Source organism: Miniopterus natalensis, chromosome 7 (assembly GCF_054644295.1).
Source record: "Miniopterus natalensis isolate mMinNat1 chromosome 7, mMinNat1.hap1, whole genome shotgun sequence".
Taxonomy (NCBI): domain Eukaryota; kingdom Metazoa; phylum Chordata; class Mammalia; order Chiroptera; family Miniopteridae; genus Miniopterus; species Miniopterus natalensis.
In genome coordinates, this window is record NC_142087.1 from 47,404,851 (window position 1) to 47,549,029 (window position 144,179).

Here is a 144,179-nt window from a genome sequence, read left to right on the forward strand (position 1 = left end):
GCATTCTACAGGTTCCTCAGAGTTTCCCTAGCAAAACTGAGTCCCTGTCACACACAGTTCACCCATCAACGCACCCCTAATTGGCTTTCTCCCTTCCACTTCCCATCTACCTCACTTGTTCATCCTGGGACTACCATTCAAAGCCTATACTCAGTCCTTTGTCTTAGAACCCAAATGAGGACTAGCAGAAACTTCTATTTTTAAAATTATTTCCAAATTATTTTACCTTCTGTTTCAAGGCTATACAGGAACCTTATTGATATCTAGAGTGGATCTATAGTGATAAATAGAATTTTCCCTTTAATGTGAGAGATCCATTTTTCATCTCAGTATCCACAGTACCTAGCTTATGCCCTGGCATAGAGCAGCTGAACATAAATAACTATGAAATGAATGAATGAATAAGTGTATGAATGAAGGTCTGATAGGCAAGCAGACTATCCCGAAAATCTAGCACTAAAGCAACCAGAGGATGTTTATGCAAGACTATGGCATTAAGAAGCAATAAATAGAAATCTCAGGAAGCAGGTAATTGCATCAATCAAAAAATAAATAGCAAGAAGAGGCAGAGACAGGATTTGAGAAGCAAGATTCTGCCTCCAAAGAAAATGCCCAACTTTGGAGTGGCCAGGAGATGATGAAGCTTGTCATGGTGTTCTATTAATCTTTACGATTGTCATATAATACAGGCATTATTTACCTCACTAATGGATAGGAAAAATAAACCCTAGAAGAGTAAAGAAAAATGACCAAGTTTATGCAGTAAGTGGTGATTGGAGAACCAGGAGGCAGGCCATCTGGTGTTCTAGCTGTAATTACTTGAAGTGAAAACTCCTAGAAAGACTCAAAGGGATTCCTGTTTTGAGGAGTCAACCCCTAGAGCTACAGCCCTTACCTCCAGTGTCACTGGAAGAGTGAGTCCTCATGTGAAGAAATCCTGTCAAGGCAGAAACAGGTGGGTAGACCAGCTCTCCTTGGAGAGCAGAAATGAGAATTTGGGACTCACAGTATCTGTTTCAGAATTCAAAGTCTTATAGTTTCTTTGAGACAATGAAAGGAATGTCCTAACAGCGTGACAAATGACTGGTTTCTGACTGATAATATTTCTCAAAAAAATGAATAAATAAAGGGGCATGCACTATTCTTCCTTTCCCTCTTCTTCTCTTTGGCTCTATATTACTGAACATAATTTGTTAAAGTACAATGTAAGCGAACTCTCTCTTTTAAAATCACTGTGCTCCCTCTCTGGGATTCAGAATCCCAGTGCTGTTTTGAAGGCATCGTTTTGCTTCCATGGTAGCAATTTCTCTAAATCTTTGCCTTGTGGCCCCAGTGAATGCATTTGGCAGGAGGAGCGGGCCGATAGGAAGAGGGAGAGCTTCTGTGAAAACAAGCGCCTTGGGAAATCAGCAGTCATGTGAAAAGAAATACATAAAAGCTACCCAGCACAGTATCTGTTTTTAATGGGACTTCATTAAAAATATATATTTCTTCAAGTTTGCCTCAGCACGACAGTGGGTTTTTACAAGAAGAAGTCTGAGAGCACTTAGAAGTTTTCCTTCACTTCTCTTCTTTTTAATTCGCTCACAACGAGCTTTGCTACAGAGAAGGAGGATAATGGCTGCTTCATATTAACTTTGGACCAGGATTTATACCATTTTCTTTTTCTTTTTTGCTTGTAAAATATTCAGTTTTTTATTGTAGAATATGGTAAACATATAAAAAGACAAAGTAGCACTGTCACTTATCCATCATCCCAAATTCAACAGCTATCAACTCTTGGTCAGACCTGTTTCATGATTCCCCACCCATTTTGTCCCTTCCTAAATTGTTTTCAAGCACATTCATGGATATTTAATTGTGTAACTTTAAAATCAAGAACAAAGGGAAGGTCTGATTTATTTCATGAGAAGTTGAGTTATAAGAAGAGTGGGCCTAGCAGGAGCTGCCTTCAAGGCCTCTGTACCCAAAGAGGTGTGTATCCTGGGGTGCTCTAGAACACAGCCTTTACTAATGCCTTGGCTCAGGGGAAGGTCCTGAATTCAAGCCATGTCTGGCACAGAATTGGCCATTAATGAAAGTTTAATGAATGAATATCACAACTGTGGGAGCAAAAATTTAGAGCTCAAGAAATAGAACCAGAGTTCCAAGGATGGGAGTGAAAAGCAAGAAAGAGAGGCATTTTTAAACGTGGTAAACATTGGCCTCGACAAGACAAGAATTTTGTATAATAGCAGAAAAATATGGGAGGAGGTCAGTATGAGGAGGACTTTTCATGCTAGAGAGATGAGCTTTCACTTTAAGAGGTAGGCAATGGAGAGCTAGTAAAGGTTGTCAAAGTAGCGATATCAAAGTCATTCTTTAAGGTTAACTAGCCAAATGGTTTAAATGGGGAGACAATATAGGCATAGCAACAAGTCAGGGGTCCAGTTCTAGCAGAAGGATGTAATAGTTAGGAGCCTGTGCCTCAAAGTCAGACAGGTTAGAAATTTTATTCTAAATGTGCAATTTACTTGGGAGCTCATGGGTGAGTAAATTTTTTCTTAAAGCATCAATATCATTCCATATTTTTGAGTCTTCCCTTTTTTCAGTCTCTGTTCTAGAAGCTGAGTCTGCAAGTCTACAATAAAAAGGCTCACTCACCTGAAACACTCTGAAGAGTGATGAGGAAGTCAAGAGCTAAAAAGGAGGTGTTACAAACAGCAAGGAGATAAGCATTTTGTAAAGAGAAAATAATTAGTGTCAGTACCTTGAGGCAAGAATGAGTTGGGCTACTCAGGGACCTGAAAGAAGGTCAGAATGTCCTTGTGATAAGGGAAAGTGATATGAAAGGGTGAGGACACATTGCGAAGCAGGGGCCAAATTACAGAGAGATTGTAAAGTGTCTTAAAAACTTCAGTCACATTTAATGTGTGATACTGTTGTTATGGTCATTACGAATGAATTAACCTACATTAACAAAATGTCTACTATGTGCCACTCAAGGGAATAAATGTTATTTATTTTTATTTTTCATCTCTCTACCCATCTATCTATTTTTACCCAGAATCACAGATTATTAAATCTAGAAAGGACTTCCAAAGTCATCTCCTGAAAGGTCCCCGAATGCTAGCCAAAGGTAGATAGATGCACAAAAACTTGAGGAGCTTATTAAATACATAAATTCCAGGCCCCCACACCTGATCATTTTGATTCTTTATGCCTGCAGTGGCTTCTGAGAACCTATATTTTTAATAAACTTTCTAACAAATTCTGAAACAGCCAAGTTTGGGAACCATGGCTCAGTGTCTTTTTTTATAGGTGAGTAAGCTAAAAGCTAAGATTACAAAGCTGGTGTCAGAAACAGGACTGCTACTCACATGGCCTGCTTCCAAGCCCAGGAGCTAGATCCTGACTGATACTGGCACACTGATGCACTGGGAAGGGAAGTCCAATGACAGTTTATATGCCTCTTCTTTGTGTTCTCCCTAGGTGCATACACTGAGAATAGCCAGGGCAGAGAGAAGTTGGCCTAGGCAACAAGCCGACCATGGCAGCAAAGTAGACAGTCTGGTCCTGTGCCATCAATCAAATGAGCTCTATAATAAATGTGTCGGAAAGATGATATGCAAAGTAGAGGGTACAAATAACAATGAGGTGAACTGATAGCTGTTACAATAAGCAAGGCCTATAACTATGGTACTAAAAGTATCATGAACTGGTAGACAGAAATTTGAAAAAAAAGTTTTGATGGAAAAAGAACAGTGCATTTTGACTCAATAGTCCTGTGAGCACCAGACAGATCAGGTCTGTATGTGAAAATTGGGTTCAAGTAATGGGCAGCCATGCCAACCTTTTCTATCTTTGTGAGGTGATTCCAAAACTTGTTTGGGCATCAGAATCCATGCCTTAGAATTTCTACCTTTTAAAAGCTCTTGAAATGACCAGGTTTGAGCATACTAGGGCATACTCAAGGTTCTACAACCCTACTATACATAGATCCCCCATATGCATACACACAACTGTGCAGCAGAGAAGAAGGAAACAATGAACTCCAGTGGGTTGCCATTAAAGACAACAGTAGCTGCTTCACTAACTGCAGTCAGCATGGTTAGTGGTTTCATACAAAACAGTGTCAAAGTGGTCATCATGTCACTGGACTTTAATGCCAGAAACTGGGCACTACCTTAAATATTCCCCCCCCCCCCCGACCCAAAGAGGAGGGATACTTTTCTATAAACTACTTATAACAGGGCATGCAGTGGCATAGCCCATAAAGACACTCTTCTCCATTCTTATTGGATACACAGTAGCAGCAAGGCACCGTTGCCCAGCAAGCATGCCTAAGGATGCCAGCCGGGTAGGCAGCCAAGCTCACTGTACTTAGTCTTTTCCTGCTCTCCCACACAAGGGAAATTATTGTAACTGGGAGAAACAAGTATAGAGAAAAATTATGACCTTCTACACACTCTTAGTTTTTAAATTACAAGTAGAGGAAGTTTAGGCAGAGATGATGTTGCCTAGGGTACTTCTAGGACATTATACAATTGAGATGGAACGCTCTGACCTTCTCCAGGACAAATGATGGCCTCCTTCAAATGCTGTTCACCATCCGAGGCTTATTTCAGTATCGATAAGGAAGATGCTTCTAGAAACCATGTGTGAGGTAAATCCTCTCTAAAAACAAAAGATTCTAAGATTGGAAAGTGAGAAGCCTGAAGTGGTTAAAACTTTTACAGGCACCCAATTATCTCTAATAATGGCAATGCCCAAAGCCTGAGAAAGTGAAGAAGTGCCATTGTCCTCATCAGCATCACCGCTGCCATCCACACAGTGGCTTCGTTTCCAAGTTCCATCTCTGTGAAGTCCTTCCAAACAGCTGCTGTTAGCTGGGCCCTCACAGGCCACGGAAGACAGGCAGCTGTGGAGAGGCGGAGTCAGGCACACAGCGTGTGGGTTGGCGGCATTCTGGGAGTTCTTGCTTTGCTTAAGCCAAAATGTTTAAGGTAAATATAAACTCACAAACTGCTAGAGAATCAGAGATGAAATGTTTCTGGCATTTCTAGAAGGGTGAATAAACTTTTATAACTATACCGAATATCAGAATGAGGAAGCTTTTTGTTGTACTTATTTAATATAAAGATAGATGAAAAAGATATATTAAGAAAAGAATCCATGTTCTATATCTCAGGTGGATTTTACAAATCTGACTCCTTGCATGAACAGTTGAAATAGAGAATTCTAGAAGGTGAATTTAAAGAATCATTCACAACTAATTTTCCACCTAATTCCTACTTATAATTTAAAATATTAACCAAATTATGTTTAAAATTAAGGCCATTTACCATACTATTAAAAATGACTATTATTGGATTTCGTGTACTTACAAAGAATTATTGGACTATGTATTTAACTTAATCTGGCTTCTACTACAGGATACACTTAAATTAAAATGAGAAATGAATAAATAATTGGCACTTGTGAAATACCAAGATTATTTAAATGGGCTTTATTTACTTTTTTAAGTCAAAATTTCTTTTTCTTTTTATCTCCTTAAGGCAAACTTAATGCAACTATCTTTTACAATCACTTAATTTTCATCCCTTTCATGAATTTTACTGATAGCTTCAAGCCATTTTCTCTCCAAGTGTGACCTGGGAAAATCTACATTAGATTTACCTGGTGAAACATGGAAATTTCCAGGCCAATTTTATAAATCAGAATCCTAGAAAGTAGGGCCCAGGAATCGACATATTAAACATTTCCTCAAGTGCTTAATAAAGACCAACACTCAAGACTGAGAACCATTAGGCTTTCTGAAAGTAAACCACACAACTGAGTTGCAGAATTATAAAGAATCAGATCCAGGATTGCTAAGTAACTCAAAGATAAGATTACCACTTCAAATGATTTTTCTCAATTTCCTTCAACCTAAGCCATATTTCTTCAATATTGTGCTAGTTAGTAAATAAAAAAGAAATTAGATTCAATGTTCTTGAACTCATGGTGATGAAGATCAAAATACCCATTTCAGATCCTGGGGATCTAAAAGCTCACTAAATCTCTCTTCTTAATAGCTCACTATCCTAAATACTTTCAGCAATGGGAGGTGGGAGATATTAACAGAGTAGGAAATACTTACCAGAAGGAATTCAGGTGGTACTGAAGTCCTGGTAGACTATGGTAATCTGAATGCTTCCATAGTCACAGATTCTGTTTGTTGATGTTTTTAAGTCAGTTTTATTGAGGTATTATTGGCCCACAGTAAAATTAACTGCTTTTTAGGTGTATAGTTCTTGTGTATGCAATCAAGTAGCCATAACCACAGAAAAGATATAAAATATTTTCTTCATCTCAGAGTTCCCTCTTGAACTTTACTCCCACCTCCTGGCAAGCCCTGATTTGTTTCTGTACTTACAGTTTTGCCTTTTCCAGAATCTTACAATGGAAATGGTAGTATTTTGCCTTTTTAGTCTGGCTTGTTTCAATTTAAATGCTTTTAGGATTCACCCATGGCATTTGGTATTTCAGTAGGACATTTCTTTTTATGGCTTTTTATACTCCATACTATGAGTATAGCACAGTTTGTTTATGTATTCATCAATTGATGGCATTTGAATTATTTCCAATTTTTGGACATTTTGACTATAAATGTTATTAATGTTTCCATAAAGCTTTACATGTGGACATGTGCTTTAGCTTCTCTTAAATACCTACTAGGAGCATTGCTGAGTCATACAGTTAGTGCTTGTTTAACTTTTGAATAAACTCACTTTTCCAAAGTGTCTGTAGTATTGTGCACTCCCTCATTAATGTATGAGGGTTTCATTGCTCCACATCCTTACCTACACTGTGCATTATCATTTTGTTTTAAATATAGCCATGCTAACATGTGAGTGGTGTTATCTTTGGTTTTAATTTGGAGATCTCTACTGTCTAATAATATTGAGCAATTTTACTTGTGCCTATTCGATGCTAATATCTCTTTTGTCATGAAATGTCTGTTCAAATCATCTGCTCACTTTTTATTTCTGTTATTGAATTGCGAAAGTTGTTTATATATTCAGAACATAGTTCCTTTATTGGATATGTGCTTTGCAAATATTTTCTCGAAGTATGCAACTTGTTTTATTTGTTTATCTTAAGAGTGATTTTCAAAGAGCAGAAAGTTTTAATTTCAACAAAGTCCAATTTATCCATGTTTTCTTATACAGTTCATGATTTTTGTGTCCTCTATAAAACAAAACAAAACAAAAATCCTTTTTATAGCTTACAATCAAAAAGTTTCTTTTATTTATTTTTGAAGTTGAATTTTTATTTAATTTCTTCTTTTTGAAAGAAAATGAAAAGGTTGCCACAATTTGGGAGAAAATATACAAAGGACGTGTATCCAGAAAAACCTTTTACTCCTCAATAAGACGAACAACCAATTTTTTTAAAGTAACAGAATATTTTAATAGGGAATTATTTTTTTATTAAAAATTTTTAATGTTGACCTAATTGCAGGTGTCCCACTTTTACCCACCCTTTGCCCACCTCCACCCATCCCTGGGCCTTCACCAAACTATTGTCCATGTCCATGGAGTATACATGGAATTTGCAGTGTTCTTTTATATTTCGGATACTTTTATAGTTTTAGGATTTACACTTAGGTCTATGATACATTTTGAATTAATTTTTATAAATGGTGTGAAGTATGAATCAGGATTTGTATTTTTGTATATGGACACTCAATTAAATTTATCCTTAAATAGTTCTTTTGGGGGACTTCTACTTTAAATGAAATTTTTTAAAAAACTACAGTTTGCAATTATTTACAGGTAACATATGGAAACACAATAGACTATTTTTTATAGGTTGACTTTATATCCTGGAACTCTGATAAAATTACCTAATAGATCTAGGTGAATTTTTATATAATTTATTTGAAATTTTCTACATAGACAATCACATTATTTACAAGTCAAGAGAGTTTCATTTTTTCTTCATTTTTTAAAATTTATTTTTATTGTTGAAAGTATCACAGATATCCCCTTTTTTATTTTCAACCTACTTGTCTTTTACACATTTTCTTGGATTTTTGTACTGTCTAGGACTTTCATTATAATGTTGAATAAGAGTGGTGAGAGCAGACACTCTGCCTTGTTTTCAATTAAGGGGAAAACAATTCAGTATTTTGCCCATAAAGTATCATGTTAATTGTAGGTTTTTAAATAAATGTGATATATGAGGTTGGAGAATTTCTCTCTTACTACTCATTTGCTGAGAATTATTATCATGAGTGAAGGTTGATTTTACCAAATGCATGTTCTGTATCAATTGAAATGACCCTGAGATTTTTCTTCTTTAGTCTGTTATATGGTGAATTCCATCACTCATCATTCCACCAGTCCCAGAGATAACCACTGTTTACATTTTCATGAGTCTCCTTCCAGTCTTTAATCTATAAACATAACTTGTTTACTACCATAGAAAAATAGTATTTATATAATTTGTATATTTCTTTCTTAACATTTTATTAAGAGCTATTTCATGTCATTTAACTTATTTAAGAGCACAACTTTTTTACTGTATAAAAGTACATCTTATGCATGTACCCTAAAAATAATAATAATGAAAATAATGATAATATTTGAAACAATAATCCTTTGTACCAATTACTATTGTACTATTACATATGTTAATATTTTACTCTCAAAACAACTGCATGAGGTATATGGTATTATTACTATTGTTATTTTTATTTATAGCTAAGGAAACAGACAGAGAGAGATTAGACACTCCAAGTCTCATAGTGGGACTCAATTTTTGGTTCCATAGACTATACAGTCTTGCTCACAGTATACTGTTTATATTGCTAGTATACAACACACGTATTCTTATTGTGTCCCTGACTATAAACAATGCTATGATAAAAACAGCTGGAAATAAATATTTAACCATCTCTCTTACTATGCGCTTAAAATAGACTCATAAAGGAGTAAAGGATCAAATTCTGAGGTAAAAAATTATGGTTTCTTCAAGGAGGCTTGAGGCATAATGTTCAATTGCTTTTTTAAGACAGTCCTATTGATACATGGGAATAGTTCAACCTAACCCAGATAACTTTTTAATTTTGTTAATTTTTGAAAGTTTAAAAATAGCAGGACTTTTTTTTTTTCATTTTTAATGTGTTTCTATGTTTTTTTTACATTTCTGTTTGTTTTCTGCTTATTTTTCATGATTTTTGCCAATATTTAGTGTGCTAAGATTTGAATGAAATTTTTATGTATTAAATAAAAAATGTGTTCTGCGTATTCTGTTTGCTTTAAATTTTCTTTGCTGGTTCATCTTTACTTTTTTTCCTCTTTTTGGACACTGATTTTTAAGGTCAAATCAATTTTTTAATTTGCATTTTATTTCTCACACATGTGGTCAGAAGTTTCCTGCTTAGTTAGTATAAATAAAATATATTTATATATTTTAATTAAATATTTTATAGTTTTGGTTTTTTAAACTCATAAAATTAAATCTGTCTCATTATATGCTATGAGTTGAGATGCTAACTTGTTTTTTCCCTAAAGAGTAAAGCAATTGCCCTTGTATCATAAATTCTATTCTCTTTTTTCCCTAATGAATTTGATGAAGATCTTCTTAAATTATTTCATACACTCTCTTCTCTGCTCTACCAATTTATTATTACTTTAGCAAAGCAAAACAGTGCGAAATAATCTGGGTTCAGATCTGGTATTGCCCCTGTCATATGACCATGACTAGCTACTTAACATCTTTGAACCTCACTTCCTCATTTGCATATGGTTGTTTTAAACATTAAAAAACAAAACAAAACATATATAAAGCACATTGTTTAATGCATGGTACATAATAAGCTCTTAGAAATACCTATAGTTTTTATTGTTTCCAGTACTATGTCAGGTCCATAGTTTAAATTATTATAGCCATGACAAAGATTCCTAATTTCATTTCCCCACTTCCCTCTGCAAAAGACCTAGCTAAAAACCATCTGGCCCATGAGACTAAATTTTGGTAAATGGTACAGACTTCCAAAAAGGTTCCTTACAGGAAAGGGAGATTGCAACATTTCCCCCTTTCACCTGCTCTCCTTATTTCAGAATGAAATCTAGAAAATATGGCTGGACATCCATTAGGCTTTTTGCACCATGAGGTGAAGATGGATGGTAAAAGCTAGCATGGTGGAGTAATAAGCTAGGTTCTTACAATATTGGAGCTGCCCCAGGCTGTTTCTCTTTGCTTCTTTAACTCACTACACTAGAGTTTCTATTGCTCACAGAATATATCATTTTCAATACTATGTTTGAATGCCAAATTCAAGATAGTATGCTTATTTGTACTCTTAAATGTTTTGAGCTTAAGGTATTTTTTTCATTTACGTAAAAAATAATCTCCCTTATTCTCTATTATTTCTAATCTAGAAAACCAATATTTGAACTTTTAAATTTTTATCAATTAATATGTTATTAATTGGTGCCAATTTTTAAAAAAAAAGAATGAAATCTTTAACCATCAGACAGAAAAACAACTGTCTTTTTGAAATTCTCCTAATATGCACTTCATATGAACAAAAGTGTTAAAAGTGAATATTTTTTCATTATTGTTTCAGTGCTAAGCCATATAAAATAGATTACCTGTCAATGAAGAGAGCCAAAGCAGGCAACTCAGTTTCCCAGAAGAGTTTTAGGAAATAAATTGTCTGCTTGGCATTTTACATTGATCACTCAGTCACAATTATTAAAGATCCTCTTATTTATATTATATTGAAAAATTGAAGCTCAGAATTATACTATCATTCTTCATAATATTAATCACCAGTCACTATAAAATGCTTTTATTTTATTTTCTAATAAAATCAGAAATACCAATTTTGCCAGGTTAATATATTACTTTAGCTTCAATAAATGGATTATAAAGTCCAAATAAGGCACAGCTAGTCAAATCATCTATGTACCTTAAAACTGACCAGCATATTTTTGCCCTGCTTTGCCTATTACACTTGGGATCATGCTCAAGGATGAACACTGAGAGGGGATATGAGGATATGGTAAGATATAAAGCACCTTGTGCAATGTCCCTCCAAAAAACCCATTTTGGGGTCACTGCTCTCTGATGCTTCTAATATCCTGTGTCAAACAGGATATCCACCATTTCTACCTCACCCTCTGGTCTCAGAATATGCCCTACTAGCTAACAATGGATAAAGTTAATGCATTTCATTTCAGAGGGTACACCATCCTGCTTTAGCAGACTCTACAGTGGCTTAATGAGAAAGTCCTCTTTAGTAATTTACATGAAGCCAATTCCATGGCAAAGCAATTTTTGTGGGTCTTTTCCAACAGAAATACCTGGGTCTTAGTAGAGATTTATAAGTCTCTACATTTATCTTTTTATACCTCATAGAATTTAAGAGTATTAAAATTTGAGGTTCTAAAATTTGTTGCTCAGTGATAGATTGTCAAAACTATTGTGAAAAATCTCAAAGCAAACATAATTACTCTAGGAGTTTATTCATTTACTTATTAGGCATATACTATGTACTAGGTAGTACGAATGAAATATGATCTATATTCTGTTCTCAAACAATCTAGTCTGTAGGGGAACACCAACATGAGAACACTCATCACAATTTTCTGGAACATGTGGGAAGCAAAGAAACTCATTTGAGAGTCTAAGTGAAGGAGTTAAACTGTGAGATCTCTTGGTCCTCCAAGTAATTCCTAAACCTGTAAAACTCCAATGTGTCTCAAAGAATGGCCAGTTGGCTTCTGAGAAGGGAAGGAAAGAAATGAACACTGATTTATCAGGTTTGATACCAAGGGAAGAGTTACTTGATAAAAGTTTTATATGCATTAATATGTGTAATCTTGGTAATAAACATACTAAACATGCACTATAGTCCCCTTTTTTACAAATAAAGATTCAGAGAAGTACAGGATCATCTATCTAGTAATTGATCGAGGCAGGAATTTGCACAGCTTTGTGTAATTTAGAAGTGTACCCAAAAGTCCAAAGTCCTTCCTGTCACCCTAAATCTACTTCTGGGTTTCTGATCATCTCCTGTGCTAGAGAATAAGGGTAGAGAGGAACTGAAATTCCAATAAGGGCAGTAGAGCTTGGGATTTATATTAGAGCTTTAAAGTGAGACAATTCTAGGTTTAAGATCCTGACTATGTTGCTTGTATACTTGGACAAGTTACTTAGCTTCTCTGAAACTCACTTTCTCTGCAAAATATGGATACTAAAAACATCCACTTCAAGGCAGTTGTGTGAGAATTACATTTGAACACACATGCAAAAACAGTTCTATGCCTAACATGTATATATCTACTTAATAAATATCAGCCAAAACTCTTAAGCATATGAATATGCCCAAACCATGGGAACATGTCTGGCTTCCTGACAGGATTCAACTAAGATACCCAAGAGCTTTTCCAAATTCCTGTGGAAGAACTCAGGTTTTCTTGAGGATTTCTTAGAATTCTGGGTTCAGGTCCAATCTAGAATTTTAGCTATAAGTCAGATTCCTATTCTGGAACTTTCCAGACCAACCAAATGTTTATAAACATTGAGAGTGGTAAAAAGTGGTCTAGAAGTAGGCTCAAAAGGTCCATCTAAGTCACAGCTTTCTGGCACCCAGGTGGGTGGGAAAACCTGACTAATAGTGAGAGCATAGAGTCGCTGCCTTGCATGGACAAGTGGATCCACTAGAAACTGAAGCACTGCCTCCAAAATCCCTAACTGGCCTTCCATTCAATCCAGAAAATCAGGGAAGAGAGCCAAGGATTCTGATTGAACAGCATCTGCTGTGTGATTGATAGAAATGTCTGAGCATCCAACAGATGGATGCAAAACATCCCGGGGCTTAGAGATGTGTGCAAGTGACCATACACAAATTAAACAGTGTTCCATTATCTGTCTGAGGAAAATGTGACTTTATATTCTTAGCAAAAAGTAAACATTTATTTTTACTCCTAACAGGAACCCTCAGAACTCTCTTATGGTAGTAAAGTGTAGGGTCATAAAAAATAATCACTTTGGGTGTTGAAAATGAATATATATGTCAATATATTATTTAATATATATACATATATAATGTCTTTGAAATTTTATATACCAGTATCACCTCAAGTTATATTGATTCTTTGTATATTTTTTTCTCAAAATAAGCCTTACATCTAAATATCAGTATAACTAAGCTACTATTTGCTTTATATAGGTACCTAAGTGCTTTAATAATATCAGATAAATTATAATTCATTAGAGACATAAGGAAAAACGTTAAATAACACAAGTGCCTAGTTTTCTTCAGGACAGAGTCTTAAAGGTACATGCATGTTATAATAGGTACTGCCTTTCTATCTGCTTCAATCGTTTGAAGCATTTAGCAAGCTTGGATTATCCAGTTCAGTCTCTCATTTTAGAGCTGAGAAAACTGACACCCAAAGAGGTATTTGCTTACCAAGTTAATAATTCCCCTAGAAATAGAAATTTCTTCTGTATTATCCTGTTCTTCAGGAATCATTCCTAACTCTGTAAACTCTTAAATAATTTGACTAAAAGTCCTAGTGACAAAGCAAACTTAAAAATCTACAAATTTTAACTCCTATATTTTATACACAAGAAAGGCTTTTTTTTTTTTAGCTTTAAATGTTGCATTAACATTGGCACTTGTTTACTCATTGAGCAGCCTACCTTTGGTGTAACACACTATCAAAAGTGCCTGTTATGTGCCAGCTTTATAATATATCTGTTTGTGTAATTTAACAGCTGTTTCCAAATTCTGAGTATCAAGAGTATTCGTAGTAAGCTTTTAATCTTTTACCTTTTCCATTTTATTTTGTAAGCTTCTAGTTCATGGTTTCTCATAAGAAATCTGTGTACCATCAAATTGCCCATCTATGGACTCAACTAGTGGACAGGGCATTTTCTTTATAATTGTAGTTCATTATTTGTAAAAAATTGTTTGTTTGATATTTATCTCACCACTAGACTATAAAAGCTCATTCAGGGAAATTGAAGATTCCTTTAGACTTTGCACAGAACCCTGGCACATAATTATCAAGAAATATTTTTGGATGAATAAATATAATTCAGAACTAATTTTAATATTAGAGTCAGAGAAAAGATACAGAAATAGAAAAGTTGTACTATGTCACCAGTCAAGTGCCTATAATGTTTTCTAGTGGCAGGTGTGACATGCTTTAAAGTACCACATTTTTAAAACTATGTGTTACCAAACTATCTTGAAGACAGGGGAATAATCACAACTTCATTAAACTTAATTTTTTAATACTATCTGTCTGTATTTAAGTCTACTTTTCTCAAGTTGCTACTTTTCTATCAGTTTTACTGGATCAAATTTAAGAATAAAACCAAAGAGCCACCCAAAGTTATTTGTAAGCAAATATGCTCAGTTCTATGAGTATATCTCTTTATTGCTCTAAAGGTTGTGTCCCATAGGACTGCCATGTAACCAACTGCATAGACACTGGTAGAAGACTGAGTCAGGGCTTTCCAAGACTAGAAAGAATGGCATTAAAAATAGCTGACGCCCTACCCCCAAGCTGAAGAGATATGAATGAAACAAATCAGCTTGAGGATGTAGTTATGTCAAGGGGCTGGAACCTTGTCACAAAAAACATCATCTTATCCAGGACTTTATTGAAGAAGAGAAAGCTCTGATCTAGCAGGCTTGGAGTTGTGGCTAGAAAGTAGCGCATGACAAAGCTAGTACTGGGGGCAAAACCTGCAGTGCTAGAACAGAGTCCGTTTGGAGAGGACATAGGCAAGAGAAACAGTGTGGTTGACTGGGTTTGGATTTCTGTCTACCTATGTCTGAAACCCACCTCTCCCCGCTCCCAGCGGGCCCTCCTTATTGGAGCATTAAATTTATTTTCTTCATTGATGTTTGTCCTGTTCATATGGCCTGCTTAACCCAATGAAATGTGAGCAGAAGTTAGGTGTGTCACTCTGAGCAGAGGCATCATGCACCGTGTCATTCCCTCCTTCCATGAGATCAGCAGTGTTCCAGATTGAGGTTATTCCATCAGTCAGGATTCAAAATCAAAGAGGACCTGGAGCAAACTTCAGTCAACACATACACTTGAGTAAGAAATATATTTTGTCGATACAAGGCATTGAGACTTTAGGGTTGTTTATTGTTACAGCATATTTAACTTAAGCTGATAAAAGTAGCTAGAAAAGCCGATATCTTTGATTACCTTCTATGAGAAAGATTCTTTCAGAAAAGAGTGGAAGTGGTAATGCAGGAGACAAAGAAACCATGAGAATCAAAACTGGAGTTAATTTGGAATGAAAAAATGACAGCAGAAGCTAAAATAAGCATTAGAATTAATCCAGTATATATAGAAACTAAAAAGAAAACAAAAAAAGGAGGAACTGAAGTTTATTTATTGTAACACAAGGTGATAGAAATAACCATAATATATTCATTTTGCCTTTGTCCTGAAAAAACGACAACAAAAAAATCCCCATAAAACAACTGTCATTATATGGTGCAGAATGACACTTATCTACCCTCCAAAACTTTCTCACTTAAAGTCTTCTCTATATAATTTGTTAGCAACTCCATCTTTCCAGCTCTTTAAGCTAAAAACCTCAGAACCATCCTGAATCCATTCTTTACCTCGCACCAAACACATACTCTATTAGGGAATACTATTGGCTATATTTTGAAAAATATATCCAGAGGTCATCCTGGTGACTAAAGAAAAATGAAGATCATATATTAATCCACTTCCCAAAATTTCCTCCCCAAACAACACCAAATAGCTTCAAAAATACAATGATTCTATACAACACAAAACCCCACATATGACTTGAAAACAGAATACTGAAACTTCAAAATAACTGTGAGTCGAAAGAGAAAAGCTAACAAAAGCTAGACCTCTAATCTCTCACATTTCTGCCCACTCCTGCTCAGCCATAAAACTTTGCAGTAAACAAAGGCAGACAGAGAAAGCTGTCAAGAGAACAAAGTGTGAAAGTTGAGATGGCCATCAGAAAAATTAAATTCGCACAAAATCTAAATTATGAAAACAGGTATGTAAGTAGATCATGGCTCTAACTAGAGGGAAGGGATCTAAAATACAGATGATTTAGAGGACTATAGGACCTATAAAGGTCCAGGTGTGCCATTAAAGGAGACTTAAGGGCTGAGTATCATTTAAAAAGCACAGGCATGATATAAAAAGATAGTCTTCCAAAATCATAGCTCCTGGGGGGAGAAAAAGACAGAAAAGAAGTGTCTTCTGGAAATCTGATGATGAATGGGGGTGGGGGTGGAATATGGGAATACTTTTTAAGTCCTGCAAAAGAAAAGAAAACTACAAAATTGAAAATTTTACGACTTTTCCCACCAACAAAACAACATGAACTAACAAAAGCCCATGAATCTCCCGACCAGCGTGGCTCAGTGGCTGAGCAATGACCTATGATCCAGGAGATCGCTGTTCAATTCTGGGTCAGGACACAAGCCTGGGTTTCGAGCTCAGTCACCATTGGGGCTTGTGCAGGAGGCAGCCAATCAAGGACTCTCATCATTGATATTTCTATCTCTCTCTCCCCCTTTCCCTTTTTCTCTCTGAAATTAATAAAGATATATTTTTTTAAAAAGCCCATGAATCTATAAATAAATAATAGAAACAATAAATATATAGGGGAGAAGTGATGACTTTTCATTACAATAGCATTCTAATTGATAAGTGGAGAAAAGAAAGAGAAAATTGTAATTAAACAAACACCACAGTAGTAATCATTGCAGACAAAGTCCACTGAGAGATACTAAAAATGAATGGAAAGATGTTTGAGAAGAAACAGATTTGCATAGTATAAAAATATTGATTTTAGAGTGGAGAAATCTGGAAGACGTCACCATAACCAAATGATTAAAATTAACATTACCAGTAATAAGAAAAATCAACATCATGAACCTCTTGCACTGAGAAGTATGTCATTTCTATGGTATTCTTGACAACAATGCATAAACTCATTTCAACATGAGCAAACATCTACCTCAGATTGAGAGACATTTGACAAAATAGCTCATTGGTACTCTTTATTCATTTATTAATATTAGAAGCAGAAATTGGAAGATTATTCTTTGTTATTAACTCTACCAGATACATCTTTATAAAGCAGATATTTAGATCCTAAAAGTAGCATGAATGTAGTTTCCTTTATTTAAAAAAGTGAATAAATATATCCAACTGAATATTTTATTATTTTATGCAACAGCTATTGTGGGCTCTTGGGGGATATTTTGATACTCTCTTCAGTAAATTGTGTTCTGTGTCATGTTACTAAATTGAATTGTTTACAACTAAGGTTAAGCAGCTATGATCAATGTCAAGGCAAAATCTAATTATAGATTTTAAAATATGAGCGTAGAGGTCATATTTAGGTACATATCATTAAATTTTATTGAACTTATTTTTAAGATTTTTTTAATGATTTTTAAAGGGAGAGGGAGAGAGAGAAACATGGATCTGAGAGTGAAACATCGCTCAGCTGCCTCCCGCACTCCCCTTACTGCGGCTTGAGCCACATCCAGGCATGTGCCCTGACCAGGAATCAAATCGGTAACTTTTTTTTGGTGCATAGGTCAAAGTCCAACTAACTGAGGCACACGACCAGAGCTGGACTTTTTTTTTCTTTAACATTATATGGACATCAATAGTAATTGTTTATTTTTAGGTTTTTTATTTTCTGAACTTTGTTATTTTTCCCAGCAGGTCCATAAAGGCCATCATTCTTCCCATAATCCCACATATATTTTTAATTGGTACTATTACACTTCTCCATGGGGTTAGAAACAATAGACATTATGTGCTTTTACCTGGCACAAGCCAATTTTTCTGCAATATCAGCCAGAGTAACTGGTAAATGTTTTGAATCAGTGGGCTAGTTTTTATGACAGACTTTGTTGTTTTTTCCCTTCTCTTTTTTAAATTTTTTTATTTTTTTCATTTTTCTTTTTCATAATAAAAAGGGGGTAATGGGTGTTTGTAATGTTGTCAGTTGAGAACTCCTTTCTAGCATGCAATCAAGCTTCTAAGCAGCCTTGTGCTTTGTTTTCTAATTTGTGGTTGGTTGCCCCCTTTAACCTTATCAAAGTAGCTAAATTTCTTCAAACTGTCAACCATAGCCCTGTCAGCATCTTAAAGACAGCCACTGCTGACATGACCGGCAAAGCTGAATTGATCTTTCATCCCTTGGGGCATTCCACACAATCAGTCCCTGTAGCACCACCAGGAGCTTGATTTAAAGTTCAGCCCTTTCTGCCTCCCTGTCAGGCAGGCAAGCTGTGCTGCTCCACAGCAGTATTTAAAAATACTTCTGTCTCTAAGTACACCACTTCAGCTTTTCTGTGGGCCTTGTTGTGCCTAGGAGAGTGAAGTCTGAAGAAAGAAATTGAGAGATTTGGAAGTAAATCCAATGAATTGTGTGTTCCTTGGTTTAAATGGTGAGGCCAAGTACACTGTTGCCAATTTGATACCATTGTAATAAGCTAGTTGTTAATAATAGGAAAGGAGCAAAGGGAAGATCAGATATTATAGGCATGTTGTTTGGGCAGCTTCACCAGGAAGCTGCAATTTCACACTCCCCAAGGAATAACAGCCCATTCCCTGCAGAGCACTAGGGGAGGGGGTCCAGCAAAGGGGAGATAGATACATACTCAGTGAAGTTGGGGTAACATAGGGGAGGTATTTGGCTGTCAGTCAAACCTGGGGACAGAGATGATTGGCCAGAATGGGCATGGCCATTGCAAACCCCCAAAAATTTGAGAATACATAATTCCCTAAATAAAGGAATTTCCTCTCTTGGCTCTTGGCTCTTGGCTTTTGGCTTTTGTGGTTCTCTTGTACTTGCCTGTGTTCCCTCCCTAGCCACATAGCCATGTGACCCTGTGGATCCCACATGCAATGGGTGAATGGACTGCAGCGTGGGACACAAGATAAGCTAGCCTGATGATATATTAGACTGTCCAGACATGAAACAGAAACTTTGGAAGCTGACCCTGATTCTAGCTCTATTGAAGCCACACCTACACTTCTTCCTTGGCAGGACAAGGGGAAATGGAACCTCGGAAACTCAGAAATGTAATTCCATGGGAATAAAGCTTTCTACAATATCTCATCCTCCCATGGGGGCAGCCAGGAATTCTTATTCCAGAGGTACCCCAAGAACAGCATCTACCAGTAACAAATTTCAATGGTGCCCTTCTCTCTCCATCTCCAAGTTTCCCTTGAAACATAAGTTATTCTCTAGTCCATACTCTACCATGCTTACAGGATTATAAGAATAAATTTCTAGAATAAATCTTTCAAAACAAATATAGTTGCCCCATACTGTTTTCTTATTGTCATAACTAGAAATTTTTATTAATTTCTAGTATATCTGGATTTGAAAAGAATAGTTTTCAATTTTAGTAAGCAACCATACTTAAAAGTAAAGTTTTACAAGCATTTTCCATAAAGTAGTATATCTCTGAGTTACTTTTGTGTCTTACTGTTATGGAATTCTTTATGGAAGAAATCTTGTGCTATAAAATTTTCCATAAAATATAATTATTATTGTTTGCTAATAGCTCTGCATAAAAATTTCTTTTGAACTTACTTCACTAAATAATTTGTAGGGTAAAGTAGACTCTTGGGTTATCAAGCTCTTTTGATAAAAATCTAAACTTTCTTGAATTCAATCATCATTTATTGAGCATCTTCTATGAATTACGCATTGGGCTTACTGTTTAAATTATAAAGATAAATAAGCCCAGCTGCCATGGCTCAGTGGTTGAGCATTTACCTATGATCCAGGAGATCAAAGTTCAATTCCTAGTTGCGGGTTCGATCCCCAGCAGAAGGTAGCCGATCAATGACTCTCTCATCATTGTGATTTCTATGTCTCTTTCTCCCTCTCCCTTCTTCTCTCTGAAATCAATAAAGATATGTATTTTTAAAAAATGATAAATAAGGTCGTTCTTGCTTTCAAAGAGCTCAGCGTATATAGTCAGGGGAGATAGGTATTAACTAACAAAATGTCATATCCTTATTGCTCTGTGTATACAATGGAGATGATGTATTTTCCATAGATAAAGAACCATAAATCCTTACACCTCTGAGAAAGAAACAACTTGCATCCCTACGGCTGAGATGTAACTATTATATAAGTCTTCAATTGGTGAAATAAATGACACAGAATTAAAGTAATTTATCTAAGGCCAAGAGGTTTTGGTTGGCCAAGTTGTGTATAACATTCCCACACAGATCTGGGAGCTTAGAAGGGAGACTAGAGAATCCCAGAGGTAATAAAGTGACCATTAGACTGATTATGATTTAATCCTACCCTAACTCTTGCTGCACTAGCAGTATACCACATATTTCCACTCAAAAAGCAACACATCAGTGTTCTTTCTCCTTCCTTCAGTAAGGTTAACAACAAAATTTTATTTTCTCTTCTATTCCCTCTCCTCCTCTAGCTCTCTTTCTGTCTTGACACACACACAGACACACGCACACAACAAACACATTATATATAATATGTATTATATATACATACTCATGTGAGATTTTACTCTCTAGTGATCTAGTAACTTTACATATAGAGCACCCCACAGTTTCTGACAGTTTTTAGCTTTCTTTCTCTCCATCTTACTTAATTTCTTAGATCCATCACAGTTAATGACCTTCAAAATTATGATGCTCAAACATTGGTTTAATGCTCAAAGGTCAAGAGCATACAGGCATATCTTGCAAGGTAGTGACTGAAATGACCTTCAGTACCTTATTTGTTCATAATCTTATCATTAAAGACTGCTGGATTTCATATATCATAGGAAAAAATTAAGACACTTCACTTTATAAAGGGCCCATACATTTAAGAAAGTCAAAGATATTATGCACTCTTGGAGTCCATGAAATTGTAAACTGATAGCATTTTAATTACTGTCTTTATTGCCAGTTATATATCCCTTCAAGAACCTTCATCTGATTTCATTTTCATTTCACAATCAGACTGTAATTACTATGCTCTCTCTGTAACTATTTATAATACATTTCTAGCTATCATTGGGGCATTAGACAGTGCTTTTTTCTCATTCTAGAATTTGCCAGAATATTTCATGTGCTGTTTTGTTTTTGTTTTTCTCAGTAGAACTTTTAAAGGTATTTCAAGCAAATATAAGTTTTATTATGCAAAGTTTATAGGAATTTTTCATGGTCACCTGGTCAAATTTATTTAAACCAAGAGCTGATCACTCAATAAATCTCGTTCACACATTTTACAGTATTCAAACATCACTTCCCTGGTTTTACAATTTTAGAATAACCATTTATTTTATTGTTGTGCTCTCTGACAGGAATCATGAAGGGCCCTAGATTTCTCATGTAAAATTTGAACCAAAGGAGTGATGAACTCTGGCGTACAGCAGTCACCTCCCAAAGTGATACCTTAGGCTCACTGGTCCTAAACAAAAGGGTGGAGATCAATAAGCTCTAAATGGTTGTAATTTGGGAGTTGAATGAGGAAGAATATATTTATTTATACTTAGCACCTTAAATGTCACTAGTATAGCTGAGGAAATTGAAGGGACCACAAGTCTAGTAAGAGACCAGTAAGGAGCCTGTGGCAGTTGTCAGTCTAGAAATGATGAGGGCCTTGGCAGTGAAAATGAAAGACAGATGATTTTTGCCAAGTATTGAGAGGGATGATAATTTAGGACTTGGCAAATGGCTTGAAATGGCAGCAGAGATGGATAAATCAGTGATAACTCCGAGATTCTGCTTCAAGGCTTTGTACACATCTAAGATTGAACTCAAGTCCTCCTCACAAGTGCAGCTCCTCTTCCTGACTCCGTCATCATCATCTCAGATATAGGAATACATTTCCTCTAAAGTGGACTTTTACAGCAACTTCCCACCTGGTCTTCCCACACCTTCACCTGTTGGAATAATCCATAAATTGAAAATAAAGTGCATTTGCAGCATCTCTGTTTAAGTTGTGTGGCTCACCATCATCTTCAGCTAATGACCTTGGAACATTTTGGATTAGACAACTAAAAAATAAACAGGAGAACAAGCTCATGTTAAGTTGCTAGGTAATTGATCATTGTATATTACACAGTTCTCAAAGTATTTTCACATCTGTTTTCTCACTTGATTCTCACAACTCTGTAAAGGAATTCGTTTTCAATGACAGATATGAGACTCAGAGATTTAACTCTCTGCCTGAAAATCTCAGAACTATTAAATGTTAGTAACTTTCAGCAGAGTACAATGTAGAAAGTTGCAATTATTAAATAGTTCCTTCTTTTAACCAAACTCTATTCCCCATATTAGAGACAATAAACTATGAGGTCTAAATATGCCAGGATTTATGAGATTAATAAGTAGGCATTTTATGGATTTCTTTCTAAAATTTTTCCAACTACACTATGAACTTGATTCATAGTTTCCAATCTTTGTCTTTTACATGCCACAGAAGTTTCTAGGGCACAATCTCAAAACAGTTTTTAATATTCACTGTTATCAAGAATCAGGATAAAAATAGTGGGTTTCTGTTCTTTAAGTTTATGTGACATCCAAACTAGCTGGTGTGATGTCATGACTCCCAGTGGCCTACCTCTCATCTCTATTTACAGAGCTCAGTCTCATTCTTCCTGGGAAATAGTCCATCCCAGCTCTAAAAGGCAGGAAATCAAACTACTAGAGAAGAGACTGACTTAATATCAAATCTTCTCTTTCAAGTCATGTCCAATAGTAATAATCTTGTCCTTATTGCTCAGACCTTGAACTTGAGCTTCTCTTGCCTGCCTCCCTTCCCTGAAGACACACAAACAAATGCACACACTTCCAGAACCTAGGGCCTCTGGTTCAATTTCAGACGCTTCTACTCAAAAAAGCAGCTGCACCACAGTGGGACTCTCACTGAACTTGGCATCAAAAGACCCACATTTAAATCTTAGTCTTTCCTCATGCAATCAACATAATCTTTAGCTAATATTTATTGAGGCTTACTGAATTATACACATTATTCTGAGCATTGCAGATGCATGAACTCATTTCATGCATTTCTCACAGCATCAATATGAACTTATTATTATCCCCATTTTACCTGTGAAGAGCCCATGACACTGACAGCTTAGGACTCTTGCTTAAGTTGGTTAGTAGCAGAGTTAGGACCATTGGCAATTCATTAATTCTGCCTGAACTTGCTTCGTCATGATTGGAGTGGGGATAATAACAAACCCCTCATAGAGTTGTACCTGGATTACAGAAGAAAATGTATATGAAAATACTTTTAAGCTAAAAAAGCTCTATAAATCCAAATATTGTTGTTATTGGCTGATGATATCTTGATACCAGACTTAGTCAGATCCTAAATAACGTCTGGCTCTGAACCATGGCTTTCTCAGACTTTCTAGTTATTTTCTCCTGGGCATCCACTTCCATTTTTAGTCTGCAGGTACATATATATTAACATTACCAGTAAGAACCTCCATCCTTTATATCAAATAAACAATTTTCTCCCACTTTATCTGGTCAACCAATATGGGCATACTGAGCTTATACATCCCTTAAGTGAGAATTATGGCTCCGAACTATAATTTCATGTTATAGGCAATCATAAAAAGCTATTGTATAAGAACTAATATCCCCATAAGTATAATTTACATAGAAAATGTGTTCCACAGAGGACAGAACCATGCCATAGCTAATGAAAGCAGAAGCAAGAAGCAGCAATCAAAGGCAGGCAAGGTGTGGCCAGCACAGTGTCATTTGACCTTGTGGTTAAATGACATTAAGTGACTATAATGTCATGCTGTTCTCACATTGAAAGAAGCATTGGATCCATAAACTGATCTATGGATCCAGGGATGCATTGTTTGTCTTGGTGTTTCTATTCTATGTTAGGTAGGGTGTCCTTCTAACCCAGCCTCGCTTTACATTTTTAGTAAACACTTTACTTGTTTGCAAACTGTGTTTTAAACCTTTGACTCTGTTCTGTAAGACTTGAGCTTCTGGATCAATATAGTTAAAATGGCAACTTAGGGGTGAATGGAATCCTTTCTTTCTTGTATTGTAGAGGAGGAAGTCCATTGTCTCTTACAGCAAGGCTGCTATAGCGTTGGAGCCCTCATTTACAATCTTACAGTATAAGATTATATTGGAGCTTCTGGAGCAGCCAGGTTAGCAACAGGCAGATGGGCCTGCAGGCTCTGCTTTTGGGGCACATTATCCCTTCCTGAGGTGAAAGGCAAGGGAGAAAGACATCAAGGCTTATAAGCTGTCTTACAAGCTTCTTTTCAAATCTGACTGCCTGCATTTTTGCACTGTTAATTTATACACTAGCATATACACTAAGAAGTAAATTCAAACTAGAACCCAAATCTCCTGACTTCGATCCATAGTTCCTTACAGTGTACAACACAATTGACATTTAGTCAACAAATATTTACTGATTGCTTTTTGTGCTAGCATGTATAAGACTTGATCTTTGATCAAAAAGATCTTACACTTTATTCTTGAAACTAGATTTAAATATGTGGATATTTTATACACATACGCTATTGACAAACTAAAATATAAGGTTATCATAAGTGCGTATGGGATGAATTTGCAAGTTTTAGGTATATGTGATAAGTTCAATGTATTTGGATGAGGGCATGTTTCTGGGTAGGAACAATCTGGAAAGTTTGATCATTTGTCAAGTTTATGCATTTTTATATTTATACATGGATCAAATTAGTATAGGCAGAAACAGGGAAGGAAGGAAGGAAGGAAGGAAGGAAGGAAGGAAGAGAGGGCTGGAGGGGGGGAAAGGGCATTATAATAGAGCAATCAAAGGAATAAATAGAGCAATCAAAGGAATAAATATATAACTGTGGAAAAGCTTAAGTATAATCACTCTTTGAATTTGTTAAATTATCATTAGCTGGTTGCTCTTCACCCTTTAACACACTAGAGTCGGATGTGTAGGAAGACACACATATTCATACTTTCACTAACACATAATCACACTGAGTATGTTCATTTTCCTTTGACAAAATTTATGAGCCTTCACATTTTTATCAGACTTTACAATTTTATTAGGCTCATAAACTTTTCTTGGTTCATCATGCAAATGGCAATCGTTCCAGTGATAGCCTCATCCTACCAGTTCTCCAGATAAGTGTAGGAATGTCTGAACCCACAATGTATAAACAAGTTGGGACTTCCTTCTATAAATATATTTATGAGTGTGGGTGTCTGTGTATGTTTATGTGTATAACATACACCAACATTGAACATGAAATTTACCATACATTAAGTAAATAAATTTGAAACTCAATGATCATATTTGCAAAAGCCATCAACATCTCAAGCCAGTTGATAAGTTGATTATAATTCCTTGGAAAAATATAAACCATATTGTTAAATTTTTACATTGACAATTATTTCTCAGCAACACTTGCTAACTGATATTCTTCTGTAAAATACACATGGGTAAATGTTAGGGTGAGTATATAATTTATCATCCAAATCATGACATCTTTTAGAGTTAAAAATAGTGGGGTGAAATAATTACACTGGGACAGCCAACATGAGCCATGTCTGTCACAAATAAACAGGACACTATGTGTGGTCACTCAAGTGAGTGAACTTAGTGTTAGAAAGCTTATGTTGCCAACCTGAACATTAGTATAATATAAAGTGATGAGTAAATAGGGGAAGATGCACAGGTGGGAGGTATTAATGGCAATACTTCATTTTTTATTTTTTTAATTGACTGCTGCCTTTTTAAAAAATAAAATAATTATTATTCTTATTTTCATTTTAGAAACGAACACCAGGATCTCTCACTGTCAATTTTTTCTGACGTTTTCCTCTGCACTTATTCATACTTCTCATTACATATGGAATAAATTGCATGAATCTGATACAACATTCATAACTGACTTTCTAAACCTTGAAAAAAATGTGTAGCTCTTACCAGCAGTTATCAAGTTGGTCAAGAGAAACAGTGACTAAAATAGTTGTAGTCAACTCTACCAAGTGCAATCTATTAATAGCTGTTGTAAATGCTTCAGTGCCCAGTAATAGATAACTATTCCATGCTTAATTTAAGTTTTAATTGTTTTAAATTTGTAATCCATAATATGGAATATATGGTAGACATATCAACTTGTGAAGGTATAAAAACATCATATTAGTCTTTATAAGTATTTAATAAAGAGAAGTCAGACTTTGTCTGCTAGTTATGGGCTTTGTAAATTGTCATGGTAACAATCAGTGTGTTACTCCATGTACAGGTATAAATAGGAATCTGGAGACTTCTGCACTGATCCAGTATACAATTTCAGTTAGTGAAATAGATGTTAAATTTTCTTTCAAAAATAAAGATAAATTTAATTTTTATATGTCATGCAAGTATTTACCCCATTTGCTTTCATTAGAGCATTTGTCCTCATAAAATATAACTTATTATGTACATACATTTGCATGGTACAGTAAGTAAATATCATTTCTGCATTCAAAGGCAATCATGAAGTTATATCATTTTCTTTCTAAATTATAATCAATAGAGTTAACCTAGCTTAAGATTTCTATGTGGTAATGGTTAAAATAGATGTAGGTTATCCATAGGTGAACATATCCTTTTACACAATACCATTAAGTCTTTGTTAATGTTTGTTGGATATGGTCAGAATTACCAAATAAACTTCTGTTATTATGTAAACATTATATATATCAACACTATTCAATTATCCATTCATTCAACAAATATTTACTGAGCATTTACACTATTTAGGTGCTAGTAATTCAACAATGAGATAAAAGATAGGGTTCCTATTTTTCCACAGCTTACATCTTCTTAGGGAACACAAAAATTGATATTTAATATAATTCCAGAAAAGAATAAGTTCTATAAAGAAAAATAATAAAATCTTAGTCTATGGAGTTCAGTTTGGGTGAGGAGGGTTTTTTGTTTGTTTGTTTGTTTATTTGTTTGTTTTTTATGTTTGTCATGTTTTTTAGTCAAGATAGTTAAGGAATGTTTCTCCAAGGAAGTGACCATTGAATAGATCCCTGATAAGACATGGAAAAGTTTAGGGAGATGTTGGAGAAGAATAAAGCTAGGGAAAAGGCAATGAAAAAAAATACTGAGTTTAATTAGAGTATTGTGCTTCCTGTGGCACATTGGCTTCTCGTCTGCAACCTGCTTGGTCTAACTATGAACTAGCTATGCACATGGTCCAGCACAATGACCATCCCTGGCCTTCCTGTCACTGCATCAGCTTCAGGAAGTGCCTCCGCTGCCTGAATTCAAATGCTTTTCTTCAGATTAGATATAGAATGTGGTTAGCTGCCAGCCAGCCCATAGTGCATCTGTCCTTGAAACAGGCACGCAACCTTAATCCAAAGAGTCATATTGGCAGAAGGGGGTGAAGGGCCATGCGGTAGCTCTTTCTACAACACTCGAGAGAAAGTTTTTAAAATAAAGGTGGTGGGGACAGGGAAGGATAATGGAATAGGTTTAGTACATGTGACCAATGTATAATATAAATACACATTTATTCTATAAATAAGTTATAAGCACATAAATTATACATATAATAAATATAAATTATAAAACATGACATAAATATAAAGCAATGACATAAATCATTATGTTATATATTGTCACAATAAAGTGACACAATACCAAACACAAAAACCTTGGTGTCATCAGACAGGAAACATGAATTTAATGCAGGGTTCAGCAGATGTGGGCTGGGCTTGGCAGACCGAGTCATGCACCTGTAGTCACCTGTGGGTTACTGCCACAATAATGGTGTCTGGTGGTAGGCTGGTTGTCAGTGGGACAGTAGGGACAGCTGAGCCACATATCTCTTATTCTCCATCAGGCTAGTCTAGACATGTTCTCCCAGCAAAATCAGAGGAACAGAAAAGGAGATGAAAATGACCTGCACCTTTACAAACCTCTATGTGCATGACAGCTGTGACTGTGCAATGGCCAAACCAAATCACCTGGTCCAGCTCAGAATCAAGGGTCAGGGAACTAACTCCCTAAGAATACCAAGGACTGCCAAGTCACATCCGTCACAGAGGCTGCAGAAAGGGGGTGGTGGGGGGTGAGGAATAAGGATCATTAATACAATTAATGTACCACATAAATGAAATATTAAAGTAATCATATGGGGGGACTCATTTCAAAAGCCCACCCAGAGGAAGGGATTTGGAATAAGTGTTTAAGTTAAATTATAGCAGAGCACATATAGATACAGTCATCATTTGGTCTGATTTAAAGGCATTTCTACTTTTGCTATTATGGAAAAGGGATCAAAAGAGGGCGGGATGCAGCAGCTTCTATGTCCTGGAGTGAAATTATGATTCAGTTATTAGCGCTGCTGCTCAGCAACCCACAAGAAGTAACGCTGCACCCTTCGATTTGGCCTTATCTGTTGTGACAAGGCTCCAGGGAGTTGATGCGCATGAAATTCATTTCATGTCTCATTCTCAGAATGCCTCAGTTTTGAAAATACCTTTATGATGTTTCAGGTTTCAGTTACCTGGCGTGCGATCTCACAAACTCACAGTCTTCAAAAGAAAGAACATTAACTTCTCAGAAACTCGAAGGTTCTTTGTTACAAAAACCCAGGAGGCATCATTCCAGGAGAAACGCACAGAAGCTCGTAGGTCACATTTGATAAAATGTCATGTATTGTAAGGGCAAAAGAACTATGTATTTTATGCAAACTCAGAGTTGAATAGCTGGCACCAGGTTTAGATAAAATAGATTAAAACCATCCTTATGTATAATATATTAACAAAGAGATCATAGCCTTTCCATATCTCAGGATTCTTAAAATACTTTGTATAAATAAAGATCAAATTGGTGACCAAGGCAGCAACTAGATAAATAAATGTGCAAATAAGAACAAATAAGACTTTTAAACTCTCGCAGGAAAAATAAAATTACATCTTCTATTAAATGAGAAGAGATAAGAATACACAAAAGAGACGATCAAATATCTAACTTCTTGTTAATTCTGCAGTATGTTTTTATTGTTGTAAGTTATCAGGTTTACTTCCTTCCATGCCTACCTCAAGTCACCTGAGTTAAACGTGAATTTTCCTGTTGTTTCTTGTCCAACAGTTAGTTGAGAACAGGGCAATGTGGCAAATGTTTGCATTTTCTTCATGCATCACAGCTGTATTTGGGAGCCCTTCCTACCAGGTCTCTAAATCCACCTCGATTGATTCCCTTGGTTAATTCCATTGTGAGATTAAAGGAAACCAATTTGCCCTCCCTGACTCATTCACCTTTCCTCTCTCCCTACGTGTTTTAATTTAGCCAACTTCTACTCATCTCTCAAGTTTCAGCTCACTTGCCACCTCTCCAGGAAGCCTTCCCTGACTGATCATTCTAATTTTGATACATCTGTGTTCTCAGGATGCCCGGGGCATATCTCAATGAAAAAGCTATGCGTACTATATCATCTTCTATATTTAGTTCTTTATTTATCCCACTCACTAATCTGTGAAACAAATATAAGTAAACTAAGAAGAGAGAACAACTAGATTGTGATTTGCCTGTGGGTGGCAACTAAATCTCACAACACAGTGCTTAGAAGGTGGTGCCTACAAATTAGGTGAATGTGTCCATGCCTGCAGAGTGAGTGAGAAATTTAGAAAGTGAATGAACTTGGAAAGAAAAGGCCCATGTTTGCATGCTTCTTTTTATCTATACTCCTCACCCATAAAACGACCAGATGTTGGTGGCATTTTTCAGAGTTTATTTACACCAAAAATAGTCCAGCTGGAAAATATCAGTCTTCTATAACATGTCTCTGAAATTCTTGGGCTGAGGTGAGGGAGTGGAGAAGCACTGAGGTGCTCAGAGAAGAGATTTTATTTTGGGCTCCACGGAGAGCACTGGGGATAGAAGTTTATTTATTCAGGCACAACCAGAGCAGTGGGGCTTAGAAACACCAGGAGACCAAAGTTTACCTGTATCAGGTTACTTAAAATTTCTAGCCTCTATTCCTGCCCTAAGGACAATAAGAGTTACCTTCCTAGAATACTCTGAGGGGCTGTTGTGACAAACCAGCCAGATCACTGCATTCCTCTTAACTTAACCTGGGGGGCACTGTGGTGATACTTTCAGAACCCCCATGGTTGCTGATGGCCACAGAATAAAGTTGGAATATCTTCCAGCATTAGTTTGTTTAAGGAGATGGAGAACCTATTAATTTTGTATTGAAATAAATATGTATATTACATGTATAAAATGCAAAATGCTTATGAATATTTATGAGAAATCACAGGACTTCAAAGAAATTTCATGCTTGAAACAGGGAGCAACAGACTATACCCTGAATTACCCAAGGATTCCTATTTATATTTCTCTGCTGCTAAGTTAAACAAGTTGAAAAAACCCGGATTATGGTAAATGAGTTCAAACACTTTCAACCATCGTATAATTGTGTAAGATGGTCACAGTTTTAAATCTTAAAATTATTTATTTACAATTTTTCCTTAGAAATGAATCCTGTGTCTGAATACTGCTTATAGATCCAAACCCCATAGAGGCTAAGTTGTCTTATATTATAGCACATGTACAGAATTCTTAACGTATATTTACATAATTATTTCCCCAAGCATCTAATTAATTTATACCTTTGCCATTTGTGAATACACATTGCATCTCCTTTTGGCAGATCCCTATCCGTAAACAATAGGAATGGGAAGGAATGTTAGACTTTCTGCTCAGGCAGACTCTCACACATACAATAGGGGTGGCAACTCAGCTTGCAGAAAAAATAAATTGCAACTCAGCCAGTGTGGAAGAATTTTCAAACGCAGCATGCACAAGATGTTATTCTGTGTTTGCTTTCAGGATTTGAGAAAAAGTGCCATGCGGGTGCTCTAGAACAAGAAATGGCCACTACTGTTTAATTCCATATAACAAGCAGACTCCTGTAATATGTGATCACATGCACATTGCTGTTTAAAAGATACCAATATGTTTTTACCTACTCACACATGCACCTGAATGACCACACACACACACAAGGCTATGCAGTTGATTGTCAAAATAAGAAGGTTAAAAGCCATCAATTCAAAGTATAGAAGAGATGTTGAGCTACAGGAGTACCATATATGCAGAAGAGAAGCCAAGTATAGAAGAAGCATTATGAAGAGAAACAAACAGACTTTTTCAAGGTACAACTAAAATTTGACTATGAAAAATACCTGACAAGATGTGTTGTTATAAGCTGATTGAAAGTATATTTGCATTTTCCCAGGTTCCATGTGCAACTGCTTCTAATTTTGTTTAGAATCATAATATTCCTGTTTTATATTTCCCATGAAAGAAAGTTTTGATTGTTTTGAGAGTGTTTGTGTTTGTGTTTCAGGGCTGTTTACCCTTAGAAGAAAAATATAGGCAGAATAGGAAGACCTTAGGGTATCAGAGTCTGCAACAGTTTTTAAATATCATGACTGTGGTTTCCTTCAAGTTCTGAAGCTGAAAAATAGATCCTAGGACAAAAGCTTTCATATTTATGAATTTGTTTCAGAGATCTAGCTTTCTTTGTCATCTACAAAATGTCCTACCAGTTTGCCAGCCGGCATTGCTCAGTGTTGACCTATGAACCAGGAGGTCAGGGTTCGATTTACAGTCAGGGCACATGCCTGGGTTGTGGGCTGGATCCCCAGTAGTGAGCATGTAGGAGGCATCCTATCAATGACTCTCTCTCATCATTGATGTTTCTATCTCTCTCCCCCTCTCTCTTTCTCTTTCTGAAATTAATAAAAACATTTTAAAAAACTACAATGGAAAAAACAAAATGTCCTACCTTCTGATTTACCTGGAGGTGCTGACTTGGCTGCAGATTATTAGAAGAAGGCCTTTTCTTTATGTTCAAGACTCAAAGGACAAAAGATGCTGCTTTTTAAATTTTTTTCTAACAATTTATTTTACAGGCTCATCCTGATTTAGTGATAAAGGAATACTCAAGCTTGATAAGTACTCTAGGCCTGATGATAAATGCTGTGGTCGGGTATTATTTCTATTCAAGTGTGCACAGCCCTAGAGAATTGATTGATAGTGGTGGACTGCATTATGTGAATAAAGCTTCTTGTGCAACTTTAGTGGTCTGCCTGATGAAATGGTTTGATCAAACTGTCAACGAGGTACCTGCAATTTCAATACCAAAGATCATTTGGTCGCTGAGAGATTCTTAACCCCATTGTGACTTCTCCATGAAAAATCTAATTCCAGAGCCCAAAGATACTGAAATTATATCCTGTACTCTGGTCGTTTTTACCTCTGAGGACAGATTGCTACCAATATTCAGGAGGAAGGGAAAGAGAATATTACAGTGGCAATAGGGAGCACTTCACCCGAATCACATATTTCTAAAGAAGTCTCTTTTGAGCTGTTAGGAGTATGACAAATGCATACACAGTGAAACTATTTAAGGAATTAATATTGGCCAATATACTAAAAAACATTCTAATTCAGGAGAGAAGCAATACTAAAATAGTCTGCATGGATTTTAAATTGTCAATGCATTAACCATTTTCAAAGGGATTCCCCCTGAAAACTGAGCCAAACATGCATTCAGATTAATATTGAAATCTCTCAGGGATCAAATTCAGAATTAAAAACATCACCCTCAGTCAAGATCCAGAGTAGTCTAGCTTTCTGTTACATACATCCCTGAATAAATGTGTGTGTTTTTAAGGTTTCAAATTGATCTGCTTTAAATGACACTGAAAAGATACATTCAAAATAATCAAGAGCTTTAGGAATACAGTGGTGTCTCGGTTTTCAAACGTCTCCATTGATGAACATTTCGGGTTACGAATGCCATCAACCTGGAAGTCAATGCTTCGGTTTTCAAATTCGCCTCGGAATTCAAACATGCTACATGGCTTCCACTGAGGGTAAGGTCCTGAGGCCTAGTTGTTGGCTGCTGATCCTTCGGTTTTTGAATGTTTCAGAACTCGAACAGTCTTCCAGAATGGATTACATTAGAAAACCGAGGTACCACTGTAATTCAAATGCAAGTGCCACTGAAAAGACAATACTAATGAACTCAGCATGTTGTTTCTCTAGTATAGTTATATTCATTTCCTCCTAAGTAAGTGCACATGGATCTATTTCAGGTTCTTGTAAGAAGACACAAATTTAGGGGCTTCCTCAGGTAAACAAATGTTACCACCATGTTTCCATTTCTACAGAATTGTCATGGTGGGGATTGGTGGCATTTGAAAGAGAAATATGCTTTTAGCGGGAAAACGACTTGTATGGCTGGGGAAGTGGAGAAGGAAAAGCCCCAGACCAGAAGACTTTCCCTTTTCTTTTTCTTAGAAACAGGAAGAGAGTTTGCAGACATGTGCGAGGGACTCTGAGACACCTCTCCCGGAGGCTGTGTCCCAGAGAGCTCTCACCTACAAGGCACTCTGGTCACTTCTTTCTGCTGGTCTCCTCCTGACATTTAAATAAACCCACTCATTTCTATGTTTCCAACCTGTTAGCTCTTGTTACCCTTTCTTATTTTTCCCAGGACGCTCTTTTGAGTGTGTTTTTTTGCCTCCACTGTCAAAGAAAAAAATATTTATGATGCTTTGTTAAAGATGCTTTGTTAAAGAGGGTAAGGCAAACTTTCTTCGGGGAGATGACTGCAATATGGGAATTTGCAGCAGGTAAGAGAGACTGAGATTGGGCTCAACTTTCAACACCAGGACTAGTGGAGATTTAGAGCAAGGAACAGGATGGGATGTTATTAAGAGTAAACACCAGGCTAAAGGGAATTCTTGTTTGGCCAACTCAACAGGATTCTCGTTGAAGGCAAGCCAGAGGAGAAAATACCCAGGAAAGGGGATGCAGAAATTTGGTCAGATATTAAGGGGTTATTATTACTAAACTGACTCAGCTGGATACTTGCTAAAACTGGACTGAATGGGCCAAAGATAGAGCCCAAGATTGGGGCCTTGAGGGTTTAGAGGAGCCTGACTCAAGTTCAGTTCTAGGTGAGCGTCTTTTTCACTAGCGGAAATAAAACAAATGTTCCCTAAAGCTCCGCTTTCCCGTGCTCACGGCAAAGGCACTCTCCATCAGATTCTTCTGCCTATATATAGGCCCTCGTGTCATCCTCAATGTCTGCAAAATAATCTGCACAATGTAATCTACAGACAGGATAACACTGATGTTCCCAACATAGGGAGCAATTCTTGTCTTGTTTTCGATTTCTGTCACATTATTTCAGCAGGAACCTAGTCATCTTTCTTCTTTATTGTCCCCCACCTCCCACTGAGTAGCCATTTCTTCACGTTCTACCTCCACAATGTGTTCCCAATATGCTCATTTCCCACAGTCACTATCTTAAGTCACCTCACCATTTCTCTTTCCTAGATTCCTTCAATAGTCTTTCACCTAATCTCCCCACTTCTCTGGTTCTCTTCATTCCCTCCAAACTTTTCTACGCACAGGTAGGAAAAATAGCATTTTGAAAACAAAACTGAATCAGATCATTAGGAAAAAATACAGCTTTCATTGGACTGCCCATTGGACTTAGCATACAATCCAACTCTCTGCTTTGGTCTGTAAATCTGTGCATGCCTTGATCCCATCTTTCTCTTTAACTCATCCTGTTCTAAGTTCCCTCGAGTTCATTTTGGTCCAACCCACCATACATCTCCCTTCTTTTCCCTTTGACTCTCAGGGGAAATATCCCTTCTTTAGAAAATATCTCTGGAGTGAACCCTGCTCTTCCTCTAAGCTTCTTATTTGTTACCCTCATAACACTTACTAAAATTGAACATTTTTTGCCTTTTAATTTGTTTTGGCTGCTTCCCCCAGAAACAGCTCCATAAAGACTAGCACCTGCTTGTCTTACTCATGGTTGTATTCCTACCACCTTGAAAACTGTCTGACACAGGGTAGACACCTATTTGTTATTTTTTGAATGAAGGAATATCTCCAACTCCCCAAAATTCCTTAGACAGGAATTTCTAGTAAGAGTACAGTAGTCTTATTTTAAAACATTATTGTCTTTTATTTTAAAGTGATTTAAATTATTTTTAACAAATATCATATTCTCCACTCAATTTCTCCAATCATATTCAAATTAAGTTTATTAATGAGTATTGATCATTAATAAGGCAGAGCTGGCATGAGAAAATGAAGAAGAGGTATGTGTCCAAAGAAAGCAATTTTTGTAAACTAAGCCTGCTTTGCATGTTGTGGCACAATCTTGCCAACAACCAGAAAGAAAATTTGAGTAAACAAAATAGAAATCCTGTGTTTATTGTTATAACCAGAGTGACTCCAGGGTTACCTGGGTGCTAATAGCTACCCAAGAGTGAAGTAGACTTGCCTTTCCACAACCTCAGATATCATTAAGAGTGAGCCTGCCCTGAGGTCATGTCTGCTTCTGCACAGTTCCTGCCAGAGGTAATGATCAGTAGTGAGATGTGGCCAACACAGGGCTCAAAGTGCTTTGGAAGGCCAAGACAGCTGGCTGAGGCAATCTGGCCTCTGACAGAAGAATTGGCAGGTTCCTGAGACACACAGAGTGGATTACTTTCCCATGCCCAAAATAAATTAAATGCTGATCAGTATTTCTCTTGGGGTAATCCTGAAATTGGACCTGTGATCATGTCATCAAATATCCACTCCAGAGAATCCAAATTACACAACCTGCCCCACTCTGGAAGGCTCAGTCACGTACACACTTATGGCAAATTTTTTGGATGAGCTCAGCAGCTGCTTGTTCTAAAGAGCTGGACACAAAATTCACAGGCAGCTTTTTGTGTTCACTTTTTTGAAGGTCACACAAGAATTTCTGTAGTTAATGAAGAATTTTATGTAATTTTGTTGGTGGGGTGATGGCACCAATGTAGGTAAATTGTGCTCTCACTATAAGATTTTGTTTTCATTTGCAATTAGTCGCCTTTTTTAGAGTAAAAGCCTTATTTGAATTAATTGTAACAAAAGTACCGCTAAATGGTTTATGTGATAATAAGGTTAGTGAACACAGTACATATTTCCAAACACTTTAAACAGGGAAAATACATTAAAGTATTTTCTAGAGAAATATTTTTAGTAATGATGCATACACTAATTTCCTTATTTGCTCAGTGTTTTTCCCCCCACATTATAACTGTTTCTTATATTCAATTTTAAGAACTTCATTTTCCTCTAACTCCAGCTTAGTCCTTTTAAAAATAAAATGCCACAAATTGAATAGGATGATGCAGATTTATTCATATCAATGTAAACTGAGACTATGTGCCAGAATAATAAAGGGAAAATTAAATATAAAATGAGAACTATATTTCTTTTAAATGAAATCTCATGTTCTTTGCCAGACTTTTGTGTTGCTGTTAATGAAATAGATGGTCTTTACATTCACTTGAATGTTGTCATGGGTTTGGGGAATCCTGGGAGCAAGTCTGAAAGTAGAAGCAAAGGAAAGATCAAATTGTTCTTCCAAATAGACTGAGAAGAATTTGGAGGGGAGGAATCTAGGGAAATTAAACAACAGAGATGAGAGAAGAAGATGAAAGAAGAAATAGAGGATAAATGATGAGCAATTAGGAAAAAATCTCAAGTGGTAGAGTAGTTAAAAGACTTTTTAGAAAGAATATTTAATATGCAATTTCAAGTTTCTTAAATTTTTGCAAGGTAAACTTTTCCCATTCTTCCATCTTCTAACTCTTTAGTGAAGTGTGCTATATTCTCTCTCTCTCTTTCTCTCTCTCTCTCTTTCTCTTTCTCTCTCTCTGTAAATCAGAGAAAGATACAACTCTATTCACACGCCAGGTATAACAACATGCACAAGGGCACCAAACTTAGGACATCAAAATAATCCATTAACTGGGTTAATTAAGTGGAAGCAAACCCCAGAGCCAGAGGTGACCATAAGAACATAATCCCTCTCTGATTTTACAGACATTTCTAAATCATGCCCAACTTGGAGAAACTGTAAAGACAAGGACATACCTTCTGCACCACTGCTAAGCTGTGAAAGGGCTGCTGGCAAGCAGAGAGAAAGCCATCCCTAGAGCATTCTCAGTAAGAAAGGCTGGCCATGTCTGGAGGGAACATAGAACAACCTTGAAATTCCTTAGACACAGTAAAAAAGGGCTCATTGCAGGAAAGGAGATTAATGAATTTCTGAAAATAGCATTAGAAGTCCAGATATAAGCAAGGAGCCATTTTAATAGAGGCCCATCTGGGATGTGGGCAAGAAGGATGCAGTCGCAGAATAATGAAACAGAGGACCTCAACAGGATTACGGTGGAGACAGGCCTTGGGAGCATCTGGCCACGAGCTTCAGGGCCTTCATGAGTTCTTTCGCATCAGGCAACTGGGATTTAATCTGACCGGCGCAGGCATATTATTTGAGTGCATTATATCCAATAAAGTAAATTATACAGTAAACCCATAGTGCGAGCTCATTCATGTTGAATAATTCTCTGTCTCTTCCTTGAAGTCCTGAGTTTGCAAAGTTCTTTAAAGCACGATGAAAACATATCTGGACAGGGAGACCTCCATCTGACAATTTGCCTGACTCTGGAACCCAAAGAAGGCAAACCAGGTTGATTAGGCCCTGTACAGAGTACTGTACCAATCAGGTTCATTCTTGCAGAGGTCTAACATGTGATGCCAAGTTAGTGCAAATAGAGGAAGAAAAAGAGAACCAGTAAGGTGCATCAATACAGTGCTTACCCCACAGTTTCTCTACCTCATACACAATGAAGAAGTTTACGCTGTGGAATTTGGCAATACAAAGGGAATATTAGGTTCTAGTTGAAACCCTTTCAACTAGAGTTGCATTATAAAAGTATTCATAAATGCAGAATTTAGATGCTTCTTTTGGAGCATTATTTCATAAAAATAATTGGTTGAGCAGTAAGATATAAAAAGGGATGCAATTCAACAATTGCCCTAGTTTTAAAAAAAGGCATTTTCCCCTCAGATAATGAAACAATAATAACTACAAAACCCAGAGAACTCATGACACAAAGGGACCAACTCGGAGTTTCATAATAATTGAGATCTGTGTCCTTGTTATGGTTCTAAGTGATGTTCTCTTCTGTCACCATGGAAATTGATGTCGAATTATTTTCAATATATTTTTAAAAGGACAATGGGTGCTTCTAACACATAATAGAGATGTTCGTACTATATAATGAAGCTGACCACTGTGCTAACGGAAATCTACTTGCTGATTTTTTTAAAAAATCGCTCTTTATTCCCCCAAAGCAGAATACAGTGCTTTGTTTTGTTAGAAAACCTACTCAACAACCCCACAAGAAGTTATGAGTGGCAGAAAACTAGTTTAAGCCTAGCTCTCATACTCAAGGGTAAGGTAGTGAGATAAAATGGTTTTTTCAATTTTAGTTTACTTTGATTTAAAAAGAAAGAAAAAAGAATATACTGTCCTCAAAGGCAACTAAATCAAGTAGATGAATTAATAAATGTTGTATACACTGTGGTCAAAAGGAAACTTGTGTAAAGGAAAAAACAAGATGCCACTGGTTGATGAACTCCTGAGATTTTCTGAATAAAGAAAACATTAAGATTTAGATGCAGTCCTCACCAAGTGACCACTTAAATTTTAAGGAGAAATAAGCCTATTAAGTCCTGACCTGGCTCACCTACCTTCTGCCCCTTTTCCTCCTGTTGTGGCTTGCTGGTGACTGCCCACCTCTCGGGTCTGGCTCCTGAGCAGGAAGAGCTTACAGTCTAGAACTGCCACTGGAGCTGACAGCTTTTCTCTGTGGTTGACTTCCTTACATCCTGGCAACCTCATGGAAGTCAGACTTCTTTCTTGATGGCTCAAGACCCCAAGTGTGAGTGTTCTGGTAAACACGACAGAAGATTTGTCACCTTCTATGGCTTATCCTTGGAAGTTATTGGGACTCAATCCCACTGCATACTGTTAATTACAAGCAAGTCAAAATTCTACACAGATTCAAGAGTAGGACAATCAGATTCCACCTGTTCATGGAGCAGCAGAGAGGTCTAAAAGGGCTTATGAGGCAGGATATATGTTTGTGGTCATCTTTCAAAAATATAGTCTCCCACAGTATGTATACCACACCTGAATCCCCTAATCAAGGATCAAAAAACCTCAGAAGAGAACAGAATAGAGATGCTCAAACTCGAGATTGCATTCAGAATCACCTGGAAGGTTTGTTAGAATATAGATTTTCGCTGGGCCCTCCTTCCAGAGTTTCTAAGTTATTTAGGTTTGAAATTTTGGAGTGAGGCCTGAAACTTGCATTTCTAACAATTGTCAGGAGATGTTGATACTGCTGATTCAGAGACCTGTCTTGGAGAGCCATTGGAATAGAACATGAGGAAAAGAAGGCTAAGATCAAGGCTTAAAGAGGCTCAAGTCAAAAGAATGAGCCAGTGAAGTCTACTGACAATAGCACACCATGAGGTTGGTGTCACAGAAGCCAAAAGGAGAGAATGTTCCAAGAGAGGTCAAGGAGGCAGGAGTTCTTTTCTGGTTAATTCCATTACCCAAACCTCATTATCTTTCTCTCATCCTATTGTTCTGAGAGTTTGTAATTTAATTCACATCAGAAGATAAGATTTGCTTTTACTTTATTTTGACCTGAATTCTATATGTAGACCCTTCTTGCGGCAGCCACATTTCAAAGTCAAATGTATTTGAATCAGATATATAAATCAAATAATATGTTATAAGTAGAGGGATTGAAAGCTCCTAATTTTCCACTTTAACAAAGGGTGGTAATAATACATTATTCCATAGGGTCAAAGATAATCTGTATTTTATATGATGTGACATGATAGTAAATGAATTTGAGTACAACTCATTCTCTGGGACTGTACATGTGAAATAAAATAGTGAAGTCAAACTGATATTCTGACTAAAAGTTAACCAAGGAATTTTCTGTTATATTTTACTCTGTATCAGCCTATCTTCGTTCACTACATTGTCACTCCTTGTTGAATATGAGACATAAATAGAGCCTAGTTTAAGCAAAGGGAACTTTTCTAGACAAAACTCTTGGAACTATACTTTCCTGGAGAGAATGGAGAGAAGACTGTTAACACTTTTGTGGGAAGTGTTTAATTTGATATTTAAAGATTTCTGTTGGTTTAAATATATGGAAGAGAAAATAAAGAGATAGTGATAACATCAGTAAAAAAGTTGAAGTCAACAGATTTTCTTGTAAATGTCTCTACTCCAAAGTTAAGAATTTATGTTGTTCACATGAAATGGAAAGGGCATCCCACAATCAGTTAAGATCCAGCAGTCACACACTCTTCACTCTGACATGGCTTCTGCATTTTCTCTTGGTGTTTTATTCTCTTATCTGATATTAAAACCTTAATCTAAGCCTCTATAAGAAAACTCATAAGTATCCTATTTTGTCTGTGTTTTTTCTTCTACTTACATTTCCAGAGGTAGGTCAATAAGAGATGTATTACAGTGTCTAAAAATAAAGCTTTACCCTTCACTACAATTCTATAATAATATTTCCTTTATTAATAATATCCCTGTTTAGATCCTGTTCTAAATTAATTTATACTTCATTGTAGTAAGAAAACCATCCCCCCTCCTCACAAGTAAGAGCTACTTGCTCAGGGGCTAGAACTGTGCCCTAAGAAAAGAGCAGACCACTGGAAGACTTTCTGCATCACCATTAGCATTCCATCATGCTGACTAAATCCATTCCCTTCACCACTGGCAGGGTACAGACGAGAACTGGGGCCCTTAATACTCAGCCTTCCCTCCTCCCGATTGGGTCCGGGGCTCACAAAGGACAGGGCACTTATACAGCCCATGATAATCATTGTCAGCTGTGGATTGGCAGCAGGAAGGGAGGTTGGGGAGGTGGAGACTGGCAGTGGTGGGAAAGCAGGGCTAGACAAGCACTTATAGTTCAGTAGGGGCAGTGAGGCGTGTGTAGAAGAGTTATAATACATGGTTGAAAATGAGCAATTCTTACATGTTAATAAACATCAGGGAAATTAAAAGGAGAGTTAGCTACCATCGTGGGTGATAAAATATAAATAAAAGCAAAGGATTTTGCAAGTAAGAAAAAGACACTGAGAAACTTTTGATAGTACCATTTCCAAGTTAAGTTGCTCTGTACTATTTCCATTTAGCCACTAAATTATTTTTCTTTCTTTTTAAAAATAATATGACATTATAATTGTCATTTGTCCTTGTAAAAGTGACACACAGGACTGGAAAACTTGAAAATTCACTGTGCCGCTCAGTGACAGGGCAAGCACTTTGCTCTAGTCAAAGGTGCGTGCTATGCAATTTCTCTCCATGCATTTGTGCAATTACCCAATTCTTACAAGAAGGCCAGAAAGCAGATAAACAAGTAGTAGCTATAGAGTCTCCAGAGGAAAAAAAAGATCAGGATCATCTTAATGTTCCCAAGTACAACATAAAAAAGAGTTTTTAGACTCCCATCCCATCTCACCTCATCCACTTTATAAAGCAATAAGGTAAGCAAAGATATGCTCATTTCTTTTTCAATAATAATATGTGCCAGGATCATTTTGCATGAAGGTTAGCAGAAACCATCCTTCATTTCAGAGGAACTGCATATTTTCTTGTTCGCATTGATAGATTTTTATTTTAACCTTAGAACTTCCTCGAGGGACTCTATTAGGGCCACTGTCATTTTTTATTCTGCTCTGTTATTTCTCCTTTGTAAACTTTGATGTATGCAGACAGCACATTCTGGCTAGGGAAATTTAATTAGGTAAGTCTACAAATTAATTGTTGCAATTAAACTACTTCTAACTGCCTGGTGTTATGGATTTATTTATGAAGTAATTATTATCAGAAGTCTAGATAAAAGCCTGTAGAGCTAAAGATGCTACCTTTCAGGTGTATACACAGCACTTAGCACTCTATATTAATTAGCCACAAAACAACAACAACAACAAAAAACAACAACAATAATATACATACAAAGGCATGCATTTAAAAAAATTAAGAAGAGCCCAGCCGGGTGTGGCTCAGTGATTGAGCAGCGGCCTAAGATCCAGGAGATGGTGACTTGATTCCTGGTCAGGGCACATGCCCGGGTTGTGGGCTCAGTCCCCAGTTGGGGGCATGCAGGCAGCCGATCAATGACGACTCTCTCACCATTGATGTATCTATCTCTCTCTCTTTCTCTCCCTGCCTCTCTCTGAAATCAATAAAGATATATATTTTTTTTAAATTAAGAAGAAAAAAAAAGTTGCCTTCCTGGTCATACGTACAAACAAATTTTGACAAGTAGCTCATTAACAGAATCTAAAGAAGATTGTTTTCTTTGTATATCAGCAAAATTCAGAATGTTAAACATTACATAAATCACTGTAAAACAATTTGATAGGATATAAACTACATGAAATACAAACTTCAAGTCTGTCCTATAAAAGGCATCCAGTTCTTTTGTTGTGGTGGTGGTTGTTTGTGGTACTGATTGCAAAGGCATATTTGAAGAAAATGATTTTTCAGTAAATTTTATGTTTAATCTTTAAGATCATTTACCATGACAAATTTTACAGAGATCTAAGGAAATAACAGTGGCTCTTCAAGTTGTTTTCTCAAATCTTTTCTTCTGTAACAAGGGGCATTGTAGCTTTTAGTAGAAAGATAGCTCTAATACCATCATCTGAAATCAAGAACACAGGGAGAGGCCAGTTCCGGTAAAGACAGAGGCCTATGCACAGAAGTTTGAAAGTCAAACAGTAAAGTGAGAATGAATCATTGGTAGACATGTAAATCGTTGTAATCTTCCTGAAGAGCAATTTTGAAATGGATTTCTAGTCTCTTTAGAATAATCATTATCTTTGATCCAGTAATTCAAAAAATGGGATTCAATCTTAAATAAGTGCCAAATTTAACAATAACAAAGATGCTCATCTCAGCATCAATAATCATAACCCCTAAATTGTAGCAAGTTATGTAGTCATCACTACTGTCATTACTATTATTGTTATCATATATTTTAAAAGATTAATAAGCAGTTCTTCAGTTCATGTATTGCCACATTAATTTAACAGATATTTATTAATCACTTACTGTATGCAAGGCATTTATCTGTGCATTGGGGCCACAAACAGAAAAAGTCCTACTGTCAGAGAGCTTATATTCCTTTGAGGGGAGATGTATAATAAACAGGTTAAAATAAATAATTATTTCAGGAAAATATCTAAGAGGTACGGATTTAAGCAGTGTTAGGTACTGAGAATGCCTGGTGTGGGAGTGTGGAGTGTTCTCTTTTGAATGGAGTAGACAGAAAGGCCTTTCTGAGATGGTGACACTTGATAAGAGATCCAAATGAATGATTAATGAATGCACTGCTGAAAACAATAGGACACACTAATATTTCATCATTTATTTTATATAATATTGACATACTGGTATTTTGCAAAATAATAATAATAATAATAAATAAGTTCAGATTTCACAAAATAATATAAAAATCCCATAAAGCTAAATATTTAATAATTTCAAAAATAAAAATGCATAAATATATTATGACACAACGAACTCACACATTTGCACATAAGCCATATTTATGGTCAAACAAGCATTATCATTCTAATATAAAATATTGGATAATAAAATAATAAGTAAAAATTATTGCTTAAAAACAAACTAAACATTCCACAAAATGAAGAAATTTTAGTAATCCTGAAAATTTCAGAAGTAATATTACATAGCATATTTACTAAAAAATAAAGCTCATTTATGCTCTCATTATTTTGTACCAAAGATTACTGTATGTAAATCTTTAAACTAAGTTTATTTTGACTGTCCACTAATGAAGGATATAGTGAGAGAGATTTTTTGCTAACTTCAAATATTTTCTTTTGACTCTTGTAATAGTCTCATTTTATTAGAAATCTTTGAAGAGAGCTTTGAGAAAACCTTTTTATATGTTTATTCTGGTATATTTAAAGTTATTGTAGTGTTTTATTGATTCGAAGCTTTAGCTTTTGTTTCAAGAAAAGTTGTAGTTTGTCATTTCTTGAATTTTATATTAGATAAACCTGTCTCAATCAATATCAATACCCTCAACATTTCCATTTCACTCATTCAACATATCTTTGAACTGAAGTGAGAGCTATCATTGAAATAGAAGCTCTGCAACACCGCAATCTATGGTCATCTGTAGGCGTGGACCACCCCAGGTGTAAACACTGGGCTTTGTTTTCTTTTCATATATATTAAAAATTGGATTTTGATCTTGATTTCAAAACATCAATAGTTTAAACTTCAGATTATTTTTATTGGTTCAATAACCATGTAACATGAACAAAAATATCAATTCACTTCATTAGGGACATACTGTAATCCTGAGGCACAGAAAATCAAGTGTTAAAGCTCTGAGGTGGGAACTAGCAAGGACACAAGTGTGCCCAACGGGTCGTTAAAAAGAAGAAAGTTAGAATCTTCCACTGGTGCTGTGAGCAGGAAACAAGACATAGAACACTCTTGGTGGATTTAAGTAAAAAGTTTGGATTTTTATTCAGGCTATCGTGTTTGCTCAGAGCTTGTAATCTAACTGAAACCTGATAATATGACATAAAGTTGAAATACAGATACAAAATTATTATGTAGAATGATTATAACTATGACTTTTTATAACAACAAATAAGAATTTTAAAAACTGGAAGAAATTAAGCTAAAATGCAAAGAAGTGCTCTATAGGTGGGGATTATGTGTGTTCATAATTGTCTGTACTTTTCTCATATTAAAATCTTTTTCTGATCCATATGTATTGTTTTATAGTGGGAAAACAAATTAAAAAAAAAATCCATGACACTTTTACTCAAATCACATGGAAAACTTTTAAACAGATAAACTACCACAAGGTGGGGTTATTCTAGTAGTAATAGTTTGCCATGAAAGAGCTAAGTGGACAATGCAAAATGAAATCTAATGAACAAAATAAATTGATGAATAAATAGAACCAGAGGCATGGAAACTGGAATAGACTGATGAATCTCAGAGGGAAGGAGGGAGAGAGGGCAGGAAGAGATTAACTAAAGAATTTACATGCATAAATGCATTGCTGAATTGCCCAAGGACACAGATAATAGGATGGTGAAGGCCTGGGGCCAGGCAGGAACCCAATGCAGCAAGGGCAATGACTGGGGGGGAGGGGAGAGGGGGGGCAGGGGTGGGAAAAGGGGCACATCTGTAATTCTTTTAACAATAAAGATTTTTAAAAATTGGCCACCAAAAAATAAAAATAAAAATGAGGCAACAGAAGGAACTCAACAGCAGTGTTCCCCATGTGTACCAGACAAAGCTCTAGTTCCAGGAGCAGGTAATGTGTGCTCCATGAGACAGCGTTCCTATGGTCATTCTCTTCAGGAAATGCTACGTCATAATATAGCCCCCTTTTGGAAATGTCTAAGATGTATTTGCATATATAAGTTGCTGAACAATACAGAAGTAAAGAACTCTGAGGGATTTTATTTAATCCAGTTTCCCCCTTAACTACTTTTAAAAGACTTTGAAGACTGGCTCTTAGTAGCACAGACTTGGGGAACACTGCCCTGGAGAAAGGCCATGTTCTCTTGAAACCTACATTTTTACTTAACCTGTAGGGTGTAATTAAATGGAGATCAAGAGGCGAATTATAGACATTAGCTTGATCAGTAATGGAGGCAAGTCTGTACTGAAACTTCATCTTTATCCTTAGACCCTTCAATGGCTGAGAGGTATCTAAATTTAAGTTGAAAATATTTGAGTTGGATTCCCCCTTGTCAATACTGAGAACTCAATACAATATTAGAAGTAAGAGATAGGGGGTTGGATTCAATCAGGAAAATGGCAACTGGAAATGGAGGAGTAACAGAATTAGTGTGTGCTTTAGTCATCTCATACCAACTGCTTTTCCCTTCCTTTCAATTTTGCTGAAGTTAAAGCCCTCCCTTCACCATTCATCCAATTTTGGTTAAGGATCACAGGTTGCAGAGATGCTTCTGCTGCCCTCCATAATGTCAACAAAGTATCACCAAGCCTTCATTGCCTGCTGGTCTTCGCCATCTCTTTTTTTACACCTCAGGCTATGTTCTATCCCACTCATCCCCCACCCAGCTCCCACACATATCCTTTCATTTTAAATGCACAGAGATACTCATGGTTTGCTTCCTTGGGGCAGGGCTGGCACTAACATTTGCTCATCCTTTGTCAGCTTTAGGTAGGTGCCTCGAAACTCCCAGTGAAAGGTAAAATACAGGGCAGAAATTGAGGTCAGCGCCCAATAAATAATATACAGTACAAAACAGTCAGTTCTGAATAGCACTTCATAACTTTTACTGGCTGAAAGAATTTGCACTAAAACTCACTGGCCAAGAATGTACAAAACAGTCTGGTGCTGCTGCTCTAATTCTTTGGCTCAGATCCTAAGATAGCACTCAAAGTACAGGAGATGGGGATTGTGTGTGTGTGTGTGTGTGTGTACTGAAATGGACTGCTTTACATGTGTATAGTGGAAAATCCTTCGAATGGCCACTTTGCAAGGACAATATATTAAAATGATGTCTGCAGATCCTTCAAAATGGCTTTGTGGTGGAATGTTTCCGAGACTGATTTTCTTCTCTCTGCACCCTCATAGAGTGATATGTACTGAAATTCAGCTCTTGATCAGGAGAACACAATTCAGAGAAAATGTAGTTTATTACATCATATTCTGCCAGCCTAACTTGGACCCAGTAATCCCGAGAATTAAAACATGCTACTAGCCAAAATACTAATAGAAGGAAACCAGTTCAGTCAGTCTTACATGGTTAGGTGGTCTAACTCCACCATGAACTGTATGACTTTGGGCCTGTCAATTATTGCTCAGAGCCTCAGCTTTCCAATTTATAAAATATGGAAAATTATAGTAACGGCCTTATCTCACAGAACTATTACTGGGTCAAATGTATTTGTCAGTCTTTTCAAAGGGTGTCTAGCACTAATATGCACTAAATAACTTGAAATAAATAAAAACAAGAATTAAATGTTACTCAACATAATTTTAAATAACAACATAGAGGTCTATGTGAATATCAAACACCTTATTTTTGATCAGTTTATTCAATTCTAATTTTTCAGAATTATCAACAGGGTTTTATTTTATATTTCTCTTTTGGCACATGTCTGTGAATACTTCATGAAAAATTCATGGGCATGGGAGGGCTGTGTCATGTAGTGTGCACATATTTAAGGCTCTTGGAGCAAATAGCCAAGTTGCTCGCTAGTGCATGAATATACGCATTTTTCATACTAACATTGAAAATCTTTTTTTGGTCATTTTTGCCAGATTTTATGTAAAAATCATATTTTGCTATCAATTGAACTATTAGTAATATTTTAATATTTTTCTCTATTAGTAATTTTCTTTTTTTTTTATGAATTGCCATTTTTGGAAATGTTTGTCTTATTTCCATTGGTCTATAAGAGCTATTTACAGCTGAATATATGAATGTATTGCCAACTTGCTATTTTCTCCAGTTTCTCTTTGCCTTTTTTATAGCATTTTAATACCCACAATAGTTGTGTGTGTTTATGTCTGTGTGAGCATGCACCTTGTATGTACTTAAGGTGCTCTTTTTCATGATGGTTCTCCCTTTTTTTAATGATCTTCCCACCCAGAACCATGTAAATAATCACCCACATTTTCTTTTAGGAAACAATTTGAAATATTTTTATACTTAGATGTCAAATCCATGGGGAACTTGTTGATTACAATGTGAGTCAGGGATCCAACTTCACTTACATCCAAGTAGTCTTGGCTCTCGTTTAATTCTCGCATTTTACTGAAACCACCCAGAGTGTGCACTGCATCACTGGTTTATTTCTTTTATGATTTAACGGTGGAACTAAGGTACTGGAAGAAGTGTATTAGTCAACTGGGTAGCAGGTATCTTCTCCCAGTTGATTTCCACATGCTCCTTAAAGCAAGTAGACATGCACAAACTGAGGCTATCGACATAACACCTAAAAAATAAACACCCCAAAATCCCAGCTGCTTTTTGGTTTTAGTTGTTTTGTTTTGCTTTAGTCTAAAAGGAAATTTCATTTTTCAGATACTAGGACTAATAAAAACTGTCATCATCTTCAAATCCAAATAGAGAATAACTGTTATTCTGTGATAGCATGTAAAAAAAGGGCTGAAGTGCTATAATTATGAGAAGGTGTGTGCTGTTGACACAGGCCAACTGTGAGGGTATGCTCTCCACTGGGCATGGGCTCATGTAAGCATCTATATTCTTTCTGTACGTGTCGGTATGGTGTCCAAACATTCAGACAATTTTTAAAGTTCAATTAAATATCCTGATGCCTTAACAATGTGCTTCCAGACATCTGGATAATTTAATATATCTTGGGTCTCAAAACAGGGTTTCATTCACATTTTCCTGATACAGATGGAAAAGAGGAAGTTAGTAAGCTTATGCTGGGTATAGCTTGATGATTCAGAAAGTTCTCTCCACAGATTTGCTTAAGCGAAGATAAAGGATATATCATATATAAATTTAGACATTTGAAGTGACACTCTCTTACTCCATTTGGGCTGTTAAAACAAAATACCCCAGAATGGGTGGCTCATAAACAACAGAAATTTATTTCTCACAGTCTGGGGACTGGACATCTGAGATCAGGGTGCCAGCATGGTCACCCTGGTATGGGCCTTCTTCTGGGTAACAGACTTCTGGCTGTATCCTTTCATGGCAGAAGAGGGAAGGGATCTTTCCAGATCCTCTTTTATAGGGCACTAATTTCATTCATAAGGGTTCCAACCTAATGACTTAAGGACCGCCCAAAGACCCTCACCCACTAATAGCATCAGCTTGGCGGGTTAGGATTTCCACATATGAATTTTGAGATGATAACAAAATACAGACCAAAGCATATAGTAAAACATGCAATTGAAAAAAAAATGTTATCTGAGTTACAGAATTTCAATTATGTTTTCTAAATTTCTAAGATAGGATAGAAGCAATCTTTTTTACCTGGTGACCTTTATTGAAGGTCATATTAAATTTATAACAACTTTATATTCAGTAAAAATGTCTTGTGTTTTTGCTCATCATTATTTCAATAAGTATTATATCTAAGTATTTTATAATTCATATGTAATGGTCATTTACTATGTCTCAAGCTGAGCTTCATGCTTATATAGAAAGATGCTATAAAGTGTAACCCTCAAATTCTTTACTCCTTCAACTACACACTGAGATTTTAAAATTATAATTCTGACCATTAACATGGTAAGCATAAGGACAATGTCTCTCAGAAATGGAAAAAGATAACATATATAATAGAATTAGTGAAACCTTGACTCCAAGTTATTTTTGTCTTTCAATACTTTTAATTACTTTAAATAGATAAATACACCACAAAGTAAAGCCCAAAAGTCTCAGTTTGGGTTCTAACAAGTTCACTGGTAAAAAACACACATTTAGAATATCTTAAAATTTGTACTTGACAAAGAAAGAAACTTTGATATCAGGGATATGCAAATGAGAAATCTATTATATTTTGCTTTTACAGATGATTAAAATATTTTTCTTAGAATCACCATATCTAAGCTACTGATATATTCTGTCCACAACTAGGGTCTCCAACCACAGAGCAGAAGTCCCTAGAAAGAGCCTCAGATGAAAACCAAATGATTTTAGAGGTAGAAGAGGTCTCAGAGATCATCTGACCCAATCCTCTAATTCTACAGTTGAAGAAACTGAAGCCAGAAAAGGTTAAGTAACTTATTCAAGGTCACACTGCTAATTATTGGTGGAGTTAGAAGCCAATAGGTCTCTATTTTGTTCTTAATTCTGATTCTGATGACCTGTATGACATAAACCAAATACCAAATTTCTTGGTACTTTAACTGCTTCTGTTATAAAATAGAGTTAATACCCCCTGACTCCTCCATATTTCATAAGCATATTAATAGATTTTTATGTGAGTCATGAGCAGTGTCCTTCAGCTTATGTGAAAAACAAATTATTCTTCATTGTTTTATCAGTTAGGATTCTTTGAGACAGGCAACAGAAAACACACACAGCTTACCTATTATGCCAAAAGTAAATTGACCAGAATGATATGAAGGGGCTCAAGGATTGAAAGGGGATAACTGGCCTGGCACAGATGAGAATGAGGGTTCTGGAGAAGGTGCTGGAAGTGGGAACAGTTCCAATCTTACCTAGCACCAACTCTGGAATGATTCTCCTCCAGCTGCTTCTTCCATCAGTGTGATCCTCTATAGGGGATCCAATCTTGTGGAAAGAAGGAATGATTGGTTCAGTTTAGATGACAAATTCATTCCTTTTGCCCTAACAGATAGATCAGTGAGAGAAAGCTACCACAAAGAGCCTCCGAAACCCTGAGAGTTTTCTTAGCAAGAGGAATGGGCACTTCAATTATTGACTTTCCAAGGAAATAGATGCTACTAGGAAGAGAAATCATGTACTGACTAACCAAAAATAACATGTCTACTATGACTGCCATATTTAAGTTGACAAATGAATTTTGCTTTTGGTGATATTGCCTTAGAAATAAAAACTATAAACTTAGGCCATATGTACTTGATGTAAAAAAGAGCAACCTAGTATTGTTCTGATGACCGATTCAGAACACTCAACAAATCAATCAGACGTGCCGTGTAAGAAAGCCAGAGTCACTGAATGAACTTTTAAATTCTCAATTTGCTGATTATGTAGGCACGACCTGCTTTCGTGATTCCTTTAATACAGCTACCAATGTTAGTTAGGATTTAAGGGGTAAAGAAAAATGTTTCCATTTGAATTTAAATCTAGACAGTCAAACTCACCACCTGTTGATCAAGAAGCCAATACAATCTGATTCCCCATTGACTTTATTGGACTTAGTGTATACATATCTCCAAGTGCTTCCTTGACCTGAAGGATGTAGGGTAGTAAATCAATACCTCCATATTAGGCTCAGACAGTGCATTTCTTTAGGGCTACAACAGCAGTCACTTTATTAGGAAGGCTTAAGATTTTAAGCAAACTTTTCTTTTTCATCTCTTGCGTAAACTTCTTTACCTTCTTGGGGAAAAATTGTAAGAACATTAGTGACAGTGTGAATGTATTTTTCTTCAAAATACTTATATACAATTTTGAAAATCCTAAACTAAAAAATAGAAAAAGGGGAATATATATATATAGCTTAAAGATTTTTTATTGAATTTTAGGGAGAGAGGAAGGGAGAGGGAGAGAAACATTGAGGTAAGAGTGAAATGTTGATTGACTGCCTCTTGTATGCCCTTGACTGAGGATCGAACCAGCAACATTTCGGTGCATGGAATGACATCCAACCAACTGAGCCACACAGGGCCCTATGGATAGACAGATAGATAGATAGGTAGATGATGATAGATGATAGATAGATGACTGATTGATACATAGATAACAGATAGATGATAGTAGATGATAGATTAGATAGATAGGTGATAGATGATAGATAGATAGATGATAGATGATAGATAGATAGACAGATAGACAGATAGACAGATAGACAGATAGACAGATAGACAGATAGATATAGATAGATAGATAGATAGATAGATAGATAGATAGATAGATGATAGATAGATAGATGATAGATAGATAGATATAGAGATATATATACCTTTAAATGCCATGTAAGGTTTCCTCCATTATTTGTCCCCAACTCACTTTCAAATCCTACTATACTTGGGCCACAGTTCATTTCAAAGGCAGTGTGATATTTTAAAACAAACAAGACCATATTATTCCTCCATATGAAATTCTTCACTGGCTCCTCATGAACTTCAGATTGACATGCAACTTGCTTCACACCAAGGCATCCAGGGTCCCTCAGGGTCAGCTCTCTGCTGGCCTCCCATCCTCAGCTGTCCCTACGTGCCACCATAATACACACCACCATCACCCATGCACAGCTATTGACGTCTCCAAAACTTGTCACTTAATCTCTCGACTTAGAACTCCTTTTCTCCTTCTTTTCTTAGTCCACCCCTCCTTCCTCCCTCTACTCAAGTTACCACTTCCTGATCCAAATCCCTTCTTTGAGTAACCTTGTTAACTATGGAATTTTCATCTCAGGTGTCTTCCCCTTCAGAAACTTTTCCTGAACTCCCCAATGTCAGATAGGAGACCCCATCAATGGTCTCCTAATAAGGTCCTCTGCGTGGCTACCATTCTTAGAGCTGTCATAACCCTGCACTGTCCTATGTCTTTATAAATCCAACTCCATTCAAACTGTGAGCCCCTTAAACAACAGGGAATGTGCCTTAGTCCTCTTGTATCCGATACAGTATCTGGCACAAACCATGTAATAAGTACATGTTTACTGGGGACAGAGAAAGCTCTACACTATGGCTAAGGGGCGTCATTATTATTCCATCCCCAACTGCCGTGCCTGGAAGTAGGTATTATCATTCTTCTATTAGCCCCATGATGAGAAGAAGGTAACTACCTCTTCTCTGCTTAAAGAAAAATTACAAGGGGCATATACACGACGTGTGCGCTGCATATGAAATGAGGCTTGAGCACAGTTAGCCAGTCGTCTGGCATCCTACCTGGAATGGGTGATGATCTAAGCGTTTCATTCTGTGTGAAAGCCTCAGAAGACTTATTTCATAGGCCGTCAGGGGATGATTTGAAAAGCACTGGCTTGGATTCTTAGGAAGCCTGTGTGACAGAGGAACTGGAGGGTGCAAAAACAGAGCCGGGCTTGCTCTCATTGTGATTTTTTTTTTTTTTTTTGGTAGCAATTGTCTTTAATTCTCAGAAATAAGTGTTTTGCACTAGCTTTACCAGTTACTGTGCTGTTACTATGTCCAGTACATAACTGCAATTTGAAATCCAGACAATTCCTCAATACACAGAAACCCACATTCGAGTGCTCTATTTTAATATCTTAGGCAATATAGAATTATACACAAGAGAAAACATCCCTCTAAACCTCCCCTAAATTAGGAGGAGACACACAAAGTGCATGTGTTGCATTTCAATTATGTCAAAAGACAATACAAATCTGTTGGTCAGCTATATCACTGTTCACTGATTAATATATGACCCATCTTTTCACCAATTATTTTAAAAATCTTTTTTATGTTGCTAGTGCCAGGTAATGAATTAAATAGTGCCTATTTAAAAATCAATTGCACCCACTTCCACTAAACAGTATGTGAAAGATCCTTATAGTTTCCTTTCATTGAACAACAGCCCACTGGAAAACTGAATGACTGACAATAGCAATCCTTAAGAATTTTACCTACAGAAGTGAACACTTTCACACATCTTAGCTCTGAAAAAAGTTACTTTAGAAAATTATTAAGCAGATTGACTTGTAAATAACTGTTTCAGATTTTAAATCCACAAAAATCAGTCACACTTGATATTGGGGGAGATTGAGATAAGGCTAACATTTTTTTTCAACTTAATATACTAAGAAAATAGAACCATAATTCTTCAATAAATCAGTATCTTTTAATTACTTTTTTAAAAAACAAACCAATGAAGGAAAGGACAAAAATCTCTCGTTGTGATTTGATGTGATGGTTTCCAAGCGAAAAGCAAAAGATAGGCTTGAGGGCAGCATTGATGCTGTGGCCTCTTGCAAGCCAAGGGCTCCAAAATAACACCGATAAAGGAACACCTCTCCTGTGATATACACAAATGGATGACAAACGGGAACTGACGGACTAGAACAGAAGGACTGAGCCGTATTGCAATTTTAAAGGCGACTAACCCTTAGATTTATTTTATCTGTCTCAGATTTACTGACTGGCATTGGTGAGCCTGGAGAAAGCTGCAGTTAGCAGAATAATCAAGTTCTTGGATCTTGGCTAGTCTGACCACCAGCATCCTGTAAGGGGAGAGATGCTTTTGTTTGCATTTTACACAAGAGCTTTTCTCCATTCGAGTCACAAGCAGCTGGTCCAGAGCTTCACACAATACAACATATTTTTAAAACCTGGCACCATTTGGGTTTTCCACCCATAACAAATTTGAAAAGTTGGCATTTACATTCCCTAACGTATCCATCTGTAATGAAAACAATGTCAGAGCCTTAAGCACTTTGGCATTTTCCGGACACACTATAAATATACAGGATCTATTTTATCATGTACTGTACGTTAGAGCACAGGGACAAAGAACAAGCACCAGGGAAAATGGTTGGAGGCAATTTTCTCAGCATATTTTCCAAGGCCATTTCAAATGACTCCTCAGTCCTTGAACTCCCCTGTGATCATTCTAATAGCAACAAGAACCATTTGGTAACTGGCCTGGACTGCAGGCTGCGTTTGGCTTTAGCTGATCTAAAGTCTAGTCTACAGTCTTTTGTTACTAAGAAGACAGTATCCTAGCCTATTATAAAGATATTTAAAGCTTTCCAGCACCATATTCCCAAAACTTCAGAACGTGTTAAGTATTCTTGCATAGTGTTTTTTTGTGTGTTTTTTTAACCACTAATGGAACTTCTCATACTTTTTTCATTTAACCACCCTTGACTGTTGTCTTCCTAACAGAAATCCTGTGCTGAAACCTTGGTCCACTGGATCTGTCAGGACTGACAAAATACAGATGGGGCTCCAGATAAACACCTCTTCACCTCACCCAGTAGGTTTCATCTTACTGCAACTCACTTCATTATCTGCTTGGGTGACTTCTGGAACCAGAGAAAGCAGGGCAAGACTCCTGGGGCAGACACACACTTACGAAAATAATTTTAGTCTCACCTCTGACCTTTCCCCCTTATTTGAACTTTCAAAGAGAGCTGAGCAGGCTGGTGATATCCCAGGCTGGATTGCTCCACTTATGAACAAAATTACAAGAACAATACCTGGACTCCTTTAGTTTTTTCCAGCACCGGTCAATCGAATAACGTTATCAGACAGATTTTAACGAAGTTGCTACTTGGAGAGTGTCCCTCTATGTAACAGAGGAGGCTCAGTTTGTCCAAGGTGTATTTCCCTGGCTGAGCGACAGCTCCGTGCTGGTGGAGGTGTGGCACTGGCGGTCGATGCTGTGGAGAACTCCCCTGAAACAGAGCAGCCTGTCGTGTGTCACCCTGGAAGGGGCGTCTGGACAGAGCCATACCTATAAGTGTGAAACGCTGAACAATGAATAATTTTATCTGAAGCCCTTCTTATCCCATATTTCCATGGCAAATGAAACCACGGGAGGCATGTTAATCTCTAAAGGGCCTTTATGCATAGATAAACGTGGTAATTCTCTCATTACTATGTTCTGACAAAGAGCTTCTTACACCAGGCTCTGTGCTTTGCCTTCAGTTATAACATGACTTTGTATTAAGTGTTTTAATAAAATGTGAAATTAAATGATCATCCCCAGTGATATTCAGCTCTTGGTTGAGGGAAGGAAAAATGTAACTTTCACAGTACAGGAAAGCCAAAGAGATCATTTTGCCCTCAATGAAGAGATCATTGGTAAGTGACATGCTTTCCCAGGGGTCTGCATCTCCCCATTAACCGGGGATTTGTTATTACTCGTTCCTGCACCTTTGCGAGTTACAGATAATTTACAACTATGGAGAATACATATGCTGTCAGAAGCAAACCAGTTTAATTTATTCGTTTTTGCACATTTAACCTGGTAGTCCAGGTGAAAGCAATTATTGATAGTGATGGTTTTTGCTCCTTTTTACTATCCTTGCTTCTTTCCATTGCAAGAGTAACAGGAGAGAAATAGAAGCTTCCTGAGCAGCATTGATCTATTGACTGGTAGAAACATTATCATTAAGAGACATGAACAATAAAGGGAGATGGAATATGATTCTTTTGTAGAGAAAATAATAAAATGTCTCTTCATATAACTTATTCTAAAATAGCAAAACAGCCCTTCAAAAAACGCTGAGGTTTTTGTTGTTTTTTAAAGCAAGTGGTATTGACTAAAGCACAAAAATAAAAATGAAAATACCTTCCTGCTAACGATGGTCATGCAGGCAAGGCTGTAGCAACAGTTTTTCCAAATAGAAGTTCTTGTTGAATATTAATACTCCAATTCTCCCTTAAAGACAATGTAATGCTGAGATTGACAAGACCCAGAGACAACTGCGACATGTTAATTACATTAATTCTTCAACAAAGTCCCATCACTTTTGCTTCCTGATGCTTCCACAGCAGAAGACTCAGCCCCGAGATGAATTACCTGAAGTCACAGTTTAAAACATGGGCACAGAACTGAGACTTTCTGGGTTCAAATCCTAGTTCTGCCACCTATTACCTTGGGTAAGTTTTTTAACTTTCCTACAGCTTTGTTTTTTTAATCTATAAGTTGATCACATATATTTCATATTCCCATATGATGATTAAATGAGATACTAGAGATAAAGCACTCAGAACAGGGTTTGGAACATGGTAAATGCTTAAGAAGTGTTAGTTTTTGTCAGACACAGAATTCTAAGACCTCCCATAAACTCATAAACTCCAGTTCTCCCATCCCAAATTTCGATATGTCATGATTATGATTTAATTAGACAATGGTGTCATTCTCTTAACACACATTTGCAATAAAGGAAGACCTAAAAGTTGCTACTTGGAGCCCAACATTTTTGAGAATGTCACGGAGTCCAATCTGTGTGACAAATATCGAACAGGTTAAATTTTATCAGCTATTTCTCTCTGGGCCTCAACGACATTATTTACTTTAGCAGAATCAGAAGTGACTGATCTCTATTGAGCCTCAACTAAGATCTAATGACTTTAGTGAAGTCACTCCCTAAGGTAAATTTCACAAAAAGGGGTTCATTTTGCATCCTGAAGGTGAGAGTAAAGAAAAAAATGATGAAAAATACAAATAATTCTCTGCAGTTATAACAAAATCACTTGTTATTTTACCCCTCTTCTCTTGGCTACAACATTACATAGTGATTCTTAGCATGTTTTCAAGAACTGTTTGTAAAGTAAATTAATAAATTCACAGTGTAGCTCTACACAAGAAGCAACACTTATGTTTTGGCTGTGAGTTGAAAACCAGGATTAATACTGTAGTGTGCACACACAAACACACACACATTCTTCACATTATATGCCAAATACACGTGCCAACTGATCACTGAGCAAATAAATTGGGGTCTGTTGATGACAAAACCAGATAAGAATATAGAAATCATCTAAAACAATGTATACACTTTACATATTTTAAAAAGAACACTTGACATTTAGGATTGCTACATTATTGACTCAAGGTCACACAATAAATTAGAGGCAGAGCTAGAACTAAAATTCAGACTCTGTCCAGACGTCCTTCCACCTCATTGTCCTGCCTCTGTTGGCAAAATTGCTCTGAACTTGCTTTCAATTATTCAGAGTAAATACTGAATAAAACCTTGTTAGAATCTGAGAACATACCCAATCTTTATTTCTTGCCCAAACATGCCAGACTGAGGTCAGATTGTTAATCTTGTTTTATTTCTCGATTCAAAAATTGACACACAATTTAGCTCTTTCCAGAAGGATTAATAGGTTTCTCCTGTGTTAAAAGATATTTACACCAGTCTTTAAAATACTGAATAGCATTACGGAAAACAAATTAACCAGAGTTCAAGTTACCTTTCAAATATCAATCATATGTCGACAAGTCAGTTCATTTCAAATTACAAATAGCTAGGAAGTGTCTTACTGGTAGCAATTACGCTTTAAATGTAAGTCTTCTGTGAAACCATTTCTTCTCCTAAAGTAATAGTTTATTTTCTGACAAAAGGAGGCTTTTAATTTTATGTGTGTTACATTCAATTTTTATAGACTATAATCACACCATTCCTGATAAGCCTTTGTATGGCAAATTTACTTTCTCACCCTCTGATAACATTTGAAAATAATTTTATTTATTTTTTCTAAGTTCTAAAAGAAAACACATATCTTCATATGTAATCAAAATCCAATTATTCATCAATTAACTGGTCGGCCTTACACCGTGGTAACTTCTGCCCATTGGAAAAGGGTGCGTGCTTTGGCTAAAAACCCACTGCTGCCACCTAGTGTTACTGGACAAGCACTGCCTCAGCTCCATCCCTTGCCTTTGTGTGTCAGAAAGAAACACCATCCTCTGTATTGAAAGTGAGGGAGAAAGAGAGAAGAATCGGTTACTTTGTCAATAATCTTAGCACTTAATTGTTTAAGAAACTTGTATTTTTCTATGGATTCTTTTATATTGGAATAGCCTGGGTCCCAGATATGCTTTGGCATTTGAATACCTTGAAGGCTGTAAGCTGATGAATATGAGACAGTGATAGCTTAAGGCAGTCATGCATATTGATGAAGTTTACTATTAATAGATGGATGCCTCGATAACCCGTGTGCAGAAGCAGTGTGCCCTTTTTATTCTACTCCTATGGACTCCAAGCACCCTAAGGAAGTTGTCGGCAAGAGCTGAGTCAAAGGCATCAGCAGATACCTGAAGACCACTGTGCCGTTTCGCATTACAGGGCGGACACACGTCCAAGGGAGAAACCAACTGTGTTCCAAATGAATTGATCAAACGAAGCACAATAATTTTCCTGTGGAAGAAATTATTCTGCTGAATAAAAACTTCCTTTCAAAGGGTCTAAAATAATGAGGATTAAGTGACTTTAATTTTTTTAAAAATATATCTTTATTGATTTCAGAGAGAGGAAAGGAGAGGGAGAGAGAGAGATAGAAACATCAATGATGAGAGAGTCATTGATTGAGCCCACAACCCAGGCATGTGCCCTGACAGGGAATCGAACCCCGATCACCTGGATCCTAGGTCGACACACAACCACTGAGCCATGCCTGGCAGGGCAAGTGACTTTAAAGATTCACATTCACTTTATGGGGGAGTTTATATCCCATTCAATAGAAGCTATTCTGGGAAGGGTTGTTAGAAATGTGACAGGCTGGAACCCCATGGTCAAGAGTAAGCTGGAATGGCCAGTGTGGGATGGCAGGAGAAGTGGGTGTGAGGAGAGGAAGGATATTGTGATTACCTCTTGCCCTGTTGAGGTAGAGCAGTTGTGTGTCCAGAGATCTATGAAGTCTCTCTGGGAAGGAGGCTGGTAAACAGGAGAGCTTTGTCTCAGAGACAGAGGAAGCATAAAACAGTGGCAAGAGCCCAGGACCAAGTGTCTTTAGATGTGAATTTTTCCATTAACTTGATGTGTGTCTTTGAGCTATAATGTAACCCTATTTGGTTTTTCCTTCCCTTACTCATTTCTACACACCACACCTACACAAAATAAAATCAAGACCGTTTCCTTTGTTCATGTAACGAATTCACCTCTGGGACATTCTCTTCTGAGAATACAAATTGAATGAACTACTCTTTGGTACCTTAAACTCTGAGATATTTACAAAGAAATGGACCCCAAATTTCAGTGGCTTAACACACAATAAAGGCTTATTTCTCATTCATATACTCACGAAACACAAGTGTTCTGTAGTCAGTCTTTCCTGTTAAGGTGCAGGAACATGAGGCCTCTCTACCTTGTGGCATCTCCATCCACCAGGACCTTGGAGTCTTTCAATCCAGCCAGGGGATGGAAAATCGGAGAATGTGGACAATTGCATAGGATGTTTCCAGACCTGGAATTGCCTTATGTCACTTTCACCTTCATTACACTCCACAGAATTCAGGCACTTGGCCACACACATTCGTCACATACTGGGAAGTATTTCCTAGATTTATGTTCAGAAAGTAAAAGAAATAGATTTTAATGCATATTTAGCAATGCAATGAATATACCACATAATCATCTCCCAGATACCATACTTATAAAGTGCAGGGGTAAGCAAACTAAGTAAGGCACCTATATCCAATCAAGCATACCACTTGTTTTTGTATAGCTCATAAGCCAAAAATTGCTTATTTCATTTTTAAATAGCTGGAGGAATATAAGAGAGAGAATATGCAACAAGCACTGCTTGTGGCTGCAAAGCTTAAAATCTTTATTATCTAGGTCCCTTACAGAAAATGATTATCAACTCCTGGTCTATCTGTATTATTAATGTCCTGAAAAACAGATGTCACCCTCAACAGAGCATTTAATGAAGGGACTTGTATTAGTTTTCTTTTGCTGCATAACAAATTACCACAAACTCAGTGGCTTAAAACAACACACACACGCATTATCTCAGTTTCTGTGGATCACGAGTCTGGGCACCACATACCCGGCTCCTCTGCTCAAGTTCTCACAGGTTTGCAGTTTGGGTGTTGGCTGGGGCTGTGGTCTCATTGGAGACTTGACTGAGAAAATACTCTATTCCAAGTGCCCTCAGCTTGTTGGCAGAATTTATTTCCTTATAGTTCTCAGACTGAGGTCCTAATATGCTGACCAGGGGCTGCCCTTAGGTTTTGGAGGCCACCCACAGATCTCTGCCATGTGATCCTCTCATGGGCTGTTCACAATAAACCATTTGCTTTTCAAGGCCAGCAGAGCCTCATATAATACAACCTAATTGAGGGAGTGACATCTCATCACCTTTGCCATAGTCTATTGGTTAGAAATAGAACAAATTACACATGGGCAAAACTCATTTTGAGGGCGGTCACCCTAGATTGTCTGCCACAGGACCATTTATAAAGGTTTAGCAGAGTTGAGGGAAACCCAGAAGGAGTCAGGGAACTCTAAGCTATAGAAAGCCACCTCCACCCCTAGGTGTGAGGGAAAAGGAGAGGCGCAGTTACTAGACCTGGGTGGGACTTCTAGTCATAGGAGAGACCACCACAGTAGCATCTGTGGCCTTAAATGAGGAATGCAGCTACTGCCAACCCATGGCCCCCTAGGAGAGCTAGGGAAATAAATACCAGAGCTCTTTCTTCCACTTCTCTGTCTGCTAATGCAACAAAAGGGTAGAGGCAATCAGTGGAAACCAATGTAATCCACAGAAGTCAGCCTCCTAACACAGACAGCAGATGGAAATGGGGCATTTGGAAGGGCAAATAAAAGCTATCCCAAGTACCGGGTCTTTGACTTCCTCAAGTTTCAAGAAAGGCTCAAAATACCCTTAAGGTCAAATAATAAGTCTAATATTTATCTACATCAGAAACAAAAATGACCAGGATCCGCAACCATTTAGGGGATACTAAGGTTATTGAAAATAATCTGAAGAACCAGCACAGCTTGCCTTGCTTCAGAGGTAAGTTGATTTCAAAGAACACTGGTGCTTACCCAGCTCCTAGAAAGAAAAATGCAGCAGCAGGTATTTCTCTAACCTAGTGACGTGGTTAGAGAATGTTCTTTATAGAAAAGATGAATACACCTCCACCCAACTCCCTGAGCAGGTGACACCTGCGAGTACTTCTCATTAGAATTTCCAGTTTATTGTTTGCTTTTAAATAAATTATGAGCTTTCTCCCAGCAAGTCAGGCCTGCTCTAGAAACAGAAGCATGCTCCATTTGGGGAGAGGTGGTATTTGAAAGACTAGCCTTTGAGTAAGCAAATGTATAAATGGGATAGCCATGGACTGCCTGGCTGGTTTCCCCAAACAGCTGCTGAACTCCCTCAAGTACAGCTAAGAGAGTATATGTGTAAAAAGCAGGAGCACACTGGATCTGGGACTGCTAGTGGGTAATTAAGGAGACAAATGCAAAAGAATTAAGGCACATCATTCTTTGGCATATTTCTGGGTGTTTTTGTTTTGTTTTCAGCACGTAAGAGAATAGGTTGTGATTATCCAAAAGTGAGCTTGGAATTTATATCATTCTTAGATAATGCATTCCTAGAATTTAAATACATCTTGTAAGTAGCAATGCCAAGAGTACTAGAGATGCAGAAAGTGCGAACAGATTTCAGAAACAAGATTTCAGCAAGAAGCTACTGCTAAAAATTTTTGAGTAAATTATTTGGTTAATATAAGAGGCTTTCCTTCATATCACTTTCTCCCACACCCCCACACTCAATAAAATATTGCTGCCTAATTGAAAAGTGCTCTAATAAGAGTTAAGGTAACACTAATTTTAAAGAACTTGTTAGCTAGATGTGATAAGATGGCAGAGTTTTTACAACAATTTTACTGCTTTCCCATAAAAAGAAAATTAATTAATGATGAAGAAAATAAAGCAACCATATCAGAGTATGAAAGGTAGTATGTTTTAAACTTTTATTAACTATTAGTTCATTACAATGCATTACAGTGACCCTGGAATTGGAATACCAAATTCACTTATGATCAGTGCTTCTGAATTTGATACCAAGTGAGCTCATAATAAGAAGATACTTTAAAGTCTTATCATAAAACATGTAACTGGAAAAGTCATTAGCAGCAAAATTTTGCTGTCTTCCTGGGCTACACAAATACACACTTATTTAAAAATGAGAATCTTTAGGAATTGGGTATAAGAGAATATCTTAAAGTACTTTTCAATTTTTAGTATCTTTTATATCAAATATTACTTTTATAACATAAGCACAAAATTTATATTTTAAAAAACAATCTGGTATAAAGTGGATAAAATGTAGCCAGAAACTTGTTTTATACCAACAAAGTATAGTGAAGAAGTTTATGTTTTTTGAAGGACAGAAAAGATAGCTATTGGAGAAGGGAGACTGTTTTATTTAACTTATTCAAAAAACACTTGCAAAATTTCTTACTCTCAAATTCTCTTTAATGTTGAAGGGCCAAATATGTTGACATAATACAGTGGTAAGTGGGATTTAGTAGTTATCTATTTACTTTGGCCATCAATCAAAAAATTTCAAAAAGTAATGACATAAGGCATGCATTTTGTAAAGCTGGTGTTTATGTTGATCGATTTCCCTTAACAACAGTCAGCCTCTCACCTCATATGGAAGAAGGCAGAGCCAGAATGAGTCATGGATTTGAAAGAGCATCCCTCAGCAAGTGCCCCCCTCTTTCTCTCTGCATGTGTGACACACATAACACGTGGTCCAGACGCCTTATGTGTAGCAGTTAGCCCCTTGGTAACTCTGTCTCTTTACGCCCCAGACTTAACTCGCATGACTCCTTGAGTACTCCTCACGGTCAACATAAGGAACTGGGTGTTCTCGCTTTGCCTTCCATTTCTCCCTTGTCTTCACATCTCTGAGCAGGAGATTTCCTCAGTTTGAAATGCTCTTCCTTTTTTTTCAGCCATGTAAACTTTTTCTCAACTTGTAGCATAAACACATTCTTCTCTAAAGCCTTCCTGTCACACTGATGCAAAAATGAGTTATTCTTCCTGAGATCCCACAGCACTTTGTAAGTATCATGGCGTTATTTAAACTGCATTGCAATGATCTGTTTCCATGCCCATCTCTACCACTAAATTGTGAAGTATCTTTTTTTTTTTTAATATGTTTTTATTGATTTCAAAGAGAGGAAGGGAGAGGGAGAGAGAGATAGAAACATCAGTGATGAGAGGAAGTTATTGATCGGCTGCCTTCTGCACGCCCCCTACTGGAGTCGAGCCCCAAACCCGGGCACGTGGCCTGACTGGGAATCAAACCATGACCTCCTGGTTCATAGGTCCATGCTCAACCACTGAGCCATGTCTGCCAGGCAATTGGGAAGTATCTTATCCTTACATATACCTACCCACCACTAGCATGGTGGCAAACTGTAGACTTTAATGGGAGTCTGTTTAATGTGTGAATGATAAATTATTGACTATTAAAGTTACCCTATTGAGAATCAAGAGTCTGTTTTATATAGCACAGAGAAGAATAATGAACTCCAAAGTTATCATATCAGTCATCTCAAGTCTGGAGAAATATTAAGAACAAATAACGGGGACTACTGCATCCTTGACCCTACCAGATATGCCAGTTTCTGATATTTTGGATTTACCTTCAGACAGACATAACTTTAGTTTTCTCCATGTCTCTGCTAAACCTTAAACATATTAATAGGAATGGCATAGCCAGATGAGATTAACAAAGAAAGGAACTGAAGTTTATACATTTATTCTGGGAGAAAATATAATAGAAGAACCCAGACTCATTGGAAATGTGTGCTGAAGAATTGAATTTTCCATCGTTGGTGTTTAGAAACCACGCTGAGCCATGTTGCAGCTCTTTCTCTGTGCCAGTAGAGGGCAGGACACACTTCACTAACTAGGAGAGCCGGTCGTGCTGAATTCCTCTTTTAGCAGCCAGAACTTGGAATAAATGCTCTAGCAACCAAGATCCCAGATTCTTCCACCTCAACCAAAAGTTCCCCAATTTTTTTTATTCTTTAAAGATTTTTGTGTTAGCATTATTTCATCAACTTTTATCACATATTTCTAAGGGACTAGACAGAATAGGTTTATTATACATCTGGAATTTACCACTTACTAGCTGTGTAGTTTGGTAAAGTTATTTAATCTTTCCAATTCTTTTTCTCACATCCAAAACACACATAATAAGATGTACCTCCTGGAGTTAATGTAAGGTCAAATACAAATACAGAAATCTGTTTGAAGTTTTGTAGTTGCTTTCCCCCCTTCTCTGTTTCTTCCCATGTAGGAAAAAATAAATCTACAAATGTCTATCCTATGCCAATGTCTTACAAGGCATGGCAGAATCATAAAGTTCTTACCCAGAACCAGCCTTGGATAAATTTCCCACGTGAGACACATTTGTCTGTCAGTAGCTCCAGCAGAGAGAATTAAATCATTAGGAATAATACTACTCATAATCTAAACTTTCTTGAAAATAATAAACATATTACACACTATGCATTTATGGAACTATGGAAGATAAAGCCACTTAAAAATGTGTAATATAGCACTGCTACAGTTCCCAGGATCTCATAGAGACTCAAGAGATGTTAGTCCAAATTTACAATAGCCAAGACATGGAAACCACCTAAGTGTCCATCAACGAAGAGTGGGTACAAGGCAATATTATTCAGCCATAAAAAAGAAGAAAATCCTGCCCTATGAGACAACATGGGTGAACCTTGAGGGCATTATGTTAAGTGAAATAAGTCAAACAGAGAAAGACATATATTATATGATCTCACTTATATGTGTAATCTAAAAAAATGTGAACTCAAAGAAGCAGAGTAGATTGGTGATTGCTGGGGGGTGGAGGGTTGTGAGTGAAGGTGGTCAATAGGTACAAACTTCCAGGTAATAGTTCACAATAGTGCATTGTATACTTGGAAATTGCTAAGAGAGTAGACCTTAAAATTCTCATTACACACACATACACACACAATGGTAGCTATGTGAGGTGATAAATATGTTAACTAATCTTATTGTAGTAATCATGTACAATATAGGTGTATATCAAATCATCACATTGTACACCTTAAACTCACAAAATGTTAATATGTCAACTACATCTCAATAAAGCTGGGAAAAAAATGCTAATCCTCACCTGCACACACACAGACACACGTCCCTCAAGATGCTTTTTAGTATTACTTATCTCAGTTCGTTTTCCATTTCAAAAATTTGATCACAATTTTAACACAATATTTTATATATATGAAATTAAAGTATATTCTAATTTCTCATCTTGTCCAAGTCTCATAGATTTTACTACTCAAAATGTTTGTTATCGTTGTTTTTTATGTTGAAAGGTAGAGTCCAACTTTATTCCTAATGTTTTTATACAGATCTGCCTAGTATTGGGAATTTGTTATTTGTTATGATAAATTGTATTAATAAATTTGCTCAAAATAAACTCCATTTGGTTAGGATATATTATGTTTAAAGTAATAGTGATGAATTCTGTTTGCTGTGATTTTATTTATGATGTGTGTACTGATAGTCATAATTGAGATTGCTTGTTGTGCCATACTTGTCAAGTTTTGGTATCAATGTTATACTTCATCATAAAGTGAAATTGAAAGCTTATCTTTTTTTCCTGGTCTCTAACATTGTAAAAAGAGCTTTGGGATTACCTGATGTTGAAGTTTTAGTGGAGTTTCCCTAAAACACAGTGTGACCACTTTATGCCAGGTTGCTCTTCAACAACTTCATTTTGCCTATTAAAATTGTTCTATTTAGACTTTCTATTAGTCATTTTTGGTCAATAAAATTTTACAGAGTTATTCAGTTTTCCATGTTTTCAAATTTAATTTCATATAATGTGCAAAACTATACTGTACATTGTAATTGCTGTATTTTTAACTTCTTACTTATGATGCTTGTTCTTTTTGTCATTTTTTATTTTGTGTATTTGTGCTTCCAATATCCTGCCCTTTCTTAATTATGTTAGTTTGTTTATTTTTATCAAAGTTATTTATTTATTTTACTCTTTCCTTATTCATTAATTCCTGGTTTATCTTTCCTAATCCTTCTTTTGGCTTTCTTTTGGTTTACTTTTTATTTCTTTTTCCAACTTTTTGAGTCATGTTTAGTTCATTTTTATTTGTTTTCATTTTTAACATTTTTATTGCTATATATATTTAATTATATAAATTTTACTTTGAACATCACTTTCACAATAGCCAAGAGATTCTGATGTGTTGAGATTTTATTATTATTTTCAAGAAAGTTTACAGTTTTGATTTTATTTCCCCTTTGGTTCAAATCTCCAACTTTCCTTGAGCATAACATTAAGATTTTTTTCCTAGGTATAAAGGCCTTTTTGTTTATGATTTTGTTTTATTGCGTGTGGTCTGAAAATTTTGTTTATATTCTGCTTCTATTTTAGAATTATAAGTCTTTCCTTGAGGTATAATATGTGTTCAGTTTATGTGAAATGTTCCATGTTCTTTTGTAACAAAAGGAGTATATTTATTGCTGAGGTACAGAATTCCATATAGAGATGTAAGACTTACTTTATTGATTCTGTTATTAGATCTTCTCTGTCCTCACTTATTTTTGTCAACTTGATTTGGTGTTAAATTGTGAGACACAAAGTGAAGTGCATTATAATTAGTATTAGTTTTATCTACTTTTCATTGCATCTTTTGTAAATTTTCATTCATAAAAGTCATTGCTGAGGATTTAGGTGCACAAATATGCTATTATATATGTTTATGATTTATAGTCTTTAGTTATAATATTTCCTTTCTTGTTCTATTTATTCTATTTAAGACTTTTTGGCATGAACTCTACCTTGCCCAATATCAATATTGCAATCCTTCTTTTCGTTTGTTTGCATATATATATATTTTAAATTGTCCTGAGTTCCCTTTTTTACATATGTCTCTTACATACTACACAGAATTAAATTTTGTTTTACTAGCCAAATTTGAAAAATCTTTATCTTTTAATGAGTGATTACATGCATTTGCATTTACTGCTCTGACCAATATGTTTGGTGTTAATTCTGACCTAAGGTCCATTTTATTATTTTTATTTTTACTTTTTAATATTTACTTTGCAATTTTGGAAGGATTGTATTTATTTTCTAATAAATACTTCTTTTAAAATACTCATAGTCCTCTCCTTTGTGGATGGTTTCTGTTGATTCCCTACTATGAACAAAATTGAAATTGCTCAGTAATGTCTTTTACACTCTCCTCTCCTTCTTGCCCAGTATAACTCAAGATAACAACCTTTACACCCAGTTAATAGCTATGGCAGAGATCGTATTCTGCTTTTCATGTCTCCGCTTTCTTTCCAGTTAACACTATACATTTCTCTATTTCTCCTATCAAAATTTACTCCATGTTAACTTTAAACGAGCGTCAAGTACTTTTCAGTCATTAGTTGCCCTCTAATAGAGAGAATGCTCTCTCTGGATCAAAGTCAAGCTCTCAGGACAAAAAAATGGAGATGGAAGCAGATCTTCACCCATTTTTACTGGTGACTCCCAGCAAAGTTTGTTCAAATGGCTGCCCATTGGGTGAGAACCACAAACTCAGTGGTCTGTGAGGTCAGCTCTAAGGACAGAAGTATAGAGTCTATTCCTGTGTTCTACCTTATGATTCTGCTTATGACAAAAAATACTTTTAAACAGCATAACATAAAATAGTAACAAAAAAGACAGTAAAAAAAGATAAAAATGTCTGATTCCACCAAGGATGCTAAACAAGCAAGAACCAATCATGAAACTGGGTACCTAACTGAAAATAAATGGCTGAGAAATGCCATGCAGAGACAGCCATGTTCAGACTCATTGCTGACTTGCTGTCAACATGGACTTGAGAAGCTGTGTGCAGCCAGGCACGAGAGGCCTCTGTGTGTTGTCTGGTAGCACCTGGTCAAAGGCTGGGGTCTGCAGCAATGGGCAGTGAATACCATGTCTTGATGGGACTTCCATGAGAACTGTGGAAATAGTGAAGCTCCCTGAAGTGAGAACAACCAAAGGCTATTATTTCTGAGCAAGGAGGTCAGCCAGATCACTTGTGTTTCGCAGAAACTCAAAAAGCCGACAGAGGAGTGGGAAAGCTTTCTAGTGGGAGAAGGGATGGCTTCAGATATGTCCTGATTGGAGGCTGTCAGTGTGGAGACACTGCAAACAGGCTAAATAGAGATGAGGTGCCCTATGAGATTGGTTAGAGGTACATATTTGGCTTTTCTGATTGGGCCTAATTTGGAAGAGAGGCAAAAATTAGGGAAATTGTCAGTTATTAATCATGTCCTAGCCATTTTGAACTAATTACCACATGGTTATGTTGGGCTGCCTGAACTGGTTGCTATAGTCTGACTTTTTGAACTGGTTATTATACATAGTACATTGGCTTCCTGGGTTGGATTTTACAGGTTGTGGATCAGTTTTATCTTTGTATATGGTCTGACCTTCCCACCCTCTGTAGAGTTAGTCTCTCACTATGAGAGAAATAAATCCTTAGGTAAGTAAGATGTCTTCTTTCATTTTTTCAATCTCCTAGTCTCTGACCTCTGCGATCTCTAATTCCCTATCTCTGTAATCTTGGGTGAGTCACTTATTCTCCAGAGGCCACAATTTTCTTGCTGAAAATAACAGAGACTGTTTAGAAAACAGTTTCCAGCCTCATATTGTGAATGTGTAGAAAAAGAGAAATGGCTCTGTGGGAGGGGCATTTAGGTAATGATTGGGAATTGAGCAGAATCCATAGACTATACCACATTACCTTATGCAGCACACTCAAGCGAGTGCTATGAGTAAGTAGTTAGGGCCATTGATACCTGGCAAGTATCTTGCTTGAGGAAAAAGTAACCACTTTTTGAGGAAAAAGAAAACCACTGGTCCAGTTAATCTGTCAAGTTCCACTCTAATTATAACAAGAAACAATTCTTGGCTATAAACTACCCACCTGTCAGTCTGTGCATGACTGCCACTAGCATTTATGAGATTGGGAGCAAAAGCAAACACTGTCCTAATGATCTCCATGGGGTCCCCTGGCAGGTCCATGTCGATTAGAGGCCAAGATCAAATAGTGATATTGATTTAGTCATTAAGTTCCTCTTGGTTTTCCAGTCTCACTAATTCTAATCTTCTTCTCTTTTTCAGGTGTTAATTTTTCTTGTAAGCTACTAGCTTTTGCTAAAAATTAAACTAGTATTAATGTTTATTTCTGAGCAAAACATAGGGGAAATGCCAAGTGTTGTTTTCTTCAGATTATTGAATATGAGAAATTGTGATGAATTTCTTGTTTTTCTTAAAATGCCACTTACATAGTTCTATATATACAATGTTAATTATTTGTCTATTTAATAACTATTTATTGTTCTTAGTAGAAGCCAGGTACTCATCTAAGTTCAAAGAAACCATTAAATAAAAACAAGTAAGTCCTAGTCCCCATTGGGACTTATAGTCTAATGCTATAAGACTTAAATACATAATGTTTTATGGGTGATAAGAACTTCAAAGTAAGATAAGGTGATACAGAATGATGGAGTTGCCTAAAGTTGTGATGAAAGACTTTTATGATAAATTAATATTTGAGCAGATACTTGAAGAAAAAGGTGAAGGGAAAAACCATATGGGTGTGAAGAAAATGTTTCTGGTCAAAGGAAAAAAATACATAGGCTCTGAAACTACAACATTTTTGCTCCTAAGTCAAATTATATAATTTTACTAACATGTTTATTTTTTTTACTCATTTATTTACCAATCATTTCTTAACAATTTTTATTCATCATCTATAGTGTGCAAGACCCTGTGATCAACTCTGGGAATATTACAACTCAAAAAATCTTAGTCACTGTAATTACAGAGGAGCTTACAGTCTAATCTAGGAGACAGACATGGGGGAAATAAACACTATACTTTATTTGAACACGATACATGTTATCTTTACAGTGACCATTCTTACTACATATTTTGGGACATGGCCCACTTCAAATCTTCTGTCATGTTCTACTAATAAACACAATCGATGTAAGGCATAGAGTAAGGGGTGATTCACTCTAGCTAAAATGTTAGAGAGAGATCATTTGAGCAAAGCTCGAAAGGTGAGTAGAAAAGGCAACCTACCAGAAAGACAATGTATAAAATCGTAGAGGCATGAATCTGGATAGATATGCTAAGAATAACTTGCTAATGTAGATAGTCTTTACTCTTCAGTTAAATGGGAATGGTTAAGCTCTTTGTTTGTTTGTTTGTTTGTTTGTTTGTTTGTTTGTTTTAAGCAGAAAGAGAATGAGATAGTTGGATTTTGTTTTAGGCCAGGTAGGTGGTTGATTTGTCAGGATCTATTACACAGTGACAATACATGACATTACGCTGGAGAAAATATTCGCAAGTTATCTTTGCAAGGTGCCAGTTAAAACCTTGGAGGATGATCTCCAGTATGTATGTCTGCAACGAGAAAAGAAGGCTGAAGAACCAACTCTGGGAAGAAATACTAGAAACTAAGAGGCAAATCAAGATGAGCTTGTGATAAAAGGACATGACCAGCTTTCCAAAAGAACTTGAAATCAGTCTTTAGAGTTAAGCCACGAGTCAGCCAGTGGTGGCTTTAATGAATACAGCTTCAGTTGATACAGCCACATGAAAGGGAATGGAGATTTAACAACAGGGGTGATAATCATGCATGTGTAAAGGCCCAGAGCGGGCAGTGCAAATATATATCCCCAGGCATGGTAGTAATGATTAGGAAGTATTCTGATGTAGAGAACAAAATGCATGGGATTGAGAACTTATGCTTCAGTTCAAATAGCTGTTCAGCTCAGGTCTCTGTGGTATACCCCAGAGATGTTCCATTTCTGGAGAAATAAGAAGATGGGAGAGGAAGAGGTGGAATAAAGGCCAGTGATATCTAACTCAGCTAGGAGGTCTTGGTCACTTTGTTAAGAACAACATATTCTAAAACGTAAAGCACACCCCCTGACCCCTACCCAAATTTCTTCTGGAAAACATGACAAACAAATAGACAAATACACAGCTTTACCTAAATCCCTTGGCCCTGAACTGGGCATGTACAAGAAGGAAACACACGTACAAGAAGGGACATCTTTATTTCCTAGTGGCACTTTCCAAGTTGCTCTCTAAGAAGGTGGTATGACGATTCATTTGCAGTATAATTATTCAAACCCATTGCATGGCTTTATTCTCTCCAAACTGCACATTTAAAAATACAAAAACAATAAGAACAATATTTGTATGGCACTTTTCCATACAAGAGATTTTTTAAATGCACAGTCCCCTTCAACCTCCCAATAATCCATGTGCTTGATAATATTATTATCATTATTATTAAAATGTGGAAATCAAGCCTCAGAACAAGGTAATGAATTTAGCTTCAGGATATCTGGATATGAAAAGGCAGAACCAGGATTTAATTGAATCCAGGTCATCTGACCTCTGTACTTTTTTCACTATATTAGCCACTATATTCAATGGGTGATGCCTGGACCCAGAGAACTTGTCTTTAATTCTACATGAGGCAAATTGCTGATTTAACTGGGCTAATCCCTCTACATTTTGACAAATCAAAGTTAAGGTAGACTATTCCATTTTGTATGGGTTAGGGTCCATAAGAAACTTTTACTATTTCATATCCTAACCTATATAACAAGTATATAACAAAAACATTGCGCAAAAAAAAGGTAGCATTTTAAACAGTATAGGAAGTTACCTCTGCCATTCCACTCAAGCAATGAATGCAATCAAGCTTTACGCAGTTCCTAGCAAGTATATGGAAGGAATGTGTGAATGATTTTAAGGGTTTTCTGAGCATTTGCAAAGATGCCCAAGCTATGTGGGTAATGGTGACTTCTTTAAATCCTGGAGAAAGTATTGCATAATTAGCTGCAAGCCATATTGAAACATAGACTAAAAGAACATTTAAAAATGTCTGCAAGTTGGGTGCCAAATGGTTACTAGACGTAGTGTAGGGATCACCTTGTGAAGTATATAAATGTGAAATCACTATGCTGCCCACCTGAAACTAATATAATAATGTATTCCAACTATACTTTAATAAAAATTTAATTTAAAAAGTCTGCAGGTTATATATACTGATAAATATATATGTGTATGTGTATATATATCTCAAGCCACTTCAAAATGGAGTTGGAGCTGCCATCCCAAAGAAACTGCATTGCATGTCTTACTCCTCAAACTTTTGGAATGGTAAAGCTGGGCAAAATAACCTGTGGATTGGGCCTAAAGCAGCACCATATTCCAAAGCTAGCAGGAAAGCAGGCTTTATGACTAGGGAATGAAAATTAAAGACATTCTTTAGAACTAGCATCACTCTGTTAGCTTCTCTGCACCTATAGAAATTCCTTTGTTAGCTTATTAACACCCACATAAATGTCTTTCTTCTATTCATTTAATTATTTCCCTTCCCTTTCTCATAATATCATTTACCTTCACCACCTAATCAGAACATTATTGGGGTTTCTGCCTGAATCAGTGCTTCCTGGGTAGCTATTTTTTTGGATCTCAAATAAACATTTGCTGCCTCTTGCTCTGGCCTTTTATTTTTTAGGTTAACAACACAAAATCAAGGGCATTGCATTATTCTTTGTCAAATACTTAAGGAATTATTCAAAAATATTTTGATAAGAGTTTAACATTTTAATATTTACAGATACCTAGAATATAACACTTTGGGGAAAGTTGTATACTATAACATTACAAACTGAAGCTTTTGAAATTGTGGTTGGGGGACACATGAACTTCTGGAAAATACAGTATGATTTAAGAGAGAAGAGCAAGAACAAAGTTTTAAAAAGTGATGTACACATCCCATAAAACCAAGACAGAGGACTTGTGGCAAATAGCTTGTTGTTGGGGAAAGTTCCTTCCTGGTGACTTTTTTCCTTAGGGGTAAGAACTCAAGTCTGCTAACTTTATTTCCAGTCATATGAACCACATTCAGCTGCTAATGCAGGTATCGGTCCAGAAGGCTAGCAGCAAACTCAAGCAAATTTCTGCCCTAATCTCTGATTTCTGTAAAACTACCATTTTCTTTATACCAGGGGTTACAACTTGGGCTGTGCTCTTAGAAAATATTTAGAAACTTGTATACTTATTTCATATGTACATTTTTCCTGGGGAACTTTCATCATATATGAAAAGGGATCTCTTTTAGAGTCTCAGGTTAGCTACCTTCCATATAAGGGAAAGTAAATTATAGTACTTGTTGGTGAGGTTATTGTTTTTTTTCATTACTGGATGGCTTCTAATTACAATTCCCACAAGGTGATACAAGATGACCCTCAACTTTACCCGGAATAAAGCATATCTGTAAATTCAAACTTCATTCTTTCGTTGTAATCGTTGATTAAAATAGTGGCCAAGGGCAAACAAGACATGGAGAGTTTTTGTCACTCACATAACTGAGAACATGTTACTTGAATAAATGACATGTTAAGCCATGCTTGGCCATTACACTTCCTGCTGATAGTTATAGCAAATCATAGATTTCAAAATGCCATCATGGGGGGGAAACAAAGAAGAGTATTTGTTATCCTCAAGTATAACTCATCATTAAGAACAAGTGTCTGAGAAAGAAAACAGTTCAGTTGACATTGTAACTTTGCCCCTTTTACTAACATTAGAACAGAATTTTTTAAAGGAAAATTTGCATAACCTTATTAGTTCCCTTGATCACTTGCCAATCTGTAATTACTGAAGTAGCAACTTGTATAAAAAGTTTTTTAAATGCATAATGCAAATGGGACAAAATCATGCCTCTTAAAAGGTGATCAATGTCTTTAAAAAAATTTTAATACTGTCCTTAGCAGACATGAGCAGAAGGAGATAATGCAAATATCTGGCTATTTAAAGCTTTGTATTCTACATAGAAGATGCTCATTATCAAATGTGTACTAAATAATAATTTTACTGTCCTGGGCAGCATGGCTCAGTTGGTTGGAGTATAGTCCCATACACCAAAAGGTGGTGGGTTTGATTTCCCAGTCAGGGTACATGCAGGAGGTGACTGATAGATGTTGCTCTCTCACATCAATGTTTCTCTCTCTTTCTCCCTCAATCTCTCTCTCTCTCCCTTCCTCTCTCTAGAATCAATAAAAATATTTTTTTAAAGGATAAATAATAATTGTACTTATTTCAACTGTGTTTTCCAACAAAAACAAAATAAAGGCAAATTAAAAACAAAGTATAGTCAATATATTTATTTTAAACTCTAAAATGGAATGCTTCTCTTTGATGATTAGCAGCATTGAGCATTTTTTCATAAGTCTCTTGGCCATCTGTATGTCCTTTTTGGAGAAGTGTCTATTCAGGTATTTTGCCCATTTTTTAAATTGGGTGTTTGTCTTCCTCTTGTTGAGTTGTATGAGTTCTTTGTACACTTTGGAAATTAGCCCCTTATTAGATGCATCTTTGGCAAATATGTTCTCCTATACCTTGGGGTTCCTTTGTATTTTGAGGCTGGATTTTTTTTTTTTTTGCCATTCGAAAGCTTTTTAGTTTGTTGTAGTCCCATTTGTTTATTTTTTCCTTTGTTTCTCTTGCTCTAGATTTATTGGTGAAAATGCCATTACCTGAGATGTCTGTGACTTTACTGTCTGTTTTCTTCCAGGATTTTTATGGTTTTATGACTTACATTAAAGTCTTTTATCCATTTTGAATTTACTCTTGTGTATGGAGTAAGTTTCATTTTTTTGCAAGTATATGTCCAATTTTCCCAACACCATTTATTGAAGAGACTGTCCTTACTCTATTGTATGCTTTTACCTCTTTTGTCAAATATTAACTGACCATAATGGCTTGGGTCTATTTCTGGGTCTCTGTTCTGTTCCATTCAGATCTATATGTCTGTTGCTGTATCAGTATCATCAGGGATGCAAACTAAGACCACAATAAGGTATCACTTCACACCTGTCAGAATGGCTACCATCAATAAATCAACAAATGACACGTGCTGGCGAAGGTGTGGAGAAAGGGGAACCCTGGCACACTCCTGGTGGGAATGCAGACTGGTGCACCCACTATGGAAAACAGTATGGAGGTTCCTCAAAAAATTAAAAGTGGAACTACCTTTTGACCCAGTGATCCCACATCTAGGAATGTATCTTAAGAATCCTGAAACACTAATCAGAAAGAATATATGCACCCCTATGTTCCTAGCAGCTCAATTTACAATAGCTAAGATTTGGAAACAGCTCAAGTGCCCATAGTAGACGAGTGGATAAAAAAGCTGTGGGATATTTACAGCGTGGAATAGTATACAGCTGTAAAGAACAAGGATCTCTTACCCTTTAGAACGGTATGGATGAACCTGGAGAATATCATGCTAAGCAAAAAAGGTCAGGCAGAGAAAGGGAAACATGATCTCACTTTTATGTGGGATCAAAAGAGCATAATAAACTGATGAACAAAATAGATTCAGTGACATAGAAGAATGGAACAGACTGATGAATCTCAGAAGGAAGGTTGAGGTGGGTGGGAAGAGATTAACCAAAGAATTTATATGCTCATGTGCGTATATGCATCACCCATTAACACAGACAATAGTGTGGTGAAGGCCTGGGGGTAGGGAGTGTGTGAGGGGTAAAAAGGGCCAATGGGGGAAAAGGGGGACATCTGTAATATCTTAAACAATAAAAAAATAAAATACAATAAAATGGAATGCTTGTCTGCTATTGACTCTTAGATTGTTTCTCCATTCTAACCAAAAATCACCTTGTCTCACAAATGAAGGACTTATTATTTAATGTTGATTGATTTTGATAACACTAATTTGCTTCATTATCAATAATATAGGTAAAAAATTGATATACTGAATACTTAGCCTTTAGATGAATTTCCCCCTCCCCAGAACAATCAATTGCATTTCACATATATTACCTTATTGATCTCTAACATTGTTCAGAATGCTGTTATCTACGTTTTAGAAATAAGCACTCCCACTCCACCCCCCACCCCAAACTCCAAAATCTTGAGCTCATTTTAAGACTCAACTAACTGTTAATGTATGTTTCTGCTATGGTTGAAACACTTGAACAAAATTTGCATTTTGCAACTCCTAAATTTCCAAAGAACTTATTTTGTATTGGTTGCTGCCTGAGATAGCATGGCACATTATCAGTTTCCTTCCGTTGTTCTAATTTAGCTGTCCTCGGTGGTGACATGTGTAAACAGTCTCAGTTATGTTTTACCTGGAAGTAAAACTCAAGATACCTTTGACTTCTGGCTAGGTATGCAGAACTTCATTGCTGAATAGAAAGTATGGTTGATTGATAAAACATATAGACTTTTCAATTTTTTTTGTAAAAGTTAATCTTCAGATAAATTTCTCAGTGAAGGTAACAGCCTGCCTTGACAACTTGGTGAGCACAGTATCATCATGTCACACAAAATATATGGCAGCCATTAATTTTCAGTGTCAGATCAATTCATTGACCACAACTATCAAGAGCACAAAGCAAGTGGACAATTAATTCCTTTTGACATGATATTCCTATATAATAGAGCTACAACCTTCACTCTTTCTCTGACCAATTGTGCGATACTATGCTTGCAGAGGTCATTGAAAGCACAGTGTATAAAACCTTTGAACAAAGCTCTTGCCATGTTTCTTTTTATACTTGTTTGAGGATTGATTTGTATCAAATCATTGTTTTCTTTTCAAATGTCAACTCATTCTTCCAAAAGTGCTGTTTTTCAAGTAGAAATATCAGAAAGACATAAATTTAAATACTTCTCACCCCTCCCCTATAATTTGGTTGATCAATTTTTCTTTTATATGAGTGTGTTTGTATTATTTGTACACAATACCAAATTTTAAGGTATATTTTATATTATATGTACATATGCTGTTCTTGTCAAAGGTAAGCAGCCTCCTGAGGCCTGGAGTTAGTACTCTAAAGTTTATCATCCCTGGGGTGAATTTAAAACCTGATCATTCAGAGTATTTCAACTTTAAAATATAGAAGTTGTATTTTCAGAGGTGTCACCAAAGAGTCAGGTGAGGTTATTGAATGGCCTTTACCACACCACATACCCTATTTCTATAGCTTAATGCCTGCCATGGAATGGGCATTCAATGAATACTTGATGAATGAGTTCCTTTTAAAGACATTGTGGCAATGTTTAATTTACATGAATTGATTTCAGCAGGTTGGGAATAGGCTGTATTGGTCAATGTTAGTCATATTCACTTCCAGTTAACAAAGGTGGTTTTTTTATATCCCTGGGGATGCTGATGAAGCGGGGAAGTACGGCAACATTCTAATTCATGGAAACTAGGTAGCATTAAGAATAAAGGAGAAATAGCAAAAGGGAGCTTGGCATAGGGGTTGAGAATGGGACTCCAGAGCTAGAGTACCTGGATTTGATTCCTGCTTTTGCTCTGGGACCTCAGAAAAATTATTTAAACACTCTGTTTAACAGACGTAATGGTAATAGTATCACCTAAATTGGCTTAAAGTGAGAGCAGTAAGTGAGTTAAAACAACTAAAACAGTTCCTGACACAAAGTAAATTTGTGAACCAGGAAAAGTAGACTACCTCTATCATTCATCTACAATTTCAAAATTTAGTTTTCAATTATTTTTCTAATTGCTGCTCTCCTCTCTCTTAGCTCATTGAGCTTGAACGCAAATATAAAAATAAATGAAAATATTTTAAAGTACATTTGCCCTCCTATTTTATATTTAAAGTAAATGACAGTCAGTTTCCATTCATGATCCTTCTCCTTGAAACCCCCTTACGACTAAACATTCAACACTGACTTCTTCGTGACCTTGCAGGATGCCTGGTGGAAATCCTGAAGTCTCTTCAGTATACTCATCCTAGAATAGTAAGATTCCCTGAATTTGTATTATATGAGAGGCACTGTGTGCTAAGTACTTTGTGTGCACAATACTACCACATACCCTGTCCAAGACATAGCAGTGTCACCTAACAGAACCCAGTATAATTTTGCAGTCCCAACAAAATATCTGGGACTCTTAAGGGTCTGGAGGATAAGGGAGGTAAACTAGCTTCAAGCAGCCCCCATTAAGCTGCTGCTGATTCCAAGTTATGCCCAGTTTCCCGCAGTTCTCAAGACTTCTTATGCAGGCCTCTCAATAGAGTTCTTTGGCCCTAAGTCCCCAGGAAATTCCATCCCTCCAAATCTCAACTTTCTTAGACTCCGACCCACCCTTCCTTCTGAATTGACCTTCAGCTTCACCTCTCTGATTGATATATCAACTACGCTTGGTCTGAGTTGTAGACCCTTGTCATAGAAACAGGTAATATTGTTCATGGCCCATTACACATATAAAACATTTAGACTAGAATTTAAATTTCTAATATTTAACCCAAAGTGGTATATTTTGAATAGTAGTGGACAGGTCTCCTAAAAAATATCTTTTTTATTGTCTATTGCCACAGTGCAAAAATTTCACTTAGGGTTTAAGATTTATTCCCTGAGTCTTAAAAGTGTCTTATCTCTTCTATTTAAAAGACTTGGTGTTTCTTGGAAATGCAGATCCCTCATACTATCTGTATAACCTTCTGTATCATTTGTTTAGATCACCAACCATGTAAATAGGAGACTCTAGGAACTTCTTATATTTAAGCTTATTATCTTAACTATTATATTTATTCTTCAAGTTAAATTTGCAGTTAACACTCATCATAACAAGCTCAAGATGAAGAAACTGAGGTACAGAGAAGGTTACTTAGCTTTTGAGTAGCTAAGAAGTAACTAGATGTGAGTGATCCAAATACTATTCTTATTGTATTTCCATACTGCCTGCTGACATTTGGTTGTGTTAAATTTACCTATTTTAAATTAAAAGTTTGAATTCACCCAAGTAACCTTTTATACTTACTTTTCCTCTCTTCATCTACTTGCTTTGATTCTGTATAAACATCGGCCCCATTCATCAGTTCATTTCAAAGGCTTTTTAAATGTCAGTAGTTGAGCTGAGATTTCATGATTCTCCAGTCTCTGAACAGGTCATTAGTCCAAGGCACTTTTTTAGGCCAAACCATCAGCCCCTAGTGACTCCAAATGCCAGTTAAACAGATGCCCACCCTTGATAATATCTACTTAAAACCCAAAGAGTAATCTTATAAGTAGCTCTGCAGATTTGACTATTGAAAGACTAATGGGTCCATATAAAATAATCTTCCAACTTCTGGGTTTAGGAAAGCCCTAAAAACAAATTAACTTTAATGTTTTTCCAAGGTTTGTTAACCTTGCTCACTCAACAGCTGCTCTGCTTTCATAATGAAAGAGAAACGAAGCCATAACGGCCTTAAGGTTGCCAAAATTTGGGGGTGAACAAGCTTCCTGTGCTCTTCAGAACATTCGCTCTCCATGAAGTATGATTGTCAGATTCCAACAGTCTCAGGACATTTCCAACTCAGCAGTGATGAATGCCACGGATAGGCAGCAAATACGGCTGCAGTGAAATTTAATGTTCACTTTAGATGCTGCAGTTCTTATTAGAAAAGGTCACCCATTGTCCCACTCAGATGATTAATGTAGACTCTTGCATCTTTATGGAATATTTCTGCAATATATGCTATCTAAGTGACTGTTTGTTCCTCATTTCAGACTCTACCAGTGCTTAATACACAACATGAATTTAGATGGGCAGAAAAATGCCATTTTGCAGCTTCAGGTTTTTGTAGATTGCCCTGCTAACAGGAAGCTTAAATTATGAGGTCCAAATAAAGCTTGAAGCCCATTTTCATCAAATTTCCCAAAGCAGTTTTCTTTAAACATATGCTGATAGCATAATGACATTAATAAACGAGCCCCTTTTCAGTGGTACTTGGAAAATGCAAACCAGAACTATTTTCTTTCAGAAGCTGATTAGTTAAATCCTGTCAGACCAGGAGTAGTAGCAATAATCTATTATTTCCTATGTTAAAAAAAAGCAAAAAGTCTTAAAACGTAAATCCTCTCTACATTACCTGCTAATGAGTTACAATATGGACACGACACTGCTTGTGTTATTTTTCGAGGTCAGAAAACTTGTCCTGCCATTTTCTGGGGTCAAAAAGAATAACAGTGATGATTCTCTTTGTATACTTATCCAAAGAATCCTTAGAGGACAGAATTTTCAGCATCAACCATACACATTTAAACACCTGAAAAATAAAAAACATGTCTCTTGTTTTTGTTATTTTTTGCCTCTATTTATTATTTGGCCTTATTTATTATTTCCCCCCAACTGGGGAATACTGGAAGTACTAAATGCTTAAAGCCCATTTTTATATAGTTTTCACTCATATAACATTCACCTGGCTGTGCAAATTTATTACCAAGTTGCTCTAAAAAATTTTTTATAGAACCCTGGATTTCAGATGGAGAAAGAATATTTTCCAGATAAAGTTGACCTGGAAGAATTTGCCCCATTACTCAATGGCTTTTTCTAGTGGCATTTTCCTTTCTCGTCCTATTAATGGGTTTGTTGTTGTACTGTTATATGGCTGCTTGGTGTGAGTTACATTTCATAACACTACCAAGTTCAATATTTGTAGCCCAAATTGTTTTGGCTCTGTCACTAATGTTGGTCACAAAGAACTGATCAAATTGTCAACAATCAATGTGGAAAAAATCCATCATATAGATCCAGCTCAGAGCCGGTAGAAATGTACGTAGTGAAATACGATTTTCTTTTCTTTTTACAGGACAGTTTCATCTGTGAAAGTAGTCAAATCAGTTCACTTTACATGTTATTATCTAAATTTGGAAGTGTTCATGTGGGTGAGCCAAAATCTGGTGAAAAGATAGAAATAACAGCTACTAGTGAGTACTTATAATTTGTCCTTTTATTTAAAACACACAGGTAATATCAAAGCTTCTCTTTTCATAATTATGTGTAAGGTTTTAAGTATAACTTCAAAACTGAAATGGATATGTGAATAATTGTTCCATTTTTACCACAAAACTCTGGCTTTAAAATGAATGTTTAGATGTCCAAATTAGAAAGGAAAAAAACAAAATCATTTCTGTTTGCAGATGATGTTATCTTATATGCAGAAAATCTTAAAGATTAAAAAAGAACTGTAACAACTAATACATGAATTCAGCAAAGTCGCAGGATCCAAAATTGACACACAAAAATCAGTTGTATTCTTATACACTAACAATGAATGATTCGAAAAAGAAATTAAGAAAAGACTAGCATCATTGTTTGCAATAGGATCTGTCTTAGGCAATTTGAGTTGCTACGACAAAAGCACTATAGACTGGGTAGTTCAAACAATAAGCATTTATTTTTCATGGTTCTGGAGGCTGGGAAGCTTGAAGTCAGTGTGCCAGCATGGTTGGATTCTGGTGAGAGCCCTCTTCTTGGTGAGCAGATGGCTATCTTCTTGCTCTGTCTTAACATGGTGGGGTTGAGAAAGAAGAAGAAAGCTCTCTCTTGTCTCGTCTTATAAGGGAACTAATTCCATAATGAAGGCTTCACACTCATCACCAAATTGCCTCCCAAAGGTCCCATCTGCAAATACCATTGCATTAGGGATTAGGATTTTAATATATGAATTTTGGGGTGACAAACATTCAGTACATAGCAACATCAAAAAGGATAACATTTTTAGGAATTAACTAAGGAGGCAAAAGACTTATATACCTAACTTTATAAAAGGTTGCTGAAAAAAATTAAAGCAGACACAAAAGTAGGAAAGACTTTGTTGCTTAGAAGACTTATATTTTTAGGACATTAATACTACCAGAGAAATTTACATATTCAGTGCTATCTCTATTTAAACACTCATCATTATTTTGCAGAAATAGAAAATCCATTCTAAAATTTATATAAAATCTCAAAGGAGCCCAAATAGCTAAACGGGTCTTTTAAAAAGCAAACAACATTGGAAGACTCATACTTTGATTTCAAAACTTACTACAAAGCTACAATATTGACATAAAGTGTGGTACTGGTATAAAGACAGACACATAGACCAATAAAATAGAATAGAGATCCCAGAAATAAAGCCATACATATATGGTCAAATGATTTTTTACAACAGTGACAATACCATTTAATGGACAAAGGACAGTCTTTTCAATAAATAGTGTTGGGAAAACTGGATAGCCACATGCAAAAGAATAAAGTTGGACTCTTAGTTCATATACAGTAATTAACTCAATGGCTTAATGATTCAAATGTAAGAGTTAACACTGTAAAACTCTTAGAAGAAAACAAGAGAATAGCTTCATGATATTGGATTTGGCCATAATGTCTTAAGTATAACACCAAAATCACAAGCAACAAAATAAAAAATAGATTAATATCCTATATAGAAAGATATCTTCTATACTTTTTGCAGTTATAATAAAAAATCATTAAACTTTGAGTTTAATTGTAATATCTCCCTCAATATTTTTATCTTGAACATAGTCTCAAAGCCTAATAAAAACCATCTTTTTTTAATACTAATTTTTCTATATAACTAAGGTTTAAGACATAGATATGCACAGTTTTATCTCCCAAATAATTTCAGATTTCCAAAAATTAGTGTTTGGTGGAAAATGTTTTCTAATCCACAGTACTCTAAATCACTTTAATTTACTAAGTGTGATAAACAACTGGCTGCTAATATGTTTACCTTTGTATTCTTAGTCCTCTTATAAATAGAAAGGCTATTCTGTTCTGCTTCATAAATCCTATGCATGTTGAAAATTTTATAGGATGAGTGATTCATTTTTTTAGGAAATGAAAAGATAATGCATTTTAAGCTATCTTTCAAGCATTGTTGAAATCCAGTTGTTGCTATGGAATGCACAATCATAAAGACTTTAAATACACTGAGGAACATAATGTGGCAAAGGCAATATCCATCACTGACCTTGAATGGCCTTGTCTCATCCCTATTTCATATGTGTAGACACTTGACTATTTACTCTTACATGTTCAAATAGGATGACCTATTTGGCTGTAATGGGTATGTTTTGTCATAACAAAGTGCAAGTTTCTCACTTATTCAACCTATTCACTGTCTTATACAGAGCCAAGTATTCTGAGAGACCTCAACTGTGAATGGGGTTCTGTTACTTAAGCGGTAGTGGGATTTATTTTCCTCTCCCCCCCAAAAAAAAGTTTTAGCTTAGAAAGCACCTCATTCTCTTTGTAGGTCATTCACATTTGGTTGAGTTTCTCTCACTGTCATGTTGATCTACTTAGTAAATGGCTGGCTGGCTGGAAATTGAGATATGAATTAGTTCAGTCATTACCAGCCTTTGCCAAGCAGGTCAGGGCCACTGCATTTGGCTTTGTCAGAACCCAAGGAGCATACTGATGCAAGGAGGCATCACTCGGGGGTGATTAACATCATCCATTGGTCCTATTTCCATGCCATAAACTACCACCCCTGTACCCAAGTCCTTTAGCATTTTGCTGCCCCATTTAAGTGGTAGTTGCTGATGAATTTCAGTATGACAAATATTTATTAATCACTACCTGTAAGCAAAACACAATGTTAAACACTGTTGGAGGTAGTAAAATAAGTGCACTCCCTCTCTCCAAGTAAATTACAAGCCAGTAAAGAAATAAGATATTTTAAAAAATATATCATTATTACATCTCAGATTGTGGCAAGTGCCACCGCCCCAAAATAAAAACAAAAAGCAAAAAAATGAAGGCATAAAAAATATCTATGAAAATTTGATAAAAGAAAGAGAAAATTATCTACTAAATTGAGAGTTAGAAACTATCCCTCCAGGTGTTCTGAGAATATGGGATTTTTTGAGAACTCAAAATTATGAGAAAGCTTCTAGTATAAACTGTGCTGAGAGAACCACAGCTTTCCATCACAATGGGAAACTAGCCCTCACTATTATAGGCAGATTGTTTTTGGAACTTTACAAAACAAAATTAGAAGATTTGGGCACACTCATTCATTTCACAATTCACTACATTTTATTAAACAGCAGCCAGGAACTAGAGCCTGAGCTAGGACTAGGTGGTGTCATAGTTAATGAGCCCGTCTAGTTGGGTAGAGCAGGGAAGTAATGTAATTTCACTGCATTTGTCTATGTGTGCAGAAAGATGCAAGTTCAGAGGAGGAGCACTGCTCCCACTCTTGAGGTTTCAAAGAGAGTCCCAGAAAGAGACACTTCTGAATTTAAAGCTAAAGGAGCAGTTTTCCATCCCAGAAAACAGCATGAACCAAAGCCCAAACTCTTCCAAACACTGCACTCCTATGTTATAAGGCCCTCCAGTTGCAGATATCTGTCTTTAACGAAGACACTTTACCCTCTAGTGGCACACTAATATAAATCTCCACTTCTCATTATATCATTATTGATCCATAGAATACAACATGCTGCTCAATCCAGAAGACATTCATTTACTACAATCTATAGATATTAAATATTTGTGCAAATTAAATCTGTCCTTGGTTAAGTAATGTGCACTACTGATGGCTGGCTGGTAAGACTATCATGGATTTTAATTTAAATAAGAGAACAAAATTATTTATGATCATGAGAATTTGTGTGGCATTTGTTTAGAAGTGAATTGCGTACTGTTGGTAGGAGAAAAAGATCAGAGGGGTTTGAGCACTTAATAAATACTGTGGTGATGACCTGATTTTTTGGTCTGATTTAGGAACTGCAAAGACAATCTCAGCTCTGCTCAGGATACAGCTGAAGCTCATTTTGGATGATCAGTGAAGTGAGGGAGGTTGAACATTTTCAATGCTGCAGTTAAGTGATCTCAGCAGTGCCAGAGAGATCCAAAGAGATTTGTTCTAGTTAAAGAAATGAGTATTTGGAACTACCTCTGTAGCACTCAGGGGGACATTTATCTTATTTGCTAACATGAACTAAAAAATAAAATAAAATAAATCTATCACATTTGCCAAGGCCTCTCTACAACACACAATTGAGAGGGGCTAGACAGATTTCATAAGGGCATCTGCGATGCTTGGTGTTTATGAGCTCCTGTGCACCCATCTGAATTACTCCATTTCCCAATCCCATGTGTGATATAAGGAGCATGATAGCAGCATCTTTTCCTATCTCTCTGGGACCTTGTTCCAGCATCAGCTCTTTTCTCTCTCTCTCTTTCAATCTCTCTCTCTCTCTCTCTCTCCTTCCCCCCCATGTATCTTCGGTCTTTCCCACTCCACTAACTTCTACTCAGCATTTATACATCCTCATGTCTTTCAAATTCTTTAAATATAAAGGGTACCTTTTTAGCAATGTTTCTCCTGGCTTCCTCTTTCTTGCTCTTATCCCATTCATAGCCACAATCCCTGACAAATACCCTGTACTCACCACCTGTGCTTCCTCACCTTGCATTGGCTCTCCAGTCTGGTTACTGCTCCCACACTTTGTTCTTTCTGCTCAAACAATGGTGACCAACAACCTCCTCAGTGCTTAAACCAATGGACTCTTCTTGACAACTTGTTATTGACCTCTTTGCAGCACCTGACTGGTCACCACTCTTTTCTTTGTTAATATCCTTCTTTAGTTTTTGAAATATTGTCCCCATCAAAAGCTCTTTCTCAGATCACTGACTATTGCTTCTCCCTTTGCTGGTTTCTTCCTCCCCCCCCCCGCCCCAATATTACTTAAATATTGCTACCATTAACCTTCTATCAATTTTTTATACAGCTTCAAGTATATTCTTTTTGCCTGGTGAATGCCAAATCTATGTTATCAGGATAGGATCATCTCCTGAGTACCACACTTATAATGCCAACCTGTCTGTGCAACAGCTCCACCTGAATGTCACACAAGCACTTCAAACTCAATGTGGCTGAAACCAAAGCCATCATCTTTCATTTCTGATCTTCTCCACTACTTAGAATTGATCAGGCTCGCCTTTGGGGAATACTTTTTGTCTACTGCTGACCTTTATTGCATGCATTTTTTAAAAAGTATCTATTCTACTTATTAATCTATAAATCCTTTGGGAGAAAGGATTTTATACATTTTTGTATCCTCAGCACCTTGCAAGTGCCATAATTATTTGGGAAATATAAATGCATGAATGGAGTGAGGAGAGGTCTGCTGAAAAGCTGTACTTTTTTTGCACTAAAAGGAAGCATATTAGATCAGAATCCCAACACATGGTTGAAGGTGCTCCCTGGCATAACTGCTCAGTGAAGTATCTCTTTTATTTCTCCTGGCAGCTATCAAAACACTGTCACGTGCTCCAGCATTTGCTCTCTCCCAGACAAGCACTAGAATGCAATCCCAGGAGGCCGTGTAAGAAAAGAAAAGTGCCCATAAGAGTACAGCTGTAAGGAATAAGTAGATGTACAAAGGAAGCACAGTGCCATGCTCTAGGGAGAAGGACTGGGCTTTTCTTCTATTTTGTTATTTAACATTCAGCAGACTGAAAGCATTCAGTCTGTAGTAAAGGATAGCAGCCTTGAAAAATGTGAGAAGATTTCAGCATTAAGCCTTAGAAATCATAAAAAGCTCATAGGAAATAAATTTAGTTGGAAAGATGAAATTGCTACAGGGCAACATGAGGACTTCCAGCCTTCAAAAGCACATATACTTCAGCGTCCAAGGACCCTTTGGAGTGTCAAGTCTACATTAAAATAAAGAATTAGAAAGAAGATGCTACAATAAAATGAGGAATGACACCTCAACTGGTCTAAAAAGTCAAGAGAGTCCTGCATGAGAAAGTGAAACTTGAGCCAAGTTTTGAAAGTCAACATTTGAACTGGATATTGTAAGCAGAAGGAAAATCTTGTAGTAAGACACAGGGAGGTAAATATGACAAATGATATTTACCACAGGTTTGTCAGGACTTCAATGTAATCTGAGTGTATGAGAGGTGGGAGATGGGTATGGACATGTAGCAAGGAACAAAGCACGCAGCACCTTGTATGTTGTGCTTTATAGTTTGATATACATGGTAAATGGGGAGCTATGGAAGGGTTTTGAGCAGTTAAGTAGCATGCTCAGATTTATATTTTAGAAAAATAATTCTTGACTCAACATATGTGATGAATTTGAGAGGCATATGCCTGGAAGACCATTGCAATAACCAAGAGGGAAACCAGGTTAGGGGAAGAAAGCAAAGGAACTGATTTAATAGTAATCTAGGAAACCTAAGCACTAGAATTGTGGAATAAACAAGAAAGGTCTAGGATGATTCCCAGACTTCTAGGTTGTTGTTGTTGTCATTCTCACCCAAGGATATTTTTTCCATTGATTTTTAGAGAGAGTGGAAGGGATGGGGGAGGAGAGGGAAAAATAAAGAGAGAGAGAGAGAGAGAGAGACATGGATGTGAGAGAAGCACATTGATTGGTTGCCTCCCTCACAAACCCTGACCAGGGCCAGGGATCAAACCTGCAACCCAGGTACATGACCTTGACTGGGAATTGAACTTGACTCTTCAGTCTGTGGGCCAACACTCGTTAACCACTGAGCCACACCAGCCAGGACAAGGGCTTCTAGTTTTACTCAGTGTACTATGTCCTAGGCTCTATTAATACAATATAAACAAGATACAGCCTCAAGGAACTCACAGTCTAGAGGGGTTACCAACAAAGTAACAAAGGGTCAGGAAAAGTATGCGGTCGACTTCTAGCCCAGACTTGGCATTCATTGATAGGTTTCTGAAAGAAATAACATTTCTGCTGAGCTTTTAATGACAAAAGTATAAGCTAAATGAAATGGACTAGGGAAATATTCCTGGAAGGTAGATTAGCATACATAAAATCATAGAGGTAAGGAAGCAAAACTTGTTTGTTTGGGTAACTGCAAGAAAGGCTGGGTGACATCATATACCAAGAGAGGGAAAGTAAGGGGATAAGAAAGGTTAGTGGTGATAAACCAGATTCGTACATGGGATGTCCAGATGCAAGACTGGGTTCTGGAGTTATCCGCTTTGTTTGGGCTGGTTGGAGAAATAAATTTGAGAGACAAGACAGGAGATAAAGCTGTGAGGGTGGTAAAATTTCCCAGGAAATGTGCAGACAATGAGAAGAGAGAGGGTGAAGGACAGAATCACAGGGGAACACAATCATATTTAAGGGAGAGATGGAGGAAAAGATGTCAAATGATACAGAATCAGGGGGAGAAAGAGAATTAATGTGAAATCTAGAAATCGAGCATTTCGAGGGAAAGGCATCCCACACTGCTAGGTGAAGCTGAAGGCTCTAGTAAAATAACCACAGAAAAGTACCTACTGTGATTAGCATTTATGACATCAAAAGTAACCTTGTAGAGCACTTGCAGTGGGAGGGTTAGAGGCCGGGTTAGAAGGAGTGGATGGTAGAGGAGCGATTGAAATGGTATAGATTATGGTTATGAAGGGCCAAAGAGAGAGGTGGTGGCAGGGGTATCACTGCATGGGCTTGGGAAAAAATGGGTTAAATTTTTGTAAAGAAAAGAAACACATAAATTTATCAGCGAAAAGAAATGAGTCAAGGAAGAGGGAGAGTGAAAGAAATGTTACAAGGACCTGGAGGAAACCAGGAGGGATAAGATGGACATAATGTGAAGGATTGACTTTGGGTTTCAAAACAGACAGCTTGTCCTCCAGAGTTGAAAGGGAGAGGCAAAGAGTAGGGGAAAGGAGCAGATAAAGTGGTAAACGGAGTCCCAGAGAGTCCTGGGAATAACTGATCTGACGATAAGGTCATCTTCTCAGTGCCTGGATGAAACCTGAAGGCACAGGAGTACTCTTACCCTGCAGTCTCACCTTTTCCCACTCCCCTCTCACATTCCGAGTGTCTTTCAGTTTTGTCAACATTCCAGTCAAGTCCGTTAGTATTCTGGGAACAGTCAAATGTCAGCTCACCTGGAACAATACAAATAAATATAAAATAATCCTTAAGGCTGCCAGGAGCTTATACTAGTTTCTTTGACATATATCATTTAATAAACTAAATAAATAGAGAAATAAACATTTACACAGAAAAGATATAGGAAATTTTTTCTCCACTAGATATTAGAAATATCTGTATTTTATGCATGATAGTTAACACTTCAAAGCTATAGAAGTGACCATGATTACGTGCAAATGGCTATCTTTTCCTTTGAGGACTTTGTCCTTCAAGAACTTAAGGGTCTGATGAGTAAAAAGTAGTCTTCTCCAGAATGAAACAATGATATAATTTAAACTTATTACTGTGGATTTGAATATATAATAATTAATGGATAGTCTATTAATCACTTTTAATAAAATGACATAACTTGTATGAATCATAATAAACACTACCTAATTTTTATTTTTACTTATTTATTTTTATTTATTTTAATTTTTATTTATTTATTTTTTTAACAACAAAACACACATCTGGAATATTTCTCCTCATATTTCTTTTTTTAAATTTTAATTTTATTTTTTATTCCCATTCATCCCCTCCACCCCGCATCCACCCCACCCCCAGGCCTTCCCCATACCAATGTCTGTGTCCATGGGTTATGCTTATAAACATATAAGTTCTTTGAAAATCCCACCCACTCCCCCCTCCCTGCCTTCCCTCTGAGATCCCTCAGTCTGTTTCATGCTTCCATATCTCTGGATGCATTTTGTTCATCAGTTTATTTTGTTTATTATATTCCACATATAAGTGAGATCATGTAGTACTTGTCTTTCTCTGACTGGCTTATTTCACTTAGCATAATACTTTCTAGTTCCCTCCATGCTGTGCTAAAGGATAAAAGATCCTTCCTCTTTACAGCTGCATAGTATTCCATGGTGTAAATGTGCCACAGCTTTTTTATCCACTCATCTACTGATGGGCACTTAGGCTGTTTCCAGATCTTAGCTATTGTAAATTGTGCTGCTATGAAATAGGGGTGCATAAGTTCTTTGTGATTGGCATTTTGGGTTCCTTAGGATATATTCCTAGAAGTGGGATCACTGGGTCTAATTTTTAAAATGTACTGTAAACATTATTTTGAAGACAAATTTTCTAAAGAGTTGGGTTTTATATTTTGTATTTATTTTCAAAGATCTAGCATTTGTTACCCCAATATGAGTAATCTCTTGGCTAGCCTCCAGTTGGCTGGAAATTCAAATGGTGCCTCTGAAGATTTGACATTGTGTCTAATATCACTTAATATTTTTGTAAACATCTCAAATAGAAAACTGAGAAAATGAAGCATGTGATGACTAGACTGCTAGCATCCCAGAAGACAGAACTAAAATTACAAGTGACCAAGGACAATTACAGAAACAATCAATCCAAAGCATAGGAAAGTTCAAAACACAGATTGAAAATTATGCATTCTTACCAGGTTTACTGCACCTCCTCTTCATAAAAGAGAAAGATAATAATCATTTTTATGACATTTATTTGATGATGTTGGTCACAGTTATAGTGGATAATAGTATACTTCTATGTAAAGCACAGATAAAAAACTGAAAGTCAAAAATTGAAGGACATTCATTTATAGCAAAGCAAATCGATGTTAAAGTGGTTAAAATGGGATTAAGTTCAGCAAATAGTGATAAAAAAACTAACAGTGGTTCAAACAAGATAGAAGTTAATTTATCACTCAAACAAAATTTAAAAATGAGTTGCCCAGTACTGGTTTAGCAATTCCACGATTATCAGAAACCTTAACCCCTTGTGTTCCATGTGGCTTCTACCTCACAGTCCCAGATGGCTGCTAAACCTCCATCCAAGAGGTCTGCATTCCAGCCAGAGAAAAAAAGAAGGGAGCAGAAGCACATGCCTTCTCCTGTACATTATGTGTGTTTGTGTATGTGTGTGTGTAAAAAATAAAACACATAACAAAATTTTACGACTTTAACCATCTTCTGAGTATAGTTCAGTGGCATTGAGTACATTCACATTCTACATTCATCACTACCATCTGTTACCATAACTTTTTTTTTAATTTTTTAAAAAAATATATCTTTATTGATTTCAGAGAGAGGAAAGACAAGAAAGAGAGAGAGAGAGAGAGAGACATCAATGATGAGAGAGTCATTGATCGAACCCACAACCCGGGCATGTGCCCTGACCGCGAATCAAACCCTGATCGCCTGGATCCTAGGTCGACGCTCAACTGCTGAGCCATGCCCAACCGGGCATGTTACCATAACTTTTTAAAATTCAAAACTGAAGCTCTATATCCATTAAACAATAACTCCCCACCCCAGCTCCTCCCCTCAGCCCTTGGTAACTACCATTCTACTTTCTGTCTCTGTGAATTTTACTACTCTAGGTACCTCATATAATGGGAATCATACAATAACTGTGCTTTTATGACTGGCTTATTTCACTTAGCATAATGTCTTCAAGGTTCATTCATGTTATAGAATGTGTCAAAATTTCCTTCTTCCTTAAAGCTGAATAACATTTCATGTGTGTGTATATGCCACATTTTATTTCTCCAATCATCTGTCAATGATCACTTGGGTTGCTTCCACCTTTTGCCTATTGTGAATGATGTTGTTAGAAACATGTATATACAAATATGTGCTTGAGCCCTGCTTTGGAGATTACATGTATTTTATTTTTTTAATTTTAAAAAAATTTTTCTAAAGAACCACTTATTCAAATGTGATATTGGATCAGGATGACCTCACTGCCCACCTGTTTCAGATCCCAGCAAGAACTTCTGTTTGAGCGACTGTTGGAACTCACTGAGGCAGAGAAGAGCAGCAGGCTGGACCAGCCCACATCTGTGACAGAGAAGACACAGGAAAGAAAACCATAGGAAGGGAGGAAACTGCTGAGAGTCGCATACAAGTTGAGAGCTAGTTCATCAGCACTCTTGAGACACTAGCTAAAAATGTCCCAAAGGAGAAGGGGAAATGTGATGTGGCTGGAACCGTTGGAATTACAGAGAAGAGAGCCAGAGATGTGCCTTCTACTCCTCTCGTAGTGCACACACATCTCACCCTGCGTGACCCAGGACCTCAGGCTCTCACATGTGTGTGATCCCTGGGAGAGGGAGATGAGGGAGAGCAGAGGAGAAATACTCAATTTACATTCAAATAAAGATAGTTAAAGACTAAGATATTAATTCCGCTTATTTTCAAATATTCAAATTATGTTTTAGAGTGTTGTACAATGTGAACATATGACTTAACCTGAGGATTTCACTCCTTTCACAAATCTGAAAGGTCTGGCTAGAAAGCAATATGTGAACCATTTTCCGTTTCACTGACCACAACATTTAGGTCAGTTATCAACAACAAAATAGCTTTTAAGCAATTGAAACCAGCGAAAATATATAAACTATCTTGAAATTGAAAACCTGGTGGCAGAATCCCCTTAATTTATTTGGCACAATGAAGCTAGACGTAGCATCTGTGCAGTCTGTTCATACACCCTTTTCTTAGATGGCTTGTGAAACCAACACTCGCACTCACGAGAGAGCAGTAGAAAAAGCCAGACTTCACACATCCACCCTTCAAAGTTCTAACATAAGGGAGAATATCTGAAGTCATGTCTTCTTTAAGACACTGTGGAGCAAGGTGAGATGCCAGTTCTGGAATGCCCAGTGTCTGCCAGAGGGCTCTGCCTGGTGTCATGTGTGTCCATGAAAGAAAATGCACACAGTCATTTAGGTCATCAGCCCTTTCAACAAGCTATCTAAAGGGAACAATAGAGAGGAAAGACAATCCTGGGACTCTGTAAATAAACAAAGGACCTGCATCCCCAGAGACTCATCCTACTTCATAAACGCGTTTTAAATGGAGACAGCATTGTCTGCAGGAAAAGAACAATGAAAGAAGAGGCCATGGTACCATGATGCCACCATATGTCTGGCACAGGGGATCTGAATAAGAATCTGAATGAGAACAGCATGACCCAGTGACCAGAGTCCTCCCTTGGATATGTGATCAATCTGCTCCTCATTTTCACCCAGCAAGGTACTCATGTTCTTAATAAAATGCTTTGAAATGCTGACACAAGGAACACAAAACATCATTGTTAAAATCTATAAAGTTCTTAGTGCTTCACTGGAGATCTCAGCTAAACCACAGCAGAGAAAATGCAATAGGCTCCCTGGCTAAGTTTAAACAAGCACATATAAATATCTGGACTCAGTGAAAAACAACCTCCCTCATAAGCAGTGTTTCTGGTCACAGCATAGACCTCACCTGCAGTTACCTGAATGCAACGTCTCTCCCTCTGAGCTCAGAGCGAGTGCCTGAGCCCCAGACAAGGTCAAGCACACCCCATCTCAGGAGACATTAGCTCACAACACCTTTTTAACTGCAACACTTTAGAAATGAGTGATGTGGACACCAAAAGGTTCTTAATGGACCAGTTGCAATCACCACAATAGATGTTGTTTAAGGAGCTGTCTTTCATATTTGCTGTGCAAATCATTTCTGTAACTGTGTGGGTTTATTGATCTGAATACACCACCCCTTGATGTAAAGAAGGTAAGATCTTTGTTAATCATAGAATATTTCAATATCAATAAGGCCACTCTAGAGAATTTGTTCCCCTTTGGACCTGCTGCTTGTCATTTCGTTTGTTCGTTCTGTTAGCTTTGCTTTGGCTCTGAGACCTTAACACCTCTAACTGGTTAACACCATTGAGAGGGAAGGCCCCAACCCTTATTTCTTTTCATCTTCTTCATAGCACCTAGGACGATGCTTAGTATGTAACAGGCATGTTAAATGAAGATTTATTACACTCCCAAATCCAACAATTCGTTACATATTCAGTATAAGACACTAAACATTAACTAACATTAGAAACAGAAATTAAAAAGAATGAATAGAAAGAATCTGTATCAAGGTTTAAAGGTTCCTATTAAGTTGGTTGAAGTTAAATATAGTACAGTTTTCACCGGGCCATAATAATTATTGGAAAATATGAAAGGGAGTGTTGTGTAGAATTATCTTTGGTTTTTATTCCGAATAGTGTCCTGGTATCTAATGGATAGTTAATAAATAATTTCTGGATGAATTTATTTTGTCACAGCCAGTCAAAATATAAATTCTAAATTCAAGAAAATTCTTTTCCACTATGAAAAATTGTGTATGTGGGGAAACCTCTTTACGTATCTGTTCCTTATCAAGGGAAATCAGAGATATGCAGCATGAAATAAAATGCCTTCTCATTTTATCTATTCTATATCTTAGTGCTCACACCTAAAATTGGCAGAAAAAGGAGAAAAGGAAAGATTCACCAGCTCCCCAAATTATTTAATTTCTTTCTATGGCTGCTGTTAATATTTTTTTGATTTAACCCTCCTTGCCCAGCAGCAAAAGTACTCATTTAATTAGGTACTTTACATACTTTGTGTTTTTTAATACTATGTACTTCAGTGCCAACATAGGTTGGCATTTCATGGGGCAGTTCTAGGTGGCTGGGCATTTAAACATTCGCCAATAACAGCAATGAGCTATTAGGAAATGTTTCATAGTTATCGTAGTGTTTATTAGATATTTGTTATTTTATTAAATGCTCTATAATTAAAATATAATTTCATGCAAATAAACCCTGAAATGCACCAAAATAGTCCAGTATGTTTTACTGTTACTAGGTACATACTCCTCACAATATGAATGTTGTGACTTTAAATGTAAATTGTATGCAAAAACGTATATGAAGTGTGTGGAGAATTCCCTGGTTACAGAAGAGGTACATGATGAAACGGAAGTTTATTGGTTCTCTGGATATAATACAAAAGGAGTTGACTTGGTGACAAATGGTTTCCTATAGTGCAGAGGGGCTGAGACAATTGTTGCTTATGAATTGCCAGTTAATCAGTTAATTAAAAGAGAGAATGATCCACATGACTACTTGCTCTCTGTAGTAGGTTTTAATAAGTCCCCGATAACTTAAGTGTCACAAATATTACAATAAGCTGAATTTATTTATTTGCTTGCAAGCACAATATTCCTTTACCTGATGTACCAAATTTTAATTATGTTCACATTTTTAGTCAAGGAACAATCATTATACTTTATGTTAACTCTATAAACTTGTGTACCAATTTATCATATTTAGGTAGCAGACAAGAAAAAAAAAGAAATTAATTTGTATTAGTTATTGTATTAGAATCACCTAACAGCATAAATTAAAATAATTATACCTAGAGTAATTTTTATTAGTTTTTATTTTAGAATCACCTAATAGGAAAAATTTAAATAATCATACATAGAGGTAAACACACAGTTTATTAAAGTAATTTCTTAAATTATTTTAAAGTTATGTGCAAATTCCAACTTCTCGATACATCGGAGAGAACATATGCAAATGTACCCAGTTTGGCATTTGTGGGAGAAAAATCCCTTAGCTGCAGAATTTCATTGGCTGCTCACAGAGGAAAGTCATTTTGGTTTTGCTTAAAAATTAACACATCCTCTCACTGACATTTAAGATCAGTAATTGGCTGTGAAGTGCTCAGTGATACTTTTAGATGAACTATGGTATATATATAATGAATATAAATGTGGAATATATATAATTATATATATAATGATAGTGGTTTACATATATTCATTATAATTATATATATTATCTATAAATAATATATGCATATGTCATAAAACCTAACTGTAGTTCTCTATTTTATTACACCATCCTGTTGCTGTATGCCCTTCTGCACCTTGGTATATGTTGTATGCAATAATATACTTTTGAATGTTATACTATACAATATACAATTGACTACCTTTTTTTTCTCTTAAAGAATTTATGAGATAGTAAAATTTGAATCAAATTCCTTTTTCAAATCCTAACACCACTAGTAGCTGGAGATTAAAAGGAAAGGATACAAAGCCCAAGGAAGCTCTCACACACAAGTTTCACTATATTTTCATTGTTTATATAATTCTATCACATTTTTGTAACAGCTCTGTGATACACCCACCTAAATTTTAATTATAACAATAAAAAGAATGAAGGTGCAATGGGTCATTGGGGAGAAAAGGGGACATCTGTAATATTTTAAATTAAAATTAAAATTAAAAAATAAAAATTAAAAAATAAAAAATAAAATAAAAAGAATGAAGAAAAAAAGAAAAAGAAAGGTTTGGGAGAGGGAACCACAGAATCTTTTTTTTTTTTTTTTTTTTAATGTATCTTTATTGATTTCAGAGACAGGAAAGGAGAGGGGGAGAGAGAGAGAGGAACATCAATGATGAGAGAGTCATTGATCGAGCCCGCAATCAGGGCATGTGCTCTGACCCGCAATCAGGGCATGTGCTCTGACCGGGAATCAAACCCCAATCGCCTGGATTCTAGGTCGATGCTCAACCACTGAGCCACGCCCAGCCAGGTCCACAGAATCTTAATATACCTAAAGTAGATACACCTCTATGTAAAATTTTTTCTTTCTGTTTTTATTAATAAATTAAATTCTGATTGAGGAACAGTTAAGGGCAAACATTGAGATAAAAGGAAATAAAAGAAGCAAACATTGGTTGGAAAACTTATTGTATTGTCTTTTTTCCCCCTTATCTTCAGGTTTTACCCCTATTATTTATCTCCCAAACATTTGGAAAGGATACAGGAAACAAAACCAGCAATTTAATCCATCATCAAGCCTTTCTACTTCTATCCCAAAAACATGCCCCCTTTAAAGAATTAGTTTTAGTTTTAATGTATCTGTATAATAAATGAGTATCTGCCATGTATCAGCTTCTTAAATGTTCCATTTTCATATTACACTTATCATGTTCCCTCTTGCCCAAACACATGTAACAGTGCTACTTGACATACCTCATCATGAGAAACAGGTAATATTGGGAAGTGCTGGAAATTGTTCCATTAATTGTAGAGAGCTGACTACCCGTCAGAGCTGTAAGAAGTTTTTATTGGATACAAAATAATGAGTGATATAGCAATATTTGTAGTTTTCTCTGAACATAAAAAAATTATGTATACCGAAACTCTAAGTTTACAGTGATATTTAGGTTCAAGAATTCAAAGGAAATTACATATATATGTATATATATACACACACACACATATATATACATGTATATACATACATGGAATGCTACTTAAAAGGCTCTCATTCAATATAACACATTATGTGTTGAATATACATTTAGAGAGAAACAAAAATCAGATGGTTATTAATGCCCATTTTTTTGGTAAAGAATCTTTTTAAGAGCCTGTAGTTCAATGAGAGCTAAACTCAAGGACCACACTCATTTTAAATTTATTTAGTGGGGCTGTGACAATCTTATTCCTCCACATCACTGACCTATGAAATAGTTCTGATTCTCATGTAATGGTCATTTCTCTTTTTAACACGGAACAGGGAAAGTTAATGAGAAATCTCAGTGTGTGTTTTTTCTGACAAAAGTATACTACTAGAAGGAATACATAAAAAATGATTGGGTATACTCAAATTTTAAAAAATAGTTATTCTCTAGTATTTTACCTACAACAAAGCTATGCAGAAGTTTTCAAAGAATGTGTATCTTTCAAGCAATGCTATCACCCATAGTTCTTAAAGTATTGCACAAAGACACCATGTAGGTTAATCACTCATTTTATTTATACTTAAAATATTAAAAATTAAACAGTGAAGAAACATTGTCATACTACCTCTTCCCAAGAAGGCAATCACCCACTCAGCAGACAAGCAAGAGACTGTGTAACTGTAATTTGCTTGAGATATAAATTATTATAATTTGGGGAAAGCATGATGGCATTGTATACCAACAGTGCTAAAATATTCCATATATGTTTTTATCTGGCATTTGCTTTAAAACAATCTGAAATTCTCCAAAATATTTAATACATCAATATTAGAATTAATATTAGAATACACTCATATTCATTAGAAACAAATGAAATTAAGGGCATGGTTAAGTAAATGATGGCACATGCATAGAGAAAATATTGCTGAGTGATTACAATCATGCCTTTGAAGTTTTCTTTAAAATTTTATTGATGTATAACATACATATAAAAATTCATAGCTGGATGAATTTTTGCAAAATAAACAGACATGTGTACCCATGCCCTGATGGAGAAACATAATATCACCTTCATTCCACTGTGTAGAAAGTTTAAAAACCCAGGTTCTAGAAGTGTCATCAGACCAGCAGCATAACCTCACATGGAAACTTCTTAGATTCTCCAACTTGCAGACTCTCTGATTCCATCCCAGACTTACTCAATTAGAAGGCCCAGAAATAATGAGGTCCAGTTACCTGTGTTTTATAAAATCCTGTAGGTGATCCTGAGGCACGCTAAATTTTAGGAACACTAGCTTAGGGAGATGCATTTTGTTATAGAATGAAAAAAGTATTTATACATATTGTTTTAATGGCTTAAAAATAGGCATAGAACAAAAGATTGGAAATAAATGACAAATAATGATACTACTATCATTAATACTAGATAGTAAAATTGTAGGGGATTTTTATTTTCTTCTTCATATGTTTTTTGAATTATCCAGATTTTCTGCAATGATTATAATATTTTGATATGTTATTGAACGCATTTATTTTGCTCTTTTAAAGTACATCATTGTCGGCTAAACCAGAACAGCTTCCTTTGATGGCACTGTACAGTGGCTGAACTCATTATTATCACAACCTCATTCTGTGTACATGTGGGGTATGTAAGTGAGAATATCTCACTCTATTATTCTTTTTATTAAATATGTTTTTATTGATTTCAGAGAGAGAGGAAGGATAGAGGGATAAAGATATAGAAACATCAACCTCTGCCTCCTTCACGCCCCCCACTGGGGACCGATCCCACAACCCAGACATGTGCTCTGACAGGGAATAGAACCAGTGACCTCATGGTTCATGGGTTGACTCTCAACCACTGAGCCACGATGGCCAGACTATTATTCTTTAAATGTTTGGGGGAATAAAGGTAAACTGCTACCAAATGAACACATTGAGAGTTGCACAGATGGAAATAAATATTGCCTTGCATGAACACTGGAAGCAATCTTGAAATTGGAAGGCAAGTTAATCCTCAAAGACTTCAAATTTACTAAGCACTTTTATTTTAAAGAACATGACCTTTTAAAAAGAAGCTTTCAATTCCATCTCTTCCCGAAAGGCTAAAATAAATAGTTCTTTATCACAGCTAAATGGATCTTCAGTGAGGATAGTTGAAAAGAGCAATTCAAGAGCTGCAAAACATGGAACCTAACTCTGATGACAATAAAGTAATTATAGTAGCTGCTATCAGTGCTCAGCCCATAGCCCTCAGTCCTTATCACTTCAGATGGCAGGACTTCCACAGACCGGTATTGGGCACTCTGTCTGAAGGCTTTTCCTGAAGGCTGCTCTCTTCTATGATTAGGATCAGAGGTGCCAATGAAAACATTCTGAGGAGCAGCCCTCAACCCATGACAGGCAGTGTGTGTATAAATACAACTCCCTTGACCCACTAGTGGGGTAATTCTTTTAAGGGAGGAAAATGACTTCCCCTCTACTCTTATAGGTTCCTGGCAGTAACCCCCCTGTAATCAAAGACAAATTAACAGAAGAAAAATAAACAGAAATTTATTAACACGTATACTGCCTGTATACATGGGAAATAACCAAGAACACCGAGTAACTCCCCTAAATGGCCAAGTCACCACCTTAAATAGCATCTCCAGCTAAAGACAGATGTTGAGGAGCAGGGGAGCCAGTTATGGACATTGACCAGGCAGAAGCCAGGTGTGGCTGCTATGCAGACTTAATTCTCTGCCTTCTCCATTGATAAGAGTTTCTAGAGACTCAGCCATACTCTTCCAGGTTACAGAGAGGAGATACACAAATGTAGATCTCTCTTATTCATGTAAGTGTCTCTTACAAAAGGGTAACTTCTACTTACTTTCAGTGTTCCCTGTCTGCTGTTTCTAAAAAATGGTCAGCACAAAATAATCCTTATGCCAAAGAGGAATATTTTGGGGTGGCAAAGGATGCTCCCCTTCATTCTAAATCACATATCTCAACAGTTTCAAGTGTTCCAGTGGGATTAAGCTTCTCTCACCCTGTGTTAAAGCATATATTGCATGGGCTGACTCCCTTTCTCATATCACTTTTCTGTGTCACTGTTGGTGTTCCTTGTGTCTCCCAAATAAATGAGTTTCACATGAAACTTCATCTTGGTCTCTATCTCTTGGGCAACACACGTAAGGAAAGTGTTAATCAGCTGAATAACAGAAGACAGTATAGGTATTATCTACATTAAGTTTATTAACATGCATTTTTATAAGCATTGGGGATTGCATTCATTGTTACGATCATCATTATCAACCTAAGTTAGCTTTGCTAATTAGTAATTGCTTCTTGAAGATTTGCGCAGTCCTCAGTTTTCCTATAAAGGCTTGAACCATCACTCATAGAGAGAAAAAGGCATATCCATTGCTAAATAACTTATTTAACAGTGGGTATGACATGATTGTTATTATAGTAATTGTAAGTATTATAGCCATTGCTATAGAGCTAAACCAAATTCCAGTCACTAGATACTAACCATTTGGAGGCAAGATTAAAGTACTTTCTGGGGTCCTGGGAGAAAGCCTGAAACAATGGAGGGGCGTTGGATAAGCTCAAGCAAGTGGATATTTAACAGCCTTTAGAAGGATTTCAATACTTTAATAATCAGTAAGGCCCTACCGGTGCCTACCAACTGAATATTAACATATCCGAAGAAGCGCTCATACATAAAAATGTCTTCTTTCTGCAACACAAACAAGTTAGCATTATTTCCAATGGGATCAACATAGTTAGCATGGAAAACAACTGCCAGAGGCTCTTTCCTTGGGAATCAAGTTTTCAAAGAAAACAAGCATGAAGAACATGGATTACTCTAAACTATAACACAGAAATGCTTTCACTCCAGCAAAATGACTGGCACCAAAGAATAAGCCTTCCTGGTGATGTGAGTGCAACTCTTCAACATAAACGAACATAACATGACTATTGAAATATAATAGCCTCCTGATTGCAGCATGCCCTTATTTATAATACGCTATAAACACACAGGAATTCCCCCTATGTTAAGTGCTGAATAAAAAGGTGAACAAAAATACCCAGATGCCAAAAAAGGTTTGTGATCTCCAAGCAACACAAGGGAATTCAGAGGCCAATAGCAGGTTGAGGCTGAAACACAATGCGAGAGGCCATTGTTAACAAAATGATTCACTATAAACCTGGGCAATTATCTAAAGTGTGAAAGATGAGACTGTGCAGAAAAAATGCTGTTTCTGCCATAGTTGTATGGAAAAGAAGAAAGCAAGGGGAAAAAATGAAATAAAGGAAAATGAAATGGGCAAACTCTGGTTTGAAAAATTCAAGGTTTACAGTTTTTAACAATATTTTATAAGCCTCAAGAAACAGCTTCTTATCTAGAGAGAAAAAAATCAAATTGAAATGAACTCTTCCTGAACTTATGCAAACAGATAATGAACCAAATGATTTCTGCATTCGATTTTAACACAAGCTATTTAAAAAGAGTATGTCTGCATCTGGAAAAGGTAACATCTCTGAACAAGATTTTTCTCCCAGTCTCCCAGTATACACAATGAGAGCTTATGTTTCAGTTAAAAAAAAATAAAATTGCACCATCTCATAATCACAACAGAGCACAATTAGCAACTTTTCCTTTATGATTCAGTTGTAAGCCACACATTTAAGTGTTTTTTTCCCCATTCGACTTCAGATGCACAGTATTGGATGAATTGTAACCTTGTGCCACGACACTGACATTATTGATCCATACATGGCTTGCTTTTGTCGGTTACTCAATTAGTGTGTTTTTTTGAAGAATGTAACTAACACCTGCTAATTCACCACTCCAAACCCAAAACTATTATGTTGAGCATAACTTACATCTAATTGCTCCCTCAGCACATCCTACTTGGCTCTGCAAGACAGCCATCATCCAAAATTCCACTTTTCCTAGCTCTCCTCTGAAAATTATTTGTTGCATCTGTATGTATAATTTGTGAGTTTATTTGCTTTAGTTCATTTTAATGTTACAAAAAGGATAGCCTCTGAGGCTCAGTTTTTTCCTATATTTATTGCTATTCTTTTCTGTGGTGTTGCTTGTTGTTATAATCCGTTCACTTTGCTAGTTGATCGTATTCCATTGTGTGAATATGTAACTTATTAATCCATTCTCCCTTACATGGGCATTTCAGTTATTTCTAGTTTTCACTTTTGGCAATAGTACTATGATATTTTTGTACAATTTCTTTGTAAATGTGTGAAATTTTCTCTTTAGTGGAGATTTCCTCAAAAGTGAAATTTGCTGAGTCATGGTAAAATGAATAATAACTTCAGGAGATGATGCCAAGCTACACTCTTACCAGAGACGTATAAGAAATCCCAGGGTTCTACACCCTCATTGAAAAGTATCACTGTGTGGCAACACTGACTGGCCTTGGTTTCCTAGTGTAAAATATAAAAAATGTAACATTAAAACAGCAGTGCTAGTGAGATAGAAAATTTTGCATTTATTATAAGCTACTAGTAATAATTAACTTATAGACCATGAAATCATAATGTAAATATAATAGTAATGTTTAAAATGTTCAGATTGTTCTCTGTCCACATTATTTCCATTTAGCCAAATAATGAATGATATACTGTATAAGTTGTAAATTATCATACAAATAATATAGTCATCATTTTTTAAAAGCACAAGATTTATTAAAGTTTTTCATTTATCAAGAAAGGATAGATTTTTACTATGTAATAGGCTCCCATAACATTTCAGTTACTAACAAAGAAGGCATCTTTCTCAAGCTTCCTCTCCGGTGTTTCTGACTCCACACGCCCCTGAGGACACGCCCGCGATGGTCATTGTCTCTCATAGGTCTGGTACCGTCTTCTCTCACTCCCATATGAAATTCTGTTCCTGAGAAATCCTATTCGGTTTTACTGTCTTAAAATACCACTTACATACTTGTAAGTTAATTTTTTCTCTCCAATTCCAATCTCTCTCCTGAGCTCCAGATCCCAATTGCCACTGACCCATTAGACAAAATTAATACCTTCTCACACACTCCCAACCTGTTCTTCATCTCCTGTATTTTAGCTGTCATCATCATTTCTCTAGCCACCAAAGTAGATATCTAAGTTTATTTCTCTTCTTGTCCACCTCATATTCGATTCTGGTTACACATTGAATAGCTTGATAAAATTTGTTTTCATAAATAAAGGTGCCCATGCTCTACTCCCAATCAATTCAAATATATCTCTAAGGATAGAGTCCATAGCTTTGGAACATCCCCTAAATGACTGTAATGGAGAATTGAAATTGCATAATTCTGCTTCAATCCAATATACCTTACAATGTGATTAATTCTACCTACTGACAACTTGGACAACTTCTCTCATCTTTCTCTTCCTTTCTTTCCTCAATGCTTTCCCCTTTTGGCTTCATCGTTTCTTATGTGAATTATTTTTTATTTTCCTAACTACGTACATCATCTTGTGTCTCCTCCAAGTCAGCTATACCAATGGGAAACAACAGGAGAGTTTTGGTATTGTTGTTTGGGGTTTAGTTTTTAGTGTTGTTGACTTGATCATTACTGTGAGTTAATCTAAGTCTCTGGTAGGGCAGTGACATAGGGATTGAAATAAAGAATGAAAGGTGTTGAAGAAATACTTCCCAGACATGGAAACTGAATAGGATTAAGTCTTGGGCAGAGTAGGAGAGTTGAGTAAAAGCATAATTTTATAGGCTGAGTTGCTAGGCTAATGGTGACCTTTTATCTAAAATAAAAAGCACAGTAGGAGGAAAGTTTGTAAGATGAAGAATTCATTCATGTATATACTGGCTAAGATGCCTAGAAAGAGGCCATGTTTTACTTGATCTAAAGACTTTGGAGTAAAATGAAGGTTATGGTTAAAGTTATGGCAGTTGCAAAAAAAAAAAAAGAAAAAGAAAAAATTGGGAGGTAAACAAAGAGTAAAGAAAAAGACCCATATTTTAAAATTAAGTAACCAAAGAAGACCCAGAAAAGGAGTTTAAGATGAGCCAACAGATTCTTACTTGTTCCTAAAAAAACCCCTAGATGTGGCAGTCCTTAGTGCTATTTGTTAGCAAATTCCCAATCCCCATCCCCTGTGTCCTCAGACACTGCTCCCAATTGAAATCAGGCACAGCCATAGGACTAACTTTAGCCATTGAAATGTGACTATCAGTGATGTATGTCCTTTTGATAGAACCCACTTATACCTGCTTTGGTGTTTGGGAATCACAGGGTAGAGGCGGCCTTTGTCAGCCTGGGTACCTGAGTGATTGCTGCAAGCAGAGCCTCCAGCCAAGCTGTGATGGACACAGAAAATGAGGGAAAATAACCTTTGGTTAGTTCAAGCTACTGAGATCTGGGATGATTGTTAATGCAATATAACCTAGCCCATCCTTCTTACTATGAAGAGACTGGCACTCAGAAAATAAAAAACAGTGTACATAGATGGTAAAAAGTAAAGCCAGAATTCTAACCTCTATCATCTGACTACAAAGCCCTTCTTATTTCTGCTACCTCCTTGGAAATAAAGAGAATCATCATTGAAATGAAATACTGCATAGAAGTCAAATAGGAAGAACTTGGGGGTGAGAGACACTAGGAAGTTATTTTAACAAACAAACTGTAATTTTGGTAAAGCAATAAGGGGAAAAAATACTAAGTGTAAGTAAATTACAAAATAGTGGGAATTGGAGAACAGATGAGTACAAATTGTTCTTTAGAATAATTGCTTTTTTTCCTTGGAGGGAAAAAAGGTAAGCCTGAGGTATTACCCAGTTTGTTTACTGGTATGTCTGTTGTTTCCTTGCTCATTTTAGGATAGAAAAATTTGAGAACTTCTGTTAAAAAGAGGAGAGAGGGGGTGGGAAGGAAAATATTAAATATGCAAGAGAGAATTCATAATTACTAGAACATAAGTGTAGAGATTCTGATAGAAGACTGAATTGGGAGTTGAATTAGAAACATAAACTGTCTTACGGCTCACAAGCCATCATGCAGCCTTTCTTGATTTGTTGTTAAAGTTTCTATAAAGACAAAGAGTTAAAAAAAATACAGACAAATTACAATTACTGCAAACAATCTATCATTGCCTCTCGACTTACAGATAGACTGAGGCTCAGCTCATGCTATGCCTGTTTGAAGGTATGCAAGAAGGGCATCCGGGCCCTCCTGACTGCTGCCTTTGGGAGAAACTTGAGGTCTGTGCCAATCAGAACATAATCCTGTGCTTGTCATCACCATTAGTACTTCTTTTACTGTGTCATGTTAGAGAGTACAACTTTCAGAAAACTACCAAGGTAGAAGGGCTTAGGAGAACTGATTAATACAATCAGTAAACTTGATTAATAGCTACATAGAGAGAACCTTACATCTCTCTAACAGAGTATGTATAATTTTTGGTTGTCCCTGGGAAATTTAAAAAAGAATCTGTATATTTGGTCACAAATAAAACCCTTAAAATTTTTCAAAAGTTGACTTTACAAGTCTTTATATAATTCAATGAAATTGAAAATAAATAATAAAATTGATCTAAAAATATCTAGAAGTATATCCCATCATTCACACATTATATATTTACTTATAAGTAGAATATACAAGGTGGTATTTCAATTACATACAAAAAAAATAATTTAATAAATGGCACGATTAGCCATCCACCTAGAAGAAAATAAAATTTGAAATCATATAATTCAAACTTCCAGATAAATTTTTATTGACTTTTTTTTAGAGAGAGAGAAAAGAAAGGAAAGAGAGAGAGAAAACATTGATTTGCTTTTCCACTTACTTATGCATTCATTGGTTGATTCTTGTATGTGCCCTGATCAGAGATTGAACCTGCAACCTTGGCATATCGGGAAGACACTCTAACCAACTGATTTACCTGGCCACAGCTCCAGATAAAACTTTAATGTAAAAAATAAAATAGTAAAGTGGAAGAAAATGTAAAGATATATTCCTATTCAATTGGAAAAAAACAGAAAACTATAAAAGACAATATAAATACAGAGCAAAAATATTAAAAGTAAAGTCAATCAATAAATGATATATTTTGAAAAAAATGGTAATGCAGATAGCCATAAAACTAATATTTAAATTTGCAAAGGCATTATTTCTCATATTGACAAGCAAGCAAACCAATGGATTACTAAAAACAATTCACAAACAAGCCATCTTGATGGCCAAAAATATATGAAAAGTTCACTGTCACTAATAAAGAATTACAAACTAAAGGTACTAGATATCTTTTTATACCCATCAAAATGGCAAAACTTAAAAGGCTTAGATCATATATAATAAGTGAAAATATGATAAAATAGTAAATATAGTGGGAATATGAGGTGTTGGCACTTTTTGGAAATCAATTTAGGGGTATTTCATGAAATTAATAATTAGCACACCAATGAGTCAGTAGTATCATTCTTGGTACTAAATCTTCTAGAAGGAAAATTCCAAGAAAAAATAAAACTATTGAAAGGAGAATAATTGAATGAATGTTGCTGGTATATCCATAGGGAAAAGTATGCAGCTATTAAAAAAAAATAAATGTGACCTATAGTAACTGGTCTTTGAGGAGTTTCCAAGAGGTATTTTCAAGAGAAAAAAGCAAGATACAGAGAAGTGTGTAACATAACAATTTTTAAAAAATGAGTAATTACAATGAGCACTCTATATGTGGAAGAAAATATGGAAGGATGCATTCTAGGTGTTACCATGTGTGGCTGGGTGGAGGAAGAGGCTGGTGGGCTAAATACACTGAAACTTCTTTCCTGGACAATGAGGACAGCCAACATTATGAGCTGGTGATTCTTTTTAATCACAGTTTTTAAACTACCAAAATTCAGGCAATTTTGATTTAAAAATGCTATTTAAAACCAGTCACATAGCTTCATTTATAAAACACAGCATTCCATCCTCATGAGTGGAGATTTCTTAAAAGGCATAAGGATTTACTTTCAAAAGTCCTAGCACATCCTCTATTGGTCTGGAAAATTAAGTGGGCAGGGAGTTTTTTGTCCTAGAAACTAAAAGTCCTGTAAACCTTTATTATTTGTTTTTTTTTCTTCTCTCTCTGCCTCCTTGTCTTTTACTCTCCCTAAGGATAAAATTAATGGTCAGCTGCTCCTGTCTGTCTGACCCAGTTGGTTAATTTAAAATTAAAATTTATGTATTCGGCAACACTGTGACTCCTGTAGATCGAGAATGATAGCAATAATTCCAATTAAAAATGTACCTAGTCCTGGATCTAACCCACAAAACATTTTTCTTTTTAAAGATAAGTAATTCTGCTTCCGGTTGTCTCTGGGTTTTCAGTATCTCTATGTTGATAGTAGCTTTGCTTTTAATCATTTGTCCCTATTGAAGAGCAGAACTAAGCACAAAGAAGGAAATACATGTTATTTGTGTCTCTACAGAGAAACTGCTTGGAAAGCTGTCAAAATTCCTTTAGACTATTTAAATTAGGGGGGGTAGCTTTCATAGGAAATGAATGTGAGTCAACAAAGTTGAGAGTTTCACTGTGAATTTTTTTTACATTAGTGTGCCCAGTGCATTGTGGGTATGCATTTAAATGTGGGCATGCAAATCCTTATGCATTTATAGGGATTCGAAATGCATATGCTCCAAGTATAAAAACCTTCAGAATAAAATCAACTGATATGTCTTAGCAGCTCACAGCTATTCAGGTCTCCCTTGAGTGAACACACCACTCAATAGAATATATCTTGGGTTACCTTGATTTACAAGTATAGTCAAATAATAAATATTATCCCAACCATTCTTACAAAGAAAATGGGCCCCTTAAGCTTCAAACCTAGCTATACCTGAGAATTAGGTTGTCCTAATTCTAGCTACACCTGAGAATTAGGTTGTCCTTAAGCTTCAAACCTAGCTATACCTGAGAATTAGGTTGTTCTAAATAAAGAGAGTCTTGGCTACTTACTTAAAAGTAACTATTTTTAACCAGATAAAAACCAACCAACTAACCAATCAGCTAGTATTTCCTTTGTCATATTTGCTAATAAATATTTTTCTATTTTACAATTAATGTTTTTATGCTATTTTGTTTTTTCTATCTCTTACAGGAAACTTTGGCTAGAGTAGATTTTCTTATCCTGTTAATTCTTTGTCTTTTATTATGGAATTTTAAGCTTTTTATTCTTATAGTATTTGATATGTCTAATGTTAATTCTGAAATTTTAATTTTTTACATACTCTTCTGCTCTTCTTATATGTTTTCCTTATATTTTGTCTTTTATTATGTCAGTTGTGGTTTTGTTTATTTTTTAGAGTTGCATACTATTATTTTTTAAAAACTTTTTTGGGAAACCATAAATTCTTCAAAAATATGCATCTTTTTTATTCTCAAAGTCAAGTATGAACAATCTTTTGATATTGCCAATATAAATCTAGGTGTCTAGAACACATATTCTGTTCATTATATCTTCATGTTCCTTTTATAAATATGATCTGGAACTTTTAGCATTTACCAGGGCTGCTTTTGGTAGTTCACCTAATTTTATTCTAAGCTGATTTAAATATTATTTCAAAATCATTTCTCCAAGGAATCTGAATTTTTACTTTGGATTCTTCTGTCCTTTGGCTACAGTCTGACTTACAGGGATTTTCCTGAAATATTTTCTGAAAGAATACCTTGCTTTAGCCTCCATACCTAAAGCTTTTGGGTATAGACCTGCTGTGGTACAACTTCTCCCCTCCCAGCCCTGTAGCTGTAGAGTTCTATTTCCCCTTGATATCTCAAGCAGCAGGGAAATATAAAACCAATCTGATTTTGTTCCTCTGTAGGAACTTTGTCCAGATGGTTTTGTTCTGAAACTAAAAAAAATCTATTCCTTGCCTATGTGTATCTAAGCCAGACCCCAGCAGCAGTTTGTGAAGCCATATTCTGCATTAGTGTGTGCTCCCTTGATGCATCAAGCTCCCTCCCAGTCTCCTTTACCTCCACCTTGTTTTCAGTAAACCTCTTCTTTTGAATCTGTTGCCTCCTTTCTTGATTTCTGTCTTGAGGGAAGGGATCATGCACAGAATGTCAATATAATTTAGTAGAAGATCATCGATTATAGTTATAAATTATGAAAGAAAATATGAGTAGGCACAGGTGATGTATAGTATAATACTGTCATAGGTCTCATTGCACTGTTGTTATTGAAAGTCAGGTTGTAAGCTGCAAATGTGATATTGATGTTTTTACGTGATATGTCAAAAAAGATAAATATTAAATCTTTCCGACTTTATCCACTTTTCTTGCAATCATGAGGTGATAAAAAGCTGAAGCTATAGTGAAATGATGCCTCCTGCTTCAGACAACAAAAGAGTACCTGCAAGATTTGCTCGATATCCCACCCTTAATCTTCAGGCAGTTTAGATATGTGATGAGACACCAAGTAGTGCCAAGGACTTGTTGCTATGGTTTTCTATTCTAACCACGCTGTGCCTGAAAATAAGTCACCCTATTCCAGGAACTTTTATTTTCTCAAATACTCACTTTCCTCCAAGTTGATAATGTTATAAACTCCTTGAGGATATCTTCAACATTTTTGTGTTCCCACAACAGCTACCTCAATGTCTTCAACACATCATTTGCTCAATTGAGAGTAAATAAGTGAATGAATGAAATAGTTATTGATCCAAATTCATACCCATCCTCATTTCTATATCAAAAGCCAATTCCTAGGTTGAAGTGAATTTAGGTTGAAACTATGGTGCAAAGTTCTTTTCACTGAAGCTTGTCTATAGCAAGTACATACTCTTTCTCTTTGCAACTTTGCTTAGTTCCCTGGAGAATTATCTCTTAAGAAACACATCTCTCTCAGGTGTATAAATAGACTTCGCACCTCTTCCCCAAACCAAGCATAGAAGGCCCTGACTATCCTGGTTGCTGTTATCGCCCTCAAGACAAGTGCTGTTCTATTTTAACCTCAATCTTTTCAAACACTTTGGAATCCGAGATAACTATAGAGCTATTTGATGTATTGAAAACTGCCCAAATTTTACTTTCCTTTTTGTTCTTATTCTTTGGCTGACTGGGAACATTGTATCCAGCCTGTCTCTCAGTTTCCCCCAAACGACAGCAAGCAGAATAATTAATGATCCTTTGATGCCTGTTGTGAAGAGCTACTTACCTGTGGGCTTTCAGGCCTTCCATAACTACATGCCAGTCCCAACTGTTTGCCCATCTTGCCAAGTTCCCATATTTCCTTCAGATTACTGTAGATGGTGTACCTGCCGGGTCCCCATTGTACTGTAGCTCAGTGTGCTCGGGTCCACCTTCTCCATGAAATCAATAAAAATATATATTTTTAAAAATTCAGTTTAAGGAAGTTTCAGAGAATTTAGGGATAAACTTTCCCACACAATGGGCTAAACAACTCACATGATAAATCCATTGAGTAAGATGAGTGAATAAGACATTGAAAAGCTTGTGATAAATCACCCCAGGAGGATGTTTTCCAATTTCCAAAACGCTTAGGGAAATTCTGCCCCAAAGTACCACGTTTTATTCAGTGTTATCACATGTTGTGTGATTGTGCACTGCACAACTCTAAGGAGCTCTATTACTTACACTACAAGGTGATGTCTACACTGTGGCCCCAAATCCATTTTTATCATTTTAGAAATTCAAAAGAAATAGTTTTCATTCTAGGAAAATTGAATCTTAAAAATATATGTGCTATTCAGAACACCAGTTCACAGAACAGATAGAAGTACAATTGCTCTATCGAAGTGTAGGCGAAGAATCCCAGAGACCAACCTGAAAGGGTTTTTATGTCTGTGAAAGGCAGTTCAAAACTGATGCCTGAAAGTAAAAAGTTTGTATAAGGAGAAGACATATTTTCCAAGATTAGTTGAGGCCATGGAAGGGGACATCAATAAACCGCTTTAAATCTGGATGTGACCCTGCCAGGCGTGGCTCGGCGGTTGAGCGTCGACCTAGGATCCAGGCGATCAGGGTTCAATTCCCAGTCAGGGCACATGCCCGGGTTGTGGGCTCAATCCCCATTCAGGGGCTTGCAGGAGGCAGCCAAACAATGACTCTCTCTTCATTGATGTTTTTATCTCTCTCTTCCTCTCCTTTCCTGTCTCTGAAATCAATAAAGATATATTTAACAAAAATAAAAATAAATCTGGCTGTGAGTGGAAGTGGGACTAGATAAATGAGAGGCTATATGAGCCTCTTTTGAGCTACGGGCTCTTTGGGAATCTGGAAAAAAAGAAGCTGTAAATCATCTCCTTACACCCTGCCAAAAGCCACAAGGACCCATAGTTATGCTTTCAATGTCTCAGGATCACTGGCCCCTTGGATCTCCTAGTGCTCCATGAGCACCTACTTTAGATAAGAATAAGGTTGTTTCAGACCTCAATGTTATTCTACTTTTTTTTTTAACATCTTAAGTAATTTTAAAGTCTAACAAGGAAAGTTACCTTTGCATTCTGTTTGCTTCCTGAATAGGTCATTTGGCTTTCCTCTGCTCCACAGAGGCAGGATAAGACTACATGGCCAGTGCTAAACAACATTATTGCATTCTGCTACCTTAAAAAAAAAAAAAAAAAAAAAAAGACTGGTTGTAATGAGTTTAGCTCAATGCAGTCTTTACCCTTCTCCTGGAAATATGTTTTACAAAGTAAGTCCTTCTGAGTGAAGATACTAGGTCATATTATGCATCAAGACTGCACTACTCATCAGAGGAGATATTACCTGTAGGTCTGTAGCTGGTGGAAGTCCAGCTGAGTCCAGTAAGCTGGACAGGAAGGCTGAAGATGGCCACCAGCCCTTTAAAGTCAGAAAATCTCAGCATTTGCATATATTAGGCATTTAATATTTCTTGTTGGAAAAGCAATAGCTAGGATGTTATAATAGGCACCCCACTCTGTTCCCTCTCAATTCCAAATTATATTATTGCTTATAACTAAATTATTGGTAGTGATGGAAAATCAGTTACTCCTGACCCCAGCAGTGCCAGAGCTTCTAGATGCTTGAAAGTGATGTTGTTGGTTTTTTTCTGAATCTTCCTACTCATCAATACTTTATTTTTCCTGCTCTAAGACACTGATGAAATTCTAACTTGCATGTAAATTCTATACCTACACTTGGGAAACAGCATTTCTTGACAGCAAGAACTAGATTCTAAATGACAAATAGTTTCTTCTCGTATGTCAGCTTTTACTTACTGATTAAGGGAGGCTGTCTAGACCACAGAATTAAAAGGATTAAAACCATTCCAAGGGTGGAGTTTTGTAACCATATAACATCTGTCCCAATGCAAAAGAAATCCTACAGACCCTAGAATGTATCTTCACCAGCCTATTTCCCAGAACCCATGATAGAGCTACTGCTCATCCTTAGTACCTGAGAATCACAGAGAACAGTAGTAGCAGAGCAAATGGATAGATAATGCAAAAAGGTAAAGCAACACACATAAATTCCCTACAAGATCTCTATTTCTTTGCCCATTTGGGTTGAAGAAAATGCAGAATATTTTGTCTATTATTTTTAAATTGTAAAAACTAGATATTATCTACATATTTCCATATACCTAGAAAATTTCTAGAATACACAAAGAAACAGAAATTATTTCCTGAGAGTGTGGATGCAACAGGTTGGGGCAGGGGATGCTTCCCTATGAGCATAATTTCTGTAGGAGGGTCCTGCTCACCAAATTCTTTGATAAAAGTATGAATTCTGAAAGAGTTAATGCTGATATCAAATATAATCCTTAAACTTTAACCTCCTTAGAAGAAGGGCTCTTTTGTCATTTAGGGCCTTGGTCATTTCCTGAAGTAAAATATGTGCTCAGTGACTGAATCCATCAATCAACCAACCAATTTAACCAATCAATCAACGTACCTAAGCCATGGGTCCTAAATTATAGCTACAGGCCAATTCCACCCAAACCTTTCTTGCTTGCTGACAGCAAGGTAGACCAGAATTCACATTTATCTTGATGATATATTAGCTATGAGATTTGGGACAAATTCCTAAATTTTGAATTCCAACTTCCTCCTCCTTTGTAAAATGGAGATGATGATTTTTTTGCATAGTTGTTGTCCAGATTAAATAGAATGAGACTCATAGAGCACCTGACTAACTCAGTGCCAAGTGAATGCTAGGTACTACTACTGTTGGTTCCTTAAAGGTGCCACTTAATTCTTTCAAGCTGACTTTATTTTTCCCCCTTTCTTTATTTAAATGATGTAATAGAAACTTAACCAAAATAAAAATCCTGCAAAAATGTTATTATTCTGCTCCTGCTGGGTAATAAAATGTCCCACACTTGGATTGTACTCCCTTTGAGCACTTACAGCAGTGGATGACAATAATTTAAAAGACAACACAGCTGAGCTGATTAATCATTTAGTGCCCTACACTGAGTCATGTTTCCTTGGCTTTCCTAAGGTGCTTGGGCATTTCCTAAAGCCCTTCATGAGACACTTAATGATACAAATGCCATGTTTGCCCTACCATGGGCAATTTTACTCAGTTATTGCATTTTGAAAGGGACAAAAATAATAAAGTAAGTTTTTTGAAATGAATGTCATCTTATAAATACATATATAAGTATTTAATTTCTTACAATTCCTTTTTCTTTTGGGCACAATACAAATCCTAAGTGAATTTTAGTTTCTATAAGAGCATTTTTTTAAACATTTTGAAAATCACACACATATATTTTAGAACGGCACCCACTTTCTGTCTTTACATGTTATCCATTTTTTCTAAATTTTCAAAATATTTAAGAAAAATACAGGTAAGCATGGCAAATCCTTTTGTTTAATCATAACCATGTTGGTCGAAATATTGAATGTCTTCTTAAGTTGTTTTTAAAACCTAATAGTCTGAAGTCTAGACAGACATTTCAGTGATTAAGTAAACTATTTAGTCGATTCAGTTAAATAAATTAGATGTGACTAACCCATTTTGATATCCCCTAACTCAGCCCTCTACCTTGTCCAAACACAGTCGGCACTAATAAATATTTATTGATTTGAGTTGTTTGTTCTTTGGAGTGGAGTGTACTTAGGTTGAAACTACAGCAAGTAGTTTTGCTAATGCGTGTGCAATGCCTAATGGCTCCTATTAAGTTCCTTTCCAATTCATGTGCACCTTCTTCTGATTAGTGAGTTTCATTTGTTTCTGTTAGGTTATTGAGCTTGGATTTAGATGCAGATTGGTAAATTGCTTTCCCAATATCTATTATGTATTTTGTTTTAATAACTGTTCATTGGAGTTTAAGTCATCTCCCCATTGTCTTTGTTCTAAGCACCCTTTTATTGTGAATTAGTATTATATATTATTTATAAATAACTAGGAAGAAAACAAAGAGGAATCACCATGGCTGTCAATTCGAGAATTCTTTTTACCCGCAGGTGTGATTCATTAATAAGTCAGTTCATTTTGAAAAGAAAATCATTAATGTTTTCACTCCTATGAGACAATAACTCTGAGTTAGATTTGATCAAGTCAGATGAACTGCAGAAGGATTCAGATTAACTGTGAAATTATTACTTCTGGGAATCTGATTTGGTACTTTTAAAATTTTTAAATATGAGGACATGATATCAAGAAAATCAATAACTCTGAAGAAAGAATAAGATTAAGATATGGCCCAGTGTGTTCTTTTATTAGCAAAAAAGACATTTTTTATACAAAACTATAATTATACAATTATGAAGCTTATTCAAATAGCTACATTTGGATTATCTCTCTTGATCCTTTATATTTTGAATTCCAGTAAGTTACCATTACCTCTACCATGTAATCTGCATTTTGTCATTGTAAACAAAACAAAATGTAAATTATTGTCTTTTTCTATGTGGCATAAATATGGAATTGCTATAAAAAAAACAACCGAGGTTAGAGATGGCTTTTTAAAATTCAGTTCCAAAGGTGGAAAATGTATAGTTAATATATATAAAAACCAAATTAATTTCCTTACCATCTCTTTCTGAAGAATTAGAAACGAGGAACACCAGATGATTCCTCTAGGATTTTCTGAGAACTTTACTATCACACACAATCACTGTATCATTGAGACACAGAATTCCATAGTGGTCCTACAATACTACATTTAGATCCAGACAACTAATGGGTCAAACACTCTCAGGTGCCCAGGCTTGGACAAGGATCCACATGGTCTTCAGTCCTGGTTTCTAGGTTGCTTTCTGGGTACTCTCCAATTCTTCACTTCTAGACATGGGGTTGACCAGATGTCCTGAGGAACTCTCAGATTCACATCTATGGGGTTATTCTTGTGGCAGGCTTGGATATCAAGGGAACAGCGTGGCAGGCAGATAACTCTGGTTTTCTGGCATCATATTTCTTGCACAGGGTCACAGGAGATTGGGCTGCCAGAAAGATGCTGACATGTTGATTTGGGGGAACTTCAATCATGTCAGACTTAAGACTTGAGCCATGGGTGAAGGCCCATGTGTGAATCTAGACATTCATATTTTGATCTGAACATTATCTCTGGTCTTCAACACCTGAGGATGTAATGTGGTGTCAGACATCCTTTATCCAGCTGGCACGAAGGCAGCCCCAACCCTTTTACAACAAGCTTCAGACTGTTGTGGATGCCACCATGGAAACAGGTGGGTGGCTACAGTGATCCCCTCCCAGGGCTTTTGAGATCATTTCTCCACAAGCCAATAGACCTTGCCAGTCCATGTTCTCTCTTGACTCTGATACAAGCAATCCTTGTGCTGCACGATGGACTGTCTTACCCTGGGCTGGGGAAAGGAGGGACAATGCTTGTACAAATGAGATTTCTCTTTTCACTCTGCCCACAGTCCCTGGCCTGTGGTCTCTACTGGTGGTGGTCTATAAATGGCAATTTACATTCTAGGAATGCAGTGAATAGAGCCCAAAGAGTGATTGAAAGATGTATTCTTCTATGTTTTTATCATAACATTCTGATGGGTAAATATTCCATGATCAGAAAAGCAAATGAGTTGTTCACATTTTCCTGCATATGCTGAGTAAGACTTTGTGGTCCTCTTCAATAAAACCCAGCAACAACCCTCGTTTGACAGAGTCATTGGAAGCCAGTATTCACAGGTGGTACAATGATTGATGCAGCAGCATGAGTAATGATGTGGTCAACACTACATAAATGGTATTAGGGAACTGCAAAAGCAAAAAAAAAAAAATCTGTATTGCTTCAAATACAAATACTAAAGAGTCATGGCATTGTGAGAAATAAGAGTACACACACACACACACACACACACACATATTTCTAGCGGTGGCTCTGAGGTCCTAAATTTGAAAAACATTTTGATCTGAATCCTTATGCAATGCAAAAACTGCTAGCCAGTGTTTGTCAAGTCTCATCAATGTCAAATACACTAGGAAGAAGCTTAACATAATCTTATAAATCAAACAGTTATATTTTCGGTCAGTGTCTTAGTCAACTTGGGCTGCTATAATAAAATACCACAGACTGGGTGACTTAAACAAGATACATCTATTTATCACAGTTTTTAGGGTCTAGGAAGTCTGGGATCAAGGTCTCCAGAGTAGTCGGGTTCTCTCCTCCTGATTTGCAGATGACTCTCTTCTTTCTGTGTCCTTACATGGTGAGGGGAGAGAGAGAGAGATGATCTCCTCTCTGGTCTCTTCTTATAAGGGCACTACTCCCATGATGAGGGTTCCACCCTCATGAACTCATCTGAACCTAATCACTTCACAAAGTTCCCATCTCCAGTTACCATAGCATCAGAAGTTAGGATTTCAACATATGAATTGGGGTGACAGAATTCAGTCCATAGCAGTCAGTCCTCAGTTCTGAAAATTTTGTTCCTAACATTGAATCAAAACTTATATATATGGTAACGAAAGATGATTTGACTTTGGGTGGTGGGCACACAGTGCAATATACAGATCTTGTAACATAGAAACCCAACCTGAAACCTATGTGATCATATTAACCAATGTCATCCAAATAAATTTAATTTTTTTAAAAACGTATCTTCGCATTATGTCCTTATGTCGGGAAAGAAAAACTTTTCTCAAACATGTAGGTAAGTTTGTGAGCGCAAGTTTACCAAAAGACAGATTAGGCACACAATTTTTATTAATATTTACGTGCACAGGAGTTCACAGAAAAGAAGTGAAACTCAAAGAAGCACTTAGATTCCGGGGCATATGATCCTTTTAACAAAGGAAAGAGGGTTTGGACTTCAAGGAATGATAAATTGTGGGAAAGTGACTAGAAAATACATCGGGAACTAATGGAAGATAAAGGCTTTTTTACTAAGGTTTCTCAATGCAAACTCAACTTGGTATAGACTCACCAACTTTGATATTAAGAGTCTCTCATCTCCCCCTGGTGTCAGGGGTCATCTTCTTTAGAGGGAATTTAATCCCTGCTTTTAAGCAGATAAGGGGAATGTGGAGAACTCCCTGTATCTATTGATTCTCAGTTGCCTCTAGCTCAAAATGATCCCCATGACAAAGTGTCATATTTTGGGGGAGCGTGTTTTGATTCCCTTCCCCTACAACAGTGTTCCTCAAGTTTCACTGTGCATCAAAAGCACCTGGGGGACATTTACAAAATTAGATGACTAGGCTCATGCTTTAATGATTGGGTTTCATTTGGTGTGAGTGGAACCCAGGCCTGGGTTATTCAGACAGTTCCACCAGTGATTATAATGTGCAGCCAAAGTTTCAGTAGTTCTCACTCCCAGCTGCACAATAAGGTCACCTGAGGAACTTTTACAACTATATCAATGCTGAGGCCCTACCCAAGACTAGTTAAATCAGAAATGTAAGAGATGGGGTCCCAAAATTGGTCATTTGAATTTTATAAAATCCCCAGATAACTCTAATGTGCAATAAATGTTGAAAACTACTACTCTAGAGCAATTTCAACTGGTGCTTTTTATCTCTACGTGGTGAAAAAACATAATCTCTTTTATCCAAATTGACTGATTCTTTTAAAATGGTACAGATACAAGTCTAATCATAAATCTCATTAAATGCCCAAATTTGTTACATTGGACCTGTCAACTGCTATAGTTCTTGTAGTGTTCAACCACAAGTTTCATTGGATTTTAATTAAGTTGGCTCACTATTCAAGTGAACCTGTCCACGATCTCCAGAAATCAGAGTCTTTCTAGTTTCATGTATATTTAGTGATCCATAAATGGACCCTATAAGAGCCTGGGTGTACTTTTAGAATTCTACCTCAAGGAGATTTAGGATTGTGCCAGGTAGCATTCTGTAGCCTTTACAAAGCTGGACCAGAACTGCAGAGGGTGGGAGGCAAACCAGGCTGGCCGATAAGCAAAAATGGGAGCTGGCAGGCTTGGAAGGAACACAACTGAATCTCAGGCTCGTGTTTATCCAATAGATAAATGCCATGGCTCTTGAATAACTGTTGTTTAAATTCCTTTCTCAGTGGCAGAACAAAAGGAGAGCAATGAAAGCAATGCTGTTAGAGGACTCATTAGAGTCAGTGAGGAGAAAGCAGGCTTTAAGATAACAGCTTGTTAGGGAGCCGACATCCAGACCATCTTTTGGTTCACGATAATATCAGTAGGCAGAGCGGTGGTTAGGCAAAGCCCTTTGCTTAAGCTGTAGAAAGTCTACAAAAAGGAGAGCAATCAGTAGCTCCATGGCAGAGAATCTCCCTGGTTTGTGCAACCCTTTCGTTTGAATCTTTTGTTGCTAATTTGGTTTTGGTAATGTGAATCTCCTCCAGTGCCTTTCAGTGTTAGCATTTTAGGAGCAGTTAGCCAAGCAGAAAGGCCACAGATCAAGACTATTGTCTGGCAGCAAAGGCTCCATTGAAACCTAATGGACATAGGAATCTGGCAAAACAAAGAATCCTTAGTGCCTGGCTTAAATGAATACTACATCAGGGGCCAAGGGAGTCGTTTTGATTATCTGAAAAGGGTGATTAGAAGGTGCATCTATTATGGACCAAAAAGAAAAAAGAAAAAAAAGAAGAAAAGAAGGGAGTAAGAATAAAAGAATGTAAAAAACGAGGGAAAGAAAGATTGAAATTTCTCTGCCTTGCAATGTTTCCTTAAGGGACTATTGGCAAAAATTTGAAAAAAAAGCTGAGAATCCCTATATAGAACGGTCTGTGGTGTCCTCAGTCTACATAAAGGGGGAAACTCGCTATTCGCTGTCTCTAAGGAAGAGCCTGGCTGCATCGGCCTTTCAGCTAGTCTCCACAATATTCGTGACAAGTGAGAGGAGAAGGGAATGTTCAGCTTTGTTATACAGTGGTTATCTTTGGGTGCACGCAGCTTCTAGAAATCAAATTAACTTTTCTCTAAAATCTTTGTTTTTCAGGATCAGGAATAATTATTTTATTATTATTATTATTTTTAAAATTTGACAAGGTACTATTTTTGTTTTTTTCCTTTTTTATTTTATTTTATTTTTTTCATCACCCTTTATCCCCTCTAGGCCCTCTTCCACCTCCACCCACCCCCTCCACCCACCCTCCAATCAGCACACTGTGGTCCAAGTTCTTGAGTTCGCTCTCTCTCTTTTTTTTTCTTTTTTGCTCAATCCCTTCACCACCACCATCCAGCACCCACCCTCCCTCTCACCACCACCACCACCACCACCACCACCACCACCACCACCGCAGCTGTCAGCTTGCTCTCTATGTATGAGTCTGTCTCTATTTCGCTTGGTAGTTCAGTTTGCTCCTTAAATTCCACATATGAGTGAAATCATATGGTACTTATCTAAAATTTTAAGCATGCTTTTCTTGTTTTAATTTGAATTTGTAGTCTCTTACTTGGCTTTGCCCTTATTTCTTCCTCTAACCCTGCAGACACTGTTAACTTGATTGAGACCCTTGAATGATATTTGTGATTTCACTTTTGGGTTCAGGCCGCAGACTAAGAACTGGGTGCTGTGACTATCAGAACACGATGAAATAAATGGAATTTAACCACTGAGGTCAAGTAAAGTGAACGTAGCATAAGTTTTCTTAACCTGGATTCAAGAAAGTTGACCATCTTCAGGAAATATTTGCTCATACTGTTGAATGCAAAACAACGACAAAAAGCTCAGAGTCACCACCCACACAATTTATTGGGTGCTTACCATGTGCCAAAGAATTAAGCTCATTTAATATCCATAAATATTCTGAAGGCTAAAGCTAATTTTATTAATTTACAAGTGACAAAATCGAGGCTAAGAGAGCTTAAGTAACTTGCTAAAAGTCATGTAGCAACTAAGTAGAACTATGACTAGAACCCAGAGCTGGCTGGCTCTAAGACCAGTCCCCCTTTATAGAGCCTTCTTGATGTTTCCTCCAATACTGTTTCCAGATTTATCTTCCCTCTTCCCCATTCTTCAGAGATTGCTTCCCAAACCTGTTAACTCAAACTTTGACTGAGAAAAAGATCTGCTTTATTGCTTCCAGATCATAAAAATGGAGACTTTAATAGAAAAAACACACCAAAAAACACATTTATTTAGCTGAAACTTCCAGTTCCCTCTCACCTGGTCATTTAAAATAACTTCCTATGAAGACCTATGGAAAAAAGGGTGCAGCCAGGGAAAGAGTGCTTATTGCTGAGCTCTCTGTCTGCAACACTGCTCTCCTACAAGGAGATTCTATGAAAAGATTCTACCAGAACCACAGTGAAGTCAGTACTACTTGAAGATTTGCCCATGTTGGTGCTGCTCTGGAAAAAGTAGGACACTCAGAAGAGTGAAACCCCTGTATTTTTCTTCAGGAAAAGCATACATCAAACAAATGGAAACATTTGATCAGAAGTAAGCAAGCAATGAGTTTCTCATTGCTCCATTTGTAGTATGGGTATGATATATGGTTCCTCCTCACTTTTTTAGCAAATAAAAATTTGCTAAATTTCAGAACTAAGCAAATAAAAATATAGGATGCACAGTGAAATTTGAATTTCAGATAATTTTGTGCTATAAGTATAGTTAAATTTCAGATACATAATATATGAATTTTAGCATAAATATTTTTAATGTGTGTGGCCCATGCAATTCTTATACTAAAAAGTTATTTATATTAAAATTCTATATTGTGTAACCACAGAACCAGCTCAAAATGGTCCTATGCTGTTTAATAAGATAGTGAGTTGCTTTTCAGAGACAACAGACTGAAACCGCAAGTCATGCAGCCAAACTACATGCAGAGAAGACAATTTTGACCTCTAGCTGTACCTGGAACCAAAGTCTCAACTCCACCCACAGCCTACACACACACACACACACACACACACACACACACGCACACACACACACACACACAGAACCAAAGGACAAAGACATAACCAGAACTTGAAAACCAGATGATTTCAGAAGAAAAGGGTTCATTGTCCAGGTAGATCCAGTGCTGACTCCCCTTACCATAAATGGCCAAGCTCCCAAGTCCTCCAATTAAAACTTGTTGCACTAGTGTTTCTACACACCTGTTATTCCTATACCCTTAAAAACCCTGGATCAGGGCATTTGGATTTTTGAGCATGAACTTCCCTTTCCTTAGGTAGCACCATTCATAATAAAATAACTAGTCTTTTTCTACTGCAATTCTTGATGTTTAGTGTTTGGCTCTGCTAGCATTGGATAAATGAACTCTTTTTGTTTGGTAACAATTGTTTATCTGAAATTTAAATGTAACTGGGTATTCTATATTTTATCTGACAATAACCCATCTCACTATGATGAGTTCACACATGGTAATGGAAACTGGAATGGGCTATTTATGTAAGTAGGCATTGTCTTTAAAATTAAAATTAAAATTAATTAAGAAACACAGTAATGTAGGTTCATATTTATTTACAATCTATTCTGGGTATCATTGTGAGAAAACTAAAGTGCATGTCAATTGGAGTCACATTTTCTTTTGTAATTTTGGTGTGATTTTATTGTCATTTAATTGCAATTTCATTGTATCAATCTTGGTGAAATAGTTTATGAATATACATTCATTGATTAATTCATTCTCTCAACAAACACTTGTTGTAGTAACTCTGTACCAGGCATTTAACTTGTGCTATAGGGACTCAAAAATAAGTATGATCCATCCTAATGGGTTTGTCTCAGCGGTTAGAGCACTGGCCTGCAGACTGAAGGGTCCTGGGTTCGATTTTAGCCAAGAGCACAAAGCTAGATTGCAGGCTGGATTTGGGCTAATGCCACAGAATTAAAGGAGGAAGTTATCACTGTTGTCTGAAGTTAGAGGCAAAATGTGATAGGCACAAATGGATCTCCTATCAGGCCTTGTTGAAAAGGGAGAAAAGCTGTAGTCAGTAACAAGAACTTATACTTCAGTCACCTCTGTATTTACTCACTGCCTAATATTTCACATGATTGGCAAACAGGTACATTAATGTGTCTAATATTATATTATTTTTTAAAATAGAGAATGGCCAGTGTTTTCAGTAACCATTTGGTGGTCCTTTGTTGTTTTGCTTTAGTGGCTTTATTTTTATTTATTTTTTTAATCCTCACCCAAGGATATGTTTATTGGTTTTTAGAGGGAAAAGAAGAGAGAGAGTGAGAGAGAGAGGAACATCGATGTGAGAGAACATTGGTCAGCTGTCTCCCATATGCACCCTGATGGGGATCAAACCCACAACCTGGGTATGTGCCCTGAGTGGGAATTGAACCCACAAACTTTTGGTGTACCAAACCACGCTCCAACCAACTGAGCCAACTGGCTGGGGCTGAGTGGTTTTATTTTTAATGTCACAGTCACAAATAGTTAACCTTAAGTACCTATTAGTAAGCTTCACTATGTTTCATCATTTTGTTAGGATCAACAAATACCTTTTTCATATTGAGGCATTAACTCTAAACTACTTTCTCAGTGCCTCACCTAGAAAAACATTTGTTTTCTCAGGGTCTGGTTTTTCTTTTTTTCTTTTTATCAATATAATATAAAAATAAATATGTTTACTCTTATCTTTCTACCAGGAATAATAATGAATGCAGTGCCTGTGGAAGCTTTCAGCCTCCTCAGGGATTCTAAAATACTGAGAGCTGTTACACAGAGCTCAGCCCAGCTGCCACCCTCTCTTGAGATTGTTGGTAGTTATGAAAAGTTCACCAGACATTTCAGCTCAAACAAAAGCACCCTTCCCAATGTGCAAAGTTGCTATTGTTTGAGCTATAGCTATAGGTCTTGGGGCTCTGGCTCCTCTTGCTTATTGGGTTTACATTGTGTGAACCAGAGCTGTAGAAAGAAATTGTTGCTGCTCTCATTACCTCAGGTCTGGGCTTGGGCTCCTGCTGAAATATTTGGTTTATTGACTTCTACCCTGGAATTCATTTCCTTCTGCTCTCTCCAATTATAACAAGTTCCTTTACATAGTACCAAAGGACTCAAAGGTGTGCCCGGGTCTTTAATTCTCTCAACATCCTTCCATGAATATCAAGAATACCTAGGCAATGTCAAAAAATCTCTGTATTTACTCTTCATTTTAGCCAAGCCCTTCAATATTTTAATATAAAACAAATCCCTGGACACTAAGGGTAGAGCTAACAGGCAGACTCTCACAGAAGAGAATTCAGAGAGGCCAATAGTCATTTACTTCAAAATATCATTTCTCTACCAAGGTCAAGCCATCTCAGGGGTCAGTAGACATTTGCTCTGAAGCCTCTGGGGGACAATTTCGGCTTTTCCACTTTCCTCCATATGACATTTTTCTTTATTATCCATCAAGAATGAGTCATAGTCACATTACACTATGAACTCAATTTCAGCAAACCTCTGTTTGTTTATTTTGCTTTGGTGTTATTACAGTTAAATTGTAAGTATTGGGCAAGAAGGGATTGTCAGTATTTGCCTTACAATGAACTGATAATGCTCCTTGGAATTTCATTACAACATGTGAGAGGGCTTAGAGGGAAAACCATTTTTTGGATGGCAAATTTCACATGCTCTCTCAGTGACAGTTAGGATTACCTTGCTTTCCAGCACAATTCCAACAGAGAAGTATTTGTCACGTTTCATTGACAGTTTAGTGTTAAAATTATGTATATTTACTCCAGCCAAGCATTAAGGTAAGTAAATACTTAAAAGTTTTTTCCTCATAAGAGTTAGGGGAAAGCATGAAAGATATTTCCTTATCTACTTACAGATAGGTTGTCTGTAACCTTAACCACATAATTCCGACAGCCTTTTGGGAATGGCACCTCACGTTTTATGTCTGCGCTCAGTGTCACAGCAGTGTGGATTGTCACAGGGGATCCATCAAAGTAGGGCCTTTCTCTGCTTAAGAAATGGAGCCTGATCTTGATCCTAACAACATCTGTGTCGGATTACCTAATATGTTTAAATGCTCCACTTTTGGCTTGAGATCTTTTGCATAATCCTATCCAATTCTTATCTCCTAAGGGTGTCACTCTTGCTTAGAACTAGATAGGGTGTCTGTCTGACTAGAGATACATGCCTGAGAATTGTGAATTCTGCTTTCTAAAAGTTTGGGTTCTTTTTCCCCCCTGGCATTTATACTGAGTGTTAGAGAAAAACACAGGAAAGAAAAGAAAGGAATGGCACGTGATTTCTCCCCCATTGTCTTTCTATCATCTCTTCTTTATATTTTTAAAATTGCATCTTTTCTCCTGGGAAAAGGGAAAATGCCTTCTTTGCATGGCTGAGTGTGGCTACATAGAGGTCAGCCGTGAGCAAGAAATTATAGTATTTGAAAAGTGGGTGAAAGTCCCTGTAGTGTACTCATTTTTAATATTGCTTTTTTTGTATACCAAGATTTAAAAAATGTTTCTTTATTTTTGTAAGTGAATAGGATTGGGTTCTCACTCATAGACTCCCATCTCAAAAAACTTTCAACTCTGAAGACAGGGTTAGATTCTTGTTTTGCTGTTGCTGTTATGGTCATCATAACTAAAGAGATGGTGCTCAAAAACTGTGGGAATTTTAAAATTATGATAGTGCGATCAGCATTATTATTGTCAAAGAAATAAGCCACAACATTAAGAAAAAGTAATAAAATGTTTAGTGCTTGAAAATAATACCTATGGGCAAGTCTAAACTTTTAAAAAAGCAGGTAAATATAGAGTTTGGGAGATTTGGAAAGACATTCCAAATGCTTCCTCTCTCCTTCCCTTCACTGTCTGCATTTCCACTCACATTAGTCATTAATGTTTACCCATAAGCCCAGAATTAGCTCTGTTGAAGCTAATCAAAATGCAAATACTATGGAGGGGGTAACACTTTGCATAAACCACCATCTATCAACTCAAATTAGTTGACAATATCTGGTTAGAAGAACTCTGAGTAAATGGAGCAGAGGTACTCTGGTTCTCTACATTGACCTAATTGACGAGGGACTCTGGAGAAAAGGTTATGGGAAATCTGCAACCTAAGAAACTGGGCAGCAATTCAGATGCTTCTGTGGGGAGGGGTGTGGAGCCATAAGAAAATTCTGAGCCCCTAGTGAGTGGTGAAGGGGAACAGAGGTGGGGTCAGAAGGAGAGGGGCAAGGGAAGTAAATGAGTTACAAGAGAAACTGAAGCAAGCTTCCTTATATTCATACTTAACCTTGGCAATGAATGTCTCTCAGTGTTTCAGGATAAAAATCAACAGGCCAGTGGCAAAATGTGCAACCATTTCCCTCACTTTTATGAGACCACCCAAATGAGTCAGTTGAGATATAAATCTTTATTTCTGCAAAAATGTACTGTTAAGAAAAGATTACTGTATATCATCTGGTGCTCTAACTGTTAAAACTGGAAATTAATCAGTGGGAAACAATCACCTCTGAAAGTCTCTGCTGCTGACTAAATAAATGTGAGATAAAATGAGTACAAATGGATAACAAAAAATGATTTTCATATTTTACTGACAGGCAATGTTAAGAATCATTATCCTAATGGCTTATGAACTTCCTGTGCTATCAAATGGCATTCTGGAGTAATATTATGATTAGGAGAAGAATCTTTTCTCCCTGCATGTCATAAGCAAGGAGGTTCGGTAGTGTTTAAAGCATATATCTATGCTTTATATATATTTTTATATATACAATTTCACTCCCTTAGAGAATCATTATTTTTTGTTGTTGTTATAATAGAGAAGAGGAAAGAGAAATTTGGGCTTATTGATGGATTCCACATACTCATAAGGCCCTGGAAAGTCATAGTCATCACCATAAATTCTTTTCTCTTCCCAGTAAGATTCTTCAAGGTGAGAAATTTGTCTTTATGACTTAAAGAACTGTCTTTGCTGATACTCTGAATGATAATGGCAGGGTAGGAACCTGGATAGAGGAAGAGTGAAATTCTGCACCCCCTTCCAGGATAACTCTTTTGTTAACAACTGGGCATAATTCCTGTGCTGTGGATGGTAAGGTCATGTAATGGTTTAGAGCCTGTCCAGTCAATTGTCTGAGGGAAGAGTATGTCACCAAGACAGAAAGTGGAGCTGAGAAGGATGGTGTTAAACGTGGCCCTTAAACATGGCCCTCTGCTCTCCACTGCCATCATCAGGATGACTTCTGGTTACTTCTTTGAGTTTGAACCTGTGGCCCTGGAGTAGGGTCTTGGGTTCTCCAAAGTCTGAGTGGAGAGAACCAGGAAGAATTCTCTTGGTCGAGGCCAAATAGAAACTCCAGGTGGAGGTGTACCTAAATGACAAGTATGTTGAAGAGAGCTTGGCTGGAGGATACACCACCAGCACAAATGATTTTCAAGGAATAGGTGCCGGTCTCCTTGGTCCCTAGGATGTGTGCAAAAATGTGTCCCCCAAACCCCTAAGCCTGGGAAGGCAGCAGAAGGCACATGTAGGATGGAGGATTCCTTCAGTGTCTGCAAAGTGGTAATGACATAAAGGTGATGAATGGCTTATAATGATGTCTATTGTATCACCTGTTAATGCTTAAAAGTTTATAAACTTTGGCAGATGTCAATGATGTAAGAAAAAAGTACAGAACATAAAATTGTAGTTGAATTAATTTTCATCAACATGAATGAATAATTTAATTCCTAAATTCATTTTAATAAACAAATATATGCATATATACCCATCAAATAGAGACTATTTACTTTTATATATCAAGAAAATATTCACAAAATGATAAGATACTGGCCTTTAAAGAAAACTTCAACCAATTTTTTGTAACCGACATATATTTTTTCCTGGGACATATTATCTGATCAAAAAAATTTGGAAATCAGTAATTTTTAATGACTCAAAGTAACCGCTGAAAATTAGTAAGCAGCTTTGCAATTTATACTTAGAATAAAGAAAACTCTACAAATGAGAAAGGGATTTATGTAAGCATGTTTTAATTGGACCTTTCCCCTGACCCTGCCTGTGAAAAACAACTGACCAATGGGCAGCACCATGCGGATGTCCAAATGCTCTGAAAGTGAAGCTTCCTTCCAACTGAAGCAGCCTTTAGCCCACTTATTCTAGGAAACAAAAACAGACTAGCACAAGGCATTCAAGCTGTGGAATTCTGTCTTTGATACCATCAGAAATATGTATATATCTATATACATATATACTAGTTTCTTTGTTTTCTTTGCTATTTTTAAGTGTTCTTCCTTGGAATTAGTATTAGCTCATATATATGTATATATATATGTCTGAATGTCTTAATGTTACTTTGGGAAGCCAAGATATTCGAAGTCAAATCACAAAGGATTGATGGGAGAGGACAGTCCTAAATATTTGAGATCTTTTGGCTCAGAGGATAAGAGAAACCCCCTTGCTGAAGAGTCAAGGATCATGATTCACCAGCCAGCCTCTCCCCTGAAAATTATTTCCTGAACCCAAAATCTTGGAAGATGCGCATTGTGCAAGGGTCTGTGCATGTGTAAAGCTAGACACGAACCTCCATGGAAAGTCTTTTTGTCCTGTTCTTTAAGTTTTTGCTCACCTCGAGTTCTTCAGAAGCCCCTGTTCTAGTTCTTTCACTGGCTGCAGCCATCATATGAAGCATTGTCTCTGTGGCTACTTGCTTGCTGTAGAAAAACCAGCAAAGCATATGGCCATTACAGAGATTATTCTTCCATTGTCTCTGCTGAGTCTTTAAATGTAGCTACTAACTTCCTATCACACAGAACACCTAGGAAAGCATTAGCATTGTCTTCCCCAAATGCATCACCTGCTTGGCCAAGGTTGCAAGCTGGTGAAAGTCAGAGCAGCTGGACACCAGAAGGAGCATCCCTCTACAGTATGTTAAGAACAAGTCTAGATTAATGGGCAAAACTATTCCAAAGCATTTTTTTTCTTTGTTCTTAATGAAGCTTTGTATAAAGGAATACAGCACATTTCCTGAGAAATGCAGGGTAATGAGAAAACTTACTGGCATCGTGCAGATAGATCCCAAACATTCAGGTCACTGTAACCTAGAGAAATATAACCTGAGATGCACTGCCATTAAAGTCTCAAGTCAGTTGCATATATCAAGAAAGAAAGAAAAAAAATTTCATTGATATGCTATTTAGCGTGGTGGGAGTTAAGAAAAAAGAGTAATACTTTTTTTCTCACCTTCTCAGTTCTTCTACCTGGTCTAATAATCAAATGAACAGAGACAGATTAACAGGACAAAATCAAAGTTAATACATGCACATGGGGAATTTACATAGGCATGAAAATTCTAAAGACTGTGAGGTAATATTGGGTATATATGACATTTTTGGACAAAGGAGAAAGGGGGGGAATGGGGTCTTAGATTTCAGAAGTGAGGATGGCGATTTACAAGTAGTTGAGGAAGAGGGGGATATAGGGAACTTATATGGCAGGGGAATCCTTGCTAGGCAACTCAGAAACAATGGGACTCAGGAGGTTTCTAGCTAACAGTCCCCTGCCTAAAGTCCTTCTACTTACCATACTTAATTCAAATGAGGACAAGGCAGCATCTTAACATCTCCTTTCTGAAGCAGGTTTCTCTGTCTGAATATCTTGGGCAGTAAAGGGGGGAGGGTCAAAGGTTCTTTCTGAGTCTTGTTTCTTAACAAACACCTTAAAATCAATGTCCAGAAAAGTAGCTTCAGGGTGGCAAAACTTTGGTTCCCTACAGCGTCTTATTGGGCCAAATCCTAATTTGCACCATGTGGTATATGGCTGTGTGGAATTCTAGACAGTGCTGCCAGAAAAACATGAGTGCTTCTCCACATGAATATTTTCAAGGATTGTTTGTATTAGTTAAGCTGCTATAAAAACTCCAAAATGCATAAAGGTTCAAACCCAATAGAAACTCACTTCTTGCTTATGCAAAGTCCAAACTGAGTGTTTCTAATCCGTGGGCAACTTTTTTCCAAGTGATAATCCACAGGGATGCTGCACCTTCTAAACTGTGGCTTCTGAGGTTGCTTGGGGGATGACTCCTTTTACATCCAGTCAGAAGGAAGCAAAAGCATAGAGCATCTCTTATGGAGGTAGATATGGGCTTGGCTGGGAGGTAGCACAGGTTTCACGTGCTCCTGTTTCATTTACATGGCCACTTGTGGGAGGCTGGGAAATGCTGTCAAAACTGTGAGCTCAGGGAAAAAAAGAAGAAATGGGTTAGGAGGTAAACATCCAGCAGGCTGGTTTTCTAAATTCATTTTTGGTTATCATTTTCTTCAGAACTGGGAATATCTTTTAAAAATCAATTCAATCCACCACTAACTTGAGACGTTCTCTGTAGGCAATATCATCACATTTAAATTACCACTAAAGTTTTATTCTATATTAAATTACCTGTCTTGAAACTTTTCCATGTATCTTTTCATATCAGGTATTCCTCTACATGGCTTTGTCTCTTCCATTTGACCGAAAGATTTGATTTCATTCTTTGACTGCTGCACTGTCCATCTCTGGAAGTGCACTAAATGTAGGATTCATTCAGCTAAGTTATCTGGGAAACAGGATAAGGTCACTGCAATTTCTCACTTAGCTAGGGGCTTTATCTCACCAAATGTTCCATGTCCTCCATTTGGCGAGCCACAATTGCTGCTATCCTTTTATGAACCCAAAAGAAGGTGATGGGTCTTTATCCCCACACAATCCAGATGTTGATGCCAAAAATCTTTTCTAAGCATAAATAGAAACAGGGGACCATGCAGTAAGTGTCAGTCTAGCTGCCACTAAGCACCACTTGATGTTTGTGGAGACTGACATGGAGACAGGCTCCCAAGAAATCCCCCTTTGGCAGTGCAGCAGAAATTTCACATCCACCTTAAAATCACTTGCTGAGCTATTTGCACTCTGCCACAAAAGTTTTCTTCAGAAGAAAAGACAGCTGGAGTTTGGGTATGAAAATGCCACTTTAGGCCCTGTTGGCTAAGACCCACAGAAAGACAGGCTCACAAGTCCTCCTGCCAATTCCTGTAAGGACCATAATGAGGCACCTTGTTTGAAAAAGAAAAAAAGTGAATTCAGAAAGCAGAATGTTAGATGCCAAAGTGATGGACATGTATTAGAAATATCTAGATAGTTTGGGTGCAAAAATGATGTTTCCAGGGTACACTCTGATATGCAGCCAGACTTTACAAAGGCCAGACTTTACAGCGGTATGTGTCACCTTGACAATCTATGTCACTCTCTGCCAGTTGTAGCATGAGGGTCAATTGTAACTGCTCATGCACTCCCCTGCCCCGGCTGAGCAATGCTCAAGAAATCAGCCACTAAATTCTGCTGCATAGAACTGGTGCAGAATCCTGTAAGGGGTTGCTCACATTGTGGTCTCTTTGTCTGTGATTACTTGTGTTAATCCTGCATTCTAATTCTTTTCTTATGACTTGGGATAATTCACCTAGCCTTGACCTGCTGGTGCAACCCATTCCTTCATTTCTTCATGTATCTCAGGGCTAAGCAATCATTGTATCATACTATTTGTCCAGTCCAATCTTCTGTTTCTGTCTCTTACATAAAACTCAAACAACAACTATCCTATAGCTTGAATAACACCATCATGACCAATTTTTGTTACTTTGTATTTTATAATTTAAATATTTCCTTGTGTCTTTTCTTTCTTATTCCCCGCAAAACATACCTATCTTCATTACTTTTCTCTAAGACCTAACCTCTACTTTGTCAAGAGGCAGCTAAAAACTTAACAAATAAATTGCAAAAATGGGTTCAGTTGAGTTATAGGAATCCCTAAAGAATGAGTCTGCAAAAAATAGAGATGTTCTGAATATAGTGCTTTAACAAACAAGGTGGCAGTAGTGATGAAAACCCTGGCCCTGTTAGAATTTTAGGAGAGATGTTGGCTGGGGGTGGGGATGGGGTGGTGTCTATTGTCCTTTAAGTAACACAATAAAGGGACTCTCTTCTCTGTTTAAATTACAGCTATCTTCACCTCATCATTTCCCCTAAAAACCATAAAACATTTTGTGGTACGGTAACTACTGTTGTATTTATAGTTTATCTCAAATAAATTGATAGTGATATTTAACTGTATTTTTTTATTAAATGTATTAATATAAGTACAAAAGCCAAGAGAGACAATATTTAATTTATCCTTTCCATGATTAAGAAACACATGTGCACAGCTATGTATCACATTCTCAACTCATTTGACTCTCTCTATGGATATCAGTAGATTAAAATAATAGGAGATGAATTTAGACAAACTAAGTAATGGAGAAAAATCTCGTGTTAAGATAAAAATAGTAAAAATTGTATTTGCATAAATAAGGGATTGAAGTGTAAGAGAGTTGAAAGCTCTGCAGGAATTGATGGAAGAGTCAATAGAAATCAATAGAAAACCTCAAGGCAAGAATGGGTGGTAAAGAATAGCCTTAAGTACACAAAGGCTTGATAAAATGCTAGCTAACAACACTGAGACTCACCGGTCACAGGGATGTAGGCCAATTTGCAGTAAACTCTGATAATCAAAATGCCTTAACAATTGCATACAGTGAAAATTGATATGCATAATAATGACTAAGGTATTGAAAGATCTTGAATGCCTCTGAGTCACTAAAAATTTGATTGTGCTCAGTATAATTTTAGGGATAAATGCGTTTATTTCCGAATAAAGAGACTTCAAAATATTTCCTCTTGCAAAGAGCTATTTCACTAAGAATCATAAAATTTTAGAGCTAGAAATTGCAGTACCAACATTGAGTTGTTAATTCAGCAGAAAACACCAAACCAGAGAGCAGAGGGTTGTCAGGAAGATTGGGAAATTGGAAGTTTAAGGTCTAGTCTGCGTAGGCAGGAGGGATGGAGCCCAGGGGAGGCAGACCTAGCATGAGACCTGAAATAACAAACATGATTTGCCAAATTCCAAGTAGAATAAATCCATACAGCTAAACCTATGTGGTATGTATGGACAAAATCCATGAACAAACTACTCAAGCGTGGGAACTAGAAGAAAGGGTGGTCAGTAATTTGATGTAATATTCTGATGTATTTCTTAGAATCTACAAGGGATCTTAGTGGTCTGGTTATCAAAACCAGCAGTTCTCCCTTCCTACTTATCCCGTTTTACCAATGGGGAAAATTAAAGCTTAAGTAAAATGAATTTTCCAATGCCACACAGTTGGAAGTAGCAGAGCTGGGATTTATATTCAAGTTTTATGTTTCCTGTTTAATGTTATCCTCAGTCTGAAAAGCCACCTGTGGACAGATGTGCCTGAGGGCTCGAAGCAGCAGTGATTTACTTAGCTCTTTTCTTCCCGCACACACAAGCGATCTGATGGCCAGAGGACGAACGAAACTCAAGTCACACTATGTTTTTTTTCGTTTTTTTAAAATTCTCTCTGTAACACAAGATGTCTCAGACTAGATGACCCATTATCCTTGGCCAATCTTCCTTCTGGAAGGAAAAGGGGAAAGTGTTTCTCATGAGGCTATAAATGACATCAACCCACTAAGCGTTGCACTCCCACTGTTCACTTAGGCAGAGCTGGGTCTGTTAGCCTTAAATCAATTTGAAACACAAACAAGCACAGCTGAGTTTGTCATCTTAAATTTATTCTTAAAAACATATTTAGTGTCTATTATGTGCCTGATAATGGAGTACAAGATAAATAAGACACCATCTTGACCTCAAGTTGCTTACAGTTTTCAGATGAATCCAAATAATGAAACTGTTCTAAATCACTTTTGTAAATAATCAACCTTTAAAAAAAAATCACATCATATCACAATATAAAAGTGATTTTCTGTACTGCAGGGCATGTGGTAATGATACAGTCTTCCTAGCTCTGAATGGTGGTTTTCTCCATTTTCAGATAAACCTTGATTTGTTTTTTCAGCGCAAAATAGCATTGGTTGATTTCCTGGATATATTTATACTAACTAAAAGTTTTATAAGATGAATAAATTTATTATGCATTTAGCCATATCTCATGTCCTATAACATAGATAATGTGCTAAAGCAAACTCTTTTTGAACTCCTAGCTTTTTGTAAATTATGAGCAAACAATTGTGTGGTTTAAAATAGTAAGTGTAAAAATATAATTGAGCTGGACTCTCCTTGATTGTGTCTGCACACCTGGTCTCAAGGTCACGATCTTCCAGAAAACAGTCTGGCTGCTCAGCTATCTTTCTCCTCCTTAGCTAACCATCACCACCTGGGGTTTCTCCTTGTGGTCTATGAAATTATTATTTTTTATTCTCAGGTTTACAATTATAAATATGGTGATTGAAAACAACTGGCTCCTCATTTGCATTTTCTTCCCTAAATGACAACTAAGAATTCACTATGGCCCTTTTTTCCCCTCTGTTCTTCAACAATTACCATTTATTGCAAATTTTCCTAACCAAAAGTCATTGTAGAGATTTATTTTTTTAATTATGTGCTTAACTTTTTGAATAAGTAATACATTCACAAGAGTAAGTCAACAAGTGCGAAATGGCCTAGAGTAACGAGTCCTTCCATTCTAGCTGTTCATGTCCACCCACTTCTCATATTTCTCAGAGGTGACTATTGTTCATTCATATATTTTTATACATAAGGTCATTTTGTGCTATGTGCAAAGACATAATTATATATTTATATTCCCCCTGCTTACACCAATTTTATCATATAAGGCACACAGTTCCATGACTCAATTACTTAATTTTTTTATTTTTTATTTTTGCTAAATAGTATATTTGAAGAGCTTCCATACTAGTGTATAGAGACCATCCTCACTGCTTTTTTTAAAGGACTCATATTGATGGTTTGTTTCTCAAATATAAATGTTTCTCAAATGTAGATTCTCAAATACAGATGTTTTGTGCAGGGGAATTGAGATAACTAAACATCATTCCATGCCTGTATATAAGTGAATAGAGGCAAAATATGTCCCGGTCCTCCAGCTCTGTAAAACACAGTTCATCTGTCCTTAAGCACAAACTACTCAATGCTCAAGGGTCAGTGGACTTATGTTTTGTATCTAATTTACATATGGAAAATATTAGTGATTAATTCTTCTCTAATCCACCCACGATGTGGAGATCCACTTTTATCACTAAGAAAGCTGGAATAATAGGATAGACCTGCCATTCAACAGTTGCTTCTGAAGTGTGAACAGAGTCAGTAATATAATTGCCCTATAAAGTCATAAACTCACAGACACCTTGATAGTTGACACTTGTCGATAGCTTTATAGTGTACCAGACGCTGTATTGACTTCCTTACAAGGAATATCACATTGGAAACGTCAAAATAATATTACACAATATTATCATTCTGTTATGACAGCTGAGAAAATGAGGCAAAGAGCAAAAGTAATTGAACACAGTCCACAATATTAAGTGATACAACCATTATCTGCAAACAGAACCTAGTGCTTAGCCCCTATGCTGTGCTGCCATGACCCCCTCCTTCACTGTACTAACAAACTGCCTCCACTAACTTTTAGCCTGGAGTCTCACCTAGTACATTTTCTGGGCAGATGGGCCAAAGCTCACATTCTTCTCCACTGTTTACTGGTTATGTCATTTTGGAGAAGGCTCCCATCTGGAGATAATGAAATTAGAGCTGTTGAGTTGAACATTGCATCCATGTTGTGTGGTGTTCCCCTTGGTGTTATGCAACGTTGCATTGTTGTAAAGATCAAATAAGACAATACGCATAAAATTAGGTAAATCCTTGTTACAAATAAATGCCCCAAAACTAAGAGTTTAAATAATAATAGAAGGGACATCAGTCAGTGTTGACATCCTAAAGAAACTGTAGCCAGACCATAATTTAAGGATATAAATGAGACAATGTCCTTGAAATGCTTAGTGGGATGGCATCAACTTTTTGAGATATTAGGGACACTCAGAAACATCAGAGACCCATAAGAACACATACAGTTCCCTAAGAACTAGTTGTGCTTGCAAGATATCAAATGTAAGCACCCTGACTCATGGTAAGCATAGCATGCTCTGAAAAAAACACAACAAACAGGTAAAATATCTCTATCCCAAATTTGACTTAACCCATTTTATTGCTGGGGGAACATCAGGAGCTGGAGTTTTCTCAGGTACTGAAAGTTCAACATCATTCTTTATCTTTTACCTGGGAGAATTAATATTACCTAGAAAGAAAGTCTTTAACGTAGGTCTTGAGGCTTTTGGAAAATATTTGAGCCACTTTTAAAACAGCTTTATTGAGATATAACTTATCTACCATACAATTCACTCATCAAAGTGTACAATTCAATAGTTTTTAATATATTCCCAGAACTGTGCAACCATCACCATGATCAATTTTAGAACATTTTCGTCACCCCGAGTAGAAACCCACACACATTAGCAGTCATTCCCCAATCTCCCCATCTTCCCTCAACCTCCGCCAATCACCAGTCTGTTTTCTGTCCCTATAGATTTGCCTACTTGGGACATTTCGTGTAAATGGAATCATATAATATGTGGTCCTTTGTGACTGGCTACTCCCCCATACCATATTGTTTTCAAGGTCCATTCATTTAGTAGCACGTATCACTACTTACTTTTTTTTATTACCAAATAACATTCCATTGTATAAATACATCATTTTTGTTTACCCATTCACAGTTGATTGACATTTTGGCTGCTTCTCCTTTTTGGCTACTATGAATAATAATGATTCTATGAACAGTTATATACAAATTTTCCTGTGGATATATATTTCATTTTTCTTGGGTATATAAGAAGGAGTAGACTTGCTGGGTCATATGATAACTCTCTGTTTAACCTTTTGAGAAACCTCCAAACTTTTTTCCAAAGCAACTGTCCCATTTTACATTCCTACAGGTTGAGCCACTTTTAATGCTTAATACTCATGTTCACTCTTTAAAAAAGTTAGTGGCTTTGCTTTCATCTGTCACTTTACATTTGTTAGTGTAAGTGGCCAAGAAGCCAGGTGAAGTGATGCAGCTACTGAAGGAAAATATTGTCACACATTGAATCACAAAAATGTTTTATTGAACATCTTCTATTACTTTCTTTTCTGTTTATAATCCAGTCATACTCTTTGTCTAATTTTTCAGCTATAATTCATTTTTTTCCTCTCTGAACTTTATTCGACAGTGTTCTCGGGGTAAGAAAACAATTCATGGTGACTGTGCATTAGTTATCCCAATGCTAGTGGCTTTAGTCTTTGAATCAGTCTAACTGCTTTCCTGCTGCTTTTATAAATGTAGCCTCTAATTTCACAGTTATAGTTTGACAAGAAAATGAATAGGTGAAGCCTAACAACAAAATGGAACAAAAAAATAAATTTTTCATGAAATCATATTTCGCTGTTATTCATCATCCAATAAAAGAAAAAGTAAACAAAAGCAAAACTTAGTCATAAGCATAGTAGTACATGTGTTCTTTGTTTGAAATGTGTAAAATCTATAAAATTGTATCTCTTAACAGTAAGATACATTTTGTATTAGTGTAGCAATAAGGCAATATTTCTAATTTTTTTAAAGGTAAATATTTTTATTGATTTTTAGAGAGAGGAAGAGAGAGGGAGGGAGAGAGCGAAACATCCATGTGAGAGCCAAACATGGATCGGCTGCCTCCTGCACATCCGCTACTGGGGATCGAGCCCACAGCCAGGGCATGTGCCCTGACCAGGAATCTAACTGGCAACCTCTCCATGCATGGGACAATGTCCAACCTCACTGACCAAGGCTATATCTCTTATTTTTAATATGAATTACAATTTAACTATGTAATTGAATATTGTTTTCTTTCTGCAATTCATGTTGGAAAGCTACATATTGTTGCAATACTTTTTATAATTTTATTTCTCGAATTTCTCCTTTGGTGCTGTCTTCAGATCCCACACACTTCATTTAAAGCAATCCCACAAATATTTACTGGGTGTCAACCATCTGCAAGGCACTGTGCTAAGCATTCTACTGAAAGGAATTTTAGAAGCTATTATTCTTTTGAATGTGCTCATTGGAAGTGAATATTACTCCATGGATGGTGGATTTTATTTGGGGAAATGGTCAAAAGTTATTCAAAGTCAATTCTGATAGATGAGGTGGGTAATATCCATCAAACATGATGACAGTTTTAATGGTCAAAATTATATGTGGCTATAAATTTATGAGGCTGATTTTCTTGCCTGGTTCATTAACCAGATTTGAAGAAAATTGCACAAGAGGAGTTCTAGCAATGTCCAGAGTAGAGGTGGCAAGGATGAAGGTGTGGTGCTAAAGTAACTATTTTGATGGATGGCACTCTTTGGATGTATTAGTACTGGCATGTTTTTAAAACACACGCATTGCTATGGTTCTATATCATATATTGCCAAAAAATACTAGACTCAGTAAAAATTTAGCCACATCCACAACCAAAATAATGTCATTTTCTAATGACTGTGCTTTCATTTTTGACAAAGCTATAAGACAGCTGATAGCACATATGATTTGTTCTTTGTCATAGTCGGAAAGGAGCTCGGGCTTGAGTCTTATCTGTTCTAACAAAGGAAGTGACCTGCAGAAAAACATTCCCACTGACTGGTGCCTTCTCAGTGTATGGCTTATAGAACCTTCTTCAGGTTGCAGTACTTGTAGAAGTAGCCCCAGAAAGAGATCTTGGCCCTTATCAATTGTTACAAGATTGGAACTAGTTTCATAAGGCTTTAAAGGAAGAATTCATGGTTGGGGGCTGTGTGTTGACTACTTACTGCATTCTGTGTCTTTCCCAGCTCCTTTGGACTATACTCAATTCGAAAGCTTCTCTTTTATAACCTAGTCCAAAAATTGAAGATAAGAAATATTAGTTCCCTGGGGCTGCAATAAAACCACAAATTGGGTGACTTAAAACACCATGAATTCAGTGTTGCACAGCTTTGGTGGTCTGAGGTCTGAAATCAAGGTGCGGGCAGGGTTGGTTCCTTCTGGAAGCAGACATGGAATTTGTTCTATGGCTCCTTCCAGTTTCTTGTGGTTCTTGGAAATGCTTGACGTTCTTTGGCTTGTAGATGCCTCACGGCAATCTCTGTTGTCTTCACATGGTTTTCTTCCCCATGTGCCTGTGTCCAAATTTCCCTCTTCTCATAAGGACACCAGTCATAGGATTACGGCCAGCAGAGTAGGACTGAAACCTGCAATAAAAATTTATTAATTCTTACTTGTTACTCTATGAAGGTAGAGAATCTATTAATTTATTTGTCTACTTAACCTTATACACAATAGGTGTTTCATAATAATTATTGAGTAATGGATGACAACTAACAGTAAACTCTAAAAATGCTTTAAGCTCAATCATGGAAAAACTTGTTATTATAAGTTATCTTTTCATCTCGGAGTGTTGGGGATGAAGGTAATAAAAAACAGGTCACAGTTGCTCACAGAATTGACATCAACTCCATAAAATGGGGAACTACACCTGGATGCTTCACTTATTTCCCAGACTCTGATGCTATTAAAGGTCTTTAGATGTTTTGTTTCATCCTTCAGTGATAGCTGTGCTGGGGTGATGACATTTCATCTTGAATGTCTAGAGGCTTGTTAGCTGAGACCCTGTCACCGCCAGGGATCACAGCGTTTCTGTGCTCAGTCCTTAGGGCACTGATCTCGGCTGTACAGCTGGAACCAGCAGCAGACGCCACATGGTCTAACATGACAAGCAGCTGGATCTCCAGCCAACAGGCAGAGAGTTATTTTCCTGAAATGAATGGCAGTTTGCAAAGCAGAGCAGGGGGTGGTTTTTTCCTTCTCTATGTCACTAAAATCAGCTCAGCTTCTGCAATCACAGAGATCCAAAGAGAACAGAAGAGAAAATGGTAGCTTCTCTTTGCAGCATAGAGCTAATGAATCTGTTTAGAACAGGGGGAAATGAGCAGCCCAATCTGCCTAATCTATTTCTGCAAAATTGACCTGAGGTGGCACTGAGTATAAAGCAAACATAGAGATGGAGATAGACAGGAAAGGCAAAAAGTATACAAGGAAACTTTTTGCAAAGTATTTTTATACTTGCTCTCTGTAAACAAAATTATCAATATAGCATGCCTTTCACTTTCTTAACAATCTGTCTTTTTTGCAAGACAATTTCTCTGTCTCCAGAAGCTGAATATCAGGAGATGAGCAATAGAATGACTGCAGGCTTTAGACCAATGTTTGCTCTGAGACTTGAAACCATCAAGGAAATGGCATCTTTGTTTCAAGCTGAAGCAGCTGTCTGCAAATTCTCAACTTGAGTAGAGCTGTTGGCAGTTATAGGGACATCTTCACCTTAATTTCCAAAGAAAGTAAAATGTCAGCTAGTCAGAAAGGATTTCCCCCCACTTTTTGTTAGTCCCTGCTTTGTGGCACTTTAATCCACCAGAGGGGAAATTTATAGCTTTCTTTAACTTTGTGTCTGAGTGAATCTTTTGAAACATTTTTTTCCCCAAACTTTCTTGCTTCTTGCTCCTAGTGAGAGCTGAATGAGTGAGAATTGTTTCTTAAGTAAAATATTTTACATTTTAGAGTTCATTTACATAAAGCCATTCAAATTTGTCACTGGATCAAAATACAAGTAAATAGCACATGAAGTGTTTGTTTTAAAATTATAGCTAAAGAGACATTACTTGTAGTCCTGAATCTTCTGGAGGTGTCTGATATTTGGAATGTGAAACAATACACAGGAGAGAATTAATTGCAGTTCTAATCAAGAGGAGATAATCTCAGTGGACAACAGAATATTGGATTAGGGTACTTCTGTTTAATTATTAAAGGGTGGAAAGAGGAAACAAATAGCAGAGATCTGGCATTAATGAAAATTCTGAGCTGGTTTCATAGGACTAGGTCTAGCCAGATATATTGCTTTCACCTGTTGAAGAAAAGGATCTCAAGCCATGGTTATGTTTGGGCTTTTATATATTTTAAAACATAGAGTTTATCTTAAGGTAAATTTAGAAAAAAAAAAAAATAATAGAAGTTCTCTCACAGGTAACCAGCTTTCTAAATAGTTTTGTGGATTTCTGTCTATGGACATATATTTTGTTGATTTATTCTTAGGAGCTTAATATTTTTTATGTTATTGTAAATAATGGCTTTCTATTTTATTTTCAGTTGTTTGTTGCTTTATATGGAAATACTATTTACCTTGTGTCTAACAGCTCTGCTAAATGTACTTATTAATTCTAATTATCTATAGAATATTTTTAGATTTCCTTCATAAACAATGATAAATTTTAAGTCTTTCTTCTTAAAACGTATGTCTTTTATTTTATTTTCTTGCCTTATTGCACTAACAAAGAGCTCCCATGATCTCCAAAGAACAATGTTAAATTGAAGTGATTACAGTGGCAATCCTTGTTTTATTCTTGAACTCAAGAGAAAAGCTTTTAATATTTCATTATTGAGTTTGATGATAGGTATAAGAGTTTTGTGGGTTTTCATAATTAGGTTAGAGAAGTTTTCTTCTATTCTTTTACTTCTGATTTTCTAAGTTTTAATCATAAACAAATATTAGATTTTATTAAATGCCTATTTAAATTAGTTAACCATACTATTTTTTCTTCTTTATTTAGTTAATGCTGAATTACAGTGATTGATTTTCAAATATTAAGCCACATTGGGTTGGAATTAACCCAATTTGGTTGTGATTATCATTTTTATATATAACTAGATTTAGTTAAATTCCTAATATTTTGTTTCTGTGTTTTTGTGTCTATGGTCTTAAGAAAAAGTACCATGTAATTTTTATTGGCATCACAGTTATGCTAACTTCACAAAGTGAGTTGGAAAATGTATTATCTTTTTCTATTGTCTGGATAATTTATATCCAGAGAATATGTTTATATGTTTATTGTTATTTATTACTGAAAAGTTTGGAAAAAATAAATGATTATGTCCTCTGTACCTGGAGATTTTCATCATGGAAAAGTTGTAAATGATGTATTCTATTCCTTTCATAAATATAGGACTACTCAGACTTTCTATTTCTTTTTGTTTTAGTTTGTTAAATTGTTATTTTCAATTAACTTTTTCCAGATCACCTAGATTTTCAAATTCATGGGTTAAATGTTCATGTTTATCACAGCATTCTAGCCAAGTCTTGATTAATTTTTACCTGACAAGAATATGATGGCAGTGGCTTAAATCTTAAGTAGATTTGGTAAGCTAGTACAGACTAATGACAGAAATCCAATAAATCATGTATCTGCCTTACTTCAGTATGGATGTCTGTTGCCTTCTCCTGTCACCAACAACAAAACAGTGAATCAATGTGATACACCATCAGAACAAACACAAATGAATAACTCCAAATTAGATACAAATATTTATAGGCACATGTGGGGCACAGTTTATTCACCTGATAATTCATTATTTATTCTGCTTTTAGACATTTTGGTGCAATAGGATATTATTCCTCCCAGCATAACGAATTAAGGTTCTCAGTTTCAATGCTACATAGTGACTCTACATGTACTGTCTGCAGAGTAATCTGTTGAATTAGTGAAAGGTGTTTATTCAGTATCAATAGAAGAACTGAATTTAAGGAGAGAGAATCAATTCACAAAAAATTCTGAGTTTTGAAAAGTATCCAAGCTCTTGGTTAAAAAAAATTGTAATCCTATGCATGCCTGGAATCTGTAACCAGGATTAAAATACTTGTATTCAAGAACTCATTTTTCTACAATAGCTGTAAATGTAAAAGGTGATCTATATAGCTTGGCCTATATTTTACATTGGTCTTAAATTATTTCTCTCTCAGCACCTTTTCTCTTCATTTTAACACTAAATCTTAGAAATGCTAAAGTTAGTTTTAATTGTTTATGATAATGATTAGATATCTTTTTCAGAGGTTTACTTTGCTTGAAAATGAAAAAAAAAAAGTTAATATAAACAATAAAGTATTCCTAAAACCAGTTCTTATATAGGCATATATGCAAAGACTGTTTTTAAAATTGAAGTCATGTATGATAACCTTATTATTTTCTTTTTCATCAGATTGATATATCTGATGTGAAGAATCTCAGTAAAGCTGTTAGAAGACTAATGTGTCTTGGCATTTGATTGTGTAATATATCCCAGAAGGAAATAATTTTCATGACTAAAAAAATAATACAGAAATATTTCTAATTAAAATATGCTGCCTGTGTTTTTATTTTTGGTTCAAAACCAGTGAAATTCTAATCATTCCATTCTTCACATTTTCCCACTTCCAGAAACACGGTGTGTGTGTGTGTGTGTGTGTGTGTGTGTGTGTGTGTGTGTGTGATCACCTAGAAAAACTTCTGAAATAACTAGCCATAGAAATTGCCAAGAAATTATGAAACTTAAAAGCAGGCTTCTTATTCAATTATGAACCAAGAGCCATTGTGCATAAAATGGTCTTAGAATCTCTTAGGCCTCCACATTTCTCTTTCAAACTCATTCCACCTCTGCTCTCCAGCAAAAAAGCAAAACAAAACACCCACAAAACAAAACCTTCCTCTCTGAGGCACATATTTCATATCAATGTCACCCTCTGCTTCTTCTTATTGTTATCAGAGGCCCTTCTAATATTACATCTACATTCTCACTCCTATCTCCTAAATTTATAAAGGAATTGGGACCATCTCATTGTCTCTTTCCCACATCTTTGGAATTATTTTCTACCATATGTATTTTCTCTCTGTAAATGCAAATAACAATTGCTGACATTAATTACTGAGGATTTAAACTGTTATAATTAATATTTGTATTGTCTTTTAACGGTGGTAGACTTTATTCATATCCATTATGTAATTTGGCTTTAATAACCTCCCCTACATACCCCCAACCACCTTGTTTCTTTAAAGAGGAAGAAATAGACTCAGAAAAATAAAACTTTTCCCCATGGTTCCACAGCTTGGACTGAGGTCTGGCTGCATTTGGACCCAGGTCTGGCTGAGTCCAAGAGGGTATCTTGGACACATGTTCCATTGTACCATCTTCAACTTTCAAAATTCCTCAAAGAATGATGTTACAGAACTGAATAGAATCAGCTGACTTTTATGTCTCTTTGGCCATGACATTGGTTTCTCCTATTCTAGTCTTCTCACTCTATTTGATTTTGGGAATGCAATATAATAAGAGTCAGTTACTCACATTTCTTTGTTTAAGATGGTGTAACTCTGTTTTCAGATAAAGTATATAATCACAGGTTCAGAGACAAAAGATAGAAATTTAGTGGTACACATAAGCCTTGAACTACCATTTATTATGCAAATATTTATTGAGCATTTACAATGTATATCCACAGAACTTTGAGGCTACACTATGACTAAAACATGATCTCTGCCTTCAAGAGGCTTATTTTGAACCTTACAGGCTGAATTATGTTTAAGCAATTAAAGTATCAAGAGGTCATGGCCTTTAACCATGCATCTGCAGTATTTTTCAGTGACCAGCACATAGCAGATGTTTGTTAATATTTGTTAAATCAATTAATGAATTAATGCAACAGTTCAAAATTATATTCCAGGGTCCCGTAGGAGTTTCTAAATCCCTTTTTAGGTGTCCGTAAAGTCCATATTAGTCTTCATAATACTAAAACATTTTTGCCTGTGTTATTCCAATTCTCTTACAAGTGTCCAAAAAAGTTTCCAAAAACTATATAATAAGTAATGCCATTGCTCTAATGGCTAATAAAATGTGTGCTTGTGCATGCTTACATTTTATAAATGGCTCTACTTTAATTTTTAACACCTTAAATGTTGATAAGTATAGCCCACATAAACAGGATCTTTTCAGGGTCCTGAAAATTTTTGAGAATGCAAAGTCTCCTGAAACCAAAAAGTGCAGGGGTTGAAGAATTAATCATTGAAATGTCTTTCAAATTCAAGCAATGATTTTGTTATGCCAGGGT